This window comes from Apodemus sylvaticus, chromosome 18 (assembly GCF_947179515.1).
Source record: "Apodemus sylvaticus chromosome 18, mApoSyl1.1, whole genome shotgun sequence".
NCBI lineage: Eukaryota > Metazoa > Chordata > Mammalia > Rodentia > Muridae > Apodemus > Apodemus sylvaticus.
In genome coordinates this window covers 70878765-70992926 of record NC_067489.1, presented here as the reverse complement: position 1 = coordinate 70992926, position 114162 = coordinate 70878765, and the positions used below count along the sequence as shown (strand labels likewise).

The following is a 114162-nucleotide window of genomic DNA, read 5'->3' as shown; positions in this document are numbered from 1 at the left end:
CTGCATGTCTTTCTCCTCCAGCCTCTGCCTGGCGGTGGCATTTCCCGCAGAGCCCAGAACCAGGCAGCCAGCCAGCCAGCTCCAGTGGCTTCTCCTGCCCCTTCCTCCTGAGCATTAGGGCTGCAGGGATGTGTGATCATGTCCAGCTTTTAACGTTATTTCTGGGTGTAGAAACAGGGTCTCAGCCGGGCAGTGATGGCGCACGCCTTTAATCCCAGCACTTGGGATCTCTGTGAATTCCAGCCCAGCCCAGTCTATAGAGTGAGTTCCAGGACAGCCAGGGCTACACACACACACACACACACACACACACACCAACAGAAATAAAAACAAAATCTCAAACTCACAATCGACCTGCCTCTGCCTCACAAATGGCTGGATTAAAGTCGTGCGCTCCCGTGCCCCACATGATTTGTGAAATTATTTGTTTTCACATTTGTGCCAAAGATTTGAACTCAGGTCCTCCTGGTTTACAAGTCAGCAGTCAGCTGCTGCCCACCCCCCTCGCCGCTGGCATGTGCTTGTGAAGACACTAGACAGTAGTGACAGGGGATTGGAGACAGGCTGCTCCAGAGCGCAGCAAGTTGGTGTGTTTGGTATACTTTACCATGTGTCATATGTGTGTACGTGTGAGTGTGTATGTGTGTGCATGCATATGTGTATGTCTGTGGGCATGCATGTGTGTGGATGACCATGTGTATTCATGTGTGCATGATCACATGTATATGATCATGTGTGTGTATGCTCATGTATGTTGTGTGCTTATACATGTGCATATTATACATGTGTGCATGTGTACATATGCATGTGAGTGTACATATGAATGTGTATGTATATGTGTGCAGACCTGTGGAGACCAGGGCTCAATTTCAGGAAATTTTTTTAAAGACTTATTTATTATATGTAAGTACACTGTATCTGTCTTCAGACACCAGAAGAGGGCATCAGATCTCTTTATGGATGGTTGTGAGCCACCATGTGGATGCTGGGATTTGAACTCATAACCTTTGGAAGAACAGTCAGTGCTCTTACCCGTTGAGCCATCTCTCCAGCCCCTCAGGAATTTTTTTTTAAAGATTTATTTATAATTATATCTAAGTACAGTGTAGCTGTCTTCAGACACAACAGAAGAGGGGATCAGCTCTCATTACGGATGGTTGTGAGCCACCATGTGGTTGCTGGGATTTGATCTCAGGACCTTCAGAAGAGCAGACAGTGCTCTTAACCACTGAGCCATCTCTCCAGCCCCAGGAATTTTTTTTAAGTTTTTTTTTAAATTATTATTTGTAAGTACACTGTAGCTGTCTTTTGACAGGCCAGAAGAGGGCATCAGAGCTCATTCTGGATAGGGGTGAGCCACCATGTGGTTGCTGGGATTTGAACTCGGGACCTCTGGAAGATCAGTCAGTAGTCTTCCCCACTGAGCCATCTCTCCAGCCCCAATTTTTTTTTTAACTTATTTATTTGATGTATGAGTGCTCTGCTGGATAGATATCCTCCTGCCTGAAGAGGGCATCAGGTCCCCTATAGATGGTTGAGGGCCACCATGTGGTTGCTGGGAATTGAACTCATGACCTGTGGAAAAAGCAGCCTGTGCTCTTAACTGTTAAGCCACCTTACCAGCCCAGTTTCAGGAATTTTAAATTCCTGTCCTCTTAAAGGTTTTATTTTCATGTATGTGTGTGGTTTGTGCATGTGAGTGCAGTGCCCTCAGAGTCCAGGAGAGGGCATCAGATCCCCAGGAGCTGGAGTCACCCGCAGCAGTGAGCTACCCTGTATGGGCACAGGGAAGCTTCCGGTGATTTCATGGGCGTGGCTGTTTTTGTTTTTTCTCCCTGTCCCCGCCTCTCCGTCAGCTAAGATTCTGGGTGGAACTTTCCTGAGGAGGGCACGTGTGGATCCCTGCCCGCCGTGCTCCCTCCCTGCCCGCCGTGCTCCCTCTGAGGCAGTATGATCTGAAATGGCTTGGTGTCTGTCTCAGTGCAACCCTTGTGATTAGGGTTCAAGTGGCCCCGACACCCCGCAGAGTGCAGTGTGCTGACCACTCCTTGCACAGAGCAGCAGGTGGGGTACGTGGGCGTGTCTGGAAGTGTCCACTTAACAGTTCACAGTTCACTCTCTATTCAAATGGAGGCAGGAAGTCATTACTGACCACGCCGAGGCTCAGAGTCTGCCTCTCTCTGTTTCCTCCTTTTAAAAATTAACTTTAAGGATTTACTTATTTTAATCTCGTGTGTATGTGCATTTGGCTTGTACGTGTGTCTGTGTACCACGAGTGTGCAAGGCCAACAGAAGCCAGAAACAGGATCTGGAGTTACAGGTGCTTGTGAGCCACCATTGAGATACTGGGAACCGAAAGAAACCCAGGTCCTCTCTAAGAGCAGCCGGTGCCTTAGCCCCCGAGTCATCTCCCCAGCCCCTCTTTGGCTTTTTCCTGCCCCTGCCTCTCTGTCTGCCTTTTCTCTCTCGGCCCCGCTGTCTTCCAGGCAGGCTGAAGCCCTGTCATCTGTCATTCTGGTGATCTGACCCACGTCACTGCCCAGCCCGAGCCCTGCTCCTTCCGGCTGTTCAGGAGGTTCTGGGCATCCTCCTGCTGCAGTGCCCGGCTCTGGAAAACCAGCCCTCTCCTGCTGCGCTGAGAGAGGTCCCTCCAGCACAGATGCAGCCCAGGCCACCATAGCCTCCTCCCAGTCGCTTGTCCAAGAACCCATGCGTCCTGGCAGGGGCGCCCTCCCTGAGCTGTAGCCACAATGGGCCCTGGAGACTCCACTGCCTAGGAATAGCAGCAGCTGTAGGTCTCCTTGCTCAAAGCGGCCCTGTTGTCAGCGGGGACCACACCCAGCTGCCTGCGAGGCTGTGGCTTTAAAACACTCCTAGCCTCTCTTTGAGAGAGCTCTTTGAACAGGACGGTGGGCTCAGCAGCTCGGGGGCCATCTGAACCTAGAAGCCACAGTGGCTTTATTGGGGATGTGCAGGGTGTCAGGAGCTGGCTCTCAGCTTGGCCTCAGAGCTCCTCTTCCCACAGAGTCTCAAGGCCGCTATTCAGAGTGGCTGGGGTGTTCATCCTGCAGAAGGTGCCCCTGGGCCCTCTCCCCTCTGAGCCACCTCGGGGAGGCATCTTTAGATGGACTTTCACTGTACTGTTTTAGATGGTGAGAGAAAAGGAAATGACATAGCATGTCCCCATCCCAGATGCACACTGAGGCGGCCATGACTGCTGCTGGTTTGAGTGGTGGTGGCCGTGCCTGTGTACGTCTGTTTGTCTCTTTTTCAGACAGGATCTCATGTAGCCCAGGCTGGCCAAGTATTTACTATATAGCTGAAATGACCTTGAACTTCAGATCCTCTGGGACGGGGACAATGCTACCAACTGAGACCTCGGCACGCACACATGGATACACCAGCAACAGAAGTAAAGCCAGCATTTGCTGAATGAATAAACAGTTCAAAATACATCAGCCTGCATGTCTGTTTCTCTCGGCCATTTCGCAGTCAGGGGAACCTGGGGGTGGACTGGATGGGCTGGGAGAGTCAGCTTGGAGGGCGGGTCAGGTCCCAGAGGTTGGCAGGAAAGCCTGTAGTGTGACCAGGCCTTTCCACTCTCTGGTCTGGTCCCGGGCCCCTGACAGCCATAAAATCACCCTGCTTAGACTGGCAATATTTTCCTTTAATGTGTTCCTGAAGGCTTTGGAAGACCAGGAGGAAAATTCCAGAGTAACAAGGAGAGAGCTCTTTCAGGTCCTGGGGGAAGAAGGGGGAGGACGCAGGACCCAGAGGCAGCCACAGCCCTTCAGGAGGCTGCCCATTGTCTGCTCAGAGAGGGTCTGCAGGACAGAGAACCTCCCTGGGCTCTGTGGTGTGAGGATGGCGGATGGCCTTGCCTCTTCTAGCTGCTTCTCCACAGGAATTCACGTAAAACTGCTTCAAGGTGCTTCCACAAAGCACACGATGGAGTCTGGAACGCACACACTTATGCACACACACACTTATGCACACACACACTTATGCGCACACACTTATGCACACACACACTTATGCGCACACACACTTATGCGCACACAGTTATGTGCACACACTTATGTGCACACACATTTATGTGCACACACACTTATGCACACACACTTATGCACACACACACTTATGCACACACACACTTATGCGTGCACACACTTATGCATGCACACACTTATGCACGCACACACTCATGTGCACACACTCATGTGCACACACTCATGTGCACACACACTTATGCGCACACACTTCCATCGCCCCTGCCAGCTTTGCTCTGTTCCTGTTCTCACTCAGCCCAGAACCCTTCTTCTTCACCTCCATGTCTTTCCATGCTGGACTCAGCACTCCCAGTGGCCTGACTCTATTTCTCCTCCCATCACAGCGCAGAGGCTCCTCCTCATGACCCTCCCGGAGTTGTCCGTGCATCCCATCATGACTCTCACCAGTCTGCATTGACTAATGGTGAAGTTGTGTGTTATGATCCTGGAGTGTTGTTGGGGATGTGGAAGGAGGTAGATGCTTTTCAAAATACATCATAGGGTCTGGTAAGTCACATGATCCCTGAGAAGACACCATTCTCTCTGCTATATTAACTATGCTAGCAACAGATAAAACACATTTAAGTCAAGAGCTATAAGCAAAAGGCACTGTGCGAGTAGGGAAGAAGAGCTTTCAGACAGAGAGGTCAGCTTGTGCAAAAGCCCTGGGGTCAGGAGGTGCCTGTGGGCAGAGATCCGCCCACCGGAGGCTTCATGCATGGTGGGAGGACAGGGTATATTCTTTGGGCAAAAGTCAGCTACTGAGGGTGGGTAAGCAGGGGGAGGAACGTGGCCTAATTTATAATCTTTTCCTGTTTCTTTCTGTTTTATTTGGAGACATGATCTTACTCTACAGCCCAGGCTTCTCTTGAACTCTGCTAATCCTCCTGCCTCTGCCTCCTATGAGCTGGGGTTACAGTGTCAGCCTGTGTTCCAGTCGGGACCAGGGTGTGGCTACAGGGAGAACGAGTGTGTGTGTGAGTGTGTGTGTGTGTGTGTGACCTCCCGGGTCTCGGAGCCAGCACTGAAGGTATTAGGTTCTTGATAGAAAGAGACAGCTTCAGGGAGGGCTTGCAGAGGAGCTCTAATCTAGCCCCTGGGCCGAGGCACACTCCTGTGTGAGCAGGAACTGCAGGCTGCGCTTGGCTGACCCTACTCTGGGTGCCTGTGAGCCTCATGGGCAGAATGTCTGCTGGCGACTGGACCTGGATGGCGTCCATGGTAGCGAAGCCAGCAGAGGCTTGAGCCAAGCTGACCTCTGACCTTAATGCAAGGGAAGAGGCCCATGTTTTCCTCCTCCTGGATCTGTGTACTGTGGCTGGATGCCAGGACCAAGTCCAAAATCCAGATGTGGCACTGGCTGAAGCCCTGGGGCCATGTGGTATCGTGGGTGAGCTGTTCCTTGGCTCTGGTGTGTGTGTGTGTGTGTGTGTGTGCCTAATAGCTTAGAACCAAGCTTTGAGCACAGTACCTCAGGGCTCTAGAGGGACAAGCTGCATGTTTATCTTACCAGGTGTTTACCCATGATCTCATGATGTTCTGTAGGCCGGCCTAGAGCTTGTCGTCCTTCTGCCTCTGTTCTCTAAGTGCTGAGATTACAGGCATGAACCAGCATGGCTGGCTAACATGGTGCATGCTCCAGTAAGCACTGTACCCACTGAGCCACAAGCACTCCACCTACTGAGCCACAAGCACTCCACCTACTGAGCCACAAGCACTCCACCTACTGAGCCACAAGCACTCCACCCACTGAGCCACAAGCACTCTACCCATTGAGCCACGAGCACTCTACCAACTGAGCCACAAGCACTCTACCCACTGAGCCATGAGCACTCTACCAACTGAGCCACAAGCACTCTACCAACTGAGCCAAGAGCACTCTACCCACTGAGCCACAAGCACTCTACCCACTGAGCCAAGAGCACTCTACCAACTGAGCCAAGAGCACTCTACCCACTGAGCCACGAGCACTCTACCAACTGAGCTACAAGCACTCTACCAACTGAGCCACAAGCACTCTACCCACTGAGCCAAGAGCACTCTACCCACTGAGCCACAAGCACTCTACCCACTGAGCCACAAGCACTCTACCCACTGAGCCACAAGCACTCTACCCACTGAGCCACAAGCACTCTACCCACTGAGCTACAAGCACTCTACCCACTGAGCCACAAGCACTCTACCCACTGAGCCACAAGCACTCTACCAACTGAGCCACAAGCACTCTACCAACTGAGCCCAAGCTCAGACAACATGGTAAATTTTTAAGTTGAATGTTTTTATCATCATGCATTATAATTTGTAACATGAAAAAAAAAAGACAGTGGAACTCAGTCAACCTGGCCTCACGCTGCTTGCACAGCCCTGGACGGGCGCCTCGCCCTCTCTGGCTTGTTTGCTTGCTGCCGTCCTGGGATATTGTGCCTGGCCCACCCTCGATATTCCCTGTGATCTGATGAGTCTTCCTTCATGGACCAATTTCAGCCTTTGGGAGTTTAGGGTAAGGAAGACAAGTGTCACTTGGACACTGTTGGAAGCTGTGACATGAAAACCAGCCCTGGGGGCTGGAGAGATGGCTCAGAGGTTAAGAGCGCCGGCTGCTCTTACAGAGGTCCTGAGTTCAATTCCCAGCAACCACGTGGTGGCTCACAACCATCTGTAATGAGATCTGACGCCCTCTCCTGGTGTGTCTGAAGACAGTGACAGTGTACTCAAATAAATAAATAAATCTTTAAAAAGAAAGAAAGAAAGAAAGAAAAGCAGCCCTGGCCCCTCTGCTGAAGGCCAGACATTTGGAAAGAGGAGGCTGAGACTGCTCCAAGCAGGCTGCTCCCTGACACTCATGGTTGCCTGGTGCCCAACAGGGGACAAGAGGAGAGTGCCCAAGGCTAGACCTGGGGCTGTGTCCAGTGGCAGCCTTCCTGATGGGCACCTGTGCACATGGCAAATGTAGACAGGGGTCCGGCCACGTGGAGGCGAAGGCAGCCGGCCCAGCTTGGGACTCTCGGGAACAGATTGATACCTACTCAGCTGTGAGAGTTGGAGCTCTCTTGGCCCCCCAGGGTCCCAGGGCTACGAGAGCTTCCTCTCCACAGCCCAGCGCCCTCACATGCGTGCGCTGAGCCCTCCACAAATAGCCTCTGACATCTGACGTTTGTTTCACACCTCGCTGCCAAGCACTGTGGCCACTTGTCTTCCCCAGGCCTGGGCCACAGCCAGGCGCATAAACACTCGGTCTCCTCACTGCGTGAACAAGGGTCCCACTGTGTGGGCACTGAGGCGTGCAGCGGACTGAGGCCCCAGGGCTCCCCTCTTTTGATCCCACACCCACCGTCCCCAGCTAACTGCAGAACCCTGGGGCAGATTTTCTCCTGTGATTCATAATCTTTAGCATGAGGCAGGGGAGCTTTGCTCTCTGAGTCTCCAGTGACCACGGGAACAGGTAAGGAGTGGGGCCATCTTTGCGATAAGGTCTCACAGAGCTTGCTGGCCTCAAATTCCCGCCTTCGTCCACGCCGCAGCCTGGAGTGACAGGTGTGTGCTGGGCCCGCATGCCGCTGCTTCTGAGCATGGTTCCCTATGTAGCCCCTGTGACCTAGAAGGAGCCATTCTCCTGCCTCTGCCTCCTCAGTGTTAGGACAGCAAGCACGCCCTACCACATCTGGGTCGTGTGGCACTGGGGATGGAGTCCAGGGATTCCTGTCTGTGAAGAAAGCACTCTACCCACTGAGCCACAAGCACTGCAGCAACTAAGTCACAAGTACTACATCTACCGAGCACAAGCACTCCAACAACTGAGCTATATCTCTATTCACTAGGATTATATTTTAATTTTAGTTTTAGTTTTTTAGATAATGGCTCCTATAGCCCAGGCTGGTCTCAAAACTCTCTACAGATCTGAGGGAGGATCGACTTGAACCCCTGATCCTCCTTGCACTTCCTGAGGGCTGGAGCGCTAACAATCAGGAACTGCCGTGGCCAGAGTGTGCATTTGCTTTTCTGAGGCTACTCCCGTGTAGCCCAGGCTAACCTGGAACTATATCTTCCCTTCTTTAGCCTCCCTTGTTCCTGCCACCTTTCTGGGCCATACAATTTCTTTTCTAATATTTTCTCTGCAGTTTGTGTGAGTTTGAAACACAGAGAACTGCCAAATGAATATGTTTGATTCTTGCATTGACCCTAAAAAATGGAGCTGTTTTTTATTCAAGTGTGCGTGTACATATATGTTTATGAAACTGAGTGTATGTGCCTGGGTGTGTGTACTTGTGTATATATATACAATTGTGTGTATGTATGCCTTTATGAGTGTGTATATGTATGTGTGAGCATGTGTGCCTGTGTGTATACATACATTCATGTGTGTGTATACATTCATGTGTGTGAGCATGTGTACCTGGGTATATACATACATGTGTATATGTATGTGTGAGCACGTGTGCCCATGTGTATACATTCATGTGTGTGTATACATTCATGTGTGTGAGCATGTGTACATGGGTGTATACATACACATGTATATGTATGTATGAGCATGTGTACCTGTGTGTGTTCACGCATGTCAGTGCATATATGTGTGAGCATGTGTGCCTGTGTGTATACATGCATGTGAGTATATATATGTTTGTAAGTATTTGTGCTTGTGTGTACACATGCATGTGTAAGTGTATATGTGTGTAAGCATGTTTCCCTGTGTTTGTGCCTTTGTATATATGTTCATGTATGTGTAAGCATGTGTGCACCTGTGTATACATGCATGTGTGTGTTATTGTGTGTATATGTATGTGCCTATGTGTATATGTGTCTTTGTGTGTGTGTGTGTTTGGAGCAGGGGTGGGGGACAAAGAGAAGAAAGGCTTTGTAGAGACTGCTCAGAGTAAAGTGCTTGCCACACTAGCACGAGGTGTGAACACAAGCCCCCAAAACCATGGGAAAAGGCTCAGAATTGCTGGGATTCATGGGCCAGCCCATAAGAGACAGGATCTCAAAGATCAAAGTTAGGGGGCTGGGCCTGGTGACAGTCATTTTTAATTCCAGTACTCTAGAGGCAGAGGCAGGTGGGTCTCTGTGAGTTTGAGGCCAGACTGGTCTATGAAGTAGAAACTTAAGACTTCTATGAAGGGGCTGGAGAGATGGCTCAGTGGGTAAGAGCACTGACTGCTCTTCCAAAGGTCCTGAGTTCAATTCCCAGCAACCACATGGTAGCTCACAACCATCTGTAATGGGGTCCGATGCGCTCTTCTGGTGTGTCTGAAGACAGCTACCGTGTACTCATATACATTAAATAAATAAATAAATAAATAAATAAATAAATAAAGTTCTTTGAAAAGTCAGTTGTGTTGGATTGGGTTTTGCTGGGGCAAACGTGAGGGAACTTTACACTGAAGCAGACACAGGAGAAGGGATGCTCTCCTAGAGCAAGCACGTGAAAGGACCTGTGATGGAGGATTCTTTGTTAGCACTCATGTATTGTCACCTTACACTGCATTTGTTGGGATGCCATAGAGAGAAATGCAACAAAACCTTTGGTAGTGTGTTGCAGTTTCTTGCTGCTTCTCTAGACATGGGTTGACTGGCAGAGAGATCTCAGCTGAGGCCAGACACGTGGCGGACACGTGGCGGACACGTGATGTGTGGAGAGCTATAAGTAGGACTCCACGAGCGATGGAGAGAGTTTGGCTTGTTGGTACGGCCAGCTGTGCATCCTCGAGGGTCTCCAGTCATTGATCGTTGCTTCAATGAGAGAGGCACAGCGAGAACTCCTGGTGTCCCTGTGTCCCCTGTCCCTCTGTCCCCCTGTCTGTGCTCCTCCTGCTGAGGCTGAAGCCCGCGTGCCTCTGCTGCTGATAAATGTTTGTTTGTTTGTTTGTTTGTTCTGATTTTTTGTTTTGTTTTGTTTTTAGACAGGGTTTCTCTGTGTAGCCCTGGCTGTCCTGGAACTCACTCTGTAGACCAGGCTGGCCTCAGACTCAGAAATCCGCCTGCCTCTGCCTCCCAAGTGCTGGGATTACAGGCGTGCTCCACCACCGCCTGGCTGATTCATGTTTGCTAACCCGACTCTACCGGAATGAATTGCTGGTGTGCCCGTGAAGTGTTCTCGAGTGGACTGAGCTGCCGCTGCCTGCTGACCTGTGAACTGAACTACTGATTTCCAGACAACCCAGACGGGAGTGGCTCCAAAGAACCTTTCTAACCAGGTCCACATCCCCTATACCCTTTCTTTCCCACTACCTCTGGTGGGCAGTAGGCTACGAGGTTAAAGCATTAAGAACCATCATTAAAAATAGGTTTTGAAAAAATAAAAGTTACACTCTACACAGTGAGTACCAGGAAAGCCAAGGTTACATAAAGAGACTCTCTGTCTCAAAAAGTCAAAATCAAGGACAAAACTGGTTTATGAGCATAATAGAGCATGCTTTCTAGACATGTAAAGATAGCTCAGCCGGGGATTCCATTACCCTCAGCCCTGCTCCAGATAACCTGAACCTAATGACGCCACACACTCAAGATAACCAGACACTGTCCGAGAACCCCATGATGCCCACCGCACAGCCTATAAGCAGAGACCAAGAGCAAGGGTCTGCTCTGCACATCTGGAGCGATGCCACCTTGATCTGTCCTGTGGCCAGAGAGTCTCTCCCAGGATCCTGGCCCTTGAATCAGAGACTTCTGTTGGACACGGGACCTGGCAATCAGTTAAGACGCATCATCACATGGGTGAGCGGCCTTGGGGAGGCAGGCTTAGGACCTTAGTAAGGAACTTAGATGTGAGCCTTGCCTCGTGAGTGACCCTCGGCAGATGACAAACAACTTTTGATCACTTGCGCCTCCGGCCGGCTCCCTCCCCACTGGAAGACTGCTCAGAAGAGGCGGCACTTGCTGATGACCTAAGTTCTACCCTGGGCGTTTGTCCTCCGAGCGCCACAGACTCAGTATGGCAAGTTCTCGGTAACATTGTAACCATTGGAGTTGTAGTTACTGTTGCCTTTCATCTGACAAGTCCAGCAGGGAAAGGTCTGTGCTGAGGAAGGTGCGGCCTGCGAAGGCCTAGACAGTCACAGCCTCAGACACTCGCTCCCTGACCTCTGGATTTGGTCCTTATTTATGGAGAGTAAGTCTGGCCTGGGATGTAGACATGGCCAAGTGACCCTCCCCCTTGTAGGCCTGATGGATTCCCCAGACCAAGCCTGTGGCTGGCAAGCTATGCCTGACATATTTCTCCTTTGGGCGGTGGCAGGCAGTGGGGGCGCCACATGTCTCCTGGCCCAGCGGGCGTCAATCAGAAAGGGCCCCTGGGGCTCAGCAGCAGGCTCTGCCTGGCCAGGCTCCTGGAACCACTCAGCCTGGATGTCGGGAAGAGAGACTGGCCCAGACTCAGAAGCTCCAGAAGATCACAGCTATTGCCTACCCCGGGCCAGAGCTAAGTCTGGATTCGTGTGGGAAGGGATGTGTGTGGGTGTGTATGGGTGGGGTCATGTGTGGGTGTGGGGGCTGAGGATGTGTATGTGTGTAGGGCATTGCGTGAATATGGGGGGCTGTGTGTATTTGTGTATGTGTAGGTTGTGTATATGGGGGTCTAATGTGGGATTGTTTGCATGTATAGGGGGGTGTTGTATGTGCATGTGGGGGGTGTCCAGACCCCCAGCTCTGGGTGTGGGCTATCCAGCTGAGTCATCTCTCCTTAGAAGAAAATATAGGGGGGCTGGAGAGATGGCTCAGTGGTTAAAAGCACTGACTGCTCTTCTGGAGGTCCTGAGTTCAAATCCCAGCAACCACATGGTGGCTCACAACCATCTGTAATGAGATCAGATGTCCTTTTCTGGCGTGTTTGAAGACAGCTACAGTGTACTTACATATAATAAATACATAAAAACGTTAAAAAGAGAAGAAAATATGGCCGGGCAGTGGTGGCACATGCCTGTAATCCCAGCACTCTGGGAGGCAGAGGCAGGCAGATTTCTGAGTTCGAGGCCAGCCTGATCTACAGAGTGAGTTCCAGGACAGCCAGGGCTACACAGAGAAACCCTGTCTCTAAAAAAACCAAATCCAAAAAACAAACAAACAAACAAACAAAACAAAAAACAAAAAACAAAAACAAAAAAGAAGAAGAAGAAGAAGAAGAAGAAGAAGAAGAAGAAGAAGAAGAAGAAGAAGAAGAAGAAGAAGAAGAAGAAGAAGAAGAAGAAAATGTGGATATAACCCATCTCTGGCTGGTAGAGCCTGTAGCCTATCCTAGCACTTAGGAAATGGAAACAGAAGAAGTGTAAGTTCAAGGTCATCCTTGGACACAGAGTAAGTTGGAAGCTAGCCTGGGCTACAGAAGACCCTGTCACAAGAATAGAAACATCAACCAAACTTACAAAACACTTGAAGCAGAACCCATTTAGAACATCCCAGGCTACAGAGCCAGGCTGACGTGGGAAGGTAGCCACTGATGATCCTCACAGGTTGAGTGCTCTGATTGCAGACGAACAAAGGAACGCTTGCATGCCCTGTCGCAGAAGAACCGTGCCTGGACCGTCCTGGGCCTGCTGTGGGCGCAGAGGGGAGGCAGGGCAGGCAGGCAGGCAACAGGCTCAGGAAGACACCTGCAGAGGGAGGGGGCACTTACAATTACAAAAGCTGCCTGGGAGAGGGTTGCTGCCCATGGAAGGCAGCAGCAGGGTGAGCCCAGGCTGGCCCCCTCCTCAGCACCGAGCAGCAGGGGTGAGCCCAGGCTGGCCCCTCCTCAGCACCACCTCCGATCTAGCCCTTCCTCCAGTCCTGACTCCCTTTCCCACGTCTCCCTGAAGGGTCCAGCTGTGGCTATGGCGTCAGCCACGTGGTCCTGAGCCCCAGCCCCGTGACTGACTTGTGGCAAACACCCGTTAGGCCGCCTTGTGCTCCTGCCTCAGCTGCAGGAGGCACTCGGGAGGCCACAGGTCTGCCCAGCAGTGGCGGTTTTCTGGAGAATTCCAGCGCTGGCCAGCAAGAACAGCCCCAGGTGAGCTGGGAGCCAAAGAAAACAGGAGGCGGCTCAGCCAGCAGGGCGGGCGGGCACCCGGCCTCCCTCGCATGGCCTCCTGCTCGGCTGGGCTGGTTTCCCTCCTTCGCCCCCCCCCCCATGAGTCCAGTGACGGCCTGGGCAATGTTCGTGGCTAGCTCACACCCTGAGTGTCTTTGAGCTCCAGGATCTTGACAGCACACCCTAGGTGAGGAGTCCATCTGTCTGTCCAGCAGCCCAGCCTCACTCCTGCTGAGGACTGTTAGAGCCCTGCCACCCTGGGTGACAGTGCAGCCATTTCCACGCCCACCTCAGCTGCCCCTGACAGAGGCCGGGGACTGCTTTCCTCCAGTGTCCCCCAGCAGCTACCTAGCAGGGGATGTGACCCACAATGGGCACATTTGTGTAAAACATGGATGTACAAGAAATCTACACACACATACCCTCCGACGTGCTCTGCACCCCCCACCCTGACCCCCCACCCGCACCCCCGCCACCACTGGAGCCACCTCACTGCTTCTTATGACTGGTCTAGGGTCTTTTTATTCTCTTTGTTCCCTGGGCTGTCTCCTCCAGGCCGTCCTCCATGGTTTCTTCTTGGAACAAGAGATCTTTCTGGGTTGCAGGGGCCCCAAGTGGGCCAGCCCCGCCCCCCCCCCCCCAGCCCAGCTTCTATTTACAGCCTGTAAGTTGTGAGTCCTGGAAGGCCAGGAGGAGGGGGTGAGCGCTCTTGGAGGCTGAAGCGTTTTTACAGCTCGGAGAGTGAGTGGCCCAGGGAGGGAGATTTCCAGTTCCTAGCCAGTCTTACGTTTATGACAGGCTGTCTCCCCGTGGCTGGAGAAACAAGTTTAAGGCAGCTCCGTGAGAAGAGCGCCCCAGGGACACTGAGGTTCCTTCCTCTGCCCGGTCCCCAGCACACCCTCTGTGTCCCCAACAGTGCAAAAGCGGAAACTGAGACACGGACATCATTTACTGGGGATTCGGTTTACTGGAGGTGCAGGGAGCGGGTGGAGGAATCCGAGGGAGGCTTGACGCCCTCACCACCTCCTGCTGTCCCGGCGAGCCATGCCCATCGTCCCCTTTTGCAGGATTTTGAAGGGCAGAGGGAGCGTGGGAGCCAAAGTCGGCAAGTTTGGGACCTTTTGGTTACTTGTGACTTTGTTTCCCCAATGTTATCTGAGGGGGCAGATGGAGATTGTCTTACATACAGCATGCAGGCTCGCTCGCTCTCTCCTCAGACCCCACCATGTACTGACCAGCCGCGGGTCATCCCGCAGGGCCTTGGGGCGCGGCCCTGAATGCAGAGCCCGGCCTGTTTACCTTGCGGCGGGCTCTGGGCAGGGCCGCGGGGGCTGTCCCGGACCCGGCGCGGGGATAAATAGGCCGCGGGATCGACGGCGCAGACAGCAGCTGCAGCTCCGCCGCCATGGGCCCCACTGCCTGCCTACTAGTGCTCGCCCTGGCTGCCCTGCGGGCGACCGGCCAGGGCCAGATCCCGCTGGGTAAAGCCGCTTAGTGGGGGACAAGGGTGGACAGGAGGCACCTCAGTTCCCCCCATGCTCATGATTCCCGCTCCGCGGAGCTTGGGGTTCACTCTCCAGGAACGTCCGGGGTTCCTGGAAAATGAAGCGGCGGGTGGAGCTTGGACGGCCCCGGAGGTGGAGGGAGGGGTGATGGAGTGGTTGGGTCGCCCATCACTGGCCCTGGTGAACGCAGGTGGAGACCTGGCCCCACAGATGCTGCGAGAACTTCAGGAGACCAATGCGGCGCTGCAAGACGTGAGAGAGTTGTTGCGACAGCAGGTAAGGAAACAGACAGACAGCAGCGTGGAGACAGAACAGGGAAAGGGGCACACAGAGGGTCCTGAGAATAGCAGAGAAAGAGAGACAGCACGGGGTCAGAACAGGTGCGGGGGACACAGCGCAGTGACAAGAGGGGGACAAAGGGACAGAAAAGGACAGAGAAGAAAACGGCTCAAAAACAGCAGGGAAGAGAGCCTAGGTAGGACTGGGCGCGGAACAGAGCGGATGGAAACAGGATGCGGGGACTGGATGCACGGAGTCAGAGACAGGGAGACGGGGCTCCGGAACCGGTTTGTACAAAGGCGATGTGAAGAGGATGGTTTGGGCACCGGGCTTCTCATGAAGGGGGTCGTGGGAGGAGGAGGGAACCGCGAGGAGGTGCATGGGAAGGGGTCCCGCTGACTTCCTGCCCGGCAGGTCAAGGAGATCACCTTCCTGAAGAATACGGTGATGGAATGTGATGCTTGCGGTGAGCACAGCCGGGACCCAGGGGCCGGAGGGAGGGTGGGAGCACCGAGAGAAAAGGAGGAAAAGGACTGGGGAAGGAAGCTGGCGCGGGCGAAAGCAGACGGCGACGGAGCGGACTCGACGCCGGAGAGAAGGCCCGGGAGATGCGCGAAGCCCAGAGACAAGGCGAGCAGGAGGACCGCACAGCAGCAGGGCGCACGCGCGGACCTGCCCAGTTCTAACGTGGGCTAAACAGAGGCCCCCCCCAGGGGCGTGGTCCCACCCTGGGCGGGTCAAGCTCATCTTGTGGGCGGGGCCGGACAGACACCTCCTCTGGGCGTGGCCCAGAATGGCTCCTCTTCCGGGCGTGGCCTAACTTCTGCTGGTCCGCAGGAATGCAGCTCGCCCGCAACCCGGGCCTGAGCGTGCGGCCAGTGCCGCTTTGCGCACCCGGCTCCTGCTTCCCCGGCGTCGTCTGCTCGGAGACAGCTACCGGCGCGCGCTGCGGCCCCTGCCCTCCTGGCTACACCGGCAACGGCTCGCACTGCACCGACGTTAATGAGGTGCGCGGGCTCCCCACACCCCCGCCGTCCTGTCCTTACCCGGGCCGACCCCATCACAAATTCCCTCCATCCGGACGACGTCCCCCTCATTCACTGAGGGTATTCTCCCGGATCAGCCCCTCGCAGCCCGGGGCTCCAACCCAGAAGACCTCACGTCTACCAGGGGGGCCCCACCCAGACCCAATCCATCACTATCTCAGACGCACACTCTGACCACTCTTTTTACCCCTACCGACGCCCACCCCAACGACGCCTTGGGCACCGGGGGTGTCGCTCTCCAACCGTCCTCAGCACTGGGGCTTCCTCTCCCGGACCACGTGTCTGCTTTGGAGAGTCGTCCTCCCCGACGGGGCGATCGGCGCCACCGCCTTGCCTGCACGCCCAGGCGGCCACTTCCTCCCTCGGCTGGGGATGCCCGTCTCCCAAGTTAATTTCCTCACCCCTAAGAGGTCACAACTCCATGCCCATGAAGGCAAAGTCGTCAGCGACCCTCGGGTTATCTATCCCGTGTGGCATCCTACTTCAAGAGCTGGCTGATGGCCCTTAAGCGCCCTGGAACGCAGAGGCATGCCAATCTCTCTGAGTTCGAGGCCAGCTTGGTATACATGGTGTGTGCCAGAGCAGGCAGAGTTATGCAGTGAAATCCTGCATAACAGGATCTCCAACCAAACAAGCCCCAGTCCACATCCGGGAAGCCCCAAGGTGCGGTACTCGCGGTCCAGCTTGCGGCCTCTAATGCTGCGTGTGCCTTCCTCACAGTGCAACGCTCACCCCTGTTTCCCCCGCGTGCGGTGCGTCAATACCAGCCCTGGCTTTCACTGCGAAGCCTGTCCCCCTGGGTTCAGCGGATCCACCCACGAGGGCGTGGGACTGGCCTTCGCCAAGACCAACAAACAAGTAAGGGAAGCAGAGGACCCTACATTTATGGCAGAAGGGAATGAAAGGCATTTTGTCCAGAAAACTCGTTGCAACAAGAACGTTCTTGCAGTGGGGATCGGGGGCAGGTTGCAAAGAGACGCGGCCCATGTGAAACGTGTGTTGTCTGCCCGTGGTCTCCGTCCCTCAGGTTTGCACGGATATTAATGAGTGTGAGACCGGGCAGCACAATTGCGTTCCCAACTCCGTGTGCATCAACACCCGGGTAAGGAAGTCAGGGATGGTGAGGTTGACCCCATCAAGGCCGGAGGGGGTGACCCGCTGACGGTCCGCGCCTGCGCACAGGGCTCCTTTCAGTGCGGCCCCTGCCAGCCGGGTTTCGTGGGCGACCAGACGTCAGGCTGCCAGCGGCGTGGGCAGCACTTCTGCCCCGATGGGTCACCCAGCCCGTGCCATGAGAAAGCAGACTGCGTCGTGGAGCGCGACGGCTCGAGGTCTTGCGTGGTGAGTGCAGGAGCATAGGTCGTGGAAGAGGGGTCCTGGGTCTCGGGCGTGCGTGAACATTTCCACCGACTCCCCTGTGCAGTGTAAGGTCGGCTGGGCCGGCAACGGGCTCCTGTGCGGCCGTGACACGGACCTAGACGGTTTTCCGGACGAGAAGCTTCGCTGCTCAGAGCGCCAGTGTCGCAAGGTGGGCGTGACCGGGAGGGCGTGACCGGGAGGGTGTGGTGAGCCAGATAGACAGGCGCCTCAACCCCGTTTCCCGCTCCCCAGGACAACTGCGTGACGGTGCCCAATTCGGGGCAGGAGGACGTGGACCGGGACGGCATCGGAGATGCTTGTGACCCGGATGCGGACGGGGATGGCGTCCCTAACGAGCAGGTAAGGCTGTGTAGGGTCCGTGGGCGGGGCTTGGTGGCAGCGGGACCTCCACGGTCTTGCTAGTTATCTCGCTTCTGGTGGAGGGACCAGACCTTCCTGGAGGTGGGCTGGTCTGAAAAGTGGTTTTAAATGTACTTATTTATTTGTGTGTATGTGCACGCGCGTGTGTGCTCGCGAGTGTGACAGAGTGGGGAGGTGTAAAGGCTCCTTGCAGGTTCTCTCTTAACACCGTGTAGGCTCTGGGAAGACTGAACTAAGGCTTTTCCTACTCCCCCGCCAGGCAACTGGGACGTGACCTCTGTCCCATGCTGACTTTGCCTTCTGATTGTCCTGCCTTCTAGGACAATTGCCCGCTGGTTCGAAACCCAGACCAGCGCAACTCGGACAGCGACAAGTGGGGAGATGCCTGTGACAACTGCAGGTCCCAGAAGAATGATGACCAGAAAGATACAGACCAGGATGGCCGGGGTGATGCCTGCGATGACGACATAGATGGCGACCGTGAGCATGACTGGAGAGTGAAGGGGGGACCCATCTCTCAGTGGAGGTGCCTGCAAGGCTTGGAACTGAGTGGCCTAGCGTGCCCTGGTGGAGCCAAAGTCAGGCAGAGGGGAACGCCAAGCCAGCTAGCTCTGGGAGCGAAGAGGGTTGGGACATGAGGTGTCCAGTGTCCCATCCCCTGTGGGCTTCATGATGCGCACCAGGGGATGGTCTTGAACTCCTGGTCTCCTGCCTTCCCCTGCTGAGTATTGGGATGACAGCTGTACACAACCATGTCCTGCTTGGCCATCCTTTTTTTTTTTTTTTTTTTTGTTGTTGTTGTTCTTTTTTAAAATGTATGTGAGTACACTGTTGCTGTCTCTGTCTTCAGACACCAGAAGGGGGCATCAGATCCTTTTACGGATGGTTGTGAGCCACCATGTGGTTGCTGGGAATTGAACTCAGGACCTCTGGAAGAACTGTCAGTGCTCTTAACCGCCGAGCCATCGCTCCAGCCCTTGGTCCTTTTTATTTGACATTAATTGTTGTTGTTATTGTTTCTGAGACAGGGTCTCTCTGCATAGCCCTGGCTGTCCTGGAACTCACTATTCAGACCAAGCCGGGTTCAAACGCACAGAGATCTGACTGTCTCTGCCTCCTGGGTGCTGGGATTAAAAGTGTGTGCCACTATGCCTCACTTTCATTTTTTAAATCTTGTTTTATTTGATTTTTTTCCAAGATAGGGTCTGTCTCAGTATGTAGTTCAGTCTGTCCTAGAACTCACTGTAGACCAAGCTGGCCTTGAACTCACAGTGATCCACCTGCCTCTGCCTCCAGAGTGCCAACATGCCCAGCTTTTTGTTTTGTTTTTTTGTTTTTCGAGACAGGGTTTCTCTGTATAGCCCTGGCTGTCCTGGAACTCACTCTGTACACCAGGCTGGTCTCGAACTCAGAAATCCGCCTGCCTCTGCCTCCCAAGTGCTGGGATTAAAGGCGTGCGCCACCACTGCCTGGCCATGCCCAACTTTTTAATGCTTTAGTTTATCTATTCTGTATACACGCAGCTGTGTGTGCATGTGTATACATGAGTGCTGTGACACACACATGGAGGTCAGAGGGCAACCTGCATTGCAAGAGTGGGGTCTCTCTCACCACCCAGGCCCCAGAAACTCAGACCTTGGCCATCGACTCCTTATGACCACATGGAGCAGGGCTCTGTCCTAGCCTTGGTCTCTGTTGGGATGGTGCCATCCTAGCCTGGCCCTATTCTCAGGATTTATCTGATTTATCTCTGATTTATCTCAGGAATACGAAATGTAGCTGACAACTGTCCCCGGGTGGCCAACGTTGACCAGAGTGACAGTGATGGTGATGGTGTTGGGGATGCCTGTGACAATTGTCCCCAGAAAGACAACCCGGACCAGGTGGGCCTCTTTCTATGTGAGCTTTAGTTTGGGGGAATGATGGATCCTGTCAAGGGCATTCTGATGGTGGGGGTTCTTGGGGTGGGAAGGACCTGGCAGTGGAGTTGGGGTAGGGATGGCTTCTGAATTCGTATCCCTGACTGTGACCCTTGACCCCGTTCCAGAGGGATGTGGACCACGACTTTGTGGGCGATGCCTGTGATAGCGACCAAGACCAGTAAGGAGCCCTTGGGAAGGCAGCAGTGGGACGCTGCGTGACACCGCCTTCCAGGGTCTCATCTTCCCATCTCCACACTCCAGGGACGGGGACGGACATCAGGACTCCCGGGACAACTGCCCCACAGTGCCCAACAGCGCCCAGCAGGACTCAGACCATGATGGCCAGGGCGATGCCTGTGATGACGATGACGACAATGACGGAGTTCCTGACAGCCGGGACAACTGCCGCTTGGTGCCTAACCCCGGCCAAGAGGACAATGACCGTAAGGATGGTGTGAGCGTGGTGATTAGCTGGTGTGGTATCCGGTGTGGACTTGGCCAGTAACAGGTGTGGGTGTGGCCAGCAGCTGGTGTGAGGAGGCAGAGGTGCCTGGTGTGGGCGTGGCCAGCAGTTAGCATAAGCTGTTGGGAGGGGCCTGAGCTGAGCCCACAGCCACGGCTTGTGTCCTGCCTTCTTTCAGGGGATGGCGTGGGTGACGCGTGTCAGGGCGACTTCGATGCTGACAAGGTGATCGACAAGATCGATGTGTGTCCCGAGAACGCCGAGGTCACCCTCACGGACTTCAGGGCCTTCCAGACGGTTGTGCTGGACCCCGAGGGTGATGCACAGATCGATCCCAACTGGGTGGTGCTCAATCAGGTGCGGCTAGGGCTGGGGTGGCGTCTAGGGGAGCCCAGGTGCCGCCTCAGCAAGACCTCCACCGCTCGGCGCTGGCCTGAGGCCCTTGTTCTTTCTGACTTCGCTAGGGAATGGAGATCGTTCAGACCATGAACAGTGACCCTGGCCTGGCTGTGGGTGAGGCGGGGCGGGGCGGGGCGAGGCCATGGGGAGGGGCGGGGCGAGGCTATGGGGCGTGACCAAAGAGGGCTTGGCTACAGGGCAGGACCTGTCAGTTTAATCCTGGGAAGAGTAGTGTGAAGCAGTTATTACAAAAGGCAGGTTGTGGGAGTGGTCATAGGTGGGTCGTAGACCATGAGGGGATGGATATGGGGCTGGTTGGTCAGGATCTGGGAAGGGCTGGGTGGGGGGAGCCTTTGGGGCGAGGCTGTGGGAGGTGTAACCCCTGAGAGCTAGGGATTGGAAGTGTTTGAGGATGTGGCCAATGATATGTAGCCTTGTCTGGGGCAGCAGGTCTTGTTTGGAGGGGCAGGGCCTGACTCAGGGGTCCAGAGCAAGTGTCTGGAGGCGCCCTTCCTCTCTCCCCTCCACAGGTTACACGGCCTTCAACGGCGTGGACTTCGAGGGCACGTTCCACGTAAACACCGCCACGGACGATGACTACGCTGGCTTCATCTTCGGTTACCAAGACAGCTCGAGTTTCTACGTAGTCATGTGGAAGCAGATGGAGCAGACGTACTGGCAGGCCAATCCCTTCCGGGCGGTGGCTGAGCCAGGGATTCAGCTCAAGGTGCGGACTGGGCTGTGCCCTCCGGGGCCCTGTGCCTACACACACTATATTCTTCAGCCTTCACCCCCAAAACCTTCATAGCTCTCCAGCATTGTCCCACAGCCCTCAAGATGTCACCACTCCTCATTCTCTGTCACTGGTGCCCGGCCGTCACCCTCCCACCTGCAGCCACCACCATCACCACGGGGTTAAATCCTCCCACAGGCCCATGAATACCTTCTCTGGAGCGTTGGGCCCCTGAACTCCACATAGGCGCTGGGTCTGGATGGTGACCCCCCTGTAATTCTAGCCTTGAAAGGTAGAGACAGGGTCCCTAGGGCAAGCTCACTAGGCAGCTAGCCACACTGGGAAGCAAGGTAGGAAAACGGCTAAGGATGTCTCCCGTCTCCCACAGCTTCTGCCCTTCGCTTCCATGGGCATGTACCCACACACATTCAGAAACGTGCATACTCAGAGAGAAAAATTGAAGACAGACCCTGTCTCAAAAAAAAAAAAAAAAGGAAAAAATACCCCTTGGGATCACCACATGTCCCTTTGGGCTCCCAAGCCTGTCACAGAGCCCAAAGATCGGGACTAGATCCTCAGATCCTCCGGCAGACACCTCATAACAGGTCCCCAGGTCTGCAGACCCCAGCTTGTAAGGACCCAGACCCTCTGGACCCCCTAAGGTACCCCTGTATTTCCAGATACACACAGACTCCTGGCTCCACCCCACAGTGGCCCAGCCAAGAGCCCCCACTTGCCCTTTCCTCCGGCGAGGCCCCTCTCTATACTCCACCGCCATAACTCCCACCTGCTCTACTAGACAGGGCTCTGATCCTTTCCTCTCCTGCCTGTGACAGGCCGTCAAGTCCTCTACAGGTCCTGGGGAACAGCTCCGAAATGCGCTGTGGCACACGGGGGACACAGCATCCCAGGTGCGGCTGCTGTGGAAGGACCCTCGCAACGTGGGCTGGAAGGATAAGACATCCTACCGCTGGTTCCTGCAGCACCGGCCGCAAGTTGGCTACATCAGGTGGGGCCAGCCTGGCCGCTGCTCTGCTGTGCTTTGCTAGTGTCCTAGAGAAACGGGCCCCATTTACAGTGCGTCATGAACTCACGCGGAGAAGCCGGGACCCCAGTACCTCCTAGGTACAGGGAACCTGACACATTCTCCCAGAGGGAAACTGAGGCAGGGTCCCCAACACCAGTCCTTATCTTGAGTGGGAACCAGAGATGAAGGGGGTGGCAAGCGGGGAACCCCACCTCAATGGTCCGACCTCACCTCACAGGGTGCGGTTCTATGAGGGTCCTGAGCTAGTAGCTGACAGCAACGTGGTGTTGGACACAGCCATGCGTGGTGGCCGACTGGGTGTCTTCTGCTTCTCCCAAGAGAACATCATCTGGGCTAACCTGCGCTACCGTTGCAATGGTGAGTTGGAGGCCAGCGGGCTGGACCCAAAAGGCTCCGGAAACCTCTCTCAACCTGTTGCTTTTCAATTTGCAGATACGATCCCTGAGGACTATGACAGTCACCGGCTGAGGAGGGCCTAGGGCCACCTGGGGCCCCGCTGCCCCACGGACTGTGGTGGCATAGGCTACGGGTGTCTGGGAGTCTGGCGTCCCTCTGAAGGGGTGTCTGGCCTGGGGAGGAAAAGACAAATAAAGTTTGTATGTGGGGGACTGGCTGGCTTTGGTTGCTGCTAGGACTGGTATTCTAGTCACTGAGAGAGTCAGGGGCATGCAAGTCACCACAAGAGGTGACACCCCTGGAATATCCTACGGTATGACCAGATGGGTGCCTCACAGTTTGAGGAACCCCAGTCACTGAATGCCCGAGCGGGAGGTGTGGAAGGGGCACAGACCTGTGTGTGGCTCACCCACCGGATGAGGTAACCGGGCAGGAGAGTGGAGAAAGAGGAAGAGGCCCAGACGAAAACCTTGGGTTTTTATTACATTTCATTACAAAGGGCGCAAACATACAAAGAAGCCTCTGCGCCAGAAGGTGGGGCGGGCGGGCGGGCGGCCGTGCGTGCCCTGAGCAACCTGACCCCCAACTGCGGTGGCCGTGTGCACGGTCCACAGACTTCCGCAGCGGAGTGCGCATGCGGGGGGCAGGGCCAGCCTGGGCACGGGGAGGGGAATGTGGGATCATCCATTTGCATATATCAAAGGGGCTGCCCAGCCCATGGCATCCTGTTTCCAACTAAGGGGTGAGACGGGGCCTGAGAAACAGAGCCTGGCCTCTGGCTTTAAGGCCACACCCTGTCTGTCCTCGTGCCCCCTGTGATCAGAACTGCTGGGTTGGATTAGGCTAGGCCTGGGTCACCCTGAAATTCTAGAGCCCAAGAGACAGGGCAAGACCGTACCATGTGATGGACCCTAGCCCAGGGAAGGCTGAGTGCAGGGGTAGCTGGTGCCACCGTGGGCTCTGCGGCTGCCCTCACCCTGCCCAGGAGGTTGGGTCCCTGAGCCCAGCAGGGTTGAGAAAGAGGAAAACTGAGGTTCGGGGCACCCCATGGCCTTGGGAGTACCCCAGCACCCAGGCTCGAGAGGACACAAGTCCCTCCATCTTCTGCCTTGACAAGGAGATGTGGCTATGGCCAATGGGTGGCACACACTTGTACCACTCTGAGAGCCATGCCTGAGACAGAAATCAGGGTCTCCAAATCACCCACTAGATCCCTGAAGGAAGAGGGTCCCCTGGGAGCCAGAGGTGGAAGGGGTGTAAAAAGGGCCACACCACCACACTGGAGGCAGGCCACATGGGGTAGACCGCACCACGGTGCCCTCTCCTGGACGGCTCTTGAGGGACAACAGCCAGAAGTAGGGCACAACTATACAGCCTGTGCACACAACTCCATCAACTATACAGCCTGTGCACACAACTCCATCAACTATACAGCCCCATGGGCCTGTGCACACGACTCCATCAACTATACAGCCCCATGGGCCTGTGCACACGACTCCATCAACTATACAGCCCCATGCCTGTGCACACAACTCCATCAAGACCCTGAGAGCAGCAGCCCTCGCAGCCTGGGCTGAATCTTCTTTGCAAAATCAGAAAACTCAGAAAGAGATGAAGCAGCTCTCAGCCCACTGTGAGGAGAACGGCAGCCGACATGGGTGCAGGGTTGCCACCCCTGTGCCTTTTGCCCACTCTTGTCCTGACCAGTCTGCTGGTCCCCTCAGGCCCTGTGTGACAGTTGTCAGCTGTCCTTGTGTGGTGTGCAGTAGCATATGGGTCTCGCTAGGGGGCTCCCCTGTCTAAGAGTCCTCTCCAAAGAGCTGCCGGCCGGGCTAAGTACCAACAGATTTCACAGAGCAGCACTGCAGAGGACATGACAGGGCCTTGGGTCGAGGGGACAAGCCACTTCTTTGTTAGAACAGAGAGGGGCTAGGTCCAGCTGTACTGTTGTTCTGTGGGGGGGCTTTGGGTAGATAACTACTGCCCCAGAAGCCTTGAAAGGGTAAGGTAAACTGAGGCAGCTGGGCATAGTGTTATCAAGATGCCACAGTCTTGTTTCTGATTCAGGGAAGTGAGTTGGACAGCCACCTGGCTGAGGGACTTGGCTGAAGGCGGAGACACATAGATAAGGTGGCGGGAGAAAGGCCAGGCCTGGGTGTCTAAGCCTGTCCTGAGAGTGAGCCACGGCTGTGGGCAGAGGGTCTATGTACACGCTGCAAGGGGGCTGCTCCCAGCACAGCTCAACAGGTCACAGTATATGCATGTCACCAGCTGAGGTCCCCACAGCCCTGAGCTATCATCTTGGGATGTCTTGGCAATACAGGGGTATTATTGGACATCTAGAAAACAAAGATGCCTCCCAGGAGTCCCCCTGACAGCAGTTAGGCCCAGGGGAGGGGAGGGCGAACCCTTCCGGAACATGCATGCCCCCGAGTGCTGGCCCCTGGCTGGGCAAGAGGGCTCATGAGATGCTCACAGCTGCCTGGGGTGCTGAGGCAGGGGCATAGCACCTCATCACAGAACTTGGCAATGAACTAGTCACAGTAACACAGCTACATGCACTCTTGGCTGCAGGGCACTGAAAGCCGGGCCGCCAGCTTAGGAGGGCCATGGGCCGGGTCGGTCCTGCCCTGGCTCACGGAGAACTTGCAAGGCCAGTGACTGGTTCCAGGGAAGCAGACCTTTGCGTGGGAACTACATCAGCCTCTCTGCCTTGTTAAAGCCGTTTGTTCAGACTTCTACAATTTGAAGAGACTCACACCCCTTTCACGTGTACTTTCTCTTTTGGTTTTTTAAGACAGGGTCTCATGGAGCTCAGGCTGGCTTTGATATCCTCCAGTGCTGGGGTGACAAGTGTGTGCCACCATGCATGTTTAATAACAATAGTAATAATAATAATAATAATGTTCCCATTATTCTCCTCAAGCCCGCACCATGGTGATAGAAAGGCCTGAGACCTGGACAGGTGAACTGGACAAACCAAAGCTGCCTCCTCCAGTCCAGGGGAGGGGATGGTGACGCAAGGGCAGCAGCTTTCTCAGGCAGGCAGCCACCTCGCTGCTTGGGGAAAGACGCACACGGCTCGTGTGCTTCCCAACCCCGGCACGGGCAGTGGTAACACCACAGAGAAATGGCCAAGCCCAGGCAGCGGCTATGGGGCAGAGGCAGGGGACATGTCAAGCTATGCCTTGGGGTGGTGGGATCAGAGCTTGCAGCCAAAAGTGGCCCAGAAAAGACAAGCCAGGCCCACAGCCTCCACTTATCACAAGGAATCTTAGCCTAGAGACGCCAGCAGGTGTCAGCCACCTGCTAAGGCCGGGCAGGCGCCTTAGAGACCCTCAGAGGGAAGAGGCCCCAATCAAAGTCAAGGTCTGTTCCCACAATCTGTCCTGCGGTTCTTGCAGACACACGCCGCCACCAGGACCTTGCATCCAGCGCACGCTGCTCGCCCAGCAGCTCTCTGGAGCTGAGGCTAAGCGCCCGCCGGGGAGCCCGGGTGTGCGCGAGCAGCAGGTGCCCCAGCTTGCGAGTGCTTCAGGCTAGTGTTCCAGTTAACTTTTTAAAAAGGTCAAGGAGGGACTGGGGGTTAGTTAACACATGCTGCCAGGCAAGTCTGGAGGGTCAGCTACCAAATGCCAACAGAAACTGCAGGAAAAGCAGAGCCCACCAGGGCTGCTGCCGCTCGAGCCCCACATCCTAAGTAGCAGTAGGGACTGGCCATGGGAGGAGGATGCACAGGTGGCCCGTGACCTTCCGTCCCTGCACCATGCTCACCACCGCCCAGCAGGAGGCAAGGGTGGTGAGAGGGGGCCAAGGAGGGGCACGGCTGCTTCTAGTGGGCTCTGTCCAGACCACGTTCGGCCACAGGACGCTTGCCAGGCTCCGAGAGCGCTCAGGAATATGAAAGGCAGCCATCCGAACAGTGTTTATTCTGGCCCAGGTCTGCCCTTCGCTCTGCCCTGGGCACAGAGGGCAGGAATGACCCGACCATGGCTGGGGATGGCGGTGGGGGGCACAGGGATGGAGGAAGGCAGTGACAGCTGAAAACAGTCGACTGGATGGCGCACCTCAGCCTCTGGGGTGCTCCCCGCCTCGCCCGCCCTCCTCTCGCGGCACATCTGGGAGGGAGTGACACTTTGGGTGTCCTGGAAGTGGCCACCGATGAGGGCTCTCACATCCTGAGTGAGGGGCGAAGGAGCGAGCCTGGGGAATGTCCGGGGGCCAGCCACTCATAGCCTCCCTCGGCGATCAGCCTGGCCCCAGGTGGGTGGATGGACAGACAGATAGCCAGCCTAGTACACAACGGCCTCACGCCAGGCATCGTAGGAGGTGACCAACCGGGGTGGCGGCTGGCAGGGGGCGCTGGGCAGCATTGCAAGCTCAGAACCACAAGCTTGGCCGTTGGCAAAGGGGACAGCATTGCTGTCCCCAGGTTTGGGGCAGCGCCGTTGGAGACTGACCAGCAGCAGGTGGCGGGCACAGCCACTCACAGGCGGTCCATTCGGAAGGTGTCCTCGGTGGCTGGGTCGGCTAAGACCATGTCAGGGTCATTCAACATATGAAGTCCGTCTAGGGTCAGAGGATCAATCTTCAGCTCGTCCAGTGGAAACTGGTGGTCCGAATCAAAGCTGATGTCACCGACCCCTGCCAGTGTGCTGCTCAGTTCCTTAGAGAGGCTCGGCGGTGACTCTCCTGTCACTGTCGGGTGGGGACAAATGATAAGGCTCAGCCTTGGCTCCAGGGAAGCAGACACTGGGCCATTTACCTCCCGCCAGTGTGAAAAGCAGGGGGTGAAGGGGGCAGCTCGCCCCAGGGATTGTTCTGCAGGGAACATCAGAATATATAGGGTGTCCTGTGCACTATGATGGGGTAGACACTGGCACTGGGCAGGCAGAGCCAGGGACGTACATGTGGCTCAGCAGTCTGCAGAGCATGAGCTGGTTCCAGCCCCAAGGGACAGAGACCAGACACCTGCAAAACCACGTGCTTGGGAGCAGATGGCAGTGACCTACCTGCAGGACACGCCCTGACTCGGGTCTGAGGTGCGCAGGCGGGTCATACTGTCAGGGAGGTGCCTGGCAGGTGCCCAGGCCTAGAAATGAGACTCAGTCATCCGTCTAGGTGGACGGGTCTATTAGATTAGATAAGGTTCTAAGCACAGAGGCCGCCCTAAAAGCCACAGGGATCCTGAGGACGTGTTCTGCCCTGGGTGTGCCGCAGTGCCCACAGGAGGGGAGTGACACTGTCCCCAACAGACCTAGACTACACTGAAAGCATTCCTTTTCAGGGCTTATAAGATAAAGGGAGACGGTTATGGGGGACTTGGGGTGGGCAGACATTAGGGAAGCTGGGTTCTGGGGTAGATGGACTGGGGCCTGGCTCTCTGCAGGAAGGAAGGCCTGTCCCTTGGGGATGCAGGTTCTGGGCCCTGCCAGCAAGTGACGGAGTGACCAGCTTGATCCTAAACAGAGGGCCCCAGTGCGTGCTGAGCGTCCCTGGCTGACGGAGAGGAGAGGACAGAGGATATAAAGGGGAACTGGATCCCCGTGAGGCAAGGAGGGAGAGGGGCGCAGCTGTCCGAGGCCAAGGCAGAGCACACTGCAGAGACAGCTGGGTGGCAGGGGGACCGTGAGTGAGGAGGGAGCTGTGGGGTGGGCAGCAGGGCCGTGTGCTGGGACAGCGGGGGCTGACAGTGCGGTGTGAGAGGATGCACTGGGTGCAGACAGAGTCCAGCATGAGGAGACCCTGAGGGCTAGAACCTGTATTTTGTTTGCAGCGGGACTCAGGGTCCACCTGGGCTTCTGCTCCCCATCCTGTGGAGGAGGCTAGCCTCAGCCCAATCCCCTTGTCTGGCTTTTCATGCCCCGCCACCCCAGGCCTCACCCGTGAGGATGATGTTGGGGATTCCGCCGTGGCCTGTGTAGCCGAGCTGCTGCGGGTCCTGTAGGGCCCCGTGGCTCCCGCTCAGACCCATCATGGCAGCCTGGGCGTAGTTGAGTGTGGAGCCCGGGTTGTACAGGCTGCTGGAGCTGATGGCGCTCTCCACCATGTTGAACTGCTCTAGCTACGAAGGGAAACCACAAGATGGTGAGGACGGATGGCTATGGCTCCTCCCACCCCTGAGGCTGCTCCTCACACCCACAGCCTCGCTGGCAAGATGGCAGATGGGTGATGGATGGCAAATGAAACTCCAGGCCACCACCAAATCCTCCCCGGTTCTCCATCCGCGGCCCACCATGCCACAGCATGGCGCCTGAGGCCTGCCCTTTCTCCCCGTGACCTTGAACTCCACTCTGCAGGATGTACAGGGGTCAAGGGGTGTGGTCAAGTAGGGGTGTGGTCAAATAGGGGGTGTGGTCAAGTCATCCTTCCAGGCCCTTTGCTTCCACAGCCCGACAGCAGGATGCGGGTGGGTAGAGCAGTGAGGCCTGGGCACCCGCTCACCTGGCGGGACAGAGCATTGGCCTGCCTGGCTGTCATCTGCTGCTCATAGTACGCATCCCCAAACACGCTGCCCAGGGTGGACGTGTGCTGCGGACAGAAGAGAAGCCTGCTGTGGTTGTAGCCTGAGGCCCAGGAGGCCGTGGGGCAGGAGGCCTGTGCTGGGGTTCCTGGAGTCAGTGCCTCCCACAGCCCAGGCAGAAGGGATAAGGACCCCTGGGGACTCCGCAGGGTGGAGATCACAGACATTTATCTTGGAGTGCTCAGGGCAGTGCCCTGACTAGGAGGATTGTTTCTTCCCATACCCACTTCCCAAGGGCCTCTGATTCTCCCCAAAGCACTGTCCCACCTACCCCCCTAGAGCCTACATCTAGGAAATACCACGTCCTAGGGAGCAGGGACTGCGGGTGAGGTGCTGGCTAATCTTGACGCTGCGGACTGGAGTGCCAGTCAGTATGTGCACGCCCTATTTGGGGAGTAGAATGTTCTTGAGGAAACATGGAGACAGGACATAGGACACACTCTCTAGACAGTACAGTGCACAGGACACAGCAGGGGACAAGCCACTGCCTGGGGCTGCCGGCCAGGCTCTGTGGGGTCGAAATCCTATCACACTTGCTCATTAGCTAAGGCTAGCCCTGAGAAAGCAAGAGAGGAGCTGCTGCAGGCTGCATCAAGGCTATGCCTGGAGCTGGCTCGGACATGGACATGGGGGACAGATGGCCACGAATGTAGCGAATTCATGGCCACCTAACAGTCCCAGCTCTAACAGAAGTGTGTCTCTCACAGTCAGGTCCCAGGTGCCCCGAGTGCTGTGCAGTGTAAGCGCCTGGCCAGTCGGGCGTGTCCTTGGCCTCCAGCTCACTCACTGTCTGGCCCCGGGGAGGTGGCAGACTTGGCTCCATCAAACCTGCTACTGTAAGGCCCCACAGCCTCACCAACAGCTAAAGGTCTCATCAATGGCTGGGGACAGGGCTTCTGACACGGTGACTGATTCTGTCCCAGAGCCTCGTGAGGCTGTCCTTGAAGGAAGCAACTCGGGTGGGGCCTTAACCTGCTGAGGTACAGACCTGGCTGGACAGACACGACGGCACGTGGACAGTACGCCATGCGTGGGAGAGCACACGGCCGACGCCCAAAGGATGTCTAAGGAAACCCAACAGGAAGCCAGATATGCTCACGCCCTGGCAACTCTGCAGCTTCCCACCGGGTCACTAGTGTTGTCCTGGCCAGCAGGACACCCTGCTTTCCATACCAAAGACACACAGAGACACACAGAGACACACAGAGAATTAGATGGGATGAGCCGCCTGCCCCGGCTAGGACAAAGATCACCCCATGAGTTTCCAGAGAAGCGTGCCATGAACTGTGGACTCCTACTCTGCCTACCTGCCTCTGTGTCCCTGGAGCCCAAGAGCTTAGTGTGACTGGACTGAGAGGCGCTGACAGCAGATGATGGAGCAGGTGGATGGACAGTCACCATGGGGGACCTCATATCTGTTCCCCAAAAGCAAGGCAGCCTGGTGCTCCTTCCTGGTGCTCCTTCCTGGTGCTCCTGCCTGGTGCTCCTTCTTAGTACTCCTGTCTAGTGTCCCTGCCTGGTGCTCCTTCCTAGTGTTCCTGCCTGGTACTCCTTCCTAGTGCTCCTGCCTGGTACTCCTTCCTGGTGCTCCTTCCTGGTGCTCCTGCCTGGTGCTCCTTCCTGGTGCTCCTGCCTGGTGCTCCTTCCTGGTGCTCCTGCTGGCTTTAGCCTGGCAGGAACCTACTGCCCCTGTACTGGTGTTGAGATAGTTTCAGGCCTGGGGAACGACAAAGGCTAATATACCCCAAGTCTGTCTGCCTGGTGACATTTTAGGGTGGGGTGACCCCAGGACGGTGAGGTCCTGACAGTTCCGATGTGACTGCGTCACCTCAGCTCAGTATGCAATGTGCAGGGCAGGGAGTCAGACTACAAGGACAAGTGAAGGAAACTTGTTTAGGCTGAGCTGGACCAAAACAGAGCTCAGAGGCCTGGCCTGGTGAGGGCGTCTGGGGTCTGGTGCACAACTGCACCAGGTCAGCAGAAAATTGGGGCGTGGGCTGGTAGGCTGGCATATAGCTGTCACCCTCACACTGGGGAGGCTGAGGCAGGAGGATTCAGAGTGTGAGGCTACTCGGGCTACACAGTGAAGCAGGGGATTGCCTGGGGTACATAAGACCCTGTTGCAGGATATCTGATCACACTGTGAACCCTGAGAGTGTGCTATTTACTGGAAAAACCTATTTTTAATTGTGGTGCGGCTCAGTATTGCCACACACCTGTAATCCAACAACTTTCTGCTTGAATATTGTAAACAAGATTAAATGAAGTCAACCATAGATAGGATTAGTAAGAAAAGAACTACAGGGGCCGGAGCCGTGTCTCAGCAGTTACAAGCACTGACCGCTCCTCTAGAGGTCCCAAGTTCAAATCCAGCAACCACATGGTGGCTCACAACCATCTATAATGCTGTGTGTGAAGTCAGTTACAGCGTATTCATATAATTAAAATTAAAAAATTAATTAAAAAAAAAAAGCACAGAAAGACAAAACCAGAGAGTAAAACGGGGGTCAGGAGGATGGACAGAGAGAGCTACAGGAAGTAGGAGGGAGGGAGGGATACCCAGGCTGAAGGGTTGGTTTCTTTCTAGAAGGCGTGGGAGAGAGGCTTGGCTTCCGGGACACTGGAGGAGGCTCAGCCGGGCTCCTCTGCCTTCACCCCAGCTTCTGGCTCCCGAGTCTTCATTGGTAAAATCGAACAATTGAAATTTTGTTAAAAAATATGACCCTGTCTCAAACCAAAACCCAAATAAAACCAAGGCCACAGTCAGTCAAATGAGGTTACAGACTGTCTACTGTGACACTGACAACAGACTCAGGGACCAGGCATGGAGGCAGAGCAACCGGCTACGCCAGCTATGCCCCAGAGAGGCTCCGCCTTAACCTCCATGGGCCCTGGGGCTTCAGAGTGCATGCCCTGGGCTGTTGTGCTGTCCTGAGAACCTCTGAGCCTGCCTGGTGGGGGCACGACCCTGGGCTGCTGGAGGACAGATGGCAGGGAGTGGAGCACAGCACTGGGGAGCACTACGCACATGGGATACACGATGGCCTGGAGTGGAGGACAGCACTGGGGAGCACTGCGCACATGGGATACACGATGGCATGGAGTGGAGGACAGCACTGGGGAGCACTGCGCACATGGGATACACGATGGCATGGAGTGGAGAACAGCACTGGGGAGCACTGGGCACATGGGACACACAAAGTGGCATAGGGCCAGGGGAGGGGGCCTTACCTGTGGGGAACTTCCGGGGGAGAAACCTTGGTTGGAGACTGGAGAGGTGGGAGACTGGGTGGCAGGCGACCCTGCACTTGTGCGGTACTGCAGAGCCGGTGCCTGTGATGACAGACGGTTCATGCCTTACTGACTCCTGCACTGGCCCAACAGACCTTGGCCCAATGCCTGGACCCTCAACAATGGATGCCACACAGGTAGTCCGTGGCTTGTGAGAATCTGGGGTGGAGATGTGACTGTAAACCCGGCTTCTCAGGGCACGTGCACACAGGGGGCTGCAGGGCCCACCTGGAGCCCATGGCAAGCACTCCTGCCCATGCCTGGGCCTATGAAGAGCAGATGGCGTCAGGCACTGCGCCTTCCGGATGCGCCTGCATACCCCCGACACATCTGGCTATCCAGACTGTGACCCGCGCACTCCTGAAAGCACAGCACGTGAACACACACGCACTTGCACTCACCCGCACAACCCCACTCATGACCACCACTCATACACAGTCCACTCATGAACACACGTCCACTCACGAACACACACACACACACACACACACACACACTGAGGGCCCAGGGACCCCCCAGGCTTACCGAGGTGGCATCGATCCCCATTGGCGGCTGGCCTGGGCTCTCTGTAGGGGACTGGGGGAGAGTGGACGGCACGGTGACTGAGAGTGGCGGCAGCTGGGGCCCCCGAGCTAGGCTGGCACTGGGCAGCAGCGGGCCACCCTGGGGGAGGCCCACAGACACCTGTGGGGGCGGTGGCTGCTGCTGGGACACCGGCGGAGGTGGAGGCGGCGGCTGGGGCTGGGGGGGCGGCTGCTGGGAGCCCGCTTGGGTAAAGAAGGCATAGGGCAGCTGCTGCTCCAAAGACAGGGCATCCATGGCCACGGCCTGCAGAAGACAAGGGTGAGCAAGAGGCGCCGGGCTGTGGCGCCAGTGGGAGCATGGGGGGCCTCGTGGGTCTGGCCCCGACCTGGTGAGGGCAGACCTCACAGGGCCTGGCAGGGGTGTACACCTGTGGTGCAGCACAGGTGAAGGTCACTGTCAGTATGGGCCAGTCTAAGCTATGGAGGGAGTGTCTGTCTAGTTACTCCGCTGCCTGCTGATGGCCCCTTGGGCGACTCCAAGACCATTAGTTTAGCCAGGAGCAGTGACACGGGACATGGGAACGGAAGAATGGTGAGTCCAGGGTCACCTTCATCTGCTTAGTGTTTCAGGAGCCTTGTCTCAAAGCCAGAAACACCATGAAGCAAGCGCCCCTGATTGGTGTAGCTTCTGTTCAGACTTTTGTTGATCACTAACAAAGAGCTGGAATGGCTCGGGAGTTAAGGGCGCTGGCTGCTTTTGCAGAGGACCTGGGTTCAGATCTCACACCCACATGGGGGCTCTGAATCACCTCTAACTCCAGTTCCAGGGGAACCTGCATGCACGCAGTGAGCATAGATTCAGTCAAGAACACATATACACATTAAAAATAAATACACACACAAATAAAACTGGTTTAAAAAAAAAAAGACCAGGCCAGGTGAAGGGGAGGGACTGGTAGATTCCCATGTTCCCACCCACCTGGCCCTCGTACCTGAGTGATGGGTGACAGCGGAGAGAGGGTGGGTGACATCTGCTGGGCCTGCTGCCGCCTGGCCTCTGTGCTCAGGGACAGGGGGCTGACGACTGCTGGCCGGTGCTGCGGGGAAGAGCTGGGGGTGTTCACACCTACAAAGGAAAAGGGGGCTGGGACAGGCGGCCACACGGCAGCCCAGCCTGGGACAGAAGGCTGCCTGTGGGAGAACCTGGGATGGGGCTCTGAGGAGGGACATTAGTGGCCCAAGAAGGACAGGTCCCACGGCCCCAGCCAATCAACACTGCTTCCAAGTAACCAATCAGCGTCCATCTTGGTATCATGAACAGGGCTCCTCTGATGACAGGGGTAGTGCGTGTACCCCTACCCAGCCATCATGGCATTTCCTGGCTTTAGAAGGAAAGTCCTCACTAATGGAGCACGTGCGCTCACACACACACACACACACACACACACACACACGTGTATATATATATGTGTGTGTATATATATGTGTGTGTGTGTGTGTATGTATGTATATATATGTAAAATATTGTATGAGAGTGTTTTGCCTGAATGTATGTCTGTGCATCATGTGTGTGCCTAGTGACTGGATGAAAACCGAAGGCGTTGCCTCCCCTGGAACATGGTGAGCCACCATGCGGCTGCTGGGAACTCTATCTGGGTCCTCTGCAAGAGTAACAACTGCTCTGAAGGAGTTGCCAGCTCTCCAACTCCTTTTATTTATTTAATTAACTAACTGTTTTAGACAGGATTTCTCTGTGTAGCCGTGGCTTCCCTCAACCTCACAGACATCTCTGCCTTGCTGTTCCCAAGCACTGAGCTTAAGCAGATGCACCTCCGGCACTTTACAGTTCTGTCAGTTCTGATGCGATAGGTTCCTGTGTAGCTCATGCTTGTCTCCAGCTGGCTGTGTATGGAGGATAACCTTGACCTCTTGAGCCTCCCCTCCTGCCTCTCCTCTGCCCCGAGCCCTCAAGTGCTCTCCTAGGGCTCAAACCCAAAGGCTTTGTACATGGTAGGCAGCACTCTACCAACTGAGCTACAAGCATTGCCAGAGCGTCAAGCTACCAAGCTGTTGCTATCATTCAATACAGGGCTAGCCTGGAACCCATTAAGTAGCCCAGGCTGGCTCTGGTGTCAGAGCAATCGCCCAGCCTGTTTCTCAGCACAGATCTTGGCCCATCTCCCTCTGTCTTGGCTTGGGCAACTCTATCCTATGGGAGGTAGGGTTTCTCTAACACCAGGGCCCTCCTGACTTGCTAACCAAACTTGTTCTTTCCTGCCAAGGCATTTCTTGATGACCTAGTGCCCTTCACCCACATCCTTCTTTGGCATCCTCAGGATGATGAAGCCCCCCTCCCAGCACCCTCCTTCCAAGTTTGCTTGAACTGAAACCACACTGCCCTAGCCCTGCCCGGAGTAACAGGCCTGTACCCGCCGGGCCCCCAGGGATCTGATCCCTGAGCGCTGAGGCAATGAGGGGCCCGTGTGAGATGCAGGGCACTGGGCAGAGTGGGGGCCTGCTGCCTCATCCCGGGCACCAAACCAAGCAGGCACCAGGCCCCTTTGATGACAGGGGAGCCCTGAGGGACCTGCATTTGGCACCCCCCCCCCCCAATTACGAGGACACTGCTTTCTCATTGGAGGCTATCAGACATGAATAGCGGAGGCCTCGGTGAAGTCAGGAGCACAGGGACGACTTGGCACCATCAAGCCAGATGAGCTGCCTGACTCACCCGGAGTTCCGGGCCTGTCTGCCCTGGGCACCTGGCCCACCTTGTTCCTGACGGTGGGTGGGTGGGAGACACCCAGCACTCCTACGGGGGTGACAGGGCAAGCGGCCTTTGTGCCTGTGGCAGGCACCTGTGGGACAGCCTGCACTTCCCCTCGGACCCTCCCCAGCCCTGTGACTGGTGGCAGTGGCAGCACAGGTTCCACTACGGAGGGACTGTCAGTAGAATCCTGGGCAGGAGAAATCTGGGCAGCAGTACTCAGAGGCGAGTCCTACTCGGAGCTATGGCCTTGCTTCTGAGTGACAGCTCTCTCCTGCGTGTCAGGGCTGAGACACTTCCTGATCAGATCTGGAGCAGGGCCCTGGGAGGATGCACAGCCCAGGTAGGACTCTGTAAGAAGTGCATGCCGGGGCTGGAGAGATGGAGCACTCGCTGGTTAAGGGCACTGCTGCTCTCGCAGAAAACCTGGGTGTAATTCCAGTATCCATATGGGCTCACAATGCCTGTCACTCCAGCCCCAGGGGACCCTATAGCTTCTTCTGAGCTCCAAGAGCACCAGCCACACATGTGGTGCACAGACAGGCAGACACTCATAAGATAAGTCTTAAGTAGATGTGGAAGGTTGGGACTGGGCTAAGAGGACGCTTGTAGCCCAACCGGTAAGCTGCTTACTGAGAATGCACAAGGTTCTGGGCTAGTCCCTAATGCTGCATTCACCACACAGAGTGATGCATCCCTGTCACTCTGCACTTGGAGACTGGGGCAGGAGGATTGGGAGTCGAAGGTCTTGCCTGACTACACTGCAAGTTCTAGTCCAGCCTGGGCTACATGAGTCCCTGACTCCAGCAAAACAAAACTAAGGGAAGTAGAAGTGAGGGGGGCTGGAGAGAAGGCTGGGGAGGCCGGGACACCTGCTGCTCTCACAGGGACCTGGGACATTCTGGCTTCAGCAGGCTCTAGGCACGCATGGCGTGCACACAAACTGCCTGCACACACAGGGTTGCGAGTGGGGCAATGGCCAGGAAGGACCTACTGTAGAACAAAAGATGGTGGCTTTTCCTTTTTTCTGTCCTTCTGAGATAGTTTCACCAGACAGCCTAAGCTGGCCTGGAACTAAGTGTGACCCTCTTGCCTCAGCCTCCTGAGTGCTGGGATGATAGATGCTTTGCTTGAATTTGAAGAAAATTGGCATGGTGGTACAAACCTTTAGTCCCAGCACTCGAGAGGCTGAGGCAGGTGGATCTCTATCTAGCACAGCCACAGCCTCATAATAGGACCCCATCTCAACCCTTCCACTCCAAAATCTTTTTTAAAATTGTGTTTGTGTGTGGGACGTTTGCATGTGCATGCGGGTGGCTGTGAAGTCCTGAAGCATCTCTGGAAGCCACCTGCTGTGGCTGCGGGTCGAGCTCAGCTCCTCTGAAGAGTAGGACGGGTTTTCAACTGCTGAACCATCGCTCTGGTCTGCCCGGGCTGATGGACCTCTCTGTGGGCGGGCGGGCACAGGCACACCGGGACATGTGTGCAGGCCTGAGGGCATGCTAACACTGCTCTCTGCCCTGTGCCGTGTGTGCTCCGGGGCCTCAACATAGGTCTTAAGGCTGTTCACTCGCCTTTACCCACTGAGCCATTTCAACATCTCCAAGGCTGGCTGGCGGCTTGGTACAGGGTCTCAGCGTATAGATCTGGCTGTCGTTGGACTCACAGAGAGCCACCTGCCCTGTCTCCTGGCATACTTCATCATACCTTGCCCCCTGGCTTGATTTTTAAACATGGATTCAACGTGTTAATAAGCATAAGCACGCATACACACATGCACTCACAGACTGACATACATGCACTCATGCGTGTACACATACAGACCAACAGATAGACATACATGCATACACACATGCAGACAGACAGACAGACACATATCTGTGGGCCAAAGGATTCACACTTCCAGCTGGTATATTAGCCCTGGTCTGCTAGCCATGCCCAGGAGGGCATTTAGTCCTTACCTAAGCACCGTCACACCAGAGGGGCCAGATGGGCAGGCAAGCCACATGGGTATCCTGCTGGCTGCTTTCTCTGCCCAGCCTGGATCACCTTTGGAGCAGAGCCAGCTGGAGGGGAAGTCTGGGCAGGGGAGGGTGGGGCAGGCTGGCCAGGTGGCAGTGGCCTAGCTCTGGCACACAGGCCCTGGTGGTGCAGCCCTGAAGGCCTCTGGGGTATAGTCAGCCATGGACCCCGGGGTCACCTCCCTGTGTCCTCAGGCAATGTGCATGGAGCAGGGCTTGGTCTCCTAGCTGCTCTCCCTTACCAGGGTCTGGCATTAGGGTGGGGAGGTAGACACTCGGTCTGGCCAGCATCTGGCTTCATCTAAAAGGTGCCCAGAAAATAAAGCCCGTGTGCAGGGACGGCTAGCTCTTAAACCCACACACGGTGCATATCCCTCAGGGCCGGCCACCCTAGGGAGCCAGTCACAATGTCACATAAGCTGGTTCCCTGTGCTTGTCTACACTGCAGTGGCAGCAGCTGGTGTGGAGCCCCAAAGCAGGAGGCACAGGGAGACTCAGGTAAGAGAAAGGCTTTGGATCTGGCAACAGTGCGCAGGCCTAGACCCTTGCTTCTCCACACCGAGACCCTCCCTGGCTCCCTGGACCTCACAGCCGGGACTGGAGGGCACATGCCAGGCTGTGTAGGTTCAAAGGCCTGCACACCCTCACACCAGGGTTTGGGCTCTGCCCACCTGGAAGTCTAGGTAAGGAGTGCGGAGTGTGCGGCTCGTGGGTAAGGCGCCGGCCGGGCACCTGGGGCTGTGCCCGTGTCTGTCCTTAGCATCGCCTGAGCAGACACAAGGCCCCAGGTTTTAGCCCCAGCGACAAGCGACCTTCGTATTCCATCTCGGGAAAGGAAACACCCAGGCACACTGGCACCTCCCGTCTGCCACCCTCCACGCCCCTCCCCCCGCGGGCTGGCAGCAGTGACAAGCGGAGGACCCTGGTTTCAGCTCCCCACATCAATCCTGCCTCAGGGGCCATAGTACTCCTTACCAGCCACTAGTCCCACATCTGGAGAGCAGCTCCACACAGAGCCAACCATGTGACCTGTATCCTGCAGCCTTCACGTGTCCCCCTGCCCCCACTCTAATCCACGCTGGAGCCTTCAGCCCCAGCAGCTTGGGGTTTGCTGTGGCATATCAGGGACAAGGGATGCTGAAGAACAGCGGGAGGTGCTGGTTGGGGCAGTGTGAGTGAGCAGGATAGAGGGCGGTGCCCAGGCAGCTGTGCAAAGGCCCTGGGGCAAGCAGTGCAGCTGCGAGGTGAGGCTGGGGATGGGGTGGGGCAGGAGCAGAAGATGGATGTGCGGAGCTCAGGCTCAGGGGGGGCTGTCAGGGAAGCCTTTAAGGAGCACGGTGGTGAAAGTAAAGACAACCACAGCAACCAGAAGCAGTGTTGGTTCAAACTGGGAGCAGTGGGATGGGCAAGGAACTGGGCATTGCCAGGAAACAGGCCAAGGGGAGAAAGGAGCTTTTGAAAAGCAGAGGGAGCCTGGAGAGACGCCCGATGGTTAGGAGCACTGGCTGCCTTCCTACAGGATCACACGGCTGCTCACAACTGTCTGTAACTCCAAATCCAAGGATCCAGCACCGTCTTCTGGCCTTAGCAAGTACTGTGCACATGTAGTGCAGTCAGACATGTGGGCAAAATACCCACACATCTGAACCATTTTCTTAAGTGCCCAGCTAAGTGCCCAGCGCGAAGCCGTTAGGGCCCTGTCCTGGCTCTTCCTGTTCCCTGAAGCTTGGAGCTGCCGGGCACAGTCCTAATGCCACAGCCTGATTCCTGAGGACAGGCACGTCACGCCTAGACACAGACCCATCAACCCCTCACGCTAGTGCGTGCTTCCAGGTGCGGACAGCATGGGGGCCTTACCCTGGCCTGTGCCGCCAACGCCCAGATGTGCAAGGCTGCCGGTGCTGCTGGAGCTGCTGAGAGCAGGGAACGGAGGCTCCTCAGGGTCCAGCGGTGTCGGGAGGGGGGAGGGGAAGTGGATGTTTGTGAGGTCAGGAAGGGAGCCCCCTGTGTTGTGGGTAGCAGGGATCAGGGCTGTTGTGTTCTCCTGGTCTGCAGATGGAAAGATGCTGGGACAGATGGGGGACAGGGCATAAGGTCTGGGACAGTGACTAGCAGGCCAGCCCCGCCAACCCAGGACACCTGCAGTGGGACAGAATGGACTAGGGGCTCAGTGGACCCCAAAGAAGACCCTTTAGTGGGCCCTAATCACGACGGGACCCCACAATGGAACAGGGGCAAGGACTTCCTGGTACCCTCTGGCGGTGTGCTCACGGCCTACTGGGCCCACAGGTGCAGGGCTGCGGAGAGAGGAGCTCTGAGGAGCAAAGGGCCGGGGAAGGGGGCAGTGGGGGGGCAGCGGGGGGAGGCTGCTGACTTACTTGATTCCGGGGACCTCACATGACTTGGGCCGGGAACCCGCCTGAAAGAGAGCAGAGCAGATGGCAGGTGCCAGGTGGTAGGCATGTCTGCCTGTGTGCCGGCCCGATGCTGTCTCTCCCTTCCCGTCTAGGACAATCAGACGGCATCACGGAGCCAGGCAGAGGCAGGGGCTGTAAGGATGGCCTCCCCACTTCTTGCCCAGACGAGTGTGGTCTATCTAGGATGCATCGCAGCCCCATGCCCAGCTCTAGGCTGCTACACTGGGGAGCCCTGGCTGCCTGGGGTCCCTGAGAGGGGGTGGCTTGTGACCAGCACACTCGGCAGGGAACACAGGCACACAGGTTTGAACAGATCCCCAGAGCAAACACTCGCTATGCTATGGGTTCTACTGTGCTGAGGAGGATTTAGACAAGTTCTCTGGGGCAATAGTATGGCTTAACCAGTACAAGGGCTTGCCACATTGGCTGATGGTCTGAGTTCGAGTCTCTGGACCCACACAGCAGGAGAGATACCAACTCCTCCAGTGGTCCTCCCTTCTCTACACACTTGCCAGGTTGAATGTGCACACGTGTGTGAGCATACATGCACACACACTCATGTAATTAAAAAAAAAAAAGACAAGTGTGCCAGGCGGTGGTGGCGCACGCCTGTAATCCCAGCACTCTGGGAGGCAGAGGCAGGCGGATTTCTGAGTTCGAGGCCAGCCTGGTTTACACAGTGAGTTCCAGGACAGCCAGGGCTACACAGAGAAACCCTGTCTCGAGAAAAAAAATAAATAAATAAAATAAAAGACAAGTGTTTCATGGATTCAGACACCCTAAGAGCTTTCTTATCTAAGTAAAAAATTTCTTAAAATCTCTGAATACATACATTCATTCTTTTTTTTTTCATTTTGGCAAACTCTCATGTAGCCCAGGCTGGCTACAAACCCCCCCCACCCCACCTCAGCCCTCTGGGTGAGGCAGGCAGTGTGACACCTGTCTTTTTTGAGCTGGAGATCAGTTCTGTGATGGTCGCACCTACCCTGCTTCTGCAGCTGAGTTCAAAGTTGTGTTTGGATGGTTAGAAAATATTTTCTTTCTGTTTTTTGTATGTGTGCACATGTGCTGGGAGTCAAAGGGCAACGCAGGGACTTGGTTCTCTCAGCAATGGCTCCTAGGGATGGGACGGCGGCCTTGTGGCAAGCACGTCTATCTGCTGAGCCCTCACTAATCCTGCGGAGGCCCTGTATTCTGAGGCAAGGCCTTGCTCTACGGCCCTGAGTTTCAAACCTGAGCTACTGCCTGGGCCGGGATGTGGGATGCTGGGGTCCCAACTGGGATAAGTGTTCTCATCACCACCCTGATCGGCGACAAATGTCCGCACTTTGAGCTGTTTCTGGGTGGCTGACAGGCCAGCTGTTGAAGCCTGGTGCCAGCCAAGCTGAGCAGGCACCCACCTCAACATGCCACCTGTCGCTTATTCCCAGGCTGGGTCTGAGAGGAACATGAAGGGAAAAGGTTGACTACCCAGCAGCCCTTACCTTCTTTGAGTCCCACGACTGCTTCGACAGGGTCTTGTCCGGTTCGGTCCCGCTCCCCTCCATTCCTGGGACAGTGAGCAGTAAGACTGGAGGGGGGGAGGGAAGGGTCAGGGCGACGTGACCACACAGCAGAGACCAAGGGCCCTAACAGCAGGCTCCGAGGTTCTACTGAAGCTGTGGAAGGAGCTTAATTAACAAGAACACGGCGCACAGGGTCGTCAGCTGGCTGTGTGGAGCACAGAGCTGAGACAGCGGCTGAGCAGGATCTCACCTGGCCCCGCCCAGGCCAGGGCCCTGGGTGCCTTGGTCTATAGTGGGCAGAGCGTCTGAGCCCGCCTGGCAGCACTGGCCACCACTCAGCCCCGCTGGCACCCGGTGGCTGGGCCAGGCCTGAGTCCCCACACCGAGGGCTGGCTCTGACCCTATTGCTAAAGATGCACGTGCTTGAGAGTAAGCAGACCTGTCAGAAGGACCTCAGGCTAGACCAACAGGTGGGACTAGAGAGCTTTGAAGGGCCTCGTGAGAGACCCGAGGGATGAGACGGTGGGTCCTGGTTACGGCCTGGAACCAGCCAGACCTGAAGACCACCGTGGCTCACCTGAGTGTTTTTCTTCACCTCTCTCCCTTGCTTTTTTTTTTTCTTTTTTGAATTTTGTTTTGTTGTGCAGTGCTGGGGACAGACGCAGGCCCCCATGCCAGCAAAGGCTCTGCTGCTAAGCTGGGCCCTGTGCTTTGTCACTCCTGCCAGGCTCATTTCTGCCCTGGGCTGGAGAGACAGGGGCCAATGGGAAGAGCTCCGTGGAAAGCAGGTCAGGGTGCCGGAAGGGGCGCAGGGACAGGGGACGTGGGTCCTCCCACATCAAGGCTCTTGGGTTCTGGGAACAGAATCCTGAGAGGGCATGAGACCTCAGACGGGCATCCAGGAAGCCCCGTGTAAGGAGGACCCACAGGTCCATCTGACCTTGAATCCCCTGCACTGCACACAGGCCTGCAGCCTGCAGCCCTGGCTGCCCACCAAGCACCCCACCCCAGGATGAGTCCTTTAGCCAAGAAAAGCTCCTGGAGCCCCAGCGAATTGCCACGCACAGGCCCTCCCTTATCTGGGCCTCAGAGGCATGAGGGGTGACTTCCCCGGCTCTAATGTCTAAGGCTGGGTGGGTCTGGCCCACCTAGCTTCACAAAAGCCACAGTCTTAACCCTTCAAGACAATTGGTGACGAGCTGTGTTGAGGACTAGCTGCCGTGTGGGAGCCCAGAACTGGGGGTGCAATCTCAGCTGTGGGCTGTGTGCATGGTCAGCCAGTGAGGAAGCCCCCCAACCTCAGGGAGGAGAAAGCTCCTTTCTCATAGCTGGCTGGGCCCAAGGGAGGATGAAGACGGCTCCGGCAGCAGAACTGGAATCCTGGATCCAGCGGTACCTACTGCTGGGCCTGTCCTTAGCTCCTGTGAGAGTTAGCACACCCTCCCTGCTCTGCTCTTTGATATGTCAGCACCTCAGTCAGTCACAGGCCCAGGTCACAGCCAGTGTGCCTCGGAGAGAGCCCCACGTGGAAAAGATGCTCTAAAAGCATCTGTCCTATTCTGATTCTTCCTCTAAATGTCAATCCCCCAAAGACTAGCGACCTCCTGGGACATGCAGGCTACTGGGTTGCCTGAGCCTGGCAGAAACACCAAATCCCTCATATACCTCTCTTCTGGTGCGCATCCTGGGACCCGCCTGTGAAGGAGTCTGCCTGGGTGGGCGCCATTGTGCTCTGGTGCAGGGCAGAGTCAGAGTTGGTCCTGGGAAACAGAGAGATTGTGACCTTCACAGGAAGAAGCCTCAGTCCTGATCTACCCATGTTAGACACCATCTTAATCCCCACAAAGGTCCGGGGTGTGCCCCATGGTGGGGGCGGCCTGTGGGCTACCAGCTGTGTGGTCAGTGATCAGACCTCTGTGTGCTAGATTTTATTATGGTAAAATGGATGTGAAAACTGTTTCTTGAGGCGAGGGTCTCATGTAGTCCAGGCTAGCCTTAAACCACTGGTTCTCCTGAGTGCCGTGACCACATGCACATGCTGTGACACGCGTGAGGAGGCAGCGGCCTCGGGTGCCCGATCCTCATCGTCACTGCTATGGTCCACAGTCGGTCCGGCCTGACCCCTCCGGAGGCCCTCGTGTCTCCACATCCTAGCTGTGGTGCTCCCAGGGCTGGCTGCTGCTGTGTTCACGTCGACTACAAAATTTGAACTCAGGTCCTTGTGTTTCGGTGCAGTTCACTGAAGGAGCTAAGTACTGCCTCGCTCTCCACGCCAGTTTTGTTCTTTTTAGATAACTGGTATTTTAAAATGTTTAGTTTTATTTCATACATATGGGTATTCTGCCTTTGTGTGTGCCTGTGTGCCATGTGGTGTTCACAGAGGTCAGAAAGTGTCAGACCCTGGAACTGGAATCCCGGACAGTGGTGAGCTGCCGTGTGCTCTGCCCAGCAGTTTATGCGGGCCTGGGGTGGAGCCCACACTTTGTATGTGCTAGGTAAGCACTCTACTACTTCCTGAGCCCCAAGGACCCTGCCTCCTGCCCTGTCCCGGCGTGGTCTGTCTTAAGTGAAAGTGAGAGCTAGGGAGGACAATCCCTATGCGTAGGGAGGACAATCCATATGTGTAGGGAGGACAATCCATATGTGTAGGGAGGACAATCCATGTGTAGGGAGGACAATCCATATTCGTAGGGAGGACAATCCCTATGCGTAGGGAGGACAATCCATATTCGTAGGGAGGACAATCCCTATGCGTAGGGAGGACAATCCATATGCGTAGGGAGGACAATCCATATGCGTAGGGAGGACAATCCATATGCGTAGGGAGGACAATCCATATGTGTAGGGAGGACAATCCATATGTGTAGGGAGGACAATCCATATGTGTAGGGAGGACAATCCCTATGTGTAGGGAGGACAATCCATATGTGTAGGGAGGACAATCCCTATGCGTAGGGAGGACAATCCCTATGCGTAGGGAGGACAATCCATATGCGTAGGGAGGACAATCCATATGCGTAGGGAGGACAATCCCAGTGTGTAGGGAGGACAATCCCAGTGTGTAGGGAGGACAATCCATATGCGTAGGGAGGACAATCCATATGCGTAGGGAGGACAATCCATATGCGTAGGGAGGACAATCCATATGTGTAGGAGGACAATCCATATGTGTAGGGAGGACAATCCATATGTGTAGGGAGGACAATCCATATCTGTAGGGAGGACAATCCCTATCCGTAGGGAGGACAATCCCTATGTGTAGGGAGGACAATCCATATGCGTAGGGAGGGCAATCCCAGTGTGTAGGGAGGACAATCCCAGTGTGTAGGGAGGACAATCCATATGTGTAGGGAGGACAATCCATATGTGTAGGGAGGACAATCCATATGTATAGGGAGGACAATCCATATCTGTAGGGAGGACAATCCATATGCGTAGGGAGGACAATCCATATGTGTAGTCCCAGCAACACTGGGAAGACAGTGAAGACAGAGGCGTGCTTGAGCCCAGGAGTCTGAGGCCTGCCTGGAACCCAGGGAGAAACCATGTTTGAAACAATCAGGCCAGCAGGAGAGTGCAGAGGTGATCGAGCCCTTGGATGAGTCTGGTGACCTAACAAGTGTCAGCCCTGGGGTCCACATGGCTGGAGAGAACTGACAACTGACCTCTGACCCCCATCTGCGCCATACATGCTCCCCACTGCCACTCCCCAAAAAGCCAGATGTGGAGATCACAACTTTAATTCCAGCACTTGGGAAGTTGAGTTCTGTGAGCTCAAGGCCAGCCTAGTCTACAGATTAAAACCTGTCTCAAAACCAAACCAAACCAAATCGAACAGGCCCTGATTGTAAGCCAGGTGGCCAAATGCTCCTCAGGGGCCCACGAGGCCTGGGTTCCATCCCAAGCACTACATAAAGTGGACATAGTGATACAGGCCTGCCCTCCCTGTGGCTAAGGTCCTTCCCAGCTCCACAGCAAGTCTCGGGTTGGCCTATGGACATGAGACCTGCCCAGGGGAAAGAGTAATAGCAAAATATGTTATTTAACATCATCATTATCCATGGACCAGATCTTGGGGATCCACAGGGCAGCGGCCCCACATCACTCAAACCCCTGACACACAACACGCTAGAGCAGTGTTGGCACAGCACCTTCTCACGCTCCCAAAGATGTCCCTGGATAGGACACCCACACTGTGTGCAGTTACTGCATTGTTATTTTCAGGATTTATTTTATTTGTGTGTACACGTAATGTGCACACAGTTCCTTTGGAGGCCAGAAGAGGGCAGAGGGCATCATGTCCCCTGGATCTAGAGTTACAGAATCGTAAGAGCCACCATATGGCGCTGCCACTGAATCCCAGGTGCTCTGGACAAGCAGGCAGTGTGCTTAGCTGCTGAGCTGCACCCGAGGCCCCTGGTTTTTTAAGGCAGGGTCTCAGTGTGCAGCCCCGACCGGCCTGGAACTCAGAGATCTGCCTGCCTCTGCCTCCCGCGTGCTGGGACAACAGGTGGGACCCACCATCTTGCAAATAGAGATAAACAGTGCTTCTTTCCTACAGCTCCCTTCCTGTGCTGCTGGGCGTGGGAACACCCTCGTGATGGCAAGGGGTGCAAGCTCAGCTGTCAAGGACCATCTGCAAATGTGTCGGAAATGTGGCTGCCGTGGAGGGAGTGCCAGGCTTGGTGGGGAACACCTTTGTTCCTAGCCCCCCTGGAGGCTGAGGCAGGGGGACCGGAGCCTGGGAAAATGCAGCCTGCGTAGGCTACAGAGTGAGAGAGAGAGAGCTTGACTCATTAGGGGAGCAAAATAAAGTGGAACAGGCAAGATACACCACTGACTGTTCAAGTCTGAAAAGAAAGAGGAAATATGGAAAACAGAGAGAGGGGGAAGACAGGAGGGGGAGGACAGAAGGAGGAAGGGGAGGGGAGAGGGAAAAGGAGAAAGAGGAGGAGGGAGAAGAGGAGGAGAAGAGGGGAAAAACCAAGGCTCTGAAGGCTCTGAAGCCATGTTCGCCACAATTCCGAGTCGGCTTCTCGGATCTTCTGGCGCATCTTGCGCACTTGGTCCCTTTCCAGTGACGCTACCCTGCATCACCACACACAGCAGCGATACGACAGGGGCCCCGTGCACTGACCTTCTCCAGCTGGTGTCCGCAGGAGGCGAGAGGTACACCGTGCCATACGGACAGCTGTCAGCGTGACTGAGTTAAGGGAAGCCTGATGCACAGCCGGTGGAGCCAGGCTGCTGGGAGTGGCCCCTGCTCCCAGGGTGTGGCTGGGCCTCCAGACAGCTGGCCAGGAGGGCAAGGGGCATTTCCTGGCTAAAAAAAAAAAAAAAAGTGCAACCTGGGGTAGGGGTTTCCCAGGGGCAGACCATCCACCTATAAATCAGCACTATCTTCCCAAACCATCCCAAGAGGAGGCCTGGGCCTCAAGCTGGGTCCCAGATGCCTTAGGGAGGTCAGGCTCAACTGGCCCCTTCCACTGAACAGCTCCCAGCATCAGAGTCTCAGGAGTAAGAAGCCAGAGCTGTGGAGCAGGCAGACAGCTCCGGTCTCCAGCTGTGGGCAGGGCGAGAGCAACCCAAAGCCACTCGAGTGATGGGACCTGGCTGGGGCAGCCAAGTTAGAAGGGCCCTGGCAGGTGTCCACCCTCCAAACAATGGAGGCTGACCTTGCGTGTAGAGTCGCTGTCAGGTCCATGTTCCCGACTGAGCCACGCCCCACTTCTTGCAGCCCTTGAAAGCTGCATTCTGAATCGCTTGCTCCTTGGGGCCCAGTCCTCTGTGGCTCACTCTCCTGGACCCTTCTCTCTGCCCCACGTTGGGCTCCAGCATCCTGTGTGGGAGGCCTTTCCCCAGGTGTCCCTGATCTGGTGTCCACAGGCAGCAGCGTGTGCCTGTCCCCCTGTTCCCTCCCAATCCCCCACCATCCTCTGCGAAAAGGATATCTGCCGCCCATGCTTGTCTACTGACAGGGGCCGGCGGTGCGGGGAGCCAAGCCTGCCCCGCTCACGGTACACTCTGTCCACGAGCCCATGATGCCGTGTGGTCCGACTCGTGTCCAGGCCTGAGGACTGAAATGGGGTCTGGGGAAGAGGATGGGACAGGAACAGGGGTTCAGAAAGGAGACAGCAGACTTAGAGGTTACAGGCTGTAGCTTGAGGCTCCCTTAGCTCTGCCCTTGGAGAGCTCTGCTCTGGGGATATTCCACAGGCATCTCTGGCAGCCCCAGCTCCCGCTCCCACCCAGTGCTCCCCCTTTGCCGGTGCGAAGGCCGGCAGTGCTTTCCCAGAAGGGGCAGGAAACATGGAGTCTGGCCTGCATGCTCGGGCCAGGCAGGGCCGTACAAGCTTTGCCTGGGTGCCGGGGGTGCAGATGACTGAGCAGCTCTCCCCAGTTGGCCAGGTGCAGACAGGCCTCCACCCTCTCTCCAGGCCTGGCCGACCTCCTGTCCCCACCTACGTCATCTCTGGAGGGGCCTGCCAAGAAAGGCCCCCAGGGCTTCAAGCTCAGAGCTGCTGTGGGGCCCACCTGGCCCAGTGCTTGTTCCCCAGAGGACCGAGGCAGAGCCCAGAACTGCTCTGGATTGAGCTGTGGCCCCCTCTCCTGTCCCCTCTCCTCCCGCCCCCAGCATCTCAGCCAGGCACCACTGAGAGCCAAGTACAGGCGCCTTCCGGGTCTGTGGCGTGGCTAGATGGGGCTTCTCACCGGCACCTGGGCTGGCACAAGGTTCCAGGCAGGCCTTGGAATCCCAAAGGCTGCCAGGAGCCGTCACCATGTTAAGATGAACTCAGCTGCCTGTGCCAACCCTGGACATGACTTGTCCCCATGCCTGCCTGGCTATGGGCCCTGGGCCCTTCTGTCCCCCAGACAAAAAACAAAAGCCATTCTGATGTTTAAAAGGCTTCCCTTTCAGAGGCCTGGGGCGGCTGAAATGGCCCGGCCACTTCTTTTCTGTCTGCCTCCAGGTCTGTCTGAGTGGCCACTGCTGAATCTCTCTGTGACCCAGAAGTCCCCGCTGATTTTGTGCTTTTCTGCTTTTTTGTTTGTTTGTTTGTTTGGCTCTCCTGGAACTCGCTCTGTAGAACAGGCTGGCCTTGAACTCAGACTTTTCTGCATTTTTGCCTATAGGAAGGCAATGAACCCCAGAGATGGCCACAAACCTCACCATCAGGGCCTATGGAGGGTAGAAGCCAGCATCTAGAAGGGAAACTGAGGCAGCTACCCTGCCATCAGGCTCCTCCCAGCTCTCTGCCCCCATCAACAACCGAGACCCGTCGTGCACACCGACCACGGAGCCTTCCAGAGCCTGCATAGCCTTCCAGCCCCCGGCCTCTCCAGGCTCCCCCTGCTCCGGCCCTATTTGGGGCCCAGCACTTGGGGATGCACAAGCCTGGGGGCTTGGAGCACGTGCTTAGATTCTGCTGTAACATACACCAGGATATATGCACATGCCGTCTGTCCAGGAAGGACCCCAAGGGTTCTTGGGACTTTGAGTGGCACCCTTACATAGTTCCTAAGATGGGGGCACTGAGGTAGGGTCACCTCGGGTAGGTAGATGGAAGGGGTACATCCCAAAGAACCACGGGGACAATCTGGGCCACCCAGTGCTGTCATGAGCTCAAGGTCTTACAGGATGGTGCTGGTGAGAACAGCCTCAGCCTGGGGCTCAGTTTCCAGAAACACTGAGCTGCAGCCAGAGCTGCCCCTGAAACCTACTGCACTAGAAATGCAAAAACCCAACACTGAACCATTAGGCGGGCATTTGTGCCTTGGGCAAATGGGCTCAGTGGGGTCCCTTGTGCCCCAGGACTGGGATACCACACAGGGTTAAATGAGGAGGTGCTGGGGTGCTCAGGTAGAAGAGGAACTGGAGGTCCTCTGCCACGGAGCACCGGTGACATCAAGATACCACCGAGACCTGGAACCCACAGGGTGAAGTCCCCAGAACCAAGGTAGCAGCCCGCGGCACGCCCAGGCCCAGGCCCTGACCCAGCAGACTTCACTATCATGGAGTCAGGGACATGCGAGGACAACTCTGGAGCCCCAGCTCTCGGGAAAGGGTTGTTCCCAGACCCTTGGTAGCACCATATGTGTCAGCCGAGGGCCTCGTACACCGCCCCCTCCTCCTGCTTCTCCTGAAGGCTGGGGCCTGGGGAGAAGACGCCAGCCCTTATTATTCTGACAGCAGCCTGCGGCCTGAGGGAGCCGTGCGGGGTGTGCGGCTCTGCCAAGAACTGTCTGCAGACAAGTGGGGTCAGGCGGCAGGGGCTTCCTTCTGAGAACTGCCGGGCTTGCAGATCAGTGAGGCGGCTGGAGCCAAGCCCCCAAGGCCCTGAACTCCTCTCAGGGCCTCCCAGCCTGCTGGCAGGTGCAGCAGCTGTGAGTGTTGTGAGTGGCTAGGGAGGCTGTGTGTGTGCTGACTCCAGGAGTCTGGAGCTCAGGGGAGCTGGCTGGGCGCTCCCCTGTCCTGGGCCCCAGGAGGCTTAGAGGAGTGTTTCGGGGTGGGAAGCTGGCCTCTGTGAATTGGAGGGGACTATGGCAGATGTTTAATTTGGGGGGCATGGCCCATCTCCTGTGGGCCTGTAGCTGGAGTCGGGCCCCAGAGTGGGCCCCAGTTGAGACAGGAAGCCCTGGAGTATCACCTAGGCGGGGTGCAAAGCCAGAAGGATGGGGCTCACCTGGAAGGAGAGGTCCATGCTGCTGCTTCCAATCTGATTGACATTGGGCAGGGACCCGCCATAGTACTGGCCACGGCTGGGGCCCAGCTGCAGGTACTGGGACTTCTGCAGTTGAAGCTGGAAAAGCAAAGCCACCGGCTGTCACCGTGCTGAGGGGACACAGTCCCAGTACACCCCACGGAGCACCCAGAGCTGAGGGGACACAGTCCCAGTACACCCCACGGAGCACCCAGAGCTGAGGGGACACAGTCCCAGTACACCCCACGGAGCACCCAGAGCCGAGGGGACACAGCCCCAGTACACCCCACGGAGCACCCACAGGACTAAGCTGGTGGGATCCAGGGACTGCGATGTAGCACCCTGCCGCCCTCCCTGAGGAACGGCGCACTCTGAAGAGCTCCTCACTGTGAACTTGTAGAGCCGGCTGCTGGCCCGCTCTCCTGAGACCTGGGGAAGCCTGGCAGGGACCGTGGGTGTGCTAGCCAGTGGGAAGCCTTTCAACGGTGGGAAACTGGTTATGGATTTAATATGTGGCCCAGCTGCCACAGGGCCTGGGCAGCTGCCTGATGCCCTAGCCTCAGTCTAAGCACTTGGGGACCCTGCCTAAGCTTGAGCCCATCCCCCAGCTCCTGTGAGTGGTAGAGACAATGGCAGGTATTTAATTTGGGGGGAATGGCCCATCTTCCTCATTTAACAGGGTCTTCCGTGCCCACCTCAGTGTGGTCAGTCACACAGAAAAGTGTCTGCTCTGGCTGGGCCTGGTGGTTGCTAGGGTCCGGTACTGTGTACACAACAGGGGCTGGTTCTCAGTTCTCACAAACTCCTGGCAGCCCACATTCCTTCCCACCTCTATTCTCCGCCAGCCCTGCTTCCTGGGGAGCCTTGGACACGGAAGGGGAGGCAGAGCTCCAGCTGGCTGTGCGCCGGCCGAGCACCTCGCCCAGGTAAACAGCTGCTTCCTGCGAGCCACAGTGGAGGCCAGAGGAAGATGAACGCGCCTGGTTCTGAGGGACCTCGGCTGGGTCTGGACTGGGAGGTCCCTGTGTTCTCAGCGGATGCCAGCTGGTCCCACCCACACGGTCCCCACTGAGTCTCTCCCAGCACCTGTGAAATACAGGATGGGGCTGGCTCAGCAGGGAAAGGTGCGGACTACCAAGCCTGGAGACCTAGGTTCAACCCACGAGTCCCGGGGAGAACTGACTCCTGCAACCTCAGCATACACCGTGTGTGGGATTTCACCCAGCAAGTAGCTGTGATTAAAAATAGACGCCAAGCCGGGTGGTGGTGTCTGGGAGGCAGAGGCAGGCGGATTTCTGAGTTCAAGGCCAGCCTGGTCTACAGAGTGAGTTCCAGGACAGCCAGGGCTACACAGAGAAACCCTGTCTCGAAAAAAACAAACAAACAAACAAAAAAAATATATACACACACACACAGACACACACACACACACCAAGCCAGAGGAGGGATGCTTCTGACCTTCATTGATAAACTGTAATGTGAGGTCCACGAGGTGCCTTCTGCAGGGTTCCCAGGGCCAACTGCACAAACCTCACTGTCCTGCAATGCCCTGAGCCACCCACATGCTCAGTGCCCGGGCCTGCACTGCCCCTGGGGAGGCCATCTCCTCTCGGATGACACACAGAGCTGCACAGGAAACAGAGGTCCAGCCTGGACCCCTTGTCCCCATGTGACCTAGAGGCCTTCAGCATGTCCACCTGACAGTGTACAACTGTGGCAGGCCACAATTCATTCCTGTCATTGCAGTCAGGACGGGGGCCGAGGCAGGAAGGGCAGGGGGGTCAAGGCCAGTATCTCACAGTTTCTGTCACTGGGATGAAACATTATGACCAGAATCAGGTTGAGGAGGAAAGGGTTTATTCTGCTTACACCTCCACATTACAGTTTATCAATGAAGGTCAGGACAGGAACTCACACAGGGCAGGACCTGACGCAGGAGCTGAGGTGGAGGCCATGGAGGGTGCTGCCTACTGGCCTGCTTTCTTACAGAGCCCAGGACCACCGGCCCATGGGCTGGGCTCTCCCCACTGATCACTAATTCAGGACATGTCCTACAGGTGGCACACAGCCCAGCCTGATGGGGCACTTTTCTCAACTGAGGAATCCTCCTCTCTAACGACTGCAGCTTGCATTAAGGTGACAAAACCAGCCAGGACAGCCAGTCTCAGCTACATGAGACCCTAACAGCTGTGTGAAGTTAACCTCCACAGGGTAACCTGGAAGTCTGAATGTGAACTGAAGAGCAGGCCAGGCCAGGCTCTGTCCACGGTGGGGGGAGGCTCCACCGCTCCCCTCTACAGCAGCCGCAACGACACCAGACACCAGGGAAGAGCTCACCGAGCCAGTCCCAAGGCGCCAAACCACCTCAGCGCCTCAGAGAAGCAGTCCAGGTGGTCCAGCCATCCATGAAACACTCACAACCCAGATGCAGAGAGCCCGTAGGCGGGGTGGCACCCGCCCTACCAGGCCTGAGTTCCAGAGCTGCTCCGCTAACTCCATGAGCACCCAGGGCTTGTTCTCATGACTTGGTCTCTGCATCAGGGATGAAAGGTCGGATGTGCAAGCTGGTGAATCCACAATGACCAGGCGGGCTCAGAACTCCAGGACGCACAGTGTGCTCTCGCACAGAGTGTGTGTGTGTGTGGGGGGGGGGGGGGCGGCTCGGAACTCCAGGATGCACAGCGTGCTCTGGCACAGCATGGGTGGGGGTGGGAGATAAACATTCTTGAGGAGTGTTTCTGTGCACTTGGGTGTCAAGGCAACCTGACATTAGCCTGACCTCTGCAGAAGCTAGACAATGGACCTGAAGTCAACCATGATGGTGGCTACTCAGTCCGAAAGATTGAGCCCCACACAAACCTAGATGCCCTGGCAGTATGGCCGTGCTGGCACACATGGTGCCAGCGGGCTCACCATGCCATGGGCTTGGGACAATTGAAAGGTCTGCCCCATGTCCTGCAGGCCACCCAGGCCTCGCCTGTCTGGTGTAAGTCCTGTCCTTGCCCTGGATAAGCTGTAACTGTGAGTCAAAAGCTCCCAGAGGTCTGAATCTTCCCAGTACACTGTCAGGGCAGACAGTGAATCTGGGGTGATGAGATCCAGTCTGTACCCCGTAAGCCCCTCCCTCCTCGGCTGTCGCTGTAGCCCCTTCCTACTGCCAAACCACATGCCCTGTTCCCACCATGCTGTGCTCCCCGAGGACACAGAGGACACAGAGACACTGACTTGTCTACAGAGACTACTGACATGCTATCTGCTAATGAGCCACGGTCACAAGAGTGAGGAAGCATGTGAATGAATGAATGAGTGCATGAATGAATGAATGAATGGCCATGAGAGAATTCCGTGCTCACTTGGGGCCGCCCACCTAGAATGGCCATCAGCCCTGCTGAAGCTGCTCTGCTCCTAAAGCAGTGGTCCTTAGCCTGTGGGCTGCGATCCCTGGGGGCCCAACAACCCTTGCACAGGGATTGCAGAACAGATCTGCGTATCAGATATTTTCGTTATAATTCATAATAGCAGCAAAAATGTGGTTATGAAGTACCAACAAAAATGTTTCTGGTTGGGGAACGCGCTCTGTTAGAGGTCTGCAGCGTTAGGAGGAGGACGCACTGACCACTTGTTTCTGACCCTCAGGCCGCGCTGGCCGCCTTGACATGAGTGGGTGTGTGGGCACTGGCCCTCTGAGGGGTCCTCCAGGAGCTACGGCAGCTCCTGGCTGCCCTGGGTAGAGCTCCGGGCCCACGCCTGCCATGTGCCTCTTCTCTTTCTCCCTCACAGCTGCTAACAGGTTACCCCACCCTTCTCTGTGATTCCGAGAGGGAGGGCAGGCAAGCACTCACGCTTACTTCAGCCTGCTTCCTTCTCCGTTCCCCATTGCTGGCAATCCTCCTGCCTCAGTCTGAGTGCTGAGATTACAGGTGGGTACTGCCAGAAAAAACAGAAGACACAGCTGGAGGGCTCCAGGTGCCACTCTTCTGCAGGTGCCATCAGGACTGCAGAAAGGACCTCATCAGTAGCCTGGCCACAGGTCTGCTTCCCACCCCATGGCCCTCGGGATCCCTGGCCACAAGCTGGTCTACGCTCTTGGATCCTGAGCCTGTCCACGGAGTCCCTGAGACTGCATCTACCTGTATTCAGAGCTAGGGCAGGTGGGCAGAACCTGCAAGCCTGGCCTCATTTCCTGTCTGCTCCTGGTTGCAACCTTGGAACCTTCCAGAAAGTCAGCCGCTGTCCCTGCTGGCCTTCCACAGTGCGTGACCACTCAGGGAGGGAGGCGTGCCTGCCCTGCTGCTCTGTGGTACAACAGGCTGGCCTCAGAAAGCTGATGGCTGGAGCGGCGGCTCTCCTCACACTGTGGCCATGCCGGGCGCGTCTCCACAGACGAGGCATCTGGAGGGGCCGCAGCCGGATGGGGCCCCTCTGGCTGTCCCCGAGCCCCTTCACCCGAAGCAAAGACAAGTTGAAACCTAAGGGTTCTTTGGAAAGTCCGTCTGGTAGCGGCCTCGGGCTGATTGACAGTGATGTCAGCTGAGACAGACACACGCACTGAGGAGAGGCGGAAAGCTCTCCTGTCTTCCCTGAGAGGCACAGCTGAGAACATCCCCTGACATTCCTCCTGGTCCCTCCTGCTGGCTCAAGCTGCGGCTGTGGCCTGACTGTCCCTGTTAGGTTGGACCACTGCTGCTGTTGACCCAGTATTTCCATGAGACTATTACAAGTGGATGGAGTTGTCGCAGCTAACCTATGAACTAAACTGCCAATTTCCAGACAACACTGACAGAGTTGCTCCAAAAAAGCCTTCTAAACAGGTCACTTCCCCTGTATCCCTTCTTTTCCACTACCTCTAGTGGGTACTGTGCTAAAAAGACATTTAACAACCATCATTAAAAATAAGAATAAAAAATGAAAGTTACAGCAAATCCCAACTGAATATGGTAAGACTGGGTTACAATCCTAGAGTTACCCCAAGCAGGAGTTTGCAGGGCCACAGCCATTCCTCCCTGCACTCCCCTGGAGCCTCCTCCCTGCACTCCCCTTGAGCCTCCTCCCCGCACTCCCCTGGAGCCTCCTCCCTGCACTCCCCTGGAGCCTCCTCCCTGCACTCCCCTGGAGCCTCCTCCCTGCACTCCCCTGGAGCCTCCTCCCTACACTCCCCTGGAGCCTCCTCCCTGCACTCCCCTTGAGCCTCCTCCCTGCACTCCCCTTGAGCCTCCTCCCTACACTCCCCTTGAGCCTCCTCCCTGCACTCCCCTGGAGCCTCCTCCCTACACTCCCCTGGAGCCTCCTCCCTGCACTCCCCTGGAGCCTCCTCCCTGGCTTGTCAATCCACAACTCCTAGGCAGGCTGGGACTTGGGAACATGGCGCCAGTATCTGCAGTCCACACTGAACCCCTTTATGCCCATGCCTCAGCCCCGATGGGAGAGCACGCCATCTTTAGGAGAACCTGTAGTATCCTGATCCCCTAAACGCCACTGGAATGGTTCCCACAGCTTGGTGCAGTCAGGTGTGAAGTGGAAACTTATGGTTTCTTTGGAAAGTCAGTTTTTTTGGATGGTGTTCTGCTGGGGCAGACATGTTTTACCGAAGCAAACACAGGTGAGAGGATGTTTTGCTAAAGCCAACATGTAAAAAAGGCACGTGACGTCAAGAAGGACCCCACAGATGCAGATGACGCTGGATGGTGTGGTTCGCCTTCCTGTTCCTTAACTGCCACTGTTTGTCCTGACCTCATAGAAAGAAACACACCAAAAACCGTCACCAGACGGTGTCTGGCAGCTTCTTACTGCTTCCTCGGACCTGGGCCGATTGGCAGAGTGATATCGGCTGATACAGATTCACACGGGAGTTCTGCTAAGACAGACTCGTGTGGTGAGGCAAGAAGCATTGGAAGACACGTGGTGTTTAGATGAAGTATAACCAGGATGTGACGGTGATGACTGCGATGGGGGAGGGGCTTGCACTGCTGGCTTTTCAACACTTCACTGCTCTCAAGTCTTGGTCTTCTCTGATCCTCACTTTGTCAAGCGAGGCACAGCAGAGAACGTCTCCTGGGGTCCCTGCTGGTGCTGGTGGCTCCTGCTGACTTGTGCTGATTCAGCTGAGGCCTGGCTGTTTCTGCTGGGTCATGCCACCACTGTTGGTTCACGTTTGCTATCCTGACACAACTGAACTAGGCACCTGATATCCTGACAACCAGAGATTGAAATCGCCCCAAAGAAGTATTGCGAAACAGACCCACTTCCCTTGTATCCTAATAACCTTTCTTTCCCACTACCTCTGGAGGGTGGGGGGCTAGAAGGAAGGTTAAGGCAATTCAGAACCCTTATTAAAAGCATGCTTTGCAAAAGCGAAGACTACACAGGTGTTCCAAGTTCCAAGGAGAAGTTTCCAGAAGAATGATCACAGACTCCAATAGCACCCCAATCAGAGAGTGACCTAAGTACTGGAGTTTTCCTGACACCCAACCCAAACAGATACCATGGGGCGCTGAACCAGCCCTGGGATCTGACTCTCACCTTAACCCAGAACTTACCTTGGGACTATATTATAAAATATGTATTTTAGCAAAGTGTAGTGTAATACCAGCACTTAAGAGGCAGAGGCAGTTGGATCTATGAGACAGAGGTTAGCCTGGTCTACAAAGAGAGTTCCAGAAAAGCCAGAGATACACAGAGGAACCATGTCTCAAAAACAAAACAAAACAAAACAAAACAAAACAAAACAAAACAAAACAAAAGGGCTGGAGAAATGGCTCAGCGGTTAAGAGCACTGACTGCTCTTCCGAAGATCCTGAGTTCAAATCCCAGCAACCACATAGTGGCTCACCACCACCCATAATGAGATCTGACGCCCTCTTCTGGTGTAAACAGAAGCTACAGTATACTTACATATAATAAATAAATAAATAAATAAATAAAAAATAAATAAATCTTAAAAAAAAAACCCAAAACATGTATTTTATTTTATTTTTAATTACATGGGTGGGTGTCTGTGTGTAGGCATGTGCACGTGTCTAAAGATACCAGAAGGGGGCGCTGGACCACCAGGAACCTGAAGGAATCCAGGTTCTCTGAAAGAACAGTGCTTACCACTCTTAAGTCCTGTGCCATCTCTCCAGCCCCTGAATTAAGGACTGTAATTCTGCAGGAGGTCACAGCCCCTGCCTCTGAAGTATGAAGACGCATTGCTGGGAGACACGACCTGCTCCCCTGATGGACAAGTCACGCCCGGGAGGGAGACATGGCTGCCTAGCTAGGAGGTAGCTAAGCATGGTGGGTGGTCCCCAGGAAGCAGGGGACACCCCTCCCTGCAGGTGGGGCTCCTCCCCAGGTGAACAGCTCAATGGAGGCATCCCTCTGTCCAATCTCCTTGGGGTGGGCTGGCCAGAGCACCCTGAAAAAGCCACCTCTGGCCTTTTATGGAGCCATACACCCACTCCTGGGGATGGGGCCTGCCACGCCCCAGTTTCCCGGGGAGGCCTGAGCAACCCCCACACCCACTACCTCCTCCTAGCCTCAGTGTTCAGATGGAATGGCCTTGGGCAGGCCAGGACAGCCTGTAGTCACCATGGCAACAGGCTGGCCTTGTAAAGAGATTACAGGGAACAGACCAGCTGACACTGGGCTCTGTCCTGTGCAGAGGCTATGGCGGGGAGGCGGAGGGGAGGCTACAAAGGGAGGTATATGCCCTGCTCAACTCAGCTTTCCGCCACTGGCCTGGCCCTCTGCTCTCACGGCCTAATAGCCCTTGTTATCAGATAAGCCTGGAGTAGCTACCTAGAACTCTATGGAATTCTCCCTTCCTCGGTTTACCGGTTTACCGTCTGAACCTCTTGGTTTACCGTCTGAACCTCTTTGACCTCTTTGACTCCTGCCTGTCACCTCCATGGTAGCCTGGAAGAGAGTGGGGCTTGAAGACGCGGGCCAGCAGCTAGATAGTGCTTGTAGCACTATCCAGGGGAACAGTTCTCGGACCTCAGCTGCAGGTGGACGTAGCTTCTGTGCCTGGAGGGCAGCTGCCCCTCTGCTAACAGCTGAAATGGGGAAAGAGGCTCAAAGACTAACCCTGGCCTTCCCAGTGCTGAGGCAGCAGGCACCCCAGGGGAGGTGACAGCACACAGTCCCAGGGGTCCCCACCCTTGGGCCCTGCAACCTCTAAGCACTGACGCAGAAGGCCAAGGACAGGGGACCCCGGAAAAGGGCCAGAACCCAGTGTTCTCTGAGAGGGGGAGCTGCCTCCCTGGATTCGGAAGGCACCCTCAGGCAGCGAGCTCAGGGGAAGTTGGAGGAACTGCTGAAGCGCAGGAGGGGAGGGGTGTGCAAGGGCGCGGACCTGAGGCAGCACTGAAGCCACGCCCAGATGACTGGGACTCCTCCCCTACTGCATCGGGCGCCCTGACTGCCTCCCCTGCCCATGCTGCCCCGTCACCACCCACGTCCCCCGCTCTCCCTGCGAGGCACCATCTGCTCCCTACAGCTAAGCCCTCAGATTCCACAGAGCCAGGCTGTTGCGCGTTATGGCCCCACACAGGGATCGTAGCTCACTCCGACCTAGGTGGAGCAGAACCAGCCACTAGGCAGGAAGGACTGGCTTGCTACAATCTCCAGCAACCGGAAGAGAGGGCTCCTGGGTGGCAAGGAAGGGGGGGACAGGAGCTGTAAACTCCCATCCAGTCCACTCCCCAAGTTTCTCCATGGCCCTGCCAGGCGCTGCGATGGTTTGGTGGTGGGTGCGAGGCAGGACCCTGGCATGCTCAGCAGGCCTTGGGGACCAGCACCCAGGCTCACACTGCTCACGCCAGCCACCCACAATCTCCTCTGCTCCCTCGAGGATCTAAAGGAAAGTTTTCTAGAGCCAAAGAGCCAGGGTGGGTTTGTCTCACACGCCCTTGAGACCAACCTGAGCACAATCCAGTGACCAGACACCAGAGGCTTACGTGTGGCAGTGATGAGGGGCTGACAGAGGCCACCTGGTGCCTCGAGGGACAGTGTACGAGGGACTCTGGGACAGCCCACCTGCACTGAGGAGGCCCTCCTTGCCCTGGCAGTCCCAACTCTGCTTCCCATTCGCTAGCTGTTCTGGACATTTCTCAGCCCCACAGCTATGCAAGATGTGGCCTTTCACATCTGGCTTCTGTCATGTCCTGTCTGTCTGGGGTCCATCTGGCCCACTGCATGCCCCAGGACGGGCACACAACGTCACTGTTTATTTATCCCTCAGATGATTGACACTACGCATGGTTTTCCATCTTTCAATGGCTGGGAATAATCTGTGAGCCTAAGTGCGTGAGTGTGCGCTGGAGCCCCTGCCAGCGAATCCTAGTGTACACCTGGAGGAGGAGTGGGAGTTGATTCTTACACCGGGGAGGGGGAGGGCGCTGCGGTGCTGCACACCTGCACACCAGTGAGGGTGCTGCGGTGCTGCACACATGCACTCCGGGGAGGGGGAGGGCGCTGCGGTGCTGCCTGGCAGTTCTGGGCTCCCTGGTTGGGGTGCCTTCCCTGGCAGCTGCATGTGTCAAACTCCCACAAGCTCGACGCTTCCAGCCTCACCTCCTCCCCAACACTTGTTCCTTTTTGGGTCTCTTTGTTTTCGCAGTGCTGGGGGGAGCCTAAGCCTAGGACTGGAAGCACAGTAGACAAGTGCTCTGCCCTGACAGAACGCAGACTCTAGGCAATCCTCCTGCCGCGGCATCTGAGCACTGGGGCTACACGTGTGCACCAACCACCAGGCTCAACTTTTTATTTTATTTTGTTTTTTGGATTTTTTTTTTTTTTGAGACAGGGCTTCTCTGTGTAGCCCTGACTGTCCTGGAACTCACTTTGTAGACCAGGCTGGCCTCGAACTCAGAAATCCACCTGCATCTGCCTCCCAAGTGCTGGGATTACAGGTGTAATTACAGTGTAATCCCACTTTCATTTTTGTGATTTTATTTAAATTGTCTCGATTGCGTGTGCACACGCAAATTTGCAGGAGCGCATAGGGCCAGGCATCGGGAGCCCCTGAAGGCGTGCGTGGCCCCCAGCGTGGGTCTATGCAGGGCAGTGGGCACGCCTGTTGCCACAGCCTCCAGTGCTGGGTGACGGGCGGGCGCTACTACCCAGCTGATCCTCAAACTTTTGATTCTGAAAGAGCCAAAGGTTCCAACTCTTACATTTGGGTTGTTTTGTTTTTTAATTAAAAAATTATTTATTTTTGAGATAGCATCTTACTATGTACCTCTGGCTATCCTGGAACTCAATATGTACACCAGGCTGGCTTTGAACTCAGAGTTCTGCCCCTGAGCGCAAGGAATAGTGAGCCACCGTGCCGGGCTCATGTTGGCTCATGTCTCTCCTCCTCTGTGACGTTGTCGTTAGGGTCCTGCTGGGTCACCAGGATGACCAGCACACCAAGGGCACTCTGCCCCCAGGAGGGAACAATGGCCAGGTTGACAGAATAAATGGAGGAGGACACAGACGTGCAGATTGCAGGCTGAGTCACCAGAGCCCCCGTGGGCCTCCGGCCTCCCCATCCCTCCAGCCCACTGTAAACACAGACCGAGTGCACGCAGGGGCTCGGAATGCCTTTAATCAGGCTCTGCAGCCGGTGCCAAATTTCCAGACCCGAGGACGAGCGGGTCTGTGGCGGGCGGCGCCGACTGTTTCTCCAGACGGTGCTGGAGGTTGGACACAGGCACTTGGGCCCCGAGCTGTGACGGGTCCCTTGGGGTCTGTGCAGAACAGCTGTTTTTGTGGGGCCCTCCTTCCTCCATAGGGTACCCCAGCCCTTCCCATTGGCCAAGTGCCAATTCCTGAGTGGGCTCTCACAAAGGGAAGAGACATTTCTGAGTCCTCAGTTTCTAGTAGAGAAACTGAGGCACCAAGGGGCCACAGGTCAGGAAGGAGCCTCTGTTACAAGCCAGCTTGTCCCATACATCAATGGGAGGTGTTCACTCTGGCCCGAGCGCTCTGTGAAGACTAACAGTTACACTGGGGCCAGGCGTTCGGGCACACATCTTTAATCCCAGCACTCTGGAGCAAGAGGCAAGCAACTCTCTGTGAGTTTGAAGCCAGCCTGGTCTACAGAGAGAGTTCCCGTGTTCCAGGACAGCTAGGGCTACACAGAGAAACCCTGTCTGGAAAAACAAAAACCAAACCAAAGCAAACAAAAAACCTAGTTGTGCTGGAGACTGGAGATGGAGCTCAGTAGGTGGAGTGCTTGCAGCTCAGTCGATAGGGTGCTTGTCAAGCACGCACAGTAGGTGGAGTGCTTGCAGCTCAGTCGATAGGGTGCTTGTCAAGCACGCACAGTAGGTGGAGTGCTTGCAGCTCAGTCGATAGGGTGCTTGTCAAGCATGCACAGTAGCTGGAGTGCTTGCAGCTCAGTCGATAGGGTGCTTGTCAAGCACGCACAGTAGCTGGAGTGCTTGCAGCTCAGTCGATAGGGTGCTTGTCAAGCAGGCACAAAGCCCCGGGTTCTGGCCCCAGCACCACAGACAGCAGGTGTGGTGGCACAAGCCTGTATCTCAGGAGATGAGGCAGACAGATCAGGGATTTATGTCATTCAGGTTTCATAGACCGTTTGAGGTCAGCCTGGTTACACGAGAGAGACCCTGTCTGTAAAGACAACGCAAATGAGGAAAGCTCAGAGTACCACACCCGTCAGTCCTCAGGGAGGCGGCACCCACAGCCTACAGACCAGGCAGAGCCCAGAAGTGCCAGGTCTTCCTGGGGGGCCCACAGTGCAGTATGGTTCTGCAGGCCTCTCGGCCTGGGCTCTTCTGTGCTAGGTGAGGGCCTGACAGCTGCCGCCCACGCCTGGCTGGGCTGGGATGCGCCAGGCTGGGAGGTGTGGGGTGCTTTGGGGGTTTAGGGGCTGGGGCGTGCCAGGCTGGGAGGTGTGGGGTGCTTTGGGGGTTGGGCTCTGTGCTTGAGTCACGCCCCTATGTACCATGGAGGCAGTGGGAGGCTGTGGAGCAGGTGACCACACAGGGTTTCTAGTTATGTAACCAAAGGTGAACAGGCTTGGGGACTGGGACCCACATTAGACAAAACTGTACCCTACCAAGAAACTCACAGCCACCCACACCTCTAAAAGTAACTGCATGAAAACCTGGGGTCTCTGCAGAGTCAGCTAAATGTCTGAAACATGAGGCCTGGACTTCAGGAGAGGGATGTGGCCAGAAGCCAAGGGGTGACGAGATGGCCAAAGCCACAAGCAAGGGTGGATAGAGAATAGGGCCCTGTGCTGCACGCCAGACCCACACTCCCATGGCCTCGTCTTGTTATCATGTGGGCTCAGCAAAGGCCCAGAGGATAACGGACGGCAGGCAGTCACAGGAAACAAGCCAAGGGGACCCCTGGGAGAGAAGGGACTCCTGAGACCTCCTACAAGGGGAGGGCTGGGCACTGGCAAGCAAGAACAGGGTAGAGAGTAAGGCGTGGAGTGAGGGGTGGGTGCCAGGGCCTGGCCAGGCTAGCCCATGGGCAGCATGAAGGGGCCAGGAGGGTGTGCTAGACCCAGACCACGACAGTATAGGGTGCTGAGGACCTGGAGGGCTGTGGACTCAGGGAGCCACACATCCTCCTGTGTCAGCGCCCGGGTCTTCGTCTATCGTGTTTACATTTGTTTGCTTGTCTTGTGTAATGAGGGGATGTGGGATCTCAGAGGAGAACACGGAGGGGTCAGTTCTCTCCTTCCACCTGTGATCCTCGGGACAGAGCACAGGTTTGCAGGCTTGGTGGCAGGAGCCTTCACTGGCTGAGCCATCTTGACAGCTCCCTCCCCCCTTGGACAGGTCTCTCACTGGCCTGGAGGTCCCTGACTAGAGTAAGTGTGCGGGCCAGAGGGCTCCATGGAGCCGCTGCCCCGCCTTCCACTGCTGGGATCACGTGTGCCATCTTGCTTGGCTCTGACCTGGTGCCACGCAGCCTCCTGAGTGCTGGGACGGGAGGCACCACCACATGGCCATCCTGTCCTCTCGCTCTGGGCCTCTCTGACAATCTGTGACACATACTGTGAGCTTCCAGTCCCCAAATGGCCGCCCAGCAGGAAACACCTCACAGACTCCTTTGTCCCCTTCCAGAGTTCCAGCCAAGGCATGGCACTGCCTACAGGGCTCAGAGACTAGGCTGTGCGGCAGTCTCCAAGGTTCCAGAGCTGTGTGTGTGTGTGTGTGTGTGTGTGTGTGTGTGCACGTGTGTGCAGGCAGTGGTGTGAGGAAACACACATCCCTCTGACTACAGAAGGCCAGGCCGCAGCCAGGGCTACCGTGGCCTTAGCAGGAGTGTGTGGGTTCTGTGTTCCAGAAATCATATTCAAAGCTGGTGGTGGTGCCACATCTGTCATCCCAGCACTTAGTACGTGGAGAAAGGAGGCTCAGGAGTTTCAGGTCACATTCTTGCCTACAGAGTTCAAGGCCAGCCTGGGCTACATGAGACTGTCTCCAAAACAAATAAAAGGAGGGAAAAACCCTTCAAAATACAAATACGAGTTAAAACTGTGGACACAGTCAGGTGTGGTGGCGCACACCTTTATCCAGGGGCTCTCTGTGAGTGCCAGGTCAGCCCGGGCTGCACACTGAAACCCAGTCTAAGAAATCAACAAAAGCCAACCAAAAAACCCTGGCACCCTCACCTGCACAGCAGGACACTGCTGGGACAGATGCTCCCCAGAAGCACATCGTTAGACTCTGAGGGGGAAGACATGGGGACAGTAGGCTGTGTCAGAGCAGGGGATGGTACGCTATGGTCACAGTGTGAACAGAGAAGAGTGCAGTCCTCTTGGCCCAGGGGGCTGACAGGCAGCTGGGGCAGCAAAGCGCCTCCAGGTCTCCAGAGCAAACAAAGTAGCTGACGTGCGGTCAAAAACTCATCTCCTGAGCCAGGACACGCGGCTGCCGGTTTCAGTCCCCAAGTTCTGTCTCATCAACCCAAAGGCTGCTAGGCTGGGCTCTAGCACACTGTGTGTGTGTGTCTGTGTGTGTGTGTGTGTGTGTATGTGTGTGTGTGTGTAGGGGCAGAGAATGTGTGTGAAATGTAACTATTTGAATGCATGCAAGTGTGTATGTACACATCTGGATGTGTGGAAATGTGTTTAAATTTGTGAGTATAAACATGTAGATGTGTGTATGGGTGTGTGTTACATGTGCATGCATGCTGGGCGTGGTGGCGCGTGCCTTGAATCCCAGCACTTGGAAGGCAGAGGCAGGAGGATTTCTGAGTTCGAGGCCAGCCTGGTCTATAGAGTGAGTTCCAGGACAGCCAGGGCTACACAGAGAAACCCTGTCTCGAAAAACAAAAAAAGCAAAAACAAAAACAACAAATAAAATCATGTGTATGTATGAGCATGTAAGTGCACACGCGCACCGTGTATGTGTGTATGTTTGTATGTGTGCATGCATGTGCACAGGAGTGTGTGCATGGAGTCCCCATACCTCAGAGGGCCAAACTCTGCAGCAGTTAAACTTTAAATCCTGCCTATAAAGAGTAACATGATGCCCAATTGGGGCCGGAGTCCCTGAAGCCAGACCACCTGACTGACAGCCTGAAACTTGGCCATCCACCTGCCTCCGCCTCCAATGGCAGATGAACGATGCACCACCATGCCCAGCCCCAGCCCGCCTGAGAGGTGCAGGTGGGGGCGTCTAGGTGCAGGTGGGGAGAGTGGTAATACAAAGGACTTCTTTGGACAGTGGTCCCCTCACTCAGGTCATGGCTGAAACTGGCCTGGTACTCCTCAGGCTTCCCTGAGGGGCAGTGGATCCACGGGGAGATAAGACAAGGTGGAGATGGCCTCATTACCATGGCCCAGAACAGCTCGAATGCTCTGTATTTCAGGAGAGCTCGGAGGTTATGTAAGAGCTCAGGGTTGGGGCGGGGCTGCGACCCCAGGGGAACCTCCCACTCAGCCCTTTTGTGTTCCAGGTCTAAGGAGCTCAGAGCACACCCTGGCCAGCAACCCTGTGATGCTCATAATGGAGGACGGTGGGAACAGCATCACACTGGGCAGAGCAGGCCACTCAAGCCACACGGACAGGACGGAGACAAGAAGACGTGCCCAGCACCCCCGAGGCTTCCCACAGCCCTGAGCTCTCCTGGGGCTCCCAAGACAATGGCGGTCTTTGGTCCCGGCCTGTGCTGTCCTGACACCCAGCTGTCCACACAGCCTTATTCTAGACCCACCTGGCAGACCATCCGACCCTGCCCCTGCTGTGGTGACACCCCATCACCACGGTGGGACACAGCTCAAATGGCCGTGGTCTCCTTTCCCTTGTCTTCTGTGCAACACCAGTAGGTTCCTGTTCTATTTAAAACGAAGCCAACTTGCTCAGAACTTGAACAAATAAAATATAAACTGACCAGCACTCCATTCTCAAGGACACGGAGAAGACACCGAAACATGTTCATGTCGGCTTGGCAAACGGGCAAGGAAAGCTGAGTTCCCATCAGCAGTGCGTGAGCAGGAGTGGACTGGGTGTGCAAACACTGGTCAGCCCAGAAAAGGGTGAGGCTCTGACACACCACAACAAGGGCAGACCTAGAAAACAGGCCGCTGAGTGTCACACGTCAGAGACCAGGACCACATGACACATTATCCCAAGGATGCAAACTGTCCACGCAAATCCTTGGAGCAAGGAGTGTCTTAGGGGCCGCCATGGCTGGATCAAAGTGGCTGCTCACAGAGAAGCCGTCCTTCTAGAGGTATGGAGGTCTAGAACCGGTGTGAGTAACCAGCTGCACAGCAGGGTAAGTATACGCAATGCCACAGAAAAGAGAAGCGGCCTCAAAATCAGCAAACAGAAAAGCGCGATTCAAACCCAGTCCTGCAGGGGACTGATGGAACCTAGCTATCTATGTGAGAGGTGGTGTGTGTGTCTGTGTGTGTGTGTATGTGTGTGTGTGTCTGTGTGTGGCTCACAGGTGGAGCGGGGATCAAACTCCTGTCCTTAGATGTGGCAACAAAGGCCCTTACTCACAAAGCTGTCCTGCACGTCAATTATTATTATTATTATTATTATTATTATTATTATTATTATTATTTGGTTTTGGCTTTTCAAGACAGCCCTATGTGTAGCCCTGGCCATCACAGAACTAGCACTGTAGACCAGGCTGGCCTCAAACTCAGAGATCTGCCTGCCTCTGCCTCCCAAGTGTTGAGATTAAAGGTGTGCACCACCACTGACCAGCTAGCCTAAATTATTTTTTTTAATTTTTATTTATTTTTTTTATTTTTTCGAGACAGGGTTTCTCTGTGTAGCCCTGGCTGTCCTGGAACTCACTCTGTAGACCAAGCTGGCCTTGAACTCAGAAATCCGTCTGCCACTGCTTCCCAAGTGCTGGGATTAAAGGTGTGTGCCACCACCGCCCGGCCTAAATTATTTTTAAAAATTAACTTACATATCAGAATAGCTGGCTTATGCCATACCAGGGGCGAGGCTGGATGCTGGGGTCTGAAATGGCTAGGGACTTATCAGCTAACCCCCTCTAACACTTCTGGGAAGGGACGCAGTGGATCCCCTAGAGTCCGGGTGCAGTGGCCCAGCAGTTGCAGGCTCAGGTCAGCCCCAGCCAGAGCCGAGACCCTTGCCCTCACAGGCTGTCCTGGAGCGGGATGGCGCACAGAGGAAAGGCTAGCATGGCGGCCGAGCTCAGGCTCCAGCGGGAAGCTCACCAGCAGCAGTGCCCAGAAAGACAGCACCTGCAGAGGCTCCAGGGCAGGCCCAGCTTAGAGCCAGGCCTGCCCATGGACTTTTTCAGGAGTTGGGAACACCTACCAACTTGCCACCAATTCCTAGAACCCATAGGAAGGAAGAGAGAACTGACTCCACAAACTTCCTTCACAGGAGCACCACAGTGCAGTGGCCCCCAAACCATGGACATTCACAACTGTGCTAGAATAAAAGGCAGAGTGGAAGGGCCACGGGGCTCTGGAGAACTGTCCAAAGCTCTCACAAAGGGAGCAATGTGTAGCCCAGGGCTTCCTCCGCACCCTTCAGTACCTCTTTGATTACTTTAGGAGGCCAGGCAGGAAGCAGAGGAACACCCAGCACCCAGCACCCAGCAGGGGAAGCAAGCTCACAGCTCACAGAGCAAGCTGCAGCAGTAGGGCTGAACGACTGGACGGCACCAGGTAGAAGATAGCTCCCATCTGAGCAACCGACAGAGATACACAGCATGAGCAAAGGACCTGGGGTCACAGGGTGAGTGTGCTGGGGGGGTGTTGGGGCTGGGCCAGTCCATAAGCAAGGAGGGGGTAGAAGTCAGCTCTGGACCAGAAGAGAGAGGCCAAGCCACAGGAGGTTCGCACAGATGAGACCTAATGAGCCCTCAGCCAGGCCTCTGGCAGGGATGAGGCCCAGTTAAATATAGGCAAATGGGAGGGCCCCAGGTACCAAGATGCCTGCCCAGGGCAGCAAGGCTGTGGAGGACCCACCTTCCCAGGGATGCAGGCCCCTGCATGCTCCAATTCCTCAGTCTCTGTCACCCACACAGCAATGCCCTGTCCGCTAACAGCAATACCCGTCTCTCCATGGTCAGGTTTTATCCTGGGCTTCGAGCCTACACCGCAGAGAGTCCTGGAGGCCCAGAGCTGTGCTGGCTCTGCTCCCGGCCTGGTCTCTGGGGCAGTAGTGGCACCTGCTATGGACTGGCCAGTCCCCTAAGATGATGGATTTTCACCAACGTGTGTGAAGTGTTGCAGACAATTAATTCCTAATTATCCTCTGACTTCTACATGTGTGGATGTCCCCAGCAAATAACCATTAAAAAAACAAGTCTTAATAAGTTAAAGGCAGGGGGGTGCAGGCCTTTAATTCCAACACTCAGAGGGCAGAAAGAGGTGGATCTCTGAGTTTGAGGCAGGCATAGTCTACAGAGTGAGTTCCAGGACAGTCAGAACTAACCAGAGAAACCCTGTCTCAAAACAACAAATGAAATTATGACAATCAAGTAGCCAATCCGTGTAAACCAAGAGGAAAGAAGATGCTTGTGCCAAGACGCTGGGTGGGACAGAGCAGCCTCTGCAAAGGGCTCTGGGAAATTCGCTTTTCACACACAGAGGAATCTCGACCGTGTTCAGAATCCACACTCGAAGGCCTGAGGTAGAACCCAAGCGCACTGCCTTGGAAACTGCAGACCTCTGAGGCAGGCTGGCAAGCCAGCACCCAGGAATGCAGGGGCAATGCGGGCTCAGCAGCCTTCGTGGGTAGGACACCAAACTCAAGCAATAAAAACAAGCCAACTGCAAGAATTGGAGCTTGTCAAAAGGCACGAACATTTATCAAAAGGCGCCATGGCTGGGGTGAGAGAAGGCCCCATTCCTCAGGGAAGGAAGATCGCGCAAGTGCAAGGGCCTCTGGTCAGCTAACCCTCGGAGCCGCCGGCCGCACAGCTGCAGACCTGAGCGGGCACCTGGGCGAGTCCTGGGGAGCAAGGGGACAATGGGACCCTACCAAACTCCTGCATGGCAGAGCAGAGTGCTGCGGATTTAAGCACTAGGTGCGCGGCTGCAGGCCGGCGATGGCAGTCAGGAGGCTGAGGCAGGGTTGCCACGAGTGCCGGCCAGGTCAGCCCCCAAACAAAACATACTGCCCTCACAGAGGGGAAACTGAGGCCCAGATGGGAATGATCATTTTAGAGTTATAGTTAATGGGCTACGTGCCCAGTGTTGGGGTGGTGGCAGAACTGAGTTGGGTGTTCTCAGGCAGGCGCCCTCCCAGGCAGCCCCACGGCATGCATCTGCTTGCTTGGCCTAGAAGACCCGACTTGCCAGAGGCTGTCCACTCAACTAGTCACCAACCTGCGCGACAGCAACGAGGACAGCCAGGGAGCAAGGCGCCCCTGAGCTGTGGCCCTCTCTCATCAGAAATCTGTCCCCAGGAGCAAACTCTTCCATGGTCCCCAGGAAGATACACACTGTACCCCACCCCACCTCCCTGCTGAGTGCCTGCTGGATACACCACACCCCTGCAGAGTGCCTGCAGGATACACCACACCCCTGCAGGATACACCACACCCCTGCAGGATACACCACACCCCTTCTGAGTGCCGGCTGGATACACCACACCCCTGCTGAGTGCCTGCTGGATACAGCACACCCCTGCTGAGTGCCTGCTGCTGGATACACCACACCCCTGCTGAGTGCCTGCTGCTGGATACACCACACCCCTGCTGAGTGCCTGCTGGATACACCACACCCCTTCTGAGTGCCTGCTGGATACACCACACCCCTGCTGAGTGCCTGCTGCTGGATATACCACACCCCTGCTGAGTGCCTGCTGCTGGATACATCACACCCCTGCTGAGTGCCTGCTGCTGGATACACCACACCCCTGCTGAGTGCCTGCTGCTGGATACACCACACCCCTGCTGAGTGCCTGCTGGATACAGCACACCCCTGCTGAGTGCCTGCTGCTGGATACACCACACCCCTGCTGAGTGCCTGCTGGATACACCACACACTACCCCTGCTGAGTGCAGCCTGCATCTGTTAAAGTACACTCCATGCTTTCTAAGTCAGCCTGTGCTGGCTGAATATATTTTGTCTAGATGTCATGTACCTGCTGAATGTCCCCCAGTTGCCCGCCAGCAGCACAGAGTCCCTGCTGCTGAACTGCTCTCTCCTCACAATAGATGACAGAGGCCATGCAACCCTGCCTCACACGCCAAAGAGGGTGCAGAGCTGAACAGGACAGGAGGCAGTTGGAAGGCCAGGACACTAGGATGAGACTTGGGTTAGAAGTCCAATTCCTACACTCCCAGCCACAGGACTTGTCACCCCAGCAACACACATTGTGACGGACTCCTTCTGGACGCCGTCACTACAGGAGCACCCTCAGCTCCACGTCAAGCCCCATCTCTCATGCTGCCTTGGCTCTGCAGCCTCCCGGGACCTGGTACCACCTGTCTACCCCCAAGCATGCTCACTGCGAAGCCTCCATCCTGACAGCCCCTTCCTTTGGGCATGGGTTCTTGCAGACTGGCATACCCTGCTGCAGCCAGGCTTGCAAACTGCATGATATGAAGGGAGTCACTGTGGCGACTGGGTCAGTCTGCCTTGCCCAACTCACTCTGCGACATGCGTTCTCTGGGTCTCATGCTCCTGTCACGGGGGTGCTACCAGTGACACAACACCGGCCGTTGCGAGCTGCCGGGTCTCATGCAACCATGGTTTCTACAAAGCCACCCTCTCTGATGTGCATGTCCCAGGCACTCAGGGACACACTCCTCTCTCCAGTTGTGACAACTCCCCAAGGGAGGCTCAACATCAGGTGAGCTCTCCGCTCCAAAGCCGTCGTTGGCTGCCATGCTGCCAAGGCTGGACTGGAACACGCAATACTCCTGCCTCGGCCTCCCAAGCAATGGGATGGGAAGGGCAGCGCTGATGGCTGCTTGGTTAGTCTCAATATGTAACCAACGCTAAGTTCTAAGTTACAGCCATCCTCCTGCCTCAGACCTGTAGCTCAGATTATACCCATGAAGCACCACACCTGGTGGTGAGTTTTGGAGGTCACTCTGTGTGCTGCCCATGTATCTATGGGCACATGGCAGCCACAGGTTGACACTAAGTGTTTCCTCAGTGGCTCCTGCCTTGCTTATTCTCTTGGGAAGTACAGCTCACTGGGTAGCAACAGCCCCACACAAGGGATCAGAGGCCCAACAGGACCAAGCAGGGACCATGAGAAACCAAGGCAGGAGTCACAGGTATGTACAGTGGCCCCCAGGGATGGCGACAGGGAAAGACACACACACACACACACACACACACACACACACACACAGGGGTGGGGTGGCTGAGGGGGGGAGGAAGAGAAAGAAAGAGAGGGAGAGAGGGGGAGGAAGAAAGAGAGACAGACAGACAGAGACATGGTTTATAGAAAATTCTTGCCTGGTGCCACTTTCCCCAGGCAGTGGCCAGTTGGTCACCAGCAGAAGGCTCATTCCCTCTCCCACTATGGTGAGCTAAGCAGAGACCCACAAAGTTAGTTCTCAGGAGACCAGATGAGGAACGGTTTCATCTGGGGTCACCAAAGCTGAAATGCAGGGGTGGTGATGCGGCTTAGTGGAAGAACATGGTGCCGGCTCCGTCAGAGCACCCCGCCAGCACGTGGTGGGGAGGAGAGACATGTTCCATCACCAGCACCGCACGCACGAGGACCCGGCGCTACTTGCCGACTGTGTGAGCACAGGCACCTGGACCAGGTCAGCTCTCCGAGAGCCTCTTGCCCTGGCCCACCTGCTGGATTAACCCAGGCACACGTTCTGCGCATCCAGCAGTGGATTCAGTCTGTGGACAACAGCTGCAAGCCAAAGCTCCAAGTGTTGGTGCATGGCCGTCACCAGAACTGTGACAAAGAGCGAATGGCCGCGGAGGCAGGCTCCTCTCCGGAGACCAGAGGAGCATAGCCTGGATTCAGAAACCAAGTCCTCAGTGGAAGAAACCACCTTGCTCAACTATCCCAGCCCCTCGCTGGGGAAACTTAGGCCGGGGCTCCATTCCTGAGCCTCGTCCCTGTTCCTCACTGGGGGAGTCTAAGCAGAGCTCCACCCTGAGCCACGCCCCCAGCCCCTCACTGGAGGATTCTAGGAAGGAGCTCCACCCCTGAGCCACGCCCCCAGCCCCTCACTGGAGGATTCTAGGCAGGGGCTCCACCCCTGAGCCACGCCCCCAGCCCCTCACTGGAGGAGTCTAGGCAGGGGCTCCACCCCTGAGCCACGCCCCCAGCCCCTCACTGGAGGATTCTAGGCAGGGGCTCCACCCCTGAGCCACGCCCCCAGCCCCTCACTGGAGGATTCTAGGCAGGGGCTCCACCCCTCCATGCTGCCATTCTTGCTTTGACATGTAGTCTGGCCATATAGCCCATAACTGACTTTACTTTTTTCCTGCTTATTTATTTGTTCTGTATGTTTGAGAAGAAGTGTGTACACACCTCTGTTTGTGTGTGTGTGTGTGTGTGTGTATATGCACGCATGCGCACGCGCACCAGAAAGCAGTTTCTTCTACCATGTGCTGGCTACATTTATGTCAACTGACACAAACTATAATCATTTTGGAGAAGAGAATCCCTATTGAGAAAATGCTCCTCCAGCTGGATCTGTGGACATTTTCTTGATTGGCAACGGATGGAGGCAGGCCCAGCTCACTGTGGGCGGTGCCATCCCCGGGCTGGTGTCCTGGGTTCTGTAAGAAAGCAGGCTGAGCAAGCCAGGAGCAGCAACAGCGCTCCGTGGCCTCGGTGTCAGCTCCTGCCTCCAGGGTCTTACCCTGAGTTCCTGCTTCCTCTCCTTCAATGATGGAGGGGCTGAGAGTTTTACAATGAAATAATCCTGACTCCCCAAGTTGCTTTTGGTTGCATTTTACCACAACAGAAACCCTAAAGCCCACCGTGGTCCAGGGCCAGTCAGGTCCCCAGACGTGGCGCACTTCCCCACGGGAACGTCTCCCCTCACGCTGTCTGTGTGTCCTGGGGTCCAGGGCTGCCGAGGTACTGTTGTAGTAAAGACCAGTGAGTTCTCGGAGGACCCACATGGAGGCTCACAGCTATGCTGTTCTCGGAGGACCCACATGGAGGATCCCCAGTTCCAGGGCTGCAACCCCTCCTCTGACCTCCTCAGGGACCAGGCATTCGCATGGCGCACATGCAGACAAAACACTGCACACATAACATAGAGTCAATAAAAAACAAGTAAGTAAATAATGCTTTAAGTGGTCAAGAGGGCCAGGTATAGTGGCACAAATATTTAATCCTACTGGGGAGATAAGAGGCAAGCAGATATTTGAGTCCAAGGCTAGCCTGGTCTACGGAGCAAGCACTATGCCAGCCAGGGACACACAGGGAGGCCCTGTCTGCACACCGTGGCCTGGACGATGGCCAGCACGAGGACCTGAGGTGAATCTCCACCACCCACATAAGACCTGGGTGTGCTCACACGTCGCCATCGCCTCAAGCACAGGGGGTGAGAGGACAGCTGCGGCTCACTGCCCAGCAGCACCGGGGCCAGGACCAACAAGGCCCAGAGTAAACAGAATAAGATGGAGGTGACAGAGCAGGACACCTGAGTCCCACTCTGCCCACACCCGCATGTACACATGCTCACGTGTACACACACATGTATACACACACCATCTGCTGTCCCGCTCTGCCCACGCCTGCATGTACACATGCTCACATGTACACACACATGTATACACACACCACCTGCTGTCCCGCTCTGCCCACACCCGCATGTACACATGCTCACGTGTACATACACATGTATACACACACCACCTGCTGTCCCACTCTGCCCACGCCTGCATGTACACATGCTCACGTGTACACACACATGTATACACACACCACCTGCTGTCCCGCTCTGCCCACGCCTGCATGTACACATGCTCACATGTACACACACATGTATACACACACCACCTGCTGTCCCGCTCTGCCCACACCCGCATGTACACATGCTCACCCCACACACATCACATGGATACCCCACACCCCACCTGCTGTCCTGTTCTGCCCACACCTTTTTAAACTGTACACACACACACACACCACCTGCTGTCCTGCTCTGCCCATGCTCACATGTACACACACACACACACACACACTACCTGCTGTCCCGCTCTGTCCATGCCTGCATGTACACACACACACACCACCTGCTGTCCTGCTCTGCCCATGCTCACATGTACACACACACACTCACACACACACACTCACATACACACACACACCACCTGCTGTCCTGCTCTGCCCATGCTCACATGTACACACACACACACTCACACACACACTACCTGCTGTCCTGCTCTGCCCACGCTCACATGTACACACACACACTCACACACACTCACATACACACACACATACACCACCTGCTGTCTCACTCTGTCCATGCCTGCATGCACACACACACACACACACAACCTGCTGTCCTGCTCTGTCCATGCCTGCATGCACACACACACACACACACACACACACACAACCTGCTGTCCTGCTCTGCCCACGCTAACATGTACACACACACACACACACAACCTGCTGTCCCGCTCTGTCCATGCCTGCATGTACACACACACACACACACACACACACACACACACAACCTGCTGTCCCGCTCTGTCCATGCCTGCATGCACACACACACACACACACACACACACAACCTGCTGTCCCACTCTGTCCATGCCTGCATGTACACACACACACACACACACACACACAACCTGCTGTCCCGCTCTGTCCATGCCTGCATGCACACACACACACACACACACACACAACCTGCTGTCCCGCTCTGTCCATGCCTGCATGCACACACACACACACACACACACAACCTGCTGTCCCGCTCTGTCCATGCCTGCATGTACACACACACACACACACAACCTGCTGTCCCGCTCTGTCCATGCCTGCATGCACACACACACACACACACATCCTGCTGTCCCGCTCTGTCCATGCCTGCATGCACACACACACACACACACACACAACCTGCTGTCCCGCTCTGTCCATGCCTGCATGCACACACACACACACACACACACAACCTGCTGTCCCGCTCTGTCCATGCCTGCATGCACACACACACACACACACACACAACCTGCTGTCCCGCTCTGTCCATGCCTGCATGTACACACACACACACACACACACACACATCCTGCTGTCCCGCTCTGTCCATGCCTGCATGCACACACACACACACACACAACCTGCTGTCCCGCTCTGTCCATGCCTGCATGCACACACACACACACACACACACACACACATCCTGCTGTCCCGCTCTGTCCATGCCTGCATGTACACACACACACACACACACACACATCCTGCTGTCCCGCTCTGTCCATGCCTGCATGCACACACATACACACACACACACACACACACACACACAGTGTCTGTGAGAGAGCCTGGAGCATGGCTCACACCTGTCACCTCTCACAGGATCCTGAGGCCAACCTGGCGATAGACCCAGAGCCAACAGAAAGTGCCACGGTGGGAACTGACAGGAACGCTGTCCGCCAGCGACACCCCGGGCGGGCATCTTCTGCCTGTTCTGTGTGTCGCACCTGGGAGCAGCTGCTGGCTCTGTCCCTGTCCTCGCCCGCCTCTGTGCCTGCCACACAGCTGGACCGCCATGGTCCCGCACCCTGTGGTGTCTCCTTCTCTTTATTTTATTTAGGTTTTCTTGGAGACAGGGTCTTACACAGCTGAGGCCAGCCTTATACTCCTGAACGCTAGGTGACATGTGCACTCGCCCGTGACCGCTACCTCCGGTTTTCCAAAGGTGTGGCGGCCTCACCGGTGAATCCCATCTACTCAGTCCTTTCGCCAACAAAGCTCTCTCTGCCAGGTCCTGGAGCTGAGCATGGACAGATGGTTTTCACATGCTTACAGCTACCCACAACCTAGAGGAGCTGCTGGGGGCGGGACAGCGATGATGGTGGCACCCCTGTCTTCTTGACAGCAGCTTGGGAGGCTTCCTCTGCAGAGGTCTCTGACAGCCTCGGCAGCCAGCAGTACAAGATAAAGTACCAAAGGGCCAGCTAGAGGGCTCAGCAGGCATAAAGGTGATTGCTGTCAACCCGATGACCTGAGATCAACCTCCAGGACACACATGAGAAAAGGCAAGAACCAATTCCAGCAAGCTGCCCTCTGATCTTCTCACACACACACACACACACACACAAATAACAAATGTTCCAGCCCCTATTCTCAGCAGAGCCATCCCTGTCACAGATAAAGCCAGAATGCCAGCCTCAGCCCAGGCAGGGCTAGCCTGCACTACTGATTGCTTGGCCTCTAAGATCTTCACACTTCAGCCTCCCAAGCACCTGGGACAACACATAGGTGCCACCACATCTAGTAAAGAAGGGCATTCTGTGGCCCAGCTCCTGTGACCCAAGACACTGAGAATCAGCCCCACGAGGAACCCAGTGCTGCAGCCCACGGGCAGCAAATGACACATACGCTGCCTCCCCCGGCAAAGCCACCCCACCCCCTTCCTTCCGTGTCTATGGCCCCAGTACAGTCTCTCATGGCCCTGCTGTCACCCCGTGTGGTACAGACACCTGTGCTCAGGGTGCAGTCCCCAAGGGACAAGTGTCCAGCAGACAGAATGACCTGGCGCCACCAGTCCCTGTGACACCTCACAGAGGATGAAGAACAGAGGGGCAGGCACCGTCAAAGAGGCCAGCAAGATGACTCGGCGGGTAGAGGGTGAAGGAAGGGGCTTGCAGGTCTGACCCACCCGGGACCCCTGGGACCCGCGTGCTGGACATGACCACCTGCTAAGTTATCAGAGCACAAGGGGGACCCACCCGGGACCCCTGGGACCCGCGTGCTGGGACATGACCACCTGCTAAGTTATCAGAGCACAAGCAGAGCTCTCAAAATCAATCACAATGTAGTTATTTTTTAAAAAAAAGAAACATTCAATAGGTAAATTTTGTGTTTTTCTTTTTTTGTGTGCGCACATGGATATGCATGTGTGTGCATGTGTGTAACATGTGTGTAGAAACAGTCCAACCTCAGCCTTGGTTCTTTAGGAGCCTTCACCTTGTTTCTTTTTCTCTATGTAGCCCAGACTATCCTGGAACTGTGTAAACAAGGCTGGCTCAAACTCACAGAGATCCACCTGCCTCTGCCTCCTGAGTGCTGGGATCAAAGATATGCACCCCCGCCATGCCTGGACAATTTTAACCTTTAAATTATGGGCAGCGGGTGGCTTTCCAGTGCCCAAGGTCCCCCTGGAGCTGGGGCCCCCAGCAGCTGCGACCTGTCTGCTGTGGATGATGGAAATGAACTCAAGCCCTGGGCCAGCCGGTGCAGTCACCACAGAGCACCACTCCAGCCCAGGGTTAGTGGCTAGCCAGGCTGGGGTGGGCGGGGTCTTGAGATTGCCCTGGCTGAGTCGATCGATCGGCCCCAGGGAACTCAGCCCCAGGGAACGCTGGGGATCAAAATTCAGTCCTTGGGCTTTCTGACCTTAGCAGCTCCCACCTTGTTTTTTGTTTTAAGATTTGCCTTGCTTTATAGCCTAGACTATCTTTAAAGACCTCAAACTCTCAGCAATCCCACTGCCTCAACCCTTCAGACTGCTGAGAGACAGGCATGTGCTGCCATAGCCACCTGTTACATGTATTCTGCACTCAAGCTGTTCATGGGACACTGCATATATAGAAGCCAGAGGAGACGTTTCGGGGCTCAGCTCTCTCCTACCAGATGGGTGCCGGGCACTGACCTCAGGTCTCAGGCTTGGCAGAGAGCGCCTTTACCCAGCGTGCGAGCGAGTGTGCTGACCTGCCACGTCCTTAGTGAGGAAAAGGCTACATGGATGGTTGAGCGTGGAGACCAACTCCCCCAGACAGAGGGCTGTGACCCCAGAACGGCCCAGAATGACCACACGAAGGTGTGTGTGGCTAGGCCGCTGAAGGGGCCAAACTCCTCTAGGACAATGAAATGGTTGGGAAGACAGGGGTGTGGTCACATGACCCAAGGAATACATTCAGCCACTGGTCACACACAGACCTCACTTCTCAACTACCTTCAACTGTAGCTGAGGCTGTTACACGCTTTCAGGACAGGCATGGCGGGGCCCAGCTGTCTGCCCAGAGCCCAGGGAGTGGAGGCAGAAGCATTCAAAGCCACCCTCAGATGCTCAGTGAGCTCGGGGCCAGTCCGTGCTGCACGAGACCTTGCCTCTGCTGTCCCTGCCACATCGTTCACACTCAATCCCACGGACACCAGACAGCCATCAAAACGTCAACCATGAAACTCTCTGTTCTGGTTATACTGCAAACATTTGACACCAACTGTATACAGACACCTACTACGTGCTAGAAACAAGATGTAAACTCAACAGTCCTGTAAGTGACACAGGGATGATACACTTTTTGTTTGTTTAGTTTTGTTTTTTGGAAACAGGGTTTCTCTGTGTAGCCCCTGCTGCCCTGGAACTCACTCTGTAGATCAGGCTGGCCTCGAACTCATGAGATCTTCCTGCCTCTGCCTCCCAAGTGCTGGGATTAAAGTTGTGTGCCATCATCTCCACCCAGCCGATGACACACTGTTTATTGTACATTCATTACCCTTTCTCAATACACTGAGGGAGAACATGGCTCCCCTCCTGGGGGCTCTGGGGACAGTCTGACTGAAAGTAAGAAAGACACCTCATTCAAACACTCTTTTGTCTATGATGCCACAATCTTGCAACTGATTATAAAATTACCCGACCCAAAGGTGCCCACTGATAAATCAAAGCCTCACTTACGTGCCCCTGGCAGGTCACATGGGACTCTGAGCCCAGGCCTAAGGGTGTGCAGAATATGCCACACAACAGCATCACCCTTGAGGACCATCTGACACCACACTTGACGTGGAAGGACAAGGCCCCACGTCCACTCCACGTGGCCAGAAACCCAGCAAGGCCAGCCACGCCCGTCAAATATCCAGCCACCTGAGGCACTCACAGCCTCCGTCCCTGCCATGAGTGAGGCCGTCACCTGGTCCCCAGCACTGAGCCTGCATGGGAGCCAAGCAGCCGCCTGTGCTGACTCCAAATGCGGAGGACCAACCGCTCAGCTATCCAGGAGGATAACATTTGCTGCAAGGCAGAAGTAGGAGCACCCAAGGAAGGCACAGGTGACAATGACACTGTATCACCTACTCCTCAGGTGGCAAAGGAGTGACAACTGTGCCTTCGGATAATGATGAGGGGACCCCTCTCCATTAGGCAGCAATGAAGGGTGACAACAGTCCACTCAGGTTGCAGTGATGGAGACCGGTCTACTCAAGTAGCATAAAGGGTGACAACTATCCCCTCAGGCAGCAACAACGGGGCCACTTTGCCACACAGATAACCCTGAAGGCAGCAATGATGGTGCCACCTATCCCACCAGGCAGCAATGAAGGGTGACACCTGCCCCCTCAGGTAGCAATGATGAAGTCGCAGGTCCTATGAGGTAGCAATGATGGAGTCCCTATACCATCAGGTAGCAATCAGGGGGGTGACACGTGTCCATTCTGATAGCTATGATGAGAGCACATGTGCCCTCAGGTAACAATAATAGATGGCACCTATACCCTCCGGCAGCTGCGATGGGACCACCTGTCTAGTCCAAAGAGCAATCCTGCGAGCAGCCGCTCTGTACCGGCTGGTGGCGTGGGGACACCTGCGGCGGCCGCAGCCCCGCCCCCGCGTCTCTTCCTCCTCCCCTCCCTCCTCCCCTCCCCTCCCCCGCGCTCTCACCCGCGCGGCCCGCGTCAGGCTCAGGTCCTTCATGACCTCCTCGAAGGCCGCCGTCTCCTCCGCCTGCTTCTGGTTGTGCAGTGCGATCTTCTCGCTAAATTTCCGCGGATTGTTCGAAGTCGCCATCTTCTCGCCGCCTCCTCCTCCTCCTCCTCCTCCTCCACCTCCTCGCCCCCCCCCCACTCTCGGGAGCCACCGCGCAGGCGCTGGCCGGGCCCAGGGCTGGAGAGCAACGCGCAGACGCAAGCACTGCCCAGAGCTTGGCGCAGGCGCACGGGAGAGGCGTGCGGCGCGGGGGTGAACACGCCTGCGCGTGCCTGGGCAGCGCGCTGGGAACTCCGGAGGGGCGTAGCTACGCAGGCGCACTGCAGCGCGCGTGGTCCGCTGGACAGCGGTCGCCTGGTTGTGGGTCCTGTCCCATCAGCGAGGGACTGGAGTGTCGGAGGATACGGCAGAACTGATGCCTGCATTCACCGCATTCACTGGACTCCAGCATTCACTGAGGACTTGTGGAACGCCTGCTGTATACCAGGGCACAGACGTAAACAAACACAAGTGTTCCCTGAACTAACCGGGGTTCGGTCCCCAGCAACACACACTCACTCATACAATTATCATAATAATATCATAATAAAGTTTCAAATGGGAGAAATGTGCTGTGTCTTCTAAGAACAAGGACAGTGCCGGCTGTGATGGTACAACCTGCAGGAACCAAGGGCATGGAGGGTTCAAGCCATGCTTACCTGCAGAGTGAGTTCAAGCCAGCCTGAGACACAGGACACTGAGAGAGAGAAAAAGAAAAACAAAGGGGGTGGTGTCTGGAGAAAGATGGCTCAGAGATTAAGAGCTTCTGCAGCCCTCCGGAAGGACCTGACTCTGTGACCCCACGGAGCAGTCAGTCTCACGCCCTTGCAACTCAGGTTCTAGAACATCCAGCGCCCTCTCCTGGCCTTGGCGAGAAGTTAAATACACACATAGCATGTGCACACACACAGATAAATAAGTAAATGTCTTCAATTTAAAATATTGAGCTAAGGCCAGGCATAGTGGCACATCCCTTTAATCCCAGCAGAGGCAGGCAGTTCTCTGTGAGTTCGAGGCCAGCCTAGTCTACAAAGCGATTACCCAACAGTCAGGGCTACACAGAAAAACCCTGTTTCAGAAAAAACAAAACAACGAATTAAAAAAAAAAAAAAAAAGAGCTAGAGAGAATGCTCCATCATACTAGCGTTTGCTTTACAAGGATGAGGGGCTGAGTTCAAATCTCCAGCACACACTAAAGCTGGGCCACAGATGCCTGTGACTCCGTGTTAGGAAACAGAGAGAGGAACCGGCCAATCATTCCACAGAAAGATGAGCTCTGAGATCAGTAAGAGGTTCTGCCTCAAAGGTAGACACCTGACACCCTCTTCTGGCACACATGTACACACACACACACACACACACAAACAGAGGAAAACAGAACCTCCAGGTGGTAAGACTTTGAGGTCCTGGATCCAGCTATGCCTGAAACTGGAGACCCAGGCCTTTCAACTACATGAGGCCATTGTGTCCTTCCTAATTTATGTAGGCCCATTATTCCCACCTGGCACTGCCTGAGACCAGCATTTCTGTCCAGGGGGGGGGGATGGGACACACTGCTGTCTACCAGCTAGTTCTCACTATTGTCCTGAAAGATCAGAGGGCACAGACAAAGCTTACAGCTGCTTGGAACAGATTTAAAGGGGGGGGGGGGGCTGGCTAGAATTGGGCTGACTGTGATCCTGGCTGTCTCCCCACATGGCTTCAGAAGGCTTTAGTGAAATTAATGTGCACTGATAAACACCAGCTGTCTCTGCCACTTACTCTGGTCTGATGGGAGCCCGTCACCGCTCACCCAAGCCTCTTGGACGTGGTGGCATGTGTGATGTGGATGCACATGTATTCATGTGTGGGTGTGAATGGGTGTGTGCATGCGGCAGTGTGCCCTGGGCACCTTTCACACTCACTGTCCAGTTTACTTGTGTGTCTGTGCGTGTGTACACATCTGTGTAGACGTCAGAGGATCACTTGTGAGTGTCAGCCCTCTCATTCTACCATGGCGGTGCTGGGGACTGAACTCAGGTTGTCAGTCAGCACTGCAAGTGCCTTTACCTGCTGAGCCATCTCTCAGTGTCTCTCAGTAAACCTGGAAGTCACGCTTCAGCGAGCCTAGCTTGCCAGTGAGCCCCAGGAATCCTCCAATCTAATCCAGGGATTAGAGGCATGCGCAGCACGCAGCCAGCCCTGCGCCTCCTGAGCCATCTCATCGCCCACAGATCCGGCTTCCTGTCCCGCAGTCATAGCTGTACCTGGCTCCGTAGCTTGGCCTGGCATGAGGTCCATGCCACCTTCCCCCAGTGTCCCCTCCCCCTTCCATTCTCCTGCCCTTCTCTCCAGCAGTCTGCAGCTGCCTCAGGGCCTTAGCACTTGCCGAGTGCTCTGTGTGGCTTCCCAGGCCCAGCGCTCAGGCGGCACACGCTTGTAGAACCAGCAGAGATACCAGGAGAAGTTCTCTGCTGTGCCTCTCTCAGCAAACTGAAGATCAGCGAAGAAGAAGACTCGAGACCAATGAAGTGTTGAAAAGCCAGCTATTCAAGCCCCGCCCCCATCGCTGTCCGCTGGGTGCTGTTCATACTCCCTCCAAACACCACGTGTCCGCTCAAGGGTCTTGCCTCATCACAAGCACTACATGAGTCTGTCTCAGGAAATTCTATGTGAGCCTGTATCCGCTGGCGTATCCAGAAACTTCCATCTCACTATGCGAATCGGCTCGAGTCTGGAGAAGCAGCAAGAAGCCTCCAGAAAACCACCGGAAGTTGTTCGGTGTTTCTTTCTCTGAAGTCACAACAAATGATGACCAGTAAGGAATGGCAGGGTCAAGGTGTGCCAGTACCACCTCGGTCATCCACCATCTCTTGGGTTATAGTTTTCCTTCCCCACCCCCCACCCCCACCCCACCCCACCCCAGAGACAGGGTTTCTCTGTGTAGCCATGGCTGCCCTGGAACTCACTCTGTAGACCAGCCTGACCTCGAACTCAGAAACCCACCTGTGTCTCCCTCCCAAGTGCTGGGATTAATTTTTTTTAAAGATTTATTTCTTTATTTATTCATTACATGTAAGTACACTGTAGTTGTCTTCAGACATCCCAGAAGAGGGCATCAGACCCCATTACATACGGTCATGAGCCACCATGTGGTTGCTGGGAATTGAACTCAGGACCTTTGAAGAACAGTCAGTGCTCTTAACCACTGAGCCATGTCCCCAGCCCCCATATTTTTCCTTCTTAACATCCTTTCTTATGTTTGCTATGCAAAACCTCCTTTCTCTTAGCTGTTCTTCGTTGTATAAGGTGTCTGCTTCAGGAAAGCATTCTTTCAGGAGTCTGCTTTAGCAAAATGTCCTTTCCTGTGTGTGCCCCAGCAAACCATCATTTGACTTTCCAAAGAAACACAAGTTTGCACTTCCCACGCCCATTCACACCCACACATGAACACACGCACATCACACATGAACCAGGTCCACGAGGCTTGGGTGAGCGGCCTCCGATGTGTGCACTGCACTGCAAATGATGATCTTTAGCGTCAGTACTTCCTCCCAGAGAGACCCAGGGAAAGGCACGTGTGGGGAGCAGACTCACTTCTGCTTGGAGTCTTTGTGGCCGGTTTTGAGGGATGGATATGAGTCCTCCAGGCAGATCCAAGAGTGGATAGCAGATGGAACAGATAGAAAGCCACTTTCACACTGAGATATTAAGCTCTCTCCCCCCCCCCCCCCTCGCCCTGACAGGGTTTCTCTGTGTAGCCCTGGCTGTCCTGGAATTCACTCTGTAGACCAGGCTGGCCTCGAACTCAGAAATCCGCCTGCCTCTGCCTCCCAGAGTGCTGGGATTACAGGCATGTGCCACCACCGCCAGGCCTAACTATTGACTCTTATTCCCCATCTGTTTCTTTGCTCTTAGGCTCCGCCAGGACAGTCTGGTTCTTTCTTTTCAGGGGAAAACATCCATCCCACATGCCCACTTTTCACACTGGCCTTGCAGCTTTCGGCTGTGTGTGGCAGACGGGAGCTGCAGCAGCGGAAGGGCTGCGGTGGTTTGAATATACTCGGCCTGCCTGGGGTGCGGTGGTTTGAATATACTCGGTCTGCCTGGGGAGGGGCACTATTAGAAGTGTGGCCCTGATGGAGTAGGTGTGTCACTGTGGGCATGGGCTTAAAGACCCTCACCCTAGCTGCCTGGAAGTCGGTATTCTGCTAGCAGCCTTCAGATGAAGATGTAGAACCCTCAGCTCCTCCTGCACCATGCCTGCCTGGACGCTGCCATGCTCCTGCCTTGATGATAATGGACTGAACCTCTGAACCTGTCAGCCAGCCCCAATTAAACATCCTCATAAGAGCTGCCTTGGTCATGGTGTCTGCTCACAGCAGGAAAACCCTAACTAAGAGAGGGCCCTGCTAGTTAGGTCTTAGCAGCAGGATGCGATTCCACATAGCCTTGGTCTCCAGTGCCGGAGGAATGGGGTCCTCCTGGCTTGTGCTGGCCTCAGAGGTGCATGAGACAGGACACAGCCCCACCAGTGAAAAGCCGCACACCCACCTGCAGACAGCAGCCCAGGGACGAACTTCACTAGCAGTTCCTGCAGGGATGTTTCTGGGTGCTTTTGTTTTGAGACGGGGTCTCACTTCGCAGTCACTGCTAAGGTGGAATGTGCTCACGGAGACCCACTTGTCTCTCTGTGGACTGAAGGGGTGGACACCTGGCTAGGGGCTGCTTCTCAAGTAGCAGCATCTGACCGATTGGCGGCTGTGCTGTCTTCCTGCGAGCAGCGGAGACTGGTGTGGTGGTCTGAGTGGGAATGGCCCCGCCAGCAGAGGCTGCCTGGTCCCCGGCCGATGGGACTGAGATGGTGTGGTCTTGTGGGAGGATTGGCAACTCTCTGAAGTCCACACCATTCCACGTGCCCCTGCCTGAGGACTGCTGCCTCAGCGTGTAGGCTCTCAGCCCCCGCCTCAGCGCCATGCCTGTGTGCTGCTGTCACGGCGCTCACGGACTCAGCTCTGTAACTCTAAGCCTTTCTTCTTCTTTCTTCTATGAGTTACCTTGGCCATGGCGTCCCTTCCCAGAAACAGAAGAGGACCTAGAACACTGGGGTTCTACTCAGTGATAGTGGAAGAGGCAGGATGGTCCCTTAGATAAATTGAGTTTGTCACCAAGCATGAAGACCTGGGTTCAGTCCCTGGGATCCTCACGTAGTAAAAGAGAACCAAGTCCTGTGAGCTACCTGCACACGCTCCCTGTAGCATAGAGTGAGGACAGAACTACGGACTATGACATCCAGTCTGTCAGCTCAGCATCTGGCTGCCTCATCCTCTTGCTTCTCCTTAACCCTAAACCATCCTCCCTATGTAACCCAAGATAGCCTCGAACTTGCAATCCTCCTGCCTCAGTTGAGGATACCGGGGTGTGCCACAATGCCTGGCTGTGTCTGCAAGTGTGCTACTTAACAATTAAATGCAGGGCTTCACACACACTAAGAGAGCACTCTGCATGGTGCTACATACCATCTGTCACATGCTAGGGGAGCACTCTGCACGGAGCTGCATGCCATCTGTCACATGCTAGGGGAGCACTCTGCATGGTGCTACATGCCATCTGTCACATGCTAGGGGAGCACTCTGCATGGAGCTACATGCCATCTGTCACATGCTAGGGGAGCACTCTGCATGGTGCTACATACCATCTGTCACATGCTAGGGGAGCACTCTGGACAGAGCTACATGCCATCTGTCACATGCTAGGGGAGCACTCTGCATGGAGCTGCATGCCATCTGTCACATGCTAGGGGAGCACTCTGCATGGAGCTGCATGCCATCTGTCACATGCTAGGGGAGCACTCTGCATGGAGCTACATGCCATCTGTCACATGCTAGGGGAGCACTGTGCACGGAGCTACATGCCATCTGTCACATGCTAGGGGAGCACTCTGCATGGAGCTACATGCCATCTGTCACATGCTAGGGGAGCACTCTGCATGGTGCTACATACCATCTGTCACATGCTAGGGGAGCACTCTGCACGGAGCTACATGCCATCTGTCACATGCTAGGGGAGCACTCTGCACGGAGCTGCATGCCATCTGTCACATGCTAGGGGAGCACTCTGCATGGAGCTACATGCCATCTGTCACATGCTAGGGGAGCACTGTGCACAGAGCTACATGCCATCTGTCACATGCTAGGGGAGCACTCTGCATGGAGCTGCATGCCATCTGTCACATGCTAGGGGAGCACTCTGCATGGAGCTGCATGCCATCTGTCACATGCTAGGGGAGCACTCTGCATGGAGCTACATGCCATCTGTCACATGCTAGGGGAGCACTGTGCACGGAGCTACATGCCATCTGTCACATGCTAGGGGAGCACTCTGCATGGAGCTACATGCCATCTGTCACATGCTAGGGGAGCACTCTGCATGGAGCTACATGCCATCTGTCACATGCTAGGGGAGCACTGTGCACGGAGCTACATGGCATCTGTCACATGCTAGGGGAGCACTCTGAATGGTGCTACATGCCATCTGTCACATGCTAGGGGAGCACTCTGCACAGAGCTGCATGCCATCTGTCACATGCTAGGGGAGCACTCTGCATGGTGCTACATGCCATCTGTCACATGCTAGGGGAGCACTCTGCATGGAGCTACATGCCATCTGTCACATGCTAGGGGAGCACTCTGCATGGTGCTACATGCCATCTGTCACATGCTAGGGGAGCACTCTGCATGGAGCTACATGCCATCTGTCACATGCTAGGGGAGCACTCTGCACGAAGCTACATGCCATCTGTCACATGCTAGGGCAGCACTCTGCACGGAGCTACATGCCATCTGTCACATGCTAGGGGAAGACTGTGCATGGAACTACATGCCATCTGTCACATGCTAGGGGAGCACTGTGCATGGAGCTACATGCCATCTGTCACATGCTAGGGGAGCACTGTGCATGGAGCTACATGTCTACCTGTCACATGCTAGGAGAGCACTGTGCATGGAGCTACATGCCTGCCTGTCACATTCGTGTTACACTGTGTACAACTGGAGGCAGATTGACCTCTCAGCCAATCTCTTTGCAGAGTCACTAGCTCTCCACTCTCCACACATTACACTCACGGCTGCACCATTTTCTGCATGGGTGCTGAGATCTGAGCTCACAGCACTCACAGCTGTGTGCCAAGTTCCATTTGGTGTGTGTGTGCATGGTGTGTGTGTGCAAACCATGGAATACATATGGAAGTCAAAGGACAACCTGCAGATATCTGACCTGTCTCTCCATCATGTGAGGCCAGGGGTCAAATTCAAGTTACCACTTAGCTGTCTCACTGGCCCTCTAATTATTTGATTTCAGCCACCACAAATTCTGGCTGCTATGTCTTTATTTGGTGTTTGGTGGCAGGGTTTCTCCTGGCTGTCCTGGACTCACTCTGTAGACAAGACTGGCCTTAAACTCAGATATTCTCCTGCCTCTGCCTCCCCAAGTGCTGGGATAAAGGCCTGTGCTGGTGGTCCATCTGACAGTTGGCCACTGTGTCATTAGCGTTTTGGGTGACAGGTCCATGGGAAGGTGGCTGTGTGACTGGAGGCCTTGGGAGGCAGGGATCCCTGTGACTCACTCACCTTGCTCTTCACAGCCACAAGGTGGCTGTAGCCGCTCCTGGCATCCTGTCAGCAGAGGAAGCAGCAGGGAAGGGAGGGGGCAACAAAGTCTGGTCCCAGGAAACTTCCGAGCCCTCAGAGTGTTGACCAGAGCTGGGAGCTGTGCCCAGACTGAAAAACAACCCAGCCAGAGGCACCCACCGCCAAGAGCGGTTCAGACTGAATCTTAAATCACCCCGGGGCTGGGCACATGGCTGCTGGCAGTGTATGAGAGTTCTGGTGGTGTGGAGGGAGCTGTGGCTGCTGGGCCGGCCCCTGGGAACACCAGGAGGGGCTGAGCAGGGGCCCTGACTTGGGTAAGAAGGCAGCTTGGCACCGAGCGCCAGTGCCACAAACGCTGGATTTGCGGCGATGACTGGAACTCCCTTCTCTTGTGTATGGGCAGCTCCTGGCCCGGTCCCGGGGCTGCAGAGACAGACAGGCAGCCAGGTGCTGCCAGCACCAGGGAGCGCAGAGGGGATCTCAGCCGTGAGAATGTTCAAGCTGGAACTGACTTCTGGAAAGCAAAGCCAGGGGCGGGCTTCCAAGCTGGCCAGGTCCAGGCGGATTCCCACCTCACACAGCTCCCTGGAGGCCCCCGTGGCCTGACTCACCGAGAGGCCCTGGAAGTCACACTTGGCCTGTCTCTCGGGCCTGCAAACCACCGTCCCCTGAGAGGACAGTTTCCCACAGCCAGAGCCCAGGTGTTCCTAAGGACCTTGGCCAGGCCTCTAGGAAGAAGCGGAAAAGCCCAATGTCCCTGGACTCAAGGAGGTTCAGGGCCCTACGACTGTAAGATAGAAGGCAGAGAACGGCCAGGGGCAGGGATTCTACCAACCTGCACAGGGGCATTTGCCAGACACTGGAGCTGGCTTCTTTATGTGTAATGAGATAAAAACTAGGGGCTCATACATACTAAGTTTCTCCTTTGCCACAAAGACCTGCCCTCAGTCTCTCATGGGGGAGGGGGATTTTAGGCAGGGCTCTACCCTTGAGCCACACCCATAGAACCTAACTAGAGGATTCTAGGCAGGTGCTCCACTCCTGAGCCACATCCCCAGCCCCTCACGGGTGGATTGTAGGTAGAGGCTCAACTCCAGAGTCACATTCTCAGCCCTCACTGGGGCGTTCTAGGTGAGGGTCCACCCTAAGACATAGCCTAGCTTGGTGAACTTGACTTTAAGCATCTGTGAAAGTATGTGTGGGTCTGACGTGGTGCACAGATGGAAGCGCATGGACTTGGTGTGTCCATCCTGGCTGTGTGAACTCATGAGTTGCTGTATGTTCTTGAACTCAAGTATGCCCTAGCACTCAGGTGTGCATGTGTGTGCATGCGCGCGCATGTGCGCACGCTCGCACGTGTGTGTGTGTGTGTGTGTGTGTGTGTGTGTGTTATGTGCATGTGCAGTGCACAGGCATGTTTTCCTTTCTCTGAAGGAAACAGACATTCACTGACTGAACGTGCAAGTCAGCTTCTGCTAATTAAAAACAGCTTTTTCGTGTTTAAAGTTTACAATACAAAAAATAATTTTCCTTTCTTCAAGGGGGTGGGGTGGGCGCCGGGGAAGAGGCAGGGGCCCCCAAGAACATTCCATAAACTGGCTCAGCACAATCACCGCTGATAGATACAGTAACTTCCCCTCCCCCGCCCCACTGCAGGCTCCCTGGCTAGCTCATTGAGCACAAGATGCTGTAAGGCGCTATGTGATCTGGGGGACTTGTGGCTGGCAGGCACTTCACCCTGCCCCTGTGCAGAAGGCAGCGTGAAGGTCTTGGTGGGTTGTCTGGAGGCCCCTGGCAGCCGGGTCCACCCCTACAGATCAGCTCTTATTTCAGTAGCCACAGCCTGAGCCTTCCCGAGGAAGGGAGCTACAGTAGCAGGGAAGGGACCTTGGGGTGAGGTGGAGGGTGACAGTGCTGACTTCTTAGAGAACTGTTCTGAGTGTCAGTCACTTGTCCCCAGCTGTGACCCTCTGCTGAGCTGGGCTAGGGCAAGAATCCTGAAGGTCACCTCCCCTACCCGGGAAAGAAGCCTCTAGGAGGTGGAGGCAGGTCTGCTGATTCTGGGCGACCCTGGCCTCGGAGGCTCGTCCGCAGCGGGAGGTGTGCGACTGAGCAGACGGAAGCTGCTGGGGGCTGTGGCTGCATGGAGCTCCCTCACTAGCCCCTCACGCTCACCCTCTTCCAGGCCGTCCCACAAGCCTGGCCCCTCAGCCCAGCAGACACTTAGAAGCCCTGAAGCTCCCTGTTCAGCAAGGAGGCTGGAGAGAAAGGGACAGAGAGAGGCCCCCAAACCCGGGGTACCCCAGGAGGCAGGCTCGGGGCACATGTCTGCTCCTTCCTCCCTCCATAACGCCTTTATTAAATCAAAAGACCGGGGTTAATGTGCTGAGTGGCCAAACGACAGTGACACTCATGCCTGTGAACAGCAAGGGACACTTCAGATCCCCAGAGAACACACTCATTTGGAAGACAGTGGGGCTGGCTTCCTTAAACAAGAAAAAAAATGAAACAAAACTGAAGATGAGAGTCCAGGGTTTAAACAGCAAAACAAAGTAGGGCTACCATCGTGAGGCTGCTGGGCTCACGGCCACAGCACCCACCACCCACCCGGCTGGGCCACACCTGGAATCCTGGCATGCTGTACCCGACACAGAAGACGGGCACCCAGCTGGCTCTCCTCCCAGGCCGTCTGACACAGGCCACCTCACCCGAGGTGACTTTTGTGGTTCCTCTGCTTTTGCTTTCTGTGGGTCTCCTTGTTGCAGGGCTTTGTGGCCCTGGCTAACTAGAACTTGCAATGATTCTCCCTCATTAGCCTCCAGAATATCGGGACGGGCCACACCGTGCCTCACTGAGCTCTGTCTTCTTATAAAAGTAGGTGGCACAGGCAGAGAATGCTGGGTTAACTGGACAGGGAGCCTTTGGGGTGCTCCACAAGTCCACAAGTCAAAGCAGGCCAGGAGCGTGTGGTGAAGACATGGCTGCATCTGCCACCTGTCAGGGCACCTCTGGGACGCGCTCTGGCTCCTCCATCCCGAATGATGTCCGGGCAGCAGAGCGCAGACTCACGGTCTTACTCTCTGACCATGTGCGTGCACATGAGCTCCACGGTGGGCCCACGTGGAGCTCGGAGGGCAATTCTGAGGAGTCTCTCTCTGCCTGGTGGACCCCATGGAAAGATCCAGTCCAGGACTTTAGAAGATTTAGTCAGCAGACAGGAAGAGCTGTTCCTCCCGGGGCTTGGTGCTTCATGCCATCAAGCTCATACTGTCTGGCTAGGGGTGAAGGAACTCAGGGCCTAACCACATAGCACAGTGCAGAGACACCCGCCCACAGGGCGCTGGCTGCCCTGGTACCTAAACCTCTAGGACCAGATCTCTCTGCTGACTTGGGGCTGGAGGTGGGGACCCCCTGGGCTGGGGTCTGACACTTGTGGGGAACACAACCAGGCCAGGATCCCAAGCTACCTCCCATGACCCGAGCGGGGCAGCAGGACAGCAGCACAGGCAATGCCTGCAAAGGACTCTGGGAAGTGCAGGTCTCTCTCCCACTCATCCGTGTCAGTGTTGTACACCTGCACAATGCCTGTGACATTGTTCAGCCTCCAGTTGTAGCCACCCACGATGTAGATCTTCCTCTCCAGCAGGCAGCAGCCAGCTTCCGACTGACCAGCGCGCATGGGTGTCACGCTGGTCCACTGGTCGGCATCTGGTACGTAGTACTCCACGGCCAGCACGTCGAAGCAGCGGTCCACGTGGTCCATGCGGCCACCTAGGGCATAGATGCGGCCAGCAGCGCCCAACATAGCGTGCAGCACGCGGGGCTCACGCATGGGCGCCCTAGGCTCCCAGCGGTCGGCCGCAGGGTCGTAGCACTGCAGCGCCTTCTTGTCCTCTGCTGAGACACCATAGCCACCTGAGATGTAGAGGCGACCAGCGGCTGCAGCACCCGCATGGCCCCAGGTGCGGCGCTTAAGTGGGCAGGCAAAATCCCAGCTGTCACGGCGTGGGCAGTAGCGCTCCACGGACGCCAGGCTGCCCGCGCGATTGCGGCCACCTGTGGCATACAGCAGCCCGCCCAGTGCAGTGAGCTGGAACTGCACGCGGCTCTCATGCAGCGCCCGCAGCCGCAGCCAGCGATTGCGCTGCGGATCGTAACGGTAGCAGGCATCCACTGCGCCCTCGCCACTGCGGTGCTGCAGGTGCTGGCCGCCTGCCACGTACACGAAGTTATCCAGCACGGCCACGCCCGCGTGGCTGCAGCCCAGCTCCATCTCCGTGAGCTCGCGGAAGTGGCGGGCTCCGGGCTCTGGCAACTGGAACACCTTGCTGCTGACAGCTCGGTCACTGTCGGTATAGGGCGTGCCTCCGAAGGCCACCAGGGACGCTACGTCAGAGCGCACAGCCGTGCGTGGCGACTGCATGTCATGCTGGCGGCAGGGCAGCACGTGGTAGCTGAAGGCCTCCAGCAGGTACTGGCGACACAGGGCATCGTCCAGCATGACGTCAAGTGTCTGCACGCTGTCCACCAGCTCAGCGGGCTGCATGAGAGGGAAGCGCACGTGACGCAGCACAAGGCTGGCACGGGCGCGGCGGGCAGGATCGTGCTGCAGCCAGCGCACAGCAGCGCGGAACAGGTCAATCTCAGCGCAGCTCTGCAGCCGGTTGCTTTGCAGAAAAAAGACAAGGCGCTCAAGTGGCAGGCGCAGAAAGTCCTCCTCTGCTGCGATCTGCAGGAAGTGGCGGAATGTGAAGGCGTCTACCGACTCTCGCAGTGACGTCAGGCTGAAGGTGGTGGCCATCTGGCCAATGTGCAGGCACGTTTCTACGCTCATGGCGGCTTTCAGGAAGTCCTCGCACAGTTCCACCACCGGCAGCATCTGCAGAAACACGGCGGCACCCAGCACGTCCTGCACACAGTCTAGGTCCAGTGTCACCTCCGCACTGTAGGCGAAATCGATGATGTGCCGAAGGCCTCGTGCGGACACACCCTGCAGTTGGATGACGGCCTGGCTGGCCTCCCGCATGCCCCCAGTGAACATGGCCCTGGAGGTGGGGACACAGTGTGCAGGGCCATCAGTGAGCCGACATTTGTTCTGCCCTCACCCCAGCTTTCTGACCCCGTGCAGCTGCAGGGGGTGCCAGCTGCTACTGCTGGCACCTGCGTGCAGGGACCCTGCCCTGAAGGCTAACTGGTAGTTTTCTTGAGGAGGTATCAGTTACAGACGTGCAGCTACCTTGAGCTCCAAGGCAGGGCTAGCCTGTGCTCCCACTACCACCAGAACGTAGGATCTCTTCACTGCCTGCCTGCAGGCATGAGCAACCTGCCCAGCCTAGAACCTGTGAAGTAAAGGCCAGAGGGTCTGCCTGTTCCCCCTAAGCTGCTGTGAAGGTCCCAGGAGGCCACTGCCCATGAGGGCTGTGTCCAGTACTGCTGTCTATAGGGGAAGCTACAGACACAAGACCCGTGGCAGGCACACCCAGCAACAGCTGAGTCCTCGGCCTGCGTGACCTTCATCAGGGACCTCTGGAGCCACAGCTGGTGCCGGGATGCAGACCCATGCACGAGGGCTCTGGAGAGGCCTGCGGTCAAATCTCCCTTTCCAGCAGGAAGGAGAGAACTGAGTTATGTCATAAGGTCTATCGGGTCCCCTGGTGACATTCGGTAGCATTTAACAGCAACCCTCACAATTGTGAGCAGGCCTTCCTACCAGAGAGGGGACTGCCGCTCAGCATGGAGGGTCACCCCACCCTACAGTGGTTGCTGGATGCAGCCAGGTTCAGGCCACAGCAGGAGTGAGGCCATGGGTGTCATGGAGGTGCTGTCGCCTAATGCATTATTCTGTGACCTCCCTGGACCTCCTGAGAACCATGAAGAACAGCTTCTAGCCCCTGCCTGTCCCCCAGAGTCCCCACCAGCCCCTGCCTGTCCCTCAGAGTCCCCACCAGCCCTTGGGCACTTCAGTAAGAAAAGAGGCCAGACCAGATGACAGGATGGAGTTTTGCCTTTTAAGGCCTCATGGGCTACATTGTCAGAGCGGGGGTGCCTTTAAAAGGCATTGCTGGCTGGGCTGCCCACCCGCCCCCAAATCCAGAGTAAAAATAGCACCGATGCCCCAGTTGGCTGCAGCAGCTCCCCATAACAGCCTCACTGGGCCCCAGGGAGGATCGCTGGGCCCAGAGGGAGACATGTCCTGATACACACACCTAGGAAACAGTGGACCTGGAAGACCTGACCCTCTTAGAAGGAAGCTCACGTGTGGGGTGGAACTTCCGAGGACAACCATGACAGCTCCCATACTCGCTGGCAGGGTGTCCCCTGAGGAGGCAGCTCCACTGAGCCCTTAGCTCTGGCTCAGTCCCGGGACAGGGAAAAGCAGACAGCACGTGTGACCATGCACGCCTGGAGCATGATACAGGGGAGCCACAGGGCGGCGAGATCTACCCGGGCTCTGAGAGCAATGCACACGCACTGCAGGGCCCGAGCGCCATGGCTTCATGTCCGTCAGTCTCTCCGCTGTCTGTTTTAGGGACTTGGAGGGGACACCATGGCAGCCAGGGACGCACTACTACTCTCTCCTTGCTGGGTGCACGTGGCATCAATGCCTGGTATGCAGCAGATGCTGAATGAAGGCTTGGAAGGGGGTGCTAAGGCTGGGGTGGCAGAGCCTGTGTGAAGCCCAGGTGGACTGCTGCACACCTGTCTGCCTAGAGCTGGGGAGGTGGAAAGGAGGGTCAGGAGTTCATGGACATCTTGGGCTACACTGTGAGTATGAGGCTAGCATGGGCTATGCGAGATCTATCTCAAGAGAGAAAAATGAGGGGGGGGGGCAAGAAAGCCTCCAAGATGGCTCAGTGGGTGGGGCACCTGCTGCCAAGCCTGACTTCCTGAGTTCAGTTCCCAGGACCCACACGGTGGAGGAGAAAACTCAGTGCCTACAAGATGTCCTCTGACCTCCGTGTGCACCGTGGCGCACACGTGCCTTCACCCTGACTCACTATCACATGTACACACACAAAAATGAAGTAAATAAAAGAGAAGAAAGAGAGGGACTCTCTCAGTGGCAGAGGGTTTACTTAGTGTGCAGCAGACTGAAAAGCAAAAGAAACTTAGAAAGTATCAGAGGTCAGGCGTCTGGCGCACCAGAAGATGGAGCAGGGGCATTGTGATCTGTGGCTAATCCAAGCTACGCAGCAAAACCTTGTCACTAAAACAAGGAGGTGGCTGCCACACAGGTGCCCAGTGAACATGGCAGAGGTGTCAACTCAAGTCCCCAGGGCTAGGCTTACCTAAAATAGTCACTGCAGGCCGCCAAGACCACCTTGTGCGCATGGAAGGCTTCACTGTTGACGGTGAGGACCACATCGAGCAGCTGGCCCTGTGCACGGAGGGCAGCCAGGCCCTGTAGGAGGCCAGTGCTGTGGCCAGCAGCAGAGAAGGTGCACTTGAGGGCTCCATTCCTGTCGGCTAAGCTGCAAGGACAACAGAGGAGAGACGGCTCAGAGACCTCCAGGTAGACGCACACAGCTACACACAATGCCATGGATAACACTTGGAACTGTTATACTGAGTGGCAGAAGCAGCCAGGATAGACACCTACACACAGGGAAAATGCAGGGCAGCAGGCTGAAAAATGCAAGGGGAAGAGACCATTACACACACCAGGGCCTACAACCAGGCAGAGGCCAAGCCTATGCCACACAGGAAATACTGCAAGGCTGCCTATGGTAAGAGCCCTGCCTAGAATCCCCCAGTAAGAGCCTGGGGCGTGGCTCAGGGGTGGAGCCCTGCCTAGAATCCCCCAGTGGGAGCCTGGGGCATGGCTCAGGGGTGGAGCCTAGGATCCCCAGTGAGGGGTTACACACCTTTCATCCCAACACACTGGAAATGGACATAGGAGCTCAGATTGTCCTAACAGAGTGAGTTTCATGAAAGCCTGGGCTGTGTGAGGACTTATTTCATAAAACACAGATGGAGTGTGGTGGTGCACATCTGTAATCCCAGCTCTCAGAAGGCAGGGGCAGGTAGATGTCTACGAGGTAGAGGAGCCTGTTGTACTAATAGGGCCCCAGAGTAGCCAGGCTACACAATGGGATTGTCTAAAGCCAACCCAGAAAAGCCCGAAGTCAAGCATGTCTTCACCCCACCGCTCCCTGCCCAGCCCACCAGCCCCTACTGGTCCTTGTTACTGAAGCTCCGCACAGAACACCCCACTGTCGGATCACAGGAGGGGCAGTGCTGCTGAGTGCCTCTGTCCAGCCTCCCCAATCCAGCCCCTGCAGAAGCAGAGACACCCATCTCCACTGAGCACTCACTCACCTCAGTCTCCGTCTCCCTATCCATCTCCATCTCTTGGGACCATCAGCCCTTTTGGGACCAGCCCTTCCATTCTTGGGCCAGGAATGTGGGACACTGGGCTTCTTGAGAAAAGAGAGGATAGAAGGATATGGGATGCCTAAAACCACCAGACCCCAAACAAGGAGCTATCGTCTGCACAGAGCCCTGACTCCCCTGGCCGGCTGCCCAATTTGATGTCCTCTAGAGCCCCTCCGGTGGGAATCAGGAATGCAGGGCACTGGGCACTGGGTGATGAGCTGGGAGGATGCTCAGACCCAGCATAGGGTCGGTGGTGTCGTGAGGGTACAGCAACAGTGGGTAGGAAGCCATGGTGGCAGGCAGGCAGGCAGGCAGGCAGACTTAGGGACTGGCCAGCACTGCAGGGTACCTGGCTGCTGGGGACAGGGAGAGGAGCACAGGTAGGCCAAAGGCCCGGGCTTGTCCTGAAGTCTGTCCAGGGCCAGGTGAGAGCAGCACCCTCTGTCCTCTGAGCACAACTGCATCCTGGCCAGGCTGCTGCAGCAGTCCAAAGCTCATGCTTCTCACACCCACAACAGACGTGGGGCTCAGGCGCTGGGGGATATTGTTACATCAAGGCCAAGGGCCCACGGCCACCTTTATGCTCCACAGACAGGGCATCACAGCTTCCTGGGGCCTGGACATCTTAGACCCTGAATGACACCCCTCATAGTCCTGCAAAGGACTGGGACACTGACACACTCAGTGGACATATGAGTGTGCAACAGGGCACAGCACCCCGGCCTGGCTTCACACCCTAGCTGTGGCACGCAGGCCTCATCCTTCAAGAGATGAGGGACCAGATGAGAGCTGGGTGGAGTCTGGAGCTAGCAGGCCCCTGCTGCTGCCTCATTGAGGGGGACTCTGTGTCCACGGTGCCTCCCTAAACAGGGCAGTGTATGCATCTGACTCAGGTGCCTGTCAGAGCGGAAGCCACAGACTGACAGCCAGGCTCAGAAGTCTTTGTTGGGAGGTGACAGCCTGTGTGACCCTGTGGAATGTCCGTCTCATAAGGCAGAGGTGTTTCTCCCTTCTGGGGAAGCTGGTTAAAATACATTCCTTTCTTCCTGGCCCTCGTGGTTCTGAGGCAGGAGGACTGTTGCAAGTTCAAGGCCATCCTGAGCTGAGTATCACATAAAACAGAACAAGGCGGCCAGCACAGTGGCCCTGAGGGTGAAGTCACTGAGTTTATCCCCTGAACCCACACAACACTGAGACCCATCCCTGCGAGTCGTCCTCTGGCCCCCACACAGTCACCCCCAAGTACATGTAACAAATAAAGCACCAGAGAGTCACAGCTTGGGGGCCCCAGAGCAAGTGTCCCCAGCAGGGACCTTGGCTCTTCATGTTAAGGGCTGGCACAAACACCATCTTCCACTGGGGTCCCCAGAGTCACCCACAGCTGCAGACTAGCCTGAACCAGAGTGAACCCCAGGAACTACGAGACAGCTAAGATTCCACTCAAGAGAGACTGCCAAACTGGGGCTTAATCAGCCCCAGGTCGGCGGTGACCGTTCTGGGGGCGCAATGCCTTGGGCTCTCCTGGGAACCTGCACACATGGGACTGGCAGGGTCACATCTGTGGCTCCTGTGTCATTCATTCATTTATTCATCCGTTTTCACATGTGACCCGCACTTTGTGATTTCACGGGCTTTAGGAGGAGCAGGGTAACAGGATGTTTGTGTAGACCCCAGACAGGACAGAGACACAGACAGTGTGGTGACAGTGCTGTGGTCAGCATTGCCAAGCACCTGCCCGTAAGACACAGGGATGGTCTGGGAGGACAAACATATCCTCAGGGCCACAGTGCTACTGCTGACCCTGTGGCAGGCAGCTAGCGTCCATGACAGGCTGGGCATGCAAGATGGCACGGCAGGTGAAGGCACTCGTGGCCAAGCCTGACGACCTGAGTTTCTCATGGTGGAGAGAGCTGCCCTCCGCGGTTACTGTGGCACACGCCCCATCCCCAACACAGTAAGTGCAGTCGTAGTTTCTTAAAAGACCTGTGGCGATCTGGCTGATTTGGCAGGATCCCTCTCTAACACGCTCGGTCAGCCTTTCTCAGCTGCCAAGGTAGCAAGGTCGTTGGAGATCACCATGCAGCTCCACAGCTCCCCAACCCCCAGGAACAAAAAGCCGCAGGCAAAGACTTCCACAGTTGCAGAGGAACTCCTTAATTCAAGGAGACTTTGGGGCAGGAGAAGGGCTTTGCACCAGATATAAATAGCATCAGGAGCATGTGTTCATTGGACTTTGAGCTACTGTGATTCTCCCTATATAAAGAGTATCATGAAAGTAATATACAACCTGCATCCTGATGAAAGGTGCTTGATGTGAAGAGATCACTCAGTGCTTAAGAGTACCTGCTACCCTTGCAGACCCAAGCTCAGTTTTCAGCATCCATATTAAGTGGCTTATAACCACCTGCTATTGTAGTTCAAGAGGCTTATGTTTTCTTTCTGCCTCAGGGGGCACCTACACACACATAGCCAGCCCTCATACAAACACATAGACATAAAAAATTAAATAAAACTTTTGCCCAACAGTGGTGGTACACATCTTTTATCACAGCACTAAGAAGGCAGAGGCAGGCAAATGTCTGTGAGTTTGAAGTCATCCTGATCTATAGTGAGTTCCAGGACGGCCAGGGGTATAAAAAGAAACTGTGTCTTGAAAAACTAAAAATAGCCGGGCGGTGGTGGCGCATGCCTGTAATCCCAGCACTCTGGGAGGCAGAGGCAGGCGGATTTCTGAGTTTGAGGCCAGCCTGGTCTACAGAGTGAGTTCCAGGACAGCCAGGGCTACACAGGGAAACCCTGTCTCGAAAAAAGCAAATCCAAAAAACAAAACAAAAAGAGAGAGAGAGAAAGAGAGAGAGAGAGAGAGAGAGAGAGAGAGAGAGAGAGAGAGAGAAAAGAAAGAAAAAACTAAAAATAAATTAATAATAATAATAATAGTAATAATGAAAAAACAACAAAGAGGAGCTGAAAGAGATGACTCAATGGTCACGAGCCCTGCCCTTCTGCACATGACCTAGTTTCAGTTCCCAGCACCCACATGGCAGCTTACATCTACCTGTAACTCCAGATCCAGGTGACCTGACACCCCCTTCTGGACTCCACAGGCACTACACACATGTGGTGCACAGGCATGCAGACAGGCATGCAAACAAACAAACAAACAAACAGATAAATGAAGAATGACGTAGATGCTGGGAACCCAGGGTGAAGGGGAAAGGAAGCGGAGCCCCTAAGAAGGAAGAGGCAGGCAGCTCCCTGCCAGCAGGGCTCACACCTCAGTGAGGGCGACAGGCTCAACCTTCCCACCTGCAAGCCCAGCACTTGGAATCCGTGAGGAGCAGAACCTGCGGCCACGGACAGCAAAACCCATAGCGACTTAGCTCCCTGCATCGGAATGCCTTATGTGAAGCTTGTCCCCCCCCCCACTTTGTCCTCTCCAGAGGGCACAAGACCCAGTGTGAGCTACATGCAACGTGCGCCTGTCATAGTGCACTGAGTGAGGACAAGAGAGGTCACAGAGTGCCACATGGAGTGGGGACACTGCCAGCCTTCTTCCCCGGGGCGGAACCTGCACTACCCTGTCCTGCCAGCTCTGACTGATCCGGGGCTGGCTCCTCGGAGGGCAACCATGCTGGTACTCCAAACCTAGCCAGAAGCCCTTGGCCTGTGTGGGAGGAGGATGCTACTGCCTTGTCCTGTTAAACATACATGCTGTCAAACTGACTTGAAGATGCTTCCATTGTAAGCCCTGGGATTAGCACTGCTCAGCTGTGGCCACAAAACCTGGACGGCAGCTAACACAGACTTGGTCAAAGTGCTCAGAATGAGTGACTAAGGACTCAGCCCTGCAGAGGACGAGGACACCCCACCCTCTGGGCACAGAGGACACTGTGGGTGGAAGGGGACAGAAAGAATGTAAGCACGGGAGGACGGGAGGAGGGCTGTGGCATGCTGTCCTCGGCATATGGCGTGGGACTGCACCCAGGAGCTTCCCTGCACACGGACTAGAGCGAGCTCCCGGGCTCAGCCAGGCTCCTGCAGGCAGCGTTAACTGGACTCTGTGGCGCGCACACGCGCGCGCGCACACACACACACACACACACACACACACACACACACACACAGGAGAGGACACAAACATGAAGCACTGGGTAGAGACATTGAGGGTGCACTAGCGCAGGAGGGCCATGGGTCTCTGTCACAGGCGGCCACTGCCACATCTCGGGCAGCAGAGAAGCACTCGTGAGCCCAGCTGGCGGGACCAGCCCAGATCCTCACTGGTGAGGACAGCCTGGGAGGGCAGAGGAGCTCAACAGGGCAAAAGCACCTGCCACCAATGTCACAAAGCTGACAATCCCTAGGGCCCACATGAAGGACAGAGACAATGCCCACTGGTTGCCCTATGACGTTCTACAAGCACACCATACCATATGTATGCACAGGCACACACAGGGGCAGGATAAGTAAACAAATGTCGTTAATTTACCCAGAAAGGTGTGCAGAGTTTAGGATCCACAAAGGAAATAGGGGGCCTGGGCCTGGAAGGTAGAGGCAGCACACATGGGCCCCTCTGGTCTTCTGATCTCTGCAGCTGCTGGCCTGGGCTGAGCTCGTGTCCCCTGGGCATTAGCACGACCCTGACATGGCCACTCTGTCCCTCCTGGCTGAGGAGGAGCCTCTGCCCTGAACCTACACACTGTGGCTCAGTCACCCTGGAGAACTCTGAGTCCCTCAGTTCAGAGAAGTGCAGCTCAGGCAGGACATCGACGGACAAGACAGGACTGTCCTGCCTGGGCTGTGACTAAGGTCACCTTTGCCAATACCAGGACCAGCACTGGGAGGACCCATTACTCAGAACAGTTCTAGACAGTGGGCGGCCACATGGTGGGGCCCTCTGAGCCAGTCCGAATCTCCAGACAGCCACTCGACTCATGGTGGCCGGCCCGTGAGTCATCAGAGTCAGTGCGTCAGCAACGCGGACCGGACAGTCTCCAGAGGCCACTCACCACCCACCCTGGCTGTACCCTCACATTCCATCTGGGCCTGGCCCGGGCCCAGCCATCCTGCCATTCTCCCTCCAGGATTCCCCCTGGACTGCCCAAGAGACCCCAGCAGGGTCCAGTCTCTGCTGGCCACAGCCACATGGGTGTGGTGCATGGTCCTGATGGCAGGCACCACCTGTCTGGAGACCCAGGTATGGGGACTGCTACTTGAGTTCCCAGCCCCACCCACCCGCTGGCCTTGTCCTCAAGGCCGGTTTGGCTTCCCAAACCCCAGAACCATTCTTCTCAGAACGTTGAAAAAACAGGCAAGAACAAGAAAGAATTTCATGGAAACATTTCTTTGGGGCTTAGTAAAATCCGTTCCCACCCCCACGAAGAGTGCAGCTCGCCGCCTCGCACACCCTGTTCTGACGCCGCTCCCTGCTCCCCCAGCCCAGCCACTTGTACTTTCAAAGCCAATTTCACTTTTATTGTCCATGTGGTTCGCTGAAGCCCGGCACAGCTGGCTGGCTCACACCCGGGCTGCACTGCTGCCTCACCCCTGGTCCCCCAAACATGTGAGTGGGAGACAAGGCTTCAGGGAACAGTACAGCATCAAGTTGGTCACCTCAGATCAGCAATAGGGCCCTGGAACATCTCCAAGAGAGCCTGGATGGACAGGGGTCATAAAAGACCCGGGGGTCAGGACAGCAGAATGTCAACAGATGTGGGTGTCAGAGATCTTGAATGAGGGGAGCTCAGACTGGAGCATGGTGGCCCAGGACCTCATCTGAGGGCCCTCAGCCATGCTAGGACCACCTCCCTGACCATCCTCAGACCCCTCCCCAGGACCCTGCCGCTCCCCCATGAGCTAGCAGATGTCTTTCTTTTGAAATGGGCTAGCTGAGGCACAGAGACCTCATCTTCCTGTCCACACAGCATTCTGTTCCCAGCGACATGCCAGTGGCTCCGGCCCCGACTACCAAGGCAGAGGGGGTAGAGCTCCGGGGTCCAGCACAACCACCCCTCCCCGTTGCCATGGTTACCCAGTGTTTCCCAGCTCTGGGCACAGTACTCCAGCTACAGGATCAACTCGCCGTGCTCTGGCACTTTACACCAGCCAGAGACATGCAGGCCAGCAGCCCCACGCTCCCTCACGTCAGCACAGCCTCCCCGGGGACGCTCCATGGGTCTGGCCCACAGCCTGTTCTACAGTGGCAGCCCTCTTCTGAGGCTCATCTCTAATGTCAGGGGGAACAGCAAGGTACCTGCCTGCTCCAGGCTGGCCTGTGGCAAAAGAAAGCCAGAGGCCACTGAAGGTCCCCAAACCACTGACAGGAAGGGAGAAGCCATGACACACACACTGCTGGAGGTGGGCCACAGGTCTGAGGCAGAGTGCTAGCCTAGGATGAGCCAGGCCTTAGCCACTTAAAAGACCAGACTGACTTTCGCTGCCGCCATGCCCAGCAAGCATCTTCTCCACTGAGGCATTGTCTCTGGGCTGCACCTGAAGACAGCCTGAAGGGCAGTGGGACAGCGCGGTGGGAGTGTCACACTGGACTAGTAGGCCTTCCTTGAAGGAGCCAGCATCAGATCCCCCAAGGAATCCTGGGAGCTGAGGGATGTTGTTCCCAGGTGCAGGTCATAGGTGAGCCCGGCAGCCCTGCCCTGTCTCCCTGGAAAATGGGGGAGGCAGGGAGCAGTTGGAAAGCACTGCTTTACAAGATGGGTTCTAAGGATGGAGTCCAGAGGGCTAGGAGACAGGCTGCTCTGTGTGCCCATGGGTGGCAGGTCACAATGCCAGCCTCCGGCCAGACCCCATCTGAGGATCTGGCCATCCACTACGAGCAGAAAGACTCACGGCCAATGCCAAGCCCCACGCTTGCCCGGCTGCCGCCACTGGTTAGGACCAGCAAGGAGCAGGCCATGCTCTACAGAGGCCTAGGAGGACATGGGGTATTAATGTGCCAGCTTTCCGAGTAGTGTGAAGTCCTCTGTCCACAGCTTGTGTCATATGGACTCACAGCTGGAGCACAGCACTAGGTGTCACCATAGGGGTAAACCCTGCAGGGCGTTGCGTGGGCCGTGCAGACAGGACTGTGGCCCACCAGTGGCCCAGGAACACCGAGGAAACACTCTAAGATACAGAGAGGCTTACACTTTCTGAAGACCATCCAGCAAGGAAGAGAATTCCTTATCAATTCAAGCACTTGCTCCCCTCAGCCCCAGACAAAGATCAGGACATCACTGAGATGCAGCTGGGAGGCTCCGGGCTCCGGGCTGGGCCGGTCCACCCTCACCCCCCAAGCCCAGCTGAGGTGGGGTATGGAGCTCAGGAGCTGGAGGGGGCAGAGCATTCAAACCCTCCGGGAGGACCCACTAGGCAGCCCCTTGTCTCCCTGAGGGATGGAGCCCTGCAGCCTGGCTGCTTCCCTCGCTGCCTGCTCCGTTCAGAACTTCCTTCTGCTCCTGACTGCCTCTCCATGGCTGAAATGGGAGTTCTGGGAGGCCAGCCGGAAGGGCTCTTCTCCTGCCACATCCTGATGCCCACCCCATGGTGAAGGAGCCTTGGCACATTAGTGACCTAGACCGTTGGTGGCACGGTAGAGGAGTGGGTGCAACGGGCGGAGACGGGTGAGGAGATAGGCACTGAGTGATTTGGTGGTGTGCAACATGTGTGCCTGTTTCTAAGCATAGCTTCTACAACCTCGCATTCATACAAGTGGTTAGCCTCTTCTGGGCTGACCCCCAGAAGCCCCCAGGGAAGCCCACCATCCCACCTCCACATGCAGGTAGTCTATGTAGTCCCCTTCACAGTCCCTGAGGCACAGATTTTGGAGCCGTCTCCCACCAATGATCCTTAGCCTTCGCTTTGCCTCACACAGGCTACAACACACCCAAGAGCCAGCTGTCCCCAGCAGCACAGACGGGCACGCAGTACAGGCCAGGACACAGGCCGTCCCAACCTGCAGAATCCCAGAACTTTGGAACAAAAGCAGTCTGGTACCTCAGCCCAGGACCCCTGGCCACACCCTGTAGAAAGCTCTTCACTTTACATATGTCTAAACCACTCTTTCCTGCTCTTACACATATTTTCCTGGGGTGGGGACCCCAGCTCTTCTCCTCTATGGCCATGCATTGGCGACCAAGTAGACCAACTCCTTGCCTGACCAATCAGAGCTTCCTGGAGCCCTGGCACTGTGATTGGTGAGAGGAGGCTACCTGAACCAATCAGAACCTTCTCTGGCACTTTTTTTTTCATGACAGGGTTTCTCTGTGAAGCCCTTGTCCTGGAACTTGCTCTGTGGACCAGGCTCACAGAGATCCCCCTGTCTCCAACTCCTGAGCACTGGAATTAAAGGTGCCGCCACTGCTTTGCACGCCCTAAGACTTCTTAGCTCCAGATGGAAGGAAGCTCTTTCCCTGTGGCGTTGCAAGGCTCGGGGAAGAGGGTGGCAGCTCGAGAAAGAGAAGAGATCCTCTGAGATTTCTCCATGCGTGCCTGTGTGTCTGTGCACATACATGTGCCTGGCACGCATGTGCTCACCATCTGGATCCAGGCAGGGCAGGATGGCAAAGGTTAACCACTGAACCTTCTTGCTCAGCAGGCTGGTTGTCTTGAGACAGAGCCCGGTTACATAGCCATACCTGGCCTAGAACCCAGACCCCAGTGCCTGCTCCCTCAGTCTCCAGAGCACTTCTTTGAGACAGGGTCTCTCACTGAACACGGAGCGGGGCTGGCAGGCAGCAGCCCTGTCATGTTTGCTATGCCCTGCAGTGCCAGCTGAAGGCAGCACACAGCACCACATCGGGGGCCCACATGGCGCCCGGGACTAAACTCCAATCTTCAGGCGTATACAGAAAGGTGCCCTGCCCTCTGAGCCACCCCCCAGCTTCCCTTGAGCTGTGGCTACGGGCAGGATCTGGCTTTCTGAGTGCAGGAAGCCTTCTCACAGCAGAAGTGTCCATCTCCCCAGCCCCAGCCCCCGTGCTTGAAGCCTCCCCACCCAGCCCACATTAGGCAGCTGCCCGTGTGGTGTGTGCCTGTTGTGCCTCCTAGGTGGTCAGGGTGAGGAGGCCAGGCTGCTCAGTGGGTAGCTGTGCCAGGACAGCTGGCTCCGCTCTGGCCACCGAGAAGCCCCAGAAAGGTCAGCAAGCTGCCAGCCCTGCCCCACACCCTCCCGGAGTGACAAAGGATGATGGGAAGGGGAAAAGGGCGGTGAAGTCTCTCCAGGGATTCCTGTGTGTGTGTGTCCTGCCACACACAATGGGAGACCACTGGCACATAGATAGACAGGAGGCACGGTGTGACCGGCAGCTTTCCTCGGTGCAGCACACGGGTGTGTGTGTGTGTGTGTGTGTGTGTGTGCTTGGGAACCTCAGTGGCTCTCTAGGCGCCTGTCACCTGGCAGCTGCTCCACCCAGCCCCACTCCACTCCGACCATCCGGGCAGATTTCTCCACTCTCGCTCTCTGCTCTCAAGCTGAGCGTGAATTCTCCCGTCCCGTGGAGAGCAGGCTCCGGATATCCAGCCCAGACACCCCGCCCGGTTCCTGGCTTTGACCCCTGTGGAATTTCATGGCTGTGGTGTCAAAAAACATCTTCAGCCTCGATCCTGAGTGTCCGCCCCAAGCCTCTAAGAGCTGGAAGGTCGAGTTCTGCATCTGAGCGCTCCCTCCCTGAGGCAGGAGAAGCTGAGACCCCAACTGCCTGAGGTGGATGGAACCCAGGGTGGAGCCCAGCGTCTACCGTCCTGTGAGGAGCAGCACAGGATGAGGAGCACTGCCGGGAAGGGCAGCACAGGAAGGGCCAGACCGGGGTTAACGAGTGTTAAGAGAGCCAGTCAGAACAGCTGCACAGCGGCTACCAGAGCAAGGGGGGGTCCATCGCCTGGGGACCCACCCCATGGCCCCCACCTCCACTGCCGACAGCTGAACAGCTCAGCTGTGTTCACTCTCAGCTCAGGGAAGGTTGTGTGGGGCTGCTCTTCCTACCGACTCCTAGACTCTGTCCTGTCAGGGAGGGCAGTGCCTCCGCCAGACAGCCACTCAGTATCCACACTGGCTGCCCCCAGGTTCACGTGCCTCAGAGGACCTAAGATGTGACTGGGCAGTTTGGGGATGCATGGTCTGTCATCAGCTAAGGGTAAGACAGGAGACGCTGGGAAGCATCAGGCGGCTGCATAATCTTAGGAAGGCCTTTCTGGTCCAAGCTGGAGCTGATCGATCGATCGGCAAGGGCTTAGGCGCGGTAGTTAGTTGAGTGAACCCTTGCTGGCTGGCACAAGGCCCTGCATGGCTGCGCACTTCTTTTGAATGGAATGCCGACGGTCTTAGGGACAGAAGTCAGCAAAGAGGGTGCCAGAGGCCTTTCTGGAAGACACAAGATTGAGACCCAGGCCCCATGCCACCTCTGCCCATGAGTGACTTACAGACAGCACAGCTCAGCCACTCCAGGCCAGGCCACTCACCCTCCCACATACCCTGACAGATAACACATCTTCACCCCCCAGCCCTCAGCCAGGCAGAAACCCAAGAGTCTATGGCCCCCATCCTGCTCGGTGCATCAGACACAAGTGCCACACGCCCTTGGCCCCAAACGCACTCTGTTCCAGGCCCAGAGGCCTTCAAACAGCTGGATGCGTGGACTCTGCTGACTGCCTCCCTCGCTCTCCTCTGCCCGCACCTGGACTACAAGCACACGAAAGGCCAGACACCATTACAAGGATGGTGTCAACCGAACTGAGAAGCCAGGAGTGCCAAGACAAGTGTCCACCCCCTCTGGGTCCCATGGCCCCTCAGCCATATCATTCCATGGTCACGTCCATCCTTGGACTCGGGTGCGGGGAGGCGGGGAGGCGGGGGATGACCAGGGTTAGGAAGGGGGCGGGGCACTGCCAGGACTTCCACGCCAACAGGGCACTGGCCCCACTAACAAAACCTTTCTCAGGCTGCACATCAGGCCTTAATGCCAGCACAGAGGAGGCGCCGGCAGGTGGGTCTCTATGAGTCTGAGACTAGCATCATCCACTTAGCAAGATCCTGGTCAGCCAAGGATTTGGCTTTTTTTTTTTATTTTTATTTTTTTGGTTTTTCGAGACAGGGTTTCTCTGTGTAGCCCTGACTGTCCTGGAACTCACTCTGTAGACCAGGCTGGCCTCAAACTCAGAAATCCACCTGCCTCTGCTTCCCAAGCGCTGGGATTAAAGGTGTGCGCCACCGCTGCCCAGTGAGACTCTCTTTCAAAACAAAACACCCAAAACCTTTCTTCTCAGCAACCTTGCCAATGACAATGAGCCTGTCTCTGGAACTCACAGCCACTATGCTGCCAGAGTCCAGCTGCAAGCCAGTTACCTGCATGTGTGTCTTGCATGGCTGCAGCACAGGCTCCCACGGTGGCTCTAGGAATCCCTCTGTTAACCACAGAGGCCAGACAGGGCTCGGGCACTCACCTGTCCCCACAGGACACTGTGACAATGTGCTCCCAGAGCCAGAGCTCATAGAACTCAGGTTGTGTGGCACTTTCTCACCCTCCCCCATGCCAAGTGCTGCTGTGCTCCTTCCTAGGTGCTCCTCACCTGGTACCTCCTCCCAGGCACCCAGTGAGCCTGTGAAGAAGCAGGCAGGACCATAGGATGGGCAGCACGGCCCATGTACAGACACAACTCCTAGCTCTCCCATGCCTGCATGACCCCAAGGGACCAAGGGTGCTGGCTTTTCAAGTGTCAGTGTCCTGCCTGCCCTCCCTCTGCAGGGGCCACAGTGACTCCAGAGTCTTCTCTGCATTAAGAATAACCAAACTCCTTGGAAGCCCTGGCTTCAGTGGAGAAAATCAAGGAAATGATTAGACAAACCCAGCTCACTGAGTCAGGCTGTACCATGACAAACCCTTTGTCCTCCAAATGAGGCCAGGGGCCAAGTGGAGGTGGCAGGTCTCTCATGGTCACACAGCATCGCTATCTTCACAGCCCTGGTGGCTAAGACCTCCGCTCTCTGGAGAGAAGCTGGCCCAGGCCTAGCCTGGGAGAAGGTCTCTCAGAGTAAGTGCTCTTTGTCCCCTAGGCCAGGCTGTGCCCCTCTCCTCTCTGCCTGCCGCCGGCCTGGTGGCCACACTGTCTACTGAGTTTCATTCAGCTCAGACGGTTATGACAGGCTCCGCTAGGCAACGGGGTTGTTGCTCCCGAGAGATGAGGGAAGGGGAGCCAGGCTCTTTCTTCTCCTGTAGTCGGGAGAGAAGTCAGAACAAACAAGTTACATAACAGAAGGGACGGACGGTGTGGGCAGCGTGGCCCTGAGCTGTGTCAACATGGTGGGGAACACAGATGTTACCTCCAGCATGGCCGGATAACACCAGTCTTCCTAGATGAGAGCATGACCTAACGGGCTCCAGAAATGGTGACACGGTCCAGGCTAGTGGCCCTGCTCCTGGGGAAGTCACTGTCCCCCCAGGAAGGGATGTGGCCAGGCTGCAAGCTGGAGCAATGAGCTACACTCTGCATGCCAGGCTCCCAGGACAGCAGCCAGGGCAGGCACTGGCCACCCACAAGGCCAAGAGAGAGGACAATCATAAAGCACACCAAGTAGTGACGAAGGCATCACAGGGTCCCACAGAGCCCACTGCGGTGCACAGCCGCATCGCTCCACACACAGCCCTACTGGCCTACATCGTGGAGGAGAGTTCCAAAGAGTCCTGAAGCCTCAGCAGGGGGCAGGGCGTGGACTGTTCCCACTGAGACCTGTGTTCTCTCTCAATGAAGCTTCCTTGGCAGGCGGGGCTTCTGAGAGGAAATGTGTCTTGGACAGAGTCTGGCATTGGTGTCCGCAGCTCTCTGCCCTGGCCTTTGGATAATGCAATGGGTGGACACTGTAGAACAGCCCCACCAGAGGCAGAGCAGACACTGTCCCCGGCTCTTACAGAACAGAATGGACAAACCTCTTCCCTTATACGTTTCTAGACTCAGTTTTAGCTCACTCTAGTTTGGTTTTGGTTTTGTTCTTGCTACTTAGTATGGAAACTAGGACTTCCTGAATCCCTAGCATGCCCTTTGCCACTTGGCGACCCGCAGGGGATATTTCCACTTCATTCCTTCCCATCCCTTCCCATTTGTGTCTCATTCAGCAAGCCTGGAACTCACTATGTAGCACTAGCTGGCCTCAAAATTGAAACAATCAATCTTCCTAAATGCTGAAATTACAGATGTTGGGACAGTACCCCTCTCAGCTGAGATACTGTTACAAATAATGACCACCAACACAAAAACAAGCAAAGACATCCAAAGATTATGACAATAAAAATAAAATGGTGATCAGCTCCTTAGAGGACTATTACTTGATAATGTAGAGGGATGAGACACTGATCTATGCCACAATAGAGATACACCTTGAAACAGAAAACTGCTGGATGCAGGGCAGTGGCGCACGCCTGTAATCCCAGCACTTGGGAGGCAGAGGCAGGTGGATTTCTGAGTTCGAGGCCAGCCTGGTCTACAGAGTGAGTTCCAGGACAGCCAGGGCTACACAGAGAAACCCTGTCTCAAAAAACCAATGCAAACAAACAAACAAAAAACAAAACAAAACAGAAGGCTGAGAGGAGCCAGACCAAGCAAGTGACATTTACAGTGGGTGAGGTGTGCCAGATGTGGCACGTGTCTTTAAGGCAAGCTTCAGTGTGAGTTCCAGTACAGCCAAGACAGAGAAACCCTGTGTCAAACAAAACAGAACAAGCCAGGCGGTGGTGGTGCACGCCTGCAATCCCAGCACTCAGGAGGCAGAGGCAGGTGGATCTCTGAGTTTGAGGCCAGCCTGGTCTACAGAGCAAGTTCCAGGACAGCCAGGGCTACACTGAGAGACCCTGTCTCAAAAACAAAATAAAAGACAAGACAGGGGCTGGAGAGATGGCTCAGAGGTTAAGAGCACTGGCTGTTCTTCCAGAGGTCCTGAGTTCAAATCCCAGCAACCACATGGTTGCTCACAACCATCTGTAATGAGGTCTGGTGCTTTCTTCTGGTGTCTGAAAACAGCTACAGTGTACTCATACATGAAATAAATAAATCTTAAAAAAATAAATAAATAAAAGACAAGACAGAAGCTAGTTCTAAGCTAGCCTGGGCTACATAGCAAGAGTCTATCAAGAGGAATGATGGAAGGATAGAGGAAGGGAAAGAAAAGGAGGGAGAGGAGGAGAGGGGATGACGGGAGGGGAGGGGAAGGGTCAGGAGAGGGCAGGGATTGTGCCATCTCATAAATCTCATCAATACATGAAGTCCAGGCCAGGTGATTGCATAGGCAGGAAGCAGGGACTACCAGGAGGACAAGGGACAGGCATCGAGTGTTTCTGTGGATATGCTAAATGCCACAGAATTATCCACTGATAAGGCAGATTTTATGTTACACAAGTTTTACTTTGAAGGATTAAAAACCAAGCCAGGGTTGGAGGCGCACACCTGTCATCCCAAAACCACAAAGGGGATAGGAAGCTAAGGAGCTCAAGGCCAACCTCAGCTACATGTCACGTGTTAGAGCAGCCCGAGCCACTGCATGGTACTGTCTCACACAGAAACAAACTAAAAAGCCAAGAGGCTGTGGAGAAGGCTCGGTCAGAAAAGCGCCTGTCACACAGAAAAGTCTGGGTAGCCAGTGTCCATACTTAAAACAAAACAAAACAAAACAAAACAAAACAAAAAACCAGCCAGACACAGAGATGCATGCCTATAACCTCAGCATCAGGGACAGAAGATGGATTCCATTACCGAACGGCAAACAGGGGCTCAGTGACAGATCATGTCAGAAACAAACAATGAAGCAAACAGACAGATAGACAGACAGACAAAAACTTCTCTAGACAATTGCCAAAAGGAGGGAGGGAGGTGGAGGGAAATAGAAGATACTTGACAATGACATCTGACCTAGCATGTACTACATACACACACACACACACACACACACACACACACACACACACACTCACACACACACACATACACTCACACACACATACACACTCACACACTCACACACACACACACTCACACACACACACTCACACACACTCACACACACACATACACACTCACACACACACTCACACACACATACACACTCACACACACACTCACACACACATACACACACACTCACACACACTCACACACATACACACACACTCACACACACACACTCACACTCACACACACATACACACACACACACACACACACACACACACACGCCAAGAGATGGCTCAGTAGGTAAAGCCACTTGCTGCTGTCTAAAGAGCTGGGAGGACCACCATCAGGATCGCCATCAGTAGTTTTAGCTGTGACATGTGCAATAGCAGGACACAGCCACCGGGGCAATAGTAGTCTGGCTGCTATGGGCGTAACCAACCACTGTCTGACTGGACACATGTACAGCCGGGATCTCAGTCTAACGCCTGTGTCTGGAGAGAACACAGATGTGGGTAAGAAGCGCTGTTCAGGTTCTGTTAAATGGACCTGATGGACCAGTTGAACTGCTTGCTACAGAACCCGCAGGCGCTGCCAGCTCTGGCTACAGGAGGGAAGGTCTCGCCACAGTAGGCGGCAGTGACTGCAGACCCCTAACTTGTCAAAGCACTGAGAATAAGAGACTGAATGCTCAGCCCCAAACAGGACATCTATCCACCCTGCCAAGGCTTGTGGGCCGTCAAGAGCGAGGTGTGGAGTGTAAGGCCGGAGCTGGAGAGAGGGCTCGAGGTTTCCAGAGGACCCCGGCTGGGTTCCCAGCACTTACATGGCAGTTCACAACTCTAATTCTAGAGGATCTGCCACCCTCCTTTGACCTCTAAGGGCACTGTACACATGTGGAGAATAGACATACATGCAGGCAAAGCACCCATACATGGTAAATAAAATAAAATCTAGGCTCAGGGCATGGTGGTACACACCTTTAATCCCGGTACTGGGAAGCAGAGGCCAGCCTGGTCTACATAGAGAGCTCCAGGACAGCCAGGGCTACACAGAGAAACCCAGGCTTGAAACACAAACACCTAAAAATAATTGTTAAAGGGGGGGGGGGAGGCAGTGGTGGCACATGCCTTTAATCCCAGCACTTGGGAGGCAGAGGCAGGCAGATTTCTGAGTTTGAGGCCAGCCTGGTCTACAGAGTGAGTTCCAGGACAGCCAGGTCTACACAGAGAAACCCTGTCTCGAAAACAACAACAACAACAACAAAAACCAAAACAAAAAGGGGGGGCTGGAGAGATGGGTCAACCAAGTGCAGCTGTCCTTACAGAGAGTTCCCATTCACCCCCAGCTCCAACATGGTGGCTTACAACTCCAGTAACAGGGAATCTGACAGCTTCTTCAAGCCTCCGAGGGCAGCAGGAGACCTATATGCACTGACATATATGCAGGGAAAACACTCTCAAACATAAAATAAATAAATCTCAAAAAAATAAATAAACAATGCAGGGCAGGGGTGGCCCACGCCTTTAATCCCAGCACTTGGGAGGCAGAGACAGGCAGATTTCTGAGTTCAAGGCCAGCCTGGTCTATAAAGTGAGTTCCAGGACAGCCAGGACTACACAAAGAAACCCTGTCTCAAAAAACCAAACCAAACCAACCAACCAAACAAACAAAAAATATATATACATATATATATACACACCCAAACAATAAATGAAAAGCCAGAAGGAGGCTGGGCGTGCTGGGGATCCCAGCACTTTCATCCCAGGAGTCCCGAAGGCAAGAGAATCAGGAGGTAGAAGCCAGCTGTGCTGAATAGCAAATGTCAGGCCCCTGAACTGTAGCCAAGTAACAACAACACGAAAACCTCGGCGGAAGCCAGGTCTGCAGGCAAGATCATGCACTGTTCTTCCCGAGGGCCGAAGTGTGGGTTCCAGCGCCCATGATGGGGAGCTCACAGCGACAGCTCCCAATCAGGCTTTCTTCTGGCTCCCACGGACACCCACGGACACACACAGATACTCAGGAATACATTTTTCAAATAAATGTTTAATCCAGTTGTGCTGGCACACACCTTTAGCAGCAGCACTCTGGTAGTAGAGGTAGGCAGATCTCTGTGAGTTCGAGGTCAACCGTGTCTACAAAGTAAGTTCTAGGACAGCTAGGGCTATCCAGAGAAACCCTGTCTTGAAATATAAACAAATACAAAAATACATCTTTAAAAAATGTATGCTAGGGATCTGGTCAGCTGTCCCCTTTGATCGGTCCCCTAGGCCCTGACTACTTATCCCCCATGACTCCATGGTCCATCCCTACTACAGACTCTCAGTCCTGGCCCACCACTCTGTCACACCCCAGCGGGCTGCCACTTCTGGGGCCAGAGCTCCTAGTGTCTGCAGTGGCTGGTGGCCTGTATGGAATCCCTGGTTTGCTCTGAGCTCACACTGAAGCTTCCAGTGGCTCTCTGGTAAGAGGCAGGGTCAGAGCCTCCTCTGGGTGGTGGCGGGAATTCCCTAATCAGCATCATCCCTCCAGTCCGAAAGCCACCAGATCTTCGCCTGCCCTGAGGCCCTGCCTGAGGACCAACTTTATCTATAGTCTTAAGGCCCAGAGCCCTAGGCTTTGGTTTACCAAACCATCTAGAGCCAGAGTTTCCTCCTGGATGGCCCAAGGGTGGTGGCTATCTCTGGACAGGGGTTCCAGGCTCTGGAATGAAATGAAAACAGAAGGTGTGATTGCTTCCTAAGAGGTTCCCTAAGACAGGTGCTCTTCCCCAGAGACTCCGGATTAATTCACAAAAGTGGATTAATTCACAAAAGTGGATTGCAACAGAAAGTTTTCAAGTTCAAGGTTGGTCTATGCTATACAAGCAGTCACTACGTCAAAAACAGGGTGGGTACAGGGCAGGGCATATGACTCAGTAGTAAAATCCTCACCTAGCATGCAGTACAGAAATGGTGAAGGATGCCTGTCATCCAGATACTTTGGGTTGAGGAAGGATGATCAGCAGTCTGTTATCCTCAGCTACATAGCAACTGTGAGACCAGCCTGGGCTATGATTCCTTTTCTTGAAAAACCAAAATAAAATAAATATTTAAAAATACCTGCTATCTTTATGCAAACTCCCAAGTTCAAAGAACCCACCTTAGGAATTAACCAGGAAAAAGGGTGACCTAATTTAACCAAAGGGGTGAATGTTGCCCCAATATCTGAGGGCAAGACCTTCAATCCAGTCGTTTAGACTGAGGGAAAGGAGATTTGAACCCTATGAAGGGGGGAAGGAAGGGGATCTTAAAGAAAGTCTCTTGAGACCCCTTGTCTTTTCTCACAATGCTCAAACTCCACAAATACATCCCGACCTTTCACAAGCCCTGGGCCATCATGATGGGTCTGCTGGGGCCCCAAGGTGGCCTCAGTGTCCCCTCTAGACGCGCCCAAGACCCTTGTTCACCTACCAGCGCCCTAGACAATTCTGTGACAATCAGAACCTGTTGAGGTCTCACAGTGGCCTCAGTGTCTCCCCTGACAAGTCCAGACCCCTAGGTGACTGTTCCCTTCCAGGCATGCCGAG

At 55.7% G+C, this 114162-nt stretch overlaps 4 protein-coding genes across 10 annotated transcripts in view; 1 reads left to right on the top strand and 3 right to left on the bottom strand.

Moving 5' to 3' along the window:
• Positions 1 to 14450: 14450 nt before the first annotated feature.
• Comp (cartilage oligomeric matrix protein) lies at positions 14451 to 22785 on the top strand. The gene is made up of 19 exons (XM_052162585.1): positions 14451 to 14531; positions 14746 to 14831; positions 15249 to 15300; positions 15672 to 15841; positions 16601 to 16738; positions 16908 to 16982; positions 17063 to 17221; positions 17304 to 17408; positions 17492 to 17599; positions 17941 to 18100; positions 19385 to 19503; positions 19668 to 19720; positions 19804 to 19985; positions 20184 to 20362; positions 20470 to 20518; positions 20935 to 21131; positions 21974 to 22146; positions 22403 to 22542; positions 22618 to 22785. Exons 1-19 carry the CDS (start codon positions 14456 to 14458, stop codon positions 22662 to 22664), a joined length of 2268 nt encoding a protein of 755 aa, XP_052018545.1. The 5' UTR covers positions 14451 to 14455; the 3' UTR covers positions 22665 to 22785.
• Positions 22786 to 23041: 256 nt separating this feature from the next.
• Positions 23042 to 79741, bottom strand: Crtc1 (CREB regulated transcription coactivator 1). 7 transcript variants are annotated; one of them, XM_052162009.1, is made up of 16 exons: positions 79579 to 79741; positions 50314 to 50430; positions 47581 to 47718; positions 46767 to 46828; positions 43295 to 43389; positions 41609 to 41694; positions 40086 to 40126; positions 39960 to 40004; positions 39565 to 39773; positions 33912 to 34045; positions 33080 to 33223; positions 32921 to 32971; positions 32336 to 32437; positions 29026 to 29112; positions 28465 to 28645; positions 23042 to 27279 (listed from the first exon to the last, which is right to left on the bottom strand). In XM_052162009.1, exons 1-16 carry the CDS (start codon positions 79702 to 79704, stop codon positions 27068 to 27070), a joined length of 1830 nt encoding a protein of 609 aa, XP_052017969.1. In that variant the 5' UTR covers positions 79705 to 79741; the 3' UTR covers positions 23042 to 27067. The 7 variants fall into 7 exon arrangements, 6 of the variants coding, with proteins under 6 accessions (XP_052017969.1, XP_052017967.1, XP_052017970.1 ...); XR_007974099.1 differs by adding an exon at positions 27594 to 27673 and having other exon boundaries at positions 27194 to 27279; positions 32921 to 33223; XM_052162007.1 differs by having other exon boundaries at positions 32921 to 33223.
• Positions 73156 to 76058, bottom strand: LOC127668412 (balbiani ring protein 3-like). The gene is made up of 2 exons (XM_052162014.1): positions 75035 to 76058; positions 73156 to 74982 (listed from the first exon to the last, which is right to left on the bottom strand). Exons 1-2 carry the CDS (start codon positions 75123 to 75125, stop codon positions 74090 to 74092), a joined length of 984 nt encoding a protein of 327 aa, XP_052017974.1. The 5' UTR covers positions 75126 to 76058; the 3' UTR covers positions 73156 to 74089.
• Positions 79742 to 89805: 10064 nt separating the features above from the next.
• Klhl26 (kelch like family member 26) overlaps positions 89806 to 114162 on the bottom strand; it is a 24924-nt gene continuing 567 nt past the window's right edge. Inside the window, exons 2-3 of the mRNA XM_052162526.1 lie at positions 94580 to 94762; positions 89806 to 92335 (exon numbers count right to left, since the gene is read on the bottom strand). Coding sequence (XP_052018486.1) covers positions 90754 to 92335; positions 94580 to 94762 — 1765 coding nt within the window. The 3' untranslated portion in view covers positions 89806 to 90753. The remainder of the gene's footprint in view (positions 92336 to 94579; positions 94763 to 114162) is intronic.

What these genes read in the sequence shown, in the direction of transcription:
- Comp (XM_052162585.1), top strand. Translation starts at nt 14,456, where the DNA reads ATGGGCCCCACTGCCTGCCTACTAGTGCTCGCCCTGGCTGCCCTGCGG. An exon ending in GATGGAATGTGATGCTTGCG is followed by an intron (nt 15,301 to 15,671) that starts GTGAGCACAGCC and finishes GCTGGTCCGCAG; the next exon opens with GAATGCAGCTCGCCCGCAAC. An exon ending in TCGCCAAGACCAACAAACAA is followed by an intron (nt 16,739 to 16,907) that starts GTAAGGGAAGCA and finishes TCCGTCCCTCAG; the next exon opens with GTTTGCACGGATATTAATGA.
- LOC127668412 (XM_052162014.1), bottom strand. Translation starts at nt 75,125, where the DNA reads ATGCAGGCATGGACAGAGCGGGACAGCAGGATGTGTGTGTGTGTGTGT. An exon ending in TGGACAGAGCGGGACAGCAG is followed by an intron (nt 74,983 to 75,034) that starts GTTGTGTGTGTG and finishes GCGGGACAGCAG; the next exon opens with GATGTGTGTGTGTGTGTGTG.
- Crtc1 (XM_052162007.1), bottom strand. Translation starts at nt 79,704, where the DNA reads ATGGCGACTTCGAACAATCCGCGGAAATTTAGCGAGAAGATCGCACTG. An exon ending in CGCTGTCACCCATCACTCAG is followed by an intron (nt 33,224 to 33,911) that starts GTACGAGGGCCA and finishes TGTCTTCTGCAG; the next exon opens with GCCGTGGCCATGGATGCCCT. An exon ending in CCAATGCTCTGTCCCGCCAG is followed by an intron (nt 28,646 to 29,025) that starts GTGAGCGGGTGC and finishes TTCCCTTCGTAG; the next exon opens with CTAGAGCAGTTCAACATGGT.